This window comes from Falco rusticolus, chromosome 2 (genome assembly GCF_015220075.1).
Source record: "Falco rusticolus isolate bFalRus1 chromosome 2, bFalRus1.pri, whole genome shotgun sequence".
NCBI lineage: Eukaryota > Metazoa > Chordata > Aves > Falconiformes > Falconidae > Falco > Falco rusticolus.
The window spans coordinates 28,487,543-28,631,721 of NC_051188.1; the positions used below are offsets into that span (position 1 = coordinate 28,487,543).

Sequence of the window (144,179 nt, forward strand, 5' to 3'; positions counted from 1 at the left end):
TTCCTTGAGATAAATGACTCAAATTAAAAGAAAAAAACCCAAGCAAATGTGAACAGTGCGCAGCAGGCGGGCGGCTGCTGGCTGCTCCCCTCAGGCAGGACCCACAGGGCCACTGGGGCCCGGAAGGCAGCCCAGTGCTCCCTCCAGTCTTTGCTTTTTGATCCACACACCATCAGACCAACGGAAACAGGCTGTAAATTGCCTGTGCAATGCTTATTTTGACACGCTTTTACTGTGGATGCTATTAGCTTATACAGCAAAGAGTCCACTTATTTTTCCATGTTGTTACAGCTCAGAACTAAACCGTTTATTTCATGAGATGAATACAGCCATCCGACCTCAGGAAGTGAGTCCTCTTTCTTCTCATCACCCCCAAATCTTTTATTTATTCCCCTGAATCAGTGACCAAACGTCCCGCTCTCTCAACCAGCTGCCGCGGGCCCGCGGGCCGGGCCGGAACCAAAGCCTCGGGAGTGCGTTTCCGCCGGAGCCGGTCCGCCGCCGCGGCCATTGGTGAAGGCGGCCGGGGAGGGCCGCAGCTATGGCTGACACCGCCGCGCCGCCGCCCGCTGTCCCCGCTCCGGGGCTCCCGGCTGCCCCCGGCAGCAACCCGCTGTCCCGCAAGCTCAACAAGATCCTGGAGACTCGCCTGGACAACGATAAGGTGGGGAGGGCGGCGGCTGAGGGGCCGAGGCGAGGCCCGGGGCCTGCCCGGTGGGGGGCACGCTGCGGGGGACCGGCCGGATGAGCTGTCAGGGGTTGCCAGCCCCGATAGGCTCCGGGATTGGGAAGCGAGCCCTGTCATACCCTCAGTTCCGCTGCGGAGTCGCAGGCTGACGTTTGCAGCCTTAATTAAAAATAAAATTCGGTTTTGCTTCGCTTGAGACATGCCACGCTCCTGTTCGATCCCTTCAAGTCGCCGGGAGGTTTGTATTGCTTAGCTTGAGGGCACCCAGCTTTTTCTGATTTCAGTGTTTTCTAGCAGTGGATAGCTCCTGTTTTAACCGAATGTAAGCTGATTGATTAAAGCTATTCTAAAATAGTAGACGAAGTTGTGTGTTATATGAGAAAAAGAAAGACTCAGCAAGTATTTTGGTTATTTATCAACTCATCTGGACTGTATTTGGGTAGTTTTTCTTCTGAAACCATGTAGTCATGTTGGGGTTTTGGTGGATTGGGTTTTTTTGTTTGTTTGTTTGTTTTTAATAAGACCATGAGCTTGGGATGGTTACATGCTGTGTAACTTGCTTCTTAGTAACTTTATGGGAAGTTAAAGTGTTTTTCATTTTCTAGGAAATGCTGGAAGCACTGAAGGCTCTGTCAACCTTTTTTGTCGAAAATAGTTTGCGCACCCGAAGAAACTTGCGTGGAGACATTGAACGACGAAGCTTAGCCATAAATGAAGAATTTGTCCACATATTCAAGCAAGTTAAAGAGGTAGCACTTTTACAGTGTGACTAGCAATCTTGCAAGTGTACTGCTATGTAATTTAAAGTTTAAAAAAAGAAAAAAGGATTAAGAGTGTTTTTGACTTTCCAGGACAAATATACTTTTACAGTAATGGTTTTGTTTGTTTCTTTTGGTGCAAATTCTGCACAGAGAGAGTTGATGTTTCAAACAGATAAAAATGCCAAGTGAATGTTGATCTGTAGAGGTGCATTCAGGTCATTGGTTAACAAGGAACCAAGAGCAACTATGTGCTTTGCAACTTGGGCATGTCATTTTGGTGGGATGAATCTGGGCCTAGGCATGGCATTTCTGATTTAAAACACAGTTACTGTTATTTGAACTTACTTAGGAGCTTGAGAGTATAAACGAAGATGTGCAAGCGATGAGCAGCTGCTGTGAAGATATGTCTAGTCGTTTGAAGGTAATGAATAAACAGATGTGCTTTGTATGTGTTTCTTTTTGAGGTGCGACTGCTTTCTTGTAGAAGGATAAATAATTTTTTTGGAGGATTAACTGCAGTATTGAGATGTTTCCATAGTATGCATATGATGTTACTTTGGGATATTGATTTATTTCTCCCTACTTATTTAGAAAATGTACTGAGAGAGTAATTTTAATGTCTTCCAAATTGCAATTTATAATGCAGCAATATGCATATTTTGAGAATAGCACTGTGATATCCATTTATATGTGAGTGGAGAGAAAATACTTTATTAGGTTGGATGTGTGTGAGATTAAAGGGTTAATTACGTTTCTGTATTTCTGTTCAAAATTTGTGTGTCTTTCCCATTGAATAGATCTGTTATGTGTTCATGTAAATACCTCAAGTATAGTCATAAAGTATTTTGTAATCCAAAGAGGCAGACAAATCCAGTGTGCCATCTTCTTTCGGCAGGTTTTGTTTCATGACATTGTCTCAGAATACTGGTATGCAACAAAACCAATTTTGAATCTGCAATATTTTACAGGGGAAAAAAAAGTTGTGTTTTATAGTGCGTTACTAAGTCTGGTTTGGTTTTAATGTACAAGTTCAATATTCAACACAGTGATGAGTTTTTAAAAGATTTATGGATTCTGACGTGTAGACGTTTTGCCAAAACAAATCTGTTCTGAATACAACACATAAGGTACATTGTGCGAATCCTTCACTAAAAGATCTTGTGCAAACAGTTGCTTTTCCCACTCCTAATGTGTGTGTGGGGACATTAGATGTCCTACTTGGATGAATAGGTTTTGTTGTCATTATATGTAATCCCCATAAGAATGCTTGTAGTTTGATAAACTTGTTCCAAGCGGTGTGAGTACAGTGTAGCCCACTGTGGTGCTTAAATTTCAATTTTGGAAGGGAATGCGTAATGCACCTTGCACGTCTCGGATCTCTTTGAATGCTGTTGATGTGGATGAATTCCCTAGTGCAGTTCAGGAACTGTTTGATTAAACTCTTAGATGTGTAAATGAGTCAAGTGTCCATGCAGATTTTTGCTCTTTTTTTTTTTTTGTCATTAGATCATAAAGTGTAGCTATCATCTGTGATCCCCCTGCCAGAGTAGAGCCACCCTGCAGTGATTTCTTTTTCTGTTAAAAGTCAGTAGGCAGTTTTGTTCTGGGCCCTACAGGAGGTTTCCTCTAGAGCCCTGTGGAACTCATAACTTGTTTCAATTTAATCTATGTTTTCTTTGTCTGTATGTAAGTTATTAAGCCCATGAACTAGCACTTAGTTGTCAAATACTCTGATATTTTATGTGCAATATCTGAAGACTTGCAAGCATCTGCTTAAACTTACCTGTTAAAAAGACTTGCAAGCATGTGCTCAAGCTGAATAAGAAGACCCATAAAGATTCTTGCCTTTTTTGTTTTGTAAGTATGTAATACCATCCAATCCAAGTAGCCAGATACTGTCAGATCTGATTTCAGGACAGTGACTTCATAAATGCAAGGACTGAAAGGGAAAGAAGGAGGCAAGTGCTGGAATGGAATAATGCAGGGTTGAAGGATAATTAAAGTTTTAATTGGTATACTGAGGTGGGGAGGAAGAGAGAAATATTTCTATTCGACATCTGCAAGAAACATCAAATATCAACTCTCATTTTTCTGGCATGTTTAATTTTTTTCTGCCAGTTACTTTGTTTTGGTTAGATGTAAGCTCTTACATTACGTACATACAATAATTACAGTAACTGGCATGTATTTTAATGCATATCAATGAAAACTATCTTCCTGGTGTATCTAGCTGTATCCAGAAAAAGTGCTTTTCCTTCCTTTCTGCTGTCCTGCTATTAAAATTCTTCTTGGCAATTCTTCTGTCTAAAAAGTAATAGAAAAGATGCAAATTTCTTCTTCTGTGGGTTTTTTTGTTTGTTTATGAAAATCTGCAACTGTGAATGGTGGAGGAAAAAAGTCTGGAATTAGTAGATTTTGATCCTGTTCAAGTCTAGTCTTTCGTTGTAATAGTCTTTTGGGTTTTTTTTATTAGGCTGAAGCACTGAAAATCAGTATCATTAAAAAAAAGGTTAAAATATAAATACATGTTAAAAAACCTAAATATTATTTATATAAGATATAAAAAGCTTAAAGATATCTTAATTTATTTTGGAACTAGTAAATGCTCAGTAAATTCTGATGAGTTTTTATTAAATTTGTGTGCTAATCCATAATGATTTCCTTTAGAAAATTCAGCAACTGGCACCTCAGTGGTGCTCGCTGTCTGTATTCATAGAATCATAGAATGATTTGGGTTGGAAGGGACCCGAAAGATCAACTAGTTCTAAGCCCCCTGCCATGGAACAGTCATATATTAATGGAACAGCTCAGGCTCCCTCTGATGACTGAAGTTGTACTTGAGTGATTGCAGTCCTACTTTCACCTTTCAAAGCATTCCTGTCCCTTGACTGCTTTTCCATTGTAACTAGTGTAGTGTGGCAGATGAAAAGGCTGAAATGGATCGGTGTACGTATGTAATTGCGTTAGACCTCAGGTTTCAAGACTGGCATCTTCATTTTGGCAAATGCTGTAATTTAGACCTATTACAGTCTTGAAATCATTCATGCAGATTATCTTTATAGCTGTTTCTACCTCTTTACTTTCAGTGTTATGCCATACTGAATGCATTTTGATTTCAGGGTTTTGTTCTCGTTAAATCTTACTTTTCTGCCTAAATGGTCACTGGTGGTATCCAGTGGGAAACCAACAATTCCGGATGTCTTTTATCTTCTTGCTGAGTGATAAGTGTCAGATCTCCTTTAATTTCAGTCACAGCAATCCCTTTAGTCATGCACCTGCTGTCAGTACCAGAATGGTTTCTGCATGGATTCCCTTGCATTGTCATCACTGAACATTCAGGGCTGTGATTAACTTTGTGAGTGCATTGCTTTTAGCATCACGGAATCATTTAGGTTGGAAAAGACCTTTAGGATCATATAGTCCAACTGTAAACCCAGGACTGCCAAGTCCACCACTAAACCATGTCCCTAAGCACTTCATCTACACGTCTTGTAAATATCTCCAGGGATGAGCCACTTGCCTGCACAGACTGTCCCAGTGCTTGATTACCCTTTTAGTGAAGACATTTTTCATAATTTTTTTGATACTTACAGCCCTGTAAGCTTCTCTGTAGAGCTAAACTTGCATAGACCAGCAGAGTTATATTCATGTTGTCTAAAATGTCTGGATGGACACTGGTACTGGACAGTTCAGTCTGAAGGAACTTGTTTCCTTTTTCATTTTCATCAACAGCAAACAAGGTACAGTCAATGGACAAACAAAATAATCAGAACTATTTTGCATATTTATAATAATGTTATGGCATTAAATATAAATTAAAAATCAACAGTGTGTGAATGTAAATGTGTATAAAGATGAAAATATATATGGATGAGCATATTTATCGTGCCTGAAAATGGAGTTAATGAATACTTATTTCGAGAAGTCCTTTTGTTTCAAAGAGTACACTCTTTGAACTGCTTATAGTCAGAAAGCTTCAAAAGTATTATTTTAAAGATTGTGTAATACATTTGATGTATTTGTGTTTTTCACATGCTTAATGATTCTAATTGTGTTTTAGGCAGCAAAGGAACAAACCCAGGACTTGATAGTAAAAACCACAAAACTCCAGGCAGAAAAGTAGGTATACCACTGTTTATTTCTTGAAGACATGACAGTACTGGTGGAATTTTCTTCTAGGTCTGATTCTGCCACTCTTATTTTTGAATAATGACTTTGGGGTTTTTTGTATTTGTACTTTGTTTTTAACACTATCTTTATTTGTAGCTCAGTTGGAATAAAAATACTGAACTCATAGTTTTATTACTAGAGGATGCAGAAAGATAAAAACATGTGTTAGTGCTTGTTGCAATAAAAAATGTCCCTTTAGGGAAGAGAATCAGTTACAGTGTTAGAGTGTGCTGAATATGGATGTGCTTTACCTAATGTCAGTTGATAGTGTAAGTTGTTTTGGTTTGTAACAGACACTGGCTTACTCAGTGTCTCATCAGTTTCGCAGGCCTCTTGTTGTTAATGCTTCATATCCAGTGGAAGTCACTCCGTTGTTCCGGGACTGTATGTAGTAACAAAGTTGGATTATAACCTACTCTGCCATATTTAAAGCTAGCTGCGAAATACATAAGTACTTGTTTAATGAGCCTGACACAGACCACTTTTTCCCTTGGTTCTCCAGCCTCTGGTGGAAGAAAAGATTTGTATTTTGCTGTTTTCAGTATTTTTATTCATGGGAAGAGGATAACAGCCTACGACAGATTCAAGTAATCTTTATTATTTTTATGGCTGGGGTATCTGGTTTTACAGCTTTAGACTTTGTCAGTGTAGAAGAATGAATCTCCTTGCTTTATGATCTTTCTTCTGAAAATTATATGCAGTTCACTTGGAGATTAGAAATAATTATTTCCAGTGATAAGTTTCTAGTAGAAATTATGGCTTGTATATCTCTGGGTGTGCTTTCAAATTTAGTAGGTTCATGTTGTAGACTTCAGTAGGAAGTGGATTATGTCCTGTGAGAGTCTGAATGTGAAGTTAAGAGTGTAATCTGTACATATATTAAATGCTGAGTGTGGAATAACTGCATAAACTACAACGCTGGTTGATAAAAAATGAAGGGTTTGGTGAAGTTACAGTTTTAAGTAAGTGAGCTGAACCCAAGTCTTAGAAATTTTTTTCTTTTAAATATGAGTATGTGAGGTAGTAGGACAGAGAAGTGGTCATATATTTTTGTAGTCTCAAGAAAAGTAAAGCTGCTGTGATTCGTAGTTTTGAAGCAGAATGGAACATGCTAAGACCAGTCCCAAGTGTTGTATGTCTAATTGGCCTTAAATTCCGTTAAAAGAGATTATGCACACTGTACATTAATACTTCTACAATATAGTCCTTACTGACACAATAGTTTACTTAGAAGACTTTCTGCTAATTCCTTTGAGAGACAGAACATCCCCCTTGTATGAGGAGGAAGAAAGGTTTAAGAAGTAGCCTATCCTTTTAAGGTCTGCGTGACTTCAGAAGCACGTACATAGGAAAAAGTTTTCTTTTGAAAGGTTTTTTTTTAAGTATGCCATGAAGTAACCGCTAGCAGAAGCCAAATAATACTTGTGATTTTACAATAAGGTTATGGAAGACTTGTAGTGTCATTTATTAACAAAGTTAACTTTTTTTCTGGCTAAACTTACAAAAAAAATTAAGCAAAAGCAGCAATGGGAAGGCTGTTCCATTCACTGGGGAAATTTTAGTCACCTTTTCTTTTAACTCATTAAATGACTGTTCTGATTCATCGCTTTGGTTTTCATTGGACACATGGAAGAGGCATTTGCTACCTAATGTTAGGGGTTTTTTGAAAAGCTGAAATCTTGCCTGCAGTCAGACAAAATAAAGGTCTTAAATTGCTGATTCCGTCAACTTAAGTAGCATTTCTTAGCCAACAAAGGAGTAAATGGTGAAACTGGGAGGGCATGGCTTCTCTGTCTTCTGAGGGTTGTCTTAAAATGAATGCTGTCTGATCAAAATGCAGAGATGAAAGCTGGACCAATTCAAAAAGGTTATAATTCAAACAATGACTTTAAAGCAAGAACATTCAGTCTAGAGCAAGACAGTAATTGCTGAGCATAATCAATTTTGTAGCGTTCTTCCTATAAAAAATGTCCCTTTTCTTATTATGAAACACAGAAGTTGTCTTCAGATTTCATCGGTCCTAAGTTTTATTTCTGCTCTCTGCTGTCCTCCCAGCTGTTTATTTAATGATAGGCTTTTCCCAAGAAAACATGTTGGGTAGAAGCTACTTGAAGTTTAGGATAATGGGAATTTGTATTCGAATAGCACCAGTATAGTAGAGTGTTCTGTGTAATTTTTTAATTTAACATAAAAATATTTTTAAAAAAACAAATTGTTCTATGTACCAGAGTGTGTGTGAGTTAAGTTCTTAAATCAGTGCTGAGTAATGTATGTTTTTGAACATTACCCTGAAAAATAAGATTAGTTATGTTCTTCCTTTTCACATTAGTCATGTTCTTTTTCACAGTGATAGTTATTGAACATTTGGAAATAGCACAGATAATACATTCGGTCATTTTGCTGAACTAATTGTTTATACTGTCCTTGAAGAAAGGTATTTTGACTCTGCCTTTCTCATTAAGTACTACATTAAGTGCTCGTCTACTTTCACTTTTTTTTAGCCTTTTTAAAAAACAATTTCAGAAATCATTCTGATTTGTAGTAAATGGTTTGCTGTGATAGCTATTGGTCAAAAAAAAAGTCTTCTATTGTGATTAGTGTTTAACTGACTTTCTTCAACTGACCATGTTTTTGTATGAGGAAAATGTTATGATTTTGATTCAGTGTTCTAAAACTGAAGAGAGACAGTAAACTTTCAGGTGTATTTCATCCATTTATGGTATTTAGACTTTAAATTAGGTATTTAGACTTTAAAAAATATTTAATTTCTGTATTTGAAAATTTAGGGTAAATGGGCTGCTGTCTTCACTCAGTATGATGAAGATGGGAAGCTACTTAGGCGAATAATTGGATTTATATTTCACAGCTTTTTATTTACTTCCCTTCATGTTCTCAGAATATATGTTAGTTCTGACTTTGGTCGAAGATGTGCTTTTTTATAATAGTCTTAAGGCCATTTTCAGTAAATGACAGGTGTAACCTTTGGCTTGGGTAAACCTTCTTCATGCCTGGTCAGTTCTCATGGAAAGTAAATTTTGTCAAAATGTGTTATAATTAGTATGAAGTTTAAAGCAAACTGCAATTAAAAGAACAGAATGTTCACTCCAGAAGCAGAGAAAGAAAAGTCAATAGCCAAAGTCTTTTTGATTGGAATTGTAACTTTATTCCACTAGCTATACAAAGCAAATAAAGGAAAGATTGAAATAGTAAGTGAACTGTTTTCTTAGATTGCAAAGGTAAATATCTCTTCAGAAATTTTCCTCTATGTGGCATTTGAACCTGTGTAGTGGCTTTTGGTTTTCTTTCTGTCTTTCTTTCTTCTTTTTTTATAAATCAAAACCTGCATGATAGCAGTGAAGAATGGTTTCCTGAAGATGCAGAGTGGTCATGGGAACTTGAGTTTGAGGATGAATGTTTTAAGTAAGGGTGCTTGTTCATGCTTTCATCCTTGAATGTATTCTTTCTCTTCTGCAGTACTTGCAAAGGAATGGCTGTCTTAGTAGTTCTGTATAGGTACTAGGTTTCTTATACTAAGTAGTTTTTGCACTCTATTATCACCCATGTAATTAGATGTAGTTCACGACTGTTTTTAATTTCCAAAGCTTCTTACCGGAACTCTTTGTTGGTCATCCTAGTTTCTCAGTTTCGTGGTTTGAAGGTGTAGTTGTCCACCTGCAGGTAATCCTGATGAGCTATTTGGGACTTCCTGTGTTGGTAGAATGTGCGATTTAAGATTTTTAGTTAAATAGTTGGAGTAGGAAATAAGACGTTTGTCTCGGATTTAATTTAAAACTTCCGCATTCTTGAGTTGTTGCTTTGCAGCATTGTTTTTCTTGTAACTTAGTTTTTGAACTTAAGACCTGATTTGGCATAAATGCTAAATAGAGTATGTTACTTAGATAACAAATTAAAAAAATAATCTTCCATTAATACAATTGCATTTTTATGTTTGTGATCATGTCAGAGTTGGTGCATTTCTTGGGTCAATTAAGTTGCTTGTTTGGCATTTACTTTTTCTGTAAAGACTAGTTAAAATTTCTGTACATTAGAAGCAGAACAGTTTTCCTTCATATTGTTTAAATTATGGAGTCTGCTTAATGTAGAAACTAGGTGTTTTTTTTCCTTTTCTCTCTTTAAAATTGAGACTTATCACAACTTAGTAAAGCCATATAGTGTGAAATAATGTAGTCCAAGCCATTCAAGCTATCTTGTCATAAGGTTAATTTATTGCTGTTCAGCAATACAGAGTCTTGAATAGAATACTTGTTTTAATGTATTTCACAGCAAACATTGGTAATAAAGAAAAATTGAGGTAGTTAATTTACTGAAGTGGATTTTTAACAATTCACAGAAATTGTGTGTGTTCACTAGATTTCTATACGTTTACTTGAGTATGCTAATATTGCTTTCAGGTTGCGTTAGGCTTTTTATGTATAGTCATGAGTTTGTTTTCAAATAACATGTGCATTTTAAAAGATGTGGGTTTGTTTATTGCCATTGCTAATAGGCTGGCAGAAAAAGGATCTTGCTCCTTGAAGTGAGATTTTAATAAAAGCTTCTGTGGTTGTCAGTTCTCTTGTGGCTGAGTTTAGTTCTTTTTTTCCTTTGAGTGAAGCTAAAAACCCACTTGCAACACTAAGCTGCTTCACTTTGCATTGGGAACAAGTGTTCTGGAGTTCAGTAGTTGCCGAACCAGAGAAATAACAGTTCAGTTCCAAAATACTGTATGCAGAATGCCAGAAGCCTGGCTTCATAGTAGTTTTACCAGCCAATTCATGGTAAGGTATTGTGCAAGACTGTATTTGAGGTTAGCCACAAACGACAGTCGTGGATCTTAACGGTTGAAGAAAGAGAGCACTACGTTCAGCTCTGGGCCCCCCATCATTAGAAGGACATGGACCTTAGAAGGACATTAGGAGGGCTTACTGTTGCAGTGAGTGCAGAGGAGGGCCATGAAGATGATCAGAGGCCTGGAGCACCTCTCCTTTGAAGAAAGGCTGAGAGAGCTGGGGTTGTTCAGCCTGCAGAAGAGAAGGCTCCAGGAAGACCTCGTTGCTGCCTTCCAGTAACTAAAGGGGGCCTAAAAGAAAGCTGGAGAGGTTTTTTTTACAAGGGCATGTAGTGGCAGGACATAGGGAAATGGATTTAAACTGAAAAGGGTAGATTTAAATTAGATATTAGGAAGAATTTCTTCACTGTGAAGGTGGTGAGGCACTGGCACAGGTTGCCCAGAGCAGCTGTGGATGCCCCATCCCTGGCGGTGCTCAAGGCCAGGCTGGATGGGGCTTTGAGGAGCCTTATATAGCGGAAGGTGTCCCTGCCCATGGCAGGGGGGGTGGAACTAATGGTCTTTAAGGTCCCAAACCATTCTATGATCAATTCTCACAAAATTCAAGTGATTCTGTAAGTGTAGGTATATGATCAGGGAGATTACAGAAAGTAAGTTTGCAGAAATAGAAGATTGGTGAGAGTCAGAATTAGTTTTTTGGAAGCAAAGACGACCATACTCTAAAAACTGTATAAAAGAAGGAGAGTGGAAGTGGCTTGGATGGATATTTTTTGAGTCAGGCTCAAGTTTCAGAGCTCTCATTGAGATTATGTTCTCGAACACCTTTACACGTTATCTTGTTTCATAAGCTTCTATTGTGTTCTTAAGCAGAGCAACATGTATGTTTTGATGTCAAGAGTCCTGATTAGTTATGTTGATTCTGGAAAAAAAGTTTCTGTATCACTAAGATTGTTTAACTTCTTAAAAATGCAATTAAATGTGATTCCCAAACATATCTTGGAATGCAGCAGTGTGTATATTAATTTAATTGAATTACATTCAGACTTGCTTTTTATTTAAATTCAACAGGTTTTTGGAGTTACTGTCACCTCTGTGCTCAATACAAGGTCAAAAGTCTTAGGAAAAGTGTTTCTTAGTGAACATCTGCTTCAGTAGTGCTGCACTACAGATCTCTCATGCTTGTCTCTTGGTGATGCTTTTTTTCCTTTTTTTAAAATAAATATCTTGCCATAATTAGTATGGAAATGATGCAGGAAGTTCAGCAGTATTTGTAGCAGGTTAGAGAGGTTTGCTTTCATCAGCCTACACTGAGAAAAGTGGTGATCTGGTGGTTTGCACTGATGAGATGTATTTCGTGTCTTGACCTTTTGAAACTTGTAATTACATTTATTCCTTTGAATATGCTTCGTGAGAAAAAGGAGAGGTTGCCTAAACTGAATTATAATTCAGTGTGGGGGAGGGTGAAGGCTTGAAATTCTGAGGCTGATTTTCCTTCCTGATTTGTGCCAATAAAAGCAAAAAGTATAGCTAACAGGGTGTAACACAGGAATCAAAACAGCTAGAGTAGATCTGAAGAAAAAAAAAAAATCTAATTTGTCACATTCTAACCATGACCAGCAGAGACAGCGCAAAGGCTTATATCCTGCCAACTTTTATACCTGGCTACCATGTACTCTGTTGAGGCATGAAGTACTCTTGGTCAATATGAAATGAAGCATGGTCTTTCAGGTTGAGAAGCATTCATCAGAAATGCAGAATCAGTTACATGATACCATTCCTGACTGACATTTGTCTAATCTGCTCTTAGAAGAAAAGCCCAGGAACAGAGAGCCCATGGTCTTCTGTGAAAATTTGTTACGGTTCTTTATTGTTTTCCCACTATCTGATTTAGTTCTCCTTTTGCTATTGCTTAAGCTGATTTGTTCTGATCTTATTCCAGGTGGATGTAGAGAACAGTATGTTACTGTCATGCCTTTGGCAATGTTTTTGAATTTGATGGCAAAGTCAAAGCTAGAGTAAGCAGGCCCCTTTCAAATATGTTTATATCCGATTGTATGAAAGGTATGCTGAAAATATTAGTCTGTTTGGTTTGACACTATGAACTAGCTCACTTCCACAAGAGGGAAAAGAATCTATAAACTGGAAATACGCTCCTTTTTAATTATACTCTCTTCACAAGTTAGATACTGTAGCTTGACCATTAACACGGATTTACCGAGGAGGTATATATATCACATGATTATTGTGAAGTTTTGCATGTGAAAATTGCTTATCCAGGCTGTTCTGTAGATAGATACCAATGAAGTTTATAGGAAGCCTGATCAGTATGTAAGTAGAACATTACTGAATTCTATTAATTTATTTACAGCATATAAGCTTTTTTATTCTTGTGTTTAGTAATCAGTTTAACAAGATTTGAATAATTTCCTTGCAGTTAGTGTCCTCTGTTGCTTGACTTTTGATTTAGCTTTTTTGATTTTTACTTATTTATTTTTAGAGCAGAATGTTTTATATGGCTTATAGAATGTATTATAGGGCTGCAGCATTGCAGGCTAGCTGTCTTTAGACAGGGATTACAGATGGGAGAAACCTTCTGAGTTCAATTTGACTGTCCTGCTGCTATCATTTGCCTGATGACTTTCATAAACTTATCAACTGTTCAAAAAACAACTAGTGAACTATTTTTGCAATTTGTATGTGTTTCTGTTCTTGGAACACTTACTTCAAAAGCTTGTTCTTTCCGGTAAAAGCCTTTCCCTAATTTCCAACCTAATTCTTGGATATAAATTGGCTGTTTTTCTCATCTGTCCTTTATCTTAAGAGCTTCCTTCATCTCCTCTCATAAATTAGATTCTCCATTCCCAATGATCATCCTGCTAGCTCTGGTCTAATGGGAGTCCATTGTTCTTGAACACAGATGATCAGGATTGTGATCTGTTTTACAGATAAGGTCTCACTAAAGCCTTCTGTAATATTACTACTATTTTTCCTGTGTCCTAGGAACGCTAGACAATTTACAATGATTTTCTGTGTTTTCCTATTTTTTAATTAAGGAGAAAATTGCCTAATTATATTCTAAGATGGAACTGGTCACTGAATACCTTCTCACAGTATTTCAGTTCTCCTTTAATGAAACGATGTGTTTGACAGGCAAAATGTAGAATAATAACATTTGTTCTCAGCATTTACAAATGCATTTTCGCACCTGGTACTTATTCCTAAGAATGGTTTCCTAACACTTACTTGTGTGTGGATGTTCTTGTTATATAGTCTTATATATTTGCCTTCCACAAAAACCATCACAGAAAAGTAGTTTTTCCAGCTGTGACTGAAAAGCATTTATACATGTCTGTTAAAGATGGTTGTTATTCCTTTATGAATTAGAAATACTCCATCTTTCTCAGGGTTTAAAAACGTGTTGACTACTCAGTACCACAAATTGAAAGTAATTTCAGAACGTGCTGCTATGACTTGTCCTAGTTAAAGGAAGCTAGCAGATTTTTATGCTGTATTAGGTGGCAAGATAAAATTAAACTTTGGAAAAGCCTGTTTATCCTCCACCTCATTTTTTGAGCTGTCTAGGTGATAATCCTAGCAAACAGTATGCATTTGTATTTGGTTCAAGGCAAAAGTGCATGAAGTGCATAGTTTTCCCAGCCTTTTGAGTTCTCTTGCAAAAGAATTCTGTCTCCCTGGTAACGACTAAAACTGGGGAAATTGCTCTTTGTTGGAGTCCCATTTCCCCGCCCTTGCTCCGAAGTCTACCAGCCCTTGGCACTTCCCCCTTTGCATCAGCGCAGTGTTCCCATGATCTGTTAGTTTTTTTCCTTTATGCAAGGATAACTCAGTAGAAGAAAAAAAAACCCAGCACTTTGGGATAACAGCACGGTGTGGCCTTTCCTCTGCCGTACAGCATTTTCTTAGAACACAATTTAGATATCACTATGTTTATAGAAAGGTGAATGGGTCTTGAAATGTCCAAGGGTCTGCACAGATACTGACTGCTGTGGGTTATCTGTTAGATGGCCTTACTCTAGCTGTTGTTGTTACCTGCATCGTAGTTTGCATAGCACTTATCGCAATGAAATAACTATAGAAAAATTAAGTGATATTTTAATCTATTTCCTTGCTTTAAGAAGATTGATTAAATTCTGGTTAAATATCTGTTAGCTTATGTCTGAGGAAATACATACATATATATATATTTTAAATTAAATACCTATGCGAATGTATTGGTCTCATCAATACTGTATACTGCCAGGTAGAAGTCAAGGGTATGTAGCGCTTACATGTTTTGTTCCTGATCCATCATCCAGGATATAGGATCTCTTTCTGATGCAGATTGATAACCAAGGCAACTTTCATAGCCAGCATGAACAGAGGTGGTTAACGTGGGTTTTGAAACAGAGTAGCTTGTTGAAATCCCACGTCCTTTGTAAAGGGCCCAAAAGATGTAGCTTTATCAAAATTCAGATGCATGCTTTTAGGTTTAGGATAGATGTTTTTCACCAGTTCTGTCTGAATCATTGCTTTGAGAAAGATAGATGAAACATGGCTGCCACCTTGAGGTTGTTATCTTGGTTTACATTGTGAAACTTTTAACTTGCCAGCATGCTAGAGTTTAATATATTGAGACTGTTTTTATAAAAAGTTAATTATTTGGGAGTGTGCAGAGTGGGTCAGTGGGCAGTTATGGCAGGTGTCAGCCAAAGACACAGCCAGGGATGGAAATGGCTTTAAAGCACGATATTTGATTGAACCCCGTTTGTAGCAGCAAAAAGGAACGGAGGGAGGACTGTGCACAGTGAGGACTTGCAGGTGGAGAGAGACAAACTAGTGAGATCTTCTGCCATTCTTTGTTTTTATAACTCCAGGAATGAAGGGGGCACAGAATGCTGTTTGTACAGTTCCTGGCTCTGGTCTTTGTTCTTTGGGAGTCTACAACCCTAACTCCAACAAATCTACAAAGCAAACTGAAGAAAACTGTTACTCCGATTATACTGCGCTTCTTAAGATCAGACTTCCCCCTGCCCCAGTATACATTCAAAAAAACCTGAGGAACAGGAGATAATAAATGGAAATCTTCTGTAAGAGTACTTAAAAGTTGATCCATTCAGGAGATACACAGGTTCAAAGAACAGAAAAAATTCTCAACATCCCATCTGCTCCTGTGTTTGTGGGAGTTCTTGTTTCAGTTGAAACCAAAGTCTTGGTTTTGCTTTCTCTAGCCTCTTTCCTACATTCCTTCTCTTCCCTAAAGGTACGGATAATCCATTGTAAGTATTTTCAGCTTGGTGGTTTTATATTAAATTGAGATTCCCATCACAAGAGAAGAGACTCAGAGAAACTATTAAATTAATTCACTAAATTACATTGTCTGTTGTTTCAAGCAAATCCAGTGATGGTGATGTTGCTGCATTAGACTTCTTCTGTACGATGGTGTGAAACAGGAATGTCCTGTTGAAAGCACCATCATTAAGTGAAATTTTAAGTGTCCTTACCTGGTTTTGGTTTGAGTAGCTATGTCATATGCCCCTAGGTTTTTGCAGGGGGTTGAGAGGGGAGGGTCCTGATTTTTTTTATTGTTACTGTTACTTCTTGTAACTGACTATTGAAACGACCCCTTTTTATACCCAGAAGAGTTCTGAAGTGTAGTTTTCATGAGCGGTTTCATAGCAGCAGTGAGCTAACTAGTCATTGCCCCCTTGCCACTGGCAGCTCACAGTGCTGGCACACCGCTTAGTAGTACAGGGGATCTGCCTATACAGAACGTAGTACCTCACAGTCCCTTAGTGCAAGCCTGTAGTAAACTGAATTAGAGAATACATATAACCTCCGCCCCCCCCCCCCCCCCCCCCCCCAAATAAATAAAGTAAAAGCTGCTGGGTTTTCCCTGCCAGATTTGTTCCCTGATCTAATTCATTACATGACACTATATAAACAACAGTTCTGGTACAGCGGAAGGGGCAGCACAGGGCAGGGGTGGCTGAGGCAACCTAAGCAGCATGGTTCAGGCATTGTTGCAATGATGGAACATAGTGCTGCAGAGCAGAGCTGATCCATCTGTCATCTGTGTTGTGAGAATGACACAGTTATCATCAAAAAATCTCTCACAAGCCTAGTATTTAATTAAAAATACTCTTTTGTTAGTGTCCTCCTGTCTTGTTAATTCTTGTATGTTTTGTAGGCAGCTTCTCTTGGTATTTTGTCCTCCATCTCCAGCTGAAGTTACACCATGGCTTCCTCTCTTCAGATTTTATCACCTAATCATCCTGCTGAAAATGTACTGAATGTGTTCGAAATGGTATTCTTCTATTCTCCTTCCACTGTGTCGAGGGTTACGACACTTTCTGTGTCAGAAAAGCATTATCAGTGGAAAACAGTGCCAGGTCTGTTTAGGTTTGAAGATGGTCTTGCATGGCCTCGCCCCAATATGAAAGATCTAAAGTTATTAAAAAAGAAGATGGAGCAACTTCAGTCCCTTCAGAGCCATCACCTCACACGTCTCCCCTTTCTGCCCTCAGAGCCTTTTGGTACTTTCCATTCTCTCCTACCTCTTTCTCCCCATGACCCATTCCTTCTTCTAGAAGACTGACTCTACCTCCTTGCCAAACCATTGTGACACTTGTCAATCTCTTTCCTCTCTTCCAAATGCCTTTCTTTTCTTCCTGTACCTGCATTTTCTTGTTTCCAAGCTGTGTATGCACTCTTGAGCCCCCTCTTTTTAGACTTCTTCCCTATTCTTCCTCACTTACAGTGAACTACTACCAGATTGCTTGGAAAGTACTGTAATTTTTCTTGGATGCATCTGCTATCATTGCCTGTTTAGTTGGCTGAAATCATCCTCCGTCATTCTTGTTCCTTCTCTGAGAAACATTCAGCTTCATGGAGACCCTGAATTTGTAATTGTAGAATTTACTTATAGAAAATTAAACAGATTGATTTTAAGCATGGCAAAACTGTCGATGTAAAGGCAAAATAGCCATATCTGCATGGGACCTTGGGGAAACCTGACTTATAAATTAAGGATGTGATATTAAAGCATATGAGTTTTGGTTTTCCTTTTTCTTTAGGTGTTTTCTGTGTAATGTAAAGTACTGGGTTGCTTTCCTGTTTGATTTGCATAAATTTTACTCTTAAAACACTGTTGGATTTTATGTTTCCCTCCTTCTCACTGCACAGTGTCCTAGAGCACTGACAATTGCAAAACATTTAATCTTATCCCTAAAAGAATTTGTGGAACTGCAGAATGGGAAAGTTGTACGTTTCTACAGAAGGGAAGCCAGTTTTCTTCAGCAGAGTGAAGTCCAGACAATACTTGGATAGTAGAGAAGGGGTAAATTAAATGAAAGCTTTTCAAGCTTTGATCTTGCAAGAAAATGTAATTATTGCAGTCAGTATTAGAAGTGTACTTGTCTGTCTTGCCACTCTATAATAATAGTGTATTTACCTTGCAATAATTAAATTGGAAGCTGAAACGGTTGTAAAGTAATTGAGCCTTATTCTTCTACAAATAACTAATTAGGTCTTCTCAGTATCCTGAAAAAGTAGTCTTTATTTCCTGGAATGCTGTGTGCTCGAACCACAGTTTCAGCAATTTTTCTGTTGCTACAGGAATTCCAGTCCCTTCCTGTGGAATACAACTATGTTAATTTGGGTCCTGTGGTTGTAAGGTGTGTGACAAAATGTGTGCGAAAAGATGCTGCCCACAAGATGGCGTTTGCACCTTACGTCCCCGCTGCGTTTGTTTCAGGGAGGGCAATCAACAAGAGAGTGAGCCCTTACATTTCGATTGCTTGTGAGACTAGTAAGTTTGTATCCCAACTATATTGTTAAAAAGAAAACCTGTTCTGCAGAAAAGTAGATTAGTAAGAAAAATGGTCATTTTCGTATTTTGGGTGCTACAGCTCTTTGTGTCTCTTGGAAAACGTGAACTGAAACCCCGTCCTTTCCTTGGTGAATTTGAAAGAAATAACTGCAAGCACTGCAACTGTACAAGCACAAAGTATCTGGATTAGATAACTTGTGATGCAAACACTAAAGGAATATATTTTTTAAAGAACCTACTAGTTTTCAAATTACTAACTTACCTTTGTATTATCTTTACTCATTAATCTGTGTAAGCTTAATGGAAAATGGTATGTGAGGATGCAACTCAAGTGTTTGATGGCAAGAATGTACTACTGGAATTTAATAACACCAATTTCTAATGCTGATTATATTTCCAAAAGTATGAATATGTAAAATAAGTCTGAAATAAGTATAAAAAGGTAATGTCCTCTTCACTCTGTTTTATTACAGTCAGAGACTAGAAATGAAAGCACAAGTTGCAGATGCGTTCATAGCAAAATTCCAACTGACACCAGATGAAATAAACCTGCTCCGAGGCACGAAAGATGAGCCAATTACTGAGGTAGCTCAATGAACATTAAAAGCTTTGCCCTGAACCAAAATGTAGAAGCGTCCTAGCTGAATTGTACACGAGATCTTATTATCAGTTTGTAATTTAATTTCTTATGGAGGAATGTACCTTTTAACATCATGGTGAATTTCTGATGTGTTTGAAATGTGTTATGAAAGATTTAAGTAACAAGAAAGAAAATCAACATTAAATTCTAGTTTGTGTAATGAGTGTTAAGGGCAAATGAGCTATCGTGTGGTTCTACACTTCAGAAAGCCTTTATGAAGTCTGAGTATTCAGTGAAGACGTTTTAAAATGTAATCACACTCAAACAAAGCAAATGAGGGATTTTCAGTGCTTCACTAATACGTAGTACTACCCATGTGCATGTGCATTTTGCATATGTGTGCATACAGGTATTCAGTGACTTGATCTAAGCTGAGTCTTTCCCTCATTATTTGGTTGACGAAGATATTGGGTGCTGATTCGCTTTTAGGCACCTTCCAAAACTAGTTTTTGAGTATGTTTATGGCTTGAATAAGAAGGCACATTGTTCTGCAGTTAAAGCAAACTGAGTAATGAGAGAATTGTGTATACTTAATAGATTTTTTTATTGTTGTAGTTGCATAGAATCTTCACCTAAATGTAGACTACCTGAGGCATACTATCTCGTTTCCACAGGCATCCAGTTTGCAGTTAAAGCATTATAAAAGATGTGGAACAGAGAACCATAAACAGTGCTAATGAGAGCATAAATGGAATGTGTTAAACGATTGTGCACTTGAGTAATTGCTGTATGCTTTTGTACTGACTATTACCATGAAAGAACATTCAGGTTTCAAAAACGCACATGTTGCAGGGACTGTGCCATTTGTTCAGTGCTTGGTTTGCAGCCGAATGAGGATTAGTCCTTTTGATACTTTGATCTGTATAAAAAATGTGCAGAAGTAACTGAGATATAATCTTAGCTGGGCTACTGAAATGGCAGATTTCAGTAAAATCACATGTATGCTTTTCTCCTATGATAGAATCAACCGGCATGCTTAAAACATTTTTAGTCTTCTAAATTAGGCTTCTGTTTTGGCAATTTTTTAATGTTCTGTTGTGGTTTTTTTTCCGTGAAGGAAGAGTGATTTGGGTTTTTATAAACATGATCTTCAACACAGTTGATGCCAGGCAGTAGGACAGTGTCCTGCTTCGCTTAGAAAATGTATATTTTTTGTGACTTGAGCCAGAACGAAATTCTACTTTCCCGAGGCACACTGTTCCAGTCACAAAAGACAGAACAAACAGTTATATCTGAATTAGCTAGTCTCCTCCACGATATTTTAAAAATGAGAGATGTGTTTGAAATTGTTAGTGGATTTCCATTTGCTCTCTGAAAGAGTGACAAAATAACCTTTTTGGCCATAAGTCCAGGCCTTCTAGGTTTTTTTATTTTTTTCACTGCTGCCGCTGAGTTATTCAGTGGGGAAAGATTGTCCTGGAAAACCTTGGTCTAGTCTCTTGCAAATGTTTGATTTTTCTTAGAAATTGTTACCCCCTTATATGAAAACAGAAACTATCAACTTGTAGTCATTGTACTTTATAACGTTTCACTTTGCTCTTTACTTGCCAATGTCAATGGGTAGAAATGGGTAGAAGATGATGGAATGCATAGTAATAATGTCAAAATCTCCCCAAAGTGTTAACTAATAAATGTAAACCACATATATGCTACATAAAAAACAGGTTAAGAGCACGTTTGCTGCTATTAATTAATTTTTTTTTTAATGGGAGAAAGTGGTTGTGATGCAATGGGAAAGAAAAAAATCCTAAGACTCTTACAGTGGAACGAAAGGTGAGAAGTAGCAGAGGGGCCTTGTGTTTTAAAAGCGGCACATGGAACACAGACCTGCGAGGAACATAAATATGGAATTGAGATAGGGAGTACAGAGTGCTAAGAGATTTGAATGAGAAGCAACTGTTTCTAAAAAGTGCTTTTTTTCTCTTTCTTTTTTTTTTTTTCTTTTTTAAATATACTCTAGGCTTTTTTCAAAGCTTTGGGAAGAGTAAAGCAAATTCACGATGATGTCAAGATTCTACTCCGGACAAATCAGCAAAGGGCAGGGTGAGTGCTACTTAAATGAGTGCAGGATAACCGTTTCCTAGTTAAAAGCAGAAGTTACAGCAAGGTGTCATTCTTTACTTCATATCACTACCCAGAGTATTTAACAAAGAACCCAAAGAATAGTAATAAATTTTTAAATTTTCATCATTTTAATAATTATGTGTTTGATTTGTACATGCCTTTGCTAGTACTACCTAAAGTAGTATTTGCAAATAAAATCTTTTTGTCTTATAGCTTGGAAATTATGGAACAGATGGCTTTACTGCAAGAGACATCTTATGAACGACTTTACAGATGGACTCAAAGTAGGACTAAGAATGTTTTTATGTTTATGAGTATTATTATGATGATTCCTTTAATTTCTTGATGTGAATTGAACTCAGCAAAAACCTTTTCCAAGATCTGTTAACAGAGCTTTGAGTTTCCTTCTTAGTGAAGGCTTTGTTGTGAACCAAATATTTAATTGGAGATTCTCACTTTTTTTTGGGTCAATCTCATCTCTGTAAAAGTGTATTATTTATTTGTATCTTTGGATGGTTTTCTACAGAGAACTACTACCAATTGGTAGTCTAAGCAAATTAAGTGTATTGCATTTCATATTCTTGCAGGTTACAGGGAAGTTGTTTTTGACAATTTGGTAGTAAGATCTAGCTGGAGGAGTGGCTTGTTACCTTTCAAAATTAAAAATACCCACTTTATTTTATCAGGTTGCTCTTTTGCATTACGCGATTACTTGCATTGGCAATTACTTTTTTGCTTGTGTACTCTGGATCCAAGCATCAGTGTTTGATGTAACATATTGATAGTGTAAAACATAATTTTTTTTATGACTTCTCTCTTTTCGTAAGTCATTGACAGGAGGATTTGTGAAAAGAGGCTGGTGCAATGCAATATTATATTAGTTAGCTGTTATTCTGTGCATGCTGAAAGCTCAAATTATGGTTATGGTTTCACCCTAATGAAAAATCATAATTTTTATGCGGATGTTTGATTTAGTTTATGTGATTTTCCACAGTCTTGCATGGAATATACAAGATTATATAGTTAATGTGATTAAAGTAAAAAAAAACCCAAAACCAAACACCTACACACCAAAAAAACAAAACAAACCCACAGCTTGCTTAAATACTTGCTCTCTTTTTTCTTAATAATTTACCTGCAATGCAGTAAACAGTTATAAAGGAGCCTGACAGAATTCTGATGGTTGAATGGTTTAACATTTGTACATGGGTGCAAACAGATACTAAGCTTCCTTTAATTTTTATTATTGTTGAGTTTTGTGATGGACATCCCTTTTACAGTGAAGTACTGCTTATGGGGGAGTTCAATTTCATTAACACAATCTAGGTCAGGTAGCATATTCTGAAGGCTTCAGTTCAAAAACCTTTGAGTTATAAAAAGCTTGTTATAAAAGGTATTACACTGTAAAGAATGCACTTTTATCTGTGTTGGTATTTTATAGATGAATGCAGGACTTTGACACAAGAGTCATGTGACATTTCTCCAGTTCTTGCTCAAGCCATGGAAGCCTTACAAGATAGACCTGTCCTGTATAAGTAAGTAATCTTCACGATTATTGCTAACAGAAATAAGTATTTCCAGCCTATAAAATTTAAATATGGGCATAAATTACAGTGCTAGGGATGGTGGAAATTTATTTCTGTGTAAGATATTTAAAAAATAAAAAATCCTATTTCAACTTCTTTAAATTTCAGAAGTCTTTTTGACATAATTATGGTACAGTAAATGTCATTGGACTTTTTACAACTTAGTGGTTTTTAATTAAAGTAAAATGTCAGATTGTTCTTATTTTAATCTATATGAATTGTCAATTGCTGCTGCTCTCATTGTAAGGTGTTTCTGAAGAACAAAATGCTGTCCAAAGTATGTGATTGTCTAAAATTCCCAAAGTGAAAAATTGATAAAGGCTAATTAGGTCTTATTGAAGTGCTTTTGGTAGTAAGAATGTCTTCCATTATGAGTTATACAGTAATCTATTAAAAACAGTCTGCTAAATGTGGGCCATTAAAGCGTAGGGGTATTTACATATTAAAAATATACTACTGTTCGGTTCTTGTTCAGAATTTGCTGAAGCAACTTCTTAATGTAAACGGAGTGGTACTTAGTAGAGACAACTTAACCACGAGGTGGCACTGTAAGAACTGGTTTTATTGGGGTGACCATACATGAAGAGGTATTTATTATGCTGCTTTGCTTTTTAAGTTTTTTTTTAAAAATGCATTCATCACACTTTACAACTATTGCAAATTACTTTTAGCCACAGGCACCCAAGACAGCAGAGTACTAGGCGGTCTTCAAAAGGCTAGCCTTACCTTTAAGGGTGTCAAATGTGTGAAGCTGTAAATCTCCGTGGAGCTCTTCACAGGGAAAATGCATAGTGCAAGTGGACAAAAATTCTGTCAGTATGAGAGAAGAGTGCGCATCTCAACATGCTCAGTGAGTTCTGCTAGTCAATGTGAGGGAGAGGTGGTGTCGCTTGACCACTCCAGCTATGGCATGTAGTGTGTTGCAGTACGTTGGGCCACAGCTGGGGATTGCAGAATCCTTTCTTGCATCCTCTCCTCCAGGCCTTCTTTGACAGCTGCAAAGGATCAGTAACAATTATGTTCACAACATTTTATAGGATTCTTTATAGATACAGTTTATATTTTCTGTAATAAATATTTTGTTAAAGTATGTTACTTTCAAACTTCATGAAGCCATTGTTTTGCTTTCTTAATATTTATGGGATGGACACACACACACACACACAGAGACTTCCCCCCCCCCCCCTCCCCCCATCTTTTGTATATCCACAGCTGGCCAGTTTAAAATGGATTTGCAAAAGAGGCTTTATCTTATTTCTGACACCTCTCTCACAGTCAGCAGAACTAGCATTACCAAAGGGAGAACTTTATAGGTAGAACTTTCCTTCTGCCAAAAAGGCAAAGTAACCGTTGCTGTAGAAGATGCAGCTGTATGTCTCTCATCATAGATTATCGTGATTAACTACTTGCTACAACAGTATTGTCAAAATTGCAGTACTGATGCTTTCCACCTTAGATCTTAAGATGTAGTTTAGTCCCTTCCAAAAATTTTTGTATACCTTTAGTATGTAACAAACTGCTGAGTTTAAAATGTAAAAAACATGTCAGAGGAGAATGTTGGGTTTATGCATATAAGCACTGCTGTATGAACGAAACACTTTTCCTCTGAATCACTGCCCTTGCATCTGATAAAAATTATGATTTGGTTGGGTGAAAGCGAGTAAGATGGAGAAGGGCAGTTTAGAAACAAAGCTACACATTCTTGTTTTCTTACATTGACTTAAGTCTTGTGAACTTAAAAGTGGCAGAAAGATTACACTGTGGATGGACTTTTGGGAACTGCAGTCAGTAGGGATCTGAAATAAACATTTCAGTTTGGTTTTCACTTCCTGGTTCTAACAGAAGAATTGAAAACTGTTGCGTAGAAAATACATGGAGTCATAGCTCAGAGCAGTCTTCCTCTTCCATCATCACTCAGAGCTTTTTCTCCACCTCCTTCCTGTCCCCCCAGTGATCATTACTTTGTTGTGTTTTTAAAAAATTGAACCTGGCTTGAAAAGAATCCAACTATTGGTTTGTTCCCTTAACATGAATAATATGTAAGAACAGTAGTAAACACTGTGTTTCTAGTGTAAATAATAGTTATTACTAAATTTTTTTAGGTGCAGGATTTTATAATAGTTATACCCTGTTCTACTGAGAGCAAAAGGAAAATTAGTAGTTTTATTTTTCTTTTAAAAAAGAAAATCATCATTATTAAATGCTGTTTTCAAAACTAGTAAGATCACAAGGTCTGTTTTACTGCTGCATTTTAAATGTTCTATTATATAGCTGTTAACTGGAGGGGAAGAAAAAAAGCTTAGCTGGTTTCTACAAACACTTGGAGATTTTTCACTGCAGTACTGCTACTCCTGGCCTGTGGGTAGTCAGCAGATCACAGATCTCTTCCACTTTTAATTGCATAATTTTTTTGTAAATAGTAATTTATTAAAGACTGTTTTTCATTAGACTTTTTAGTATAGCAGATAATTATTGTCTGAGTTAACAAATACAGTGTATGAAGAAAAACATTTAAACAGAAACTTTCGGGCTCTTCAGCGTGGTTTTTTGCCCTCTCTCAAATAGTAATGTAGATTGAAAAGAGCAAAACTGAACGTTCCCATGGACTTCTTATAGCATTATAGAAATCTAATTGAACTTAACATGGAACATACTTGAAACAGTTTGGTTTGTGTTTTTTTTTTCTTCACACCTGTTAATCATGAATGCAGTACTCATTTTACTTCAGTCAGTGAGTAATGTGTTTTATTATTAATATTTTTATATCTGTTCAGCTGCTTGGTGTCATTGGTAAGTGACACCATTCTTACTCTTTGGCATTTCTTCAGTTGTATTAGAAAAATAAACTGTCACTTATTTTCTTTTTCTCCTTCGTAATTTATGTGTTTTGTTCAAAATGTTAAATTCATTTTTTCAAAAAACAGAGGTGTTGCATGGCTTGCAAAAATCCTGTTTTTAAGCAGATGTAGCAGGGATGTTAGCAGTGTTCATTTCCCATCTTTCACCTGCTATCGTGCTTTAGCCCCAGCAGGAAGGTAAACTGCTTCAAAAGTGAGCCACGAGTGTTCTTGGTACCTCCTTTACTACCGGCAAGCCATTTGAGATTATGCACTCTGGGCTGTAATTGTCCATCCATTAAATATCTAAGACTCATTTGATTAAAACCACTGAACAACTACCAGATGAAAATAACTCTTTGCTACTAATAATGTGGTAACCTAGAAGGAGGAGAAAGCCTTGTGTTGCAGTGCAGTAAGTTGCTGCTTCTGTCAGTCGGCTTGACCACATGTGAACAGGAGTCCTAAACCTGTCTATACAGGCTTATATATACAAAAATAGAAAAGCTGCTTTTTCATTTACTTACTTGTGTGGGGTAAGAAAAATGGAATGGGAGGACCAAGGAAAAGCTATCTTTAGTATCTGTTTAGAGGAGTCAAGAAAATCAGATGGTTTTGAATGCTTCATAGTAGAAGTATTGACACAAGATTTCTAGAGCTATAAAAATGGTTGTGTTAACTGAGCTAAAAGTTGAGCTAATAAGCTGCGATGAGGTGAACTGTTTGTTTTACCCATTTTCATGTTTCATTAACAGGTACACGCTGGATGAGTTTGGAACAGCTAGGAGGAGCGCTGTAGTCCGTGGCTTTATAGATGCTCTTACTCGAGGAGGTCTGGGAGGTACTCCCCGCCCTATTGAAATGCACTCCCATGATCCTCTGAGGTACAGTACAAGCAAGAATGTATATCAAGTAATCCTTTTTTTGCCTGTTGGCACTTTAAATGCCTGACACCATAAACCAGTGATTTACAGAAAAATTTCTGTCTTTATTTAGGTATGTAGGAGACATGCTGGCCTGGTTGCATCAAGCTACAGCTTCTGAAAAAGAACACTTAGAAGCTATGTTAAAGCTTGTAACTGTTCAAGGTACTACTAGATTTTAAAATACAAATTGGAAAATGATAGGAACTAAGTCTGTGATAAGTCAGAAAGTGTGATTTATTTCTTAGGCTGGGCTTCAGTTATGAGAGTCTGAGCTTAGATTTTCCTAGAAATAAGTTCAGAATACCTGGTGGTTACATTTTGCCAAAAGAAAGCCCTTAACAAAGAAGAGTATTTCAACATGCACTCTTTTCATTTTACTGTGCTTATAATAGATTTACACAGAAATTACAAAGGGACATATTTAGACTGTGGTTGACAGTTCAAAAATTATCTGTAATGTATATGAATACATACCTTTCTGAAAACATTATCATAGGGTTGCTTATTGATATTTTGAGGATTCCTGTTATGCCTTGCTTGCTTGTTTAGTAATTTTTAAAAACATAATTCCTCCTTTCTATAATTCTCTTCCTTCTATGGTACAAGTAAAATGGAATTTTCTTTGGTCATGTATCATAAGTTTATGGAGGTCAAAGTAGGCCACTCATAGACGTGTGAAGCTTTTTAATATCAAAGCTGTCCTTCATTAACAGGACTACAAATGCTCAAGCTTATTCTTCAGCCCCTTTTCTCCGTTTTAAGTACCTTTATCCTGTAGAAGCTGTAGTATGATTGACCTCCATAGCTTCAGCCAAAGACTTGTTTAATAAATTAAGCATGTCTACTGAGTTATAACAAACTTGAACTTACATTGGATCTTCATCTGGTGAGCTCTTCAGACTGTATGTCCTGAGTCCTGTGCTGGGATTTAAAGTGAATATGCATTCTCATTTTCCTTACTGCTGGAAGTATTAATTGACTTTCCTAATAGTTTATGAGCAAGGAGGCTGTTTAGGAGCTGTTGTAAATCAAACTGAAGGAATGCTGGTTTGTAACTACAGTTAAAGCACACGATAGAAGTAAATTTAGTATTATTTACTGACAGTATCTCAGGGAGGCAGGAAAGCAGGCCTCATGATGGTTTTATGGTATAGAAGAAGGAATGGCAGTTCTTTGTAGATGACTGATGGTTCTGCTGTAACTGGAGAGTTCTTCAGGAAAAGCTGGTCTCATGGAGGACGTTACTATAACGACTGGGCTACTGCTGCTGTCCAGACTTGTATTTGGCTCTGAAATTCTCCCACTTCTTCATGCAGTGCTTTATTTAACTATTAAATCCCTTGGCCTTCTGACAGGATGTCCGGCTGATGTACTATGACCACATAATTAAATATATTTAGAGCATTTCAGCTATAGATCAGAGTAAAATACTTGAGAATATGGAAATTATAAATGTTTTGGGGAAATTAAAGAAAAAATCCCCAGGCCAAAACTTTTTTCCCAAGAGACAAGTATCAACAAGAGATGGAATATTTCTGTCTGAAGCAAATCGTGTGTTTTGTTAAGCTCTCCAGGAGTAGGTTTGTCATCACAGTTTGCAAGAAATGTAAAGAGGGATTCATAGCTTCGTATTGGGAACAACAGTACCTGGGAGGTGCATCTTTGGGAAAATTTTTTGATGATAAGGGTGGTTATATGCCAAGGTCAATAAGACAAAACAGTACTTAATGGGATACCACCAGTTTAACAAGAACCGTTTATGGGAAGTTGAACCTTATGAAGTACCTTGGGATTATAGGCTTTATATAAATACAGATCCTGAGTTGGTAGTGGCTAATCAGTGAGAACAGTGTCTGTGGTACTGGGAGATTCAAGTTAAATTCCCTGTGCTATCATACACACTTCAGGTGCCTGATTGTGCTGGCTACAGCGGAGATTGAGTTAATTTCACTTAGCAATTTAGAGTTGTCATCTTGTTTATTTGACAGATATTTGCATCTCCAGAGGGCAGATCTTCCCAACAGAAGTTAGGTCTAATGTAGGCATTTCTGCAGACTTTCATCACAGCTGTTTGGATTTTTTTCCTGTTCCCTATAGAGGGAGCGCAAGCAACTACTACAGATAAAGACCACCTAAGTGAGGGTCTAAAGTTAGGTCAGTCAAGTGGTTTAACTTTAATTTCAACTTGAGTAGCTTTCTGCAGAGGGAACTGGTTTTGTTATAATTGAGGTGTCTCTGTTCTGAGTTCAGATTTCTGTTTAAATTCTCCTATAAGCTCAGTGTAATTTCAGGATTCTGGAGAACATGGTAAATCACAGCTACACAAAAAAGTCCCATCTCTTCTTAAAAAAAAGAACCCACAAAAAACCGCACAGGTATAGCTATAGGTGATGTAGAGGTGAATTTGGTCTCAGTAGAAGAAAAATCACGTGAATGCTAAGTTTTTGGAGAAATGTTCCTATCCCGGTTTTTACTTTAAAGAGAACAAACTATGTAGTCCATAATTAAGTATGTAAGAATAGCTTTTAGAACATTTTAAAATTTTAAGATTGTAAATCTTAACTGTTTAAAATTAACCTGACCAAAAATGTTATTAAAATTTTAAGCACCAAACACATTCAGAAAAGTTTAACTGTTTTGCATTGTGCTGGGCAAGCATTAAGCATCTGGTTCTCCTCTTTGGAGCGTAGGTATTCTGCTAACAGGAGCCTTCCAGTCTTACAGAGGGCTTCCACTTGAAAGAAAGAATTGCAGGCATTCTTTTTAAGAGATGCAGTAGAAACCTATTTTTCATGGAGTTACAGGAACCCAGCTGGAAAGCAGAAGCCAAATGAACTCCAGGAAGGATCTCTCCCTTAGAGAAGGGTACACAGAGAAAAATGATATGTGGTGTAGCAGGCAGCCAGAAGTACATTTTCAATAATAAACTGTTCTTTAAAAGTGATGCTGGGTCTCTGAGGTTTATTCCACATTTTTTTTATGTCAGTGTGACATACTAATACTTGCAACTGTTATATAAGCCATTGTGCTGGAACATTTCTTTTTCATGTTTGCTGAATCTAAAATATTCTAATTGGACATGAAAATATATTTGAAGGCACAAGCATGTGATATATCAAGATTGTAATTCCATGTCCTTTGATATTTGAACTTGTATATTTTTTCAGCTAAACTTTCATACCCAGCAACTTGTTAAATCAGTCTGATCTAGATACACTATTGCAAATATGTGCTAGGTGCTTGTTATATTGATGAACAGTAAAAGTGTGACTGTTCCTCCTAAAAAATCTCTAAGTTGTTAGGGTGTATCTGGGAGCTAGCTTTTACATAACAGACGATGATACATCTTGTGGTTTGTAATCTTGCTTTCTTCCTTGATATCAATACTCAAACATAAAAAGATGGTTTTATTACCTTACCGATTTAGTATGCTGAAATTCTTACAGCCACCACACTGAATTCAGTTGTTTCTGCTTATGTGCCTTTTCACGTATCTTGGTGTAAAGAGACATTGACACAGATCTCTGATCTTTTGTAATTTTTACTCTCAGAGGTAATCTATTTTAGTCTGAAATAAGATCTGCAAAATATAGCTTCAGGTCACCTGATTTCTATCACATGTCACAGTCAGTTTGTTTACTGTTCATTGCATGGGTCCCATCTGAAGATGAACTCCTGTTGACAAGTTTTAAATTAGAATTAAAGTATTGCTTTCTCCATAAATCTATTCTGAGTTGTTACTGAAGTGAGAGCTTGAAGATCTGTTGCTTTCAGTTTGATTGATTTATGACAGTACTGGTTGCCATGCAACAATTCATTTGTGTTCCATGGTAAGATAGGGCAATATTCTCTTTTGTATATAATTCTGTAAAAGATGAGTTTCAATTGCTGCTGGGGCGGAAGCATTTGGTAATGCTGCAGCGCTCAGCAGCGTGGAGGTACTTACATGATTTAATTCGTAACAATGCCATGAACACATCGGTACCAAACACTGACAGACCCATGTATTTATGGTTCAGTCCTTTTGAAATGGTACGTACTGTTGCTCCTTGAGCATCTCACTGGCCTCCCCCCCCCCCCCCCCCCCATTTAACTTCATGAAGTGCTAATATTGAGCCTTACTGTGACAGCTTCTTGCTAGATCATTTATTCTTCCCATTGCTCCTTCTTCCTCAAATCCCCAGGCACTATGCTGCACTAGGAGCAATTGCATAGCATAAGGTAATGACTCTCCCGGACTCCTGTTTTGTCATGCAGCTATTTTTTAATGGCTAGATTTGAAGTTCAGTGGAGGTGTAAACTAGTCTTGTGGAGAAAAGAACACGCAGTTCATAATGCTTTTTATGGAGGAGTAGCTTCTACATTTGTTTGTTTTATAGTCTTGAAGAAAAGAGAATTACATTTGCATAATCTTAGCATGTGTTTGCATTAACTGTAGGTGTGGAAGAAAATATTCAAGAAGTAGTTGGGCACATCACAGAAGGTGTCTGCAGGCCTCTGAAGGTGAAGTATTTTGTTTTCCTTAGCATTCTAAGTGTAAAAATTGTTCTGTCATGTCCCCATCTCTACAATGTATTTTCATTGCCCTTGGTTAAGAGTTAGATTCATTCAACTATGAGCTGTCATAAACCCCTTCAAAATTAAGGATTCCATAGTTCACAGATACCTGGCTTAAATAGTCATACAGTGAGAGATACTAGGATACTAAATCTGTATCTTCATTTTGGTTTACTTTTCCTACGTTCAGGAGCGCTTATGTACAAAAATTGAGCTGTGGGATAAGTATAAAGGTATGGCAGTGGTGGGTCAAATGAAAAATCAATTAAATTTACTGCCCTGTTTTTCATATTGACCATTAACATATGCTTAGGCAACAGTACAGGTTATGCAGTTGTGCCATGTTACTTCTGTAGAAGTTTCCTTGCCTGTTTATGGGCATACTGAGGACTTACTGAGCCATAGCTACTGTCTTTGTATTTAATAGACTTCAGTAGATTTTTCTTGCCTGAATACGTCAAGTTGTTATAAAAGGTTGATGTTCACAACATATCCTGCGGGAGGGAAGGGCACAGTTTAACTGTATGCTGTGTAAAAAGCCAACTCCTTTTGTTTTTCTTTTGTTAAATAACTCCAGCTCTTGTATAGAAAGAGACTGTGGAAAATAGTTGCCTACTTACCATGTTTAAGCTACCCTGCTTTGCTCTATTTCTGTTGCATCCCTCCATGGTTGTCCTTTTTCAAGCTACAGCCTTAGTCAGTTTAGGGACCCGTTTGATAGAAGTCATTAATAATGATACATCAAGTGGTTGGCTGTGTTTATTTATTGGATGTGCTTCACTTAAGCACAAAATAAAATAATCAAGGTGATGAAGCTGATACCAATAATTGCCTGACCATGCAGTGTATAAATCAGTGTTTGTAAAGTTAAATCTACTGTACTAGATATTATTATAATAAATTTCTCTTAGGATGCTGTAACTATAACAACTGTGTCCAGTTACCAAATGTTTAGTCTCCAATGTTAACAGGTAGATTTTGAATACTACATGTAAGTTCCTGGTAAGAGAGGGAGAAGGTCTGAAGAGAGGTAAAAATCAAGAAAGTGTCATTTAGAATATCACAGAAAGGTTGAGATTGGCAGTGACCTCTGGAGGTCATCTTGTCCAAACTCCCTGCTCACGCCAGGCCACCTAGAGCTTCTTGCCCAGGACAATGTCCAGATGGCTTTTTGAGTATCTCCAAGGATGGAGACTCCACAGCCTCTCTGGGAAACCTGTGCCAGTGCTCGGTCACCCTCACAGTAAAAGTGTTTTCCTGATGGTCAGTCAGAACTTCCTGTGTTTCAGTTTGTACCTGTTGCCATATAATTATGATCATCCTTCATAGTCTTTGGTTTTTTTGACTTGTTGAAAAACACCTGTCTTATTAGACAATTATCATAGCTGTTTTTGTTTGTTTTTTTTAAGATATTTTCCAAGCTTTCTGTGTTCTTGCATGCTTTAATTCTGTTAATACTGAATACTGATGTTTGGGTTCAGTATTTCTCTGCATTCCAGCAAAGTAATTTGGGATAGAATCAAACCTTTGTGTTAATCAGTGTTTTGGTCTTGATTTGAGTACTTGTACAGTTTGGTACAGAATACCTTCCATTTTGATTGCCAGACTCTTTACACTTGTGTGCTTCTGCTATCTGTAGATACAGCTCCAGAAGTATTGTCGGTAGTTAGTTACTGTGCTAATAAAAATGAAAAAACCTAAAAGAACAATAAAAGACTTTCCATTGTATTCTGTATTTTAACAGAATGCAACTTACGGTAATTCACTGCCAGACTAGACTTCCCAATGTAAAATATGCAGTATTTTGTTTGTTTGTTTATTGTTTTCCCTGGGGAAATCTTCCATAGCAAAAAAAAATAGGCAGAAACCCCCCCCCCCAAAACCCCCAAGCAGAAAAGCTTTCATACAGTGCAGTTAGATAATTGCAAGCCATCGTGTTGAGAGGAACAACAAAAGCAGACTCCGTTTGGAGGACTATTTTTTTCTACAACATATTGTTCTTTCTGATGATCACCCACAATAAGAAAAATAACTGCATTAATTTTGGGGAAGACACTCTTTGTTGTAGTTTGTGGCACTACAGTATACTGCTTTTGTAGTGGATTTCTGGTGATGTTTGAAAACCTGTCACTTGGAGTTAAGTTGATCCTGAAGTTTGAAATAGCCTTGATAAAAGCCTAATCACAGAATTTCCACGAGCACTTTTACATACTTACAGAATCATGTAGAATTTTCTTACTGGTTTATGCTGTTCTACGTGAATGAACAATATGATAACAGTTTCCTTACCTCTGAGGAAGGATTATGCTTACATGCAGTATAAATCGTCTACATTTCTTACTGATAGTTGGTTTGAGTTTTAGGCATCCAAGTGAAACTTGAGTACTCACTGCGGTAGATCTCACCACAGGCCTCTCATTTCAGGTGGAAGTAGGAGGACCCTAAAAAATATTTAGATTAAGGTCCTTATCTTTTCTATAGTACTTAAGATGAGGTCAAAATTAACCGTATGTTTTTGATGCCTTACATAGACGACAGGACATGTAGGATTAAGAAATGGTGTGAGCTGTAAGTCCAGGACTTCCCTGAGCAGGTTAGATTGAGTTACTTGCAAATTTTGCTTCTCCTGTACAGTGAAGACTTCAGTATGGGAAGCAGCAATGCTTCTTTTCCTGCTTTGTGTTTTTAATTTTAATTGTTGTTTCCTAACCCTGGCATCTTTTGGTCTTTTTTTATTTCTCTCTACTTCTGCCTATTCTGTCTTTCACAGTTTTTTTTCTTCAGTCATTGCTATTTTATTATTTTTTTTAGCAATATTTTGGTCTTTTTATTTTTCCCCAGCCTGCCATATTCTGTTTTGCTGTACACCTAGACTATACTCTGTATCCATGACTAAATGATCTTTTATTTAATATTGGAGACAGGTAATTATATAAAGCTTTGTATATACGTATGCATTGTAGAGCAGAGTTCACCTGAATGTTGAAATTAACCTTGCACATTGAACATTGTGAATAAGAGTCAAAAGTTATTCTTGGTTTTTGGGCTCTGACTTAGATGCAAAGGCAGAGAGGATTGAGGAAGCGTAATCTTGGTAAATTCTCCCTGCAGCTGGCTCTGACAAGAGGACACTGCTGCACATCATGTTCCATTGAACAGCAGACAAATAACTTGGGAGAGCGACTGTTGCTCTGTGTGTAGCCCTTTCATGCGCAGGCATGTGGGAGAACAGTGCAGTGATAAGCACTGTCAGTCACTGCTTCATAAGTGCCCAAAGATTGACCCTGGGGCAGCGTTTTATGAATGGATTGAGACTGTGTTCACCATGGAGACAAGACATCAACTGTCCAACTATAAAGACAAGCCAGCACTGTTCTGGCCTGTGTAGCCATATCTCCTGGTTGAGATAAACAGTCAACGTAACTGATCATTAGTCAGAAATATATCTAATTAAATATGAGTAGGAGGTATATAATCTCTTCTTGAAGTGAAGAAGAAGTTAATCCAGGTAAGACTTTGTCTTTTAGGTAAAATATCTAATACTTTGGATGTTCTGAATTGCTGCATGATGCTAATGATCAACTGTTGAGGCATAGGGATTTTGCAGCTTTGCAGCTGTTCTTGCTATTCAGTGCTGAGGAGAATTCCAGTATGTACTGGTATTAATCCATGAAATGATCTCATCATTTTGAAATTTTCACTAACCAATTGCAACAAAAATCTATATGGAAACATGATTTTTATAATTTTTAAATTATTTTTTTTTTAGCTAGAATACATATACCCGCTTGTTTTCTACCCAGAGGCTTGGCAACCAAGAAGCTCTGGTTCTAGCAGAATGTTGTAGTTAACTGGACATTCTCTTTTTACATTTATTTCTGGTTAAATTTATTTTTCCAAAATCAGATATTTATTGCATATAAAATCATAGAAGTTGGCTTTTAAAATGTATGACCTGAAGGATGCTTGTATTTCTTTATTCTGCAGGTTAGAATTGAGCAGGTGATTGTTGCTGAGCCAGGAGCAGTTTTGCTGTACAAGATTTCTAATCTTCTCAAGTTCTACCACCATACAATCAGGTATGCAAAATTACGAAGTATATTAAATATGTCTTTTTTAAATTGTATATATAAAGATTAATACAGTAAAAAGAGTATTTTTGTGGCTTGGTTTTGGTTCTGTAGTACGAAATCATGGAGGAATGTGCATGACGCCAAGTAGATGACATTTATGTGTTGTCATTCCTCAATTCATATCAAATCTGCTTTGGAATATAGCATCAGTTTGCCACAGGAACTTTCTTTGTTGTTCTGTGTAGATAATAGTATACAAAAAAATGTACACAAAACATTCAAGATGACAGTCAAGTCCCCTTTGAGAAAAAGTTAGAATTAATTACCTCTAGAACTTCAGTTTTTCTTTTCTTCCTTAAATAACTGTGTTTTAATACTATTTTTTCTAAATATGCACTCACATTTTTCTACTGGGAGAATGCATTTCTTGTTCCATATCTAGCTGTTGAGGGTGCACCGATTATCTTCCCATCTTCCAGATGCCACCAGGAACATAGAAACTGGAGAAAAACCAGAACTGCTTGATTTTATACTTTGTGCCATTTGCAGTAGTTCATTTTGGTTAGAAACAGCCCTGGGCTGAACTGCTGCAAATTTGAATCACTGATACTATTCCTTGAGCATCTTTTCTGTCTGAAAAGACATGTAGATGTTGGGCAGACTGGAATAAGTGGTTCTTGGGCACCTCCCACTATATTTGAAATCCTCAGTTGTGATGGCACTACAGATCAACAGTAAAACACATATAAGACTTATTCCAAAGTTTATTGTAAAAAACCCGCACAGCCTGAAAGATTTTTTGCCACCCTTTTTATGTCTCCAAAGTTAGTGTTCCTCAGTGGTTATATAACTTGGTGTAATTGAAAATGTGATGTTAAAATGGAAGGTCTTTGGCAGTCTTATGTTTTGCTTTCTGTCTTGTTTATGATACATTGTTTAATGACCACTGAAGTAACTTCTGCTAGCTGAATAATTTCCCCTGTAAGGGAAGTGAAACTTTGACTAATGAAGAGAAAGTGCAGTCTGAGAAATGATCTATTAAATGCAACAAGATTTAATCTGAAAATCAGGCTACAAGTTTGAATTAGTCTTATTATGATGCAGGGAATTTTCACTGCCATTTTTGGGGCTTAAAAGCACTTTTAGTTTAGACAGAAGGTGTAACTGTGAGAAGAACATTGTCGTGTAGCATCATTTAAGGCTTACGCTGTGTTCATGCTAAGTGTAATAGCTTGACACTTGAAATGGCAAGGCATGAATTCTTACATTTTTGGAGATGTCTAACTTCGCAATGAAGAAAGAAGAGAGATGATGCTATCCCTAAAGGACAGTATGATGGAATAGTTAGCAACCCTTTTTGTTTATGTAATCTGTTTTCTGTAACAAGTAGGTTTACAGAATAACAAACAAAAATCCAATAAATTTTAGAATTATACTAAAAAGTTTGTGTAAAGCTTTAGATAAGCCTGTACTTAATAGCTGCTAATGCTTGTTCTCACTGTCACTTATGAGTGAATCTCTTAGCCAATATGGAGAACTGTTCCATGCAATTATTTGTTGTAAATTTTCAACTTTGAAAATAATTGTATTTGAAATAGTCTAAAGTATCTGACCCTGTCATGCCCTGCCTCCCCTTCAGATTATTTCATTAATCTTAATTTTGATTTCAGTGGTATTGTGGGAAACAGTGCAGCCACACTGTTGACAACAATTGAAGAAATGCATTTGTTGAGCAAGAAGATATTCTTTAATAGCCTGAGTCTTCATGCAAGTAAACTAATGGATAAGGTTTGTTTCAAAATCAGCTTTCATGTTTCCAAACACACTTTCATTTCCCTTTTGTTGAGTAAGATTATATGATGAATAACTGTTTTATATGTCAGGTTTTCCTAAAAATTAAGTTTTCTAGTTGCTATATTTTTGATACGGAACCACTTAAAAACTTCCTGTTTAGATTTTAATGCTTTTAATAGTTTTATTTTTCTGGAAATATGGCTAAAATACTGTTCCTAGCAGTATTTGTTTACAGGGCAGTTCACACATATTTAAAATCTATGAGAAGCAACAAAATTAGGAAATTTCCCTAAGTGCAATTGAGCAAAGTCAGCTTATTGAACTAGATAATTTCTGTTAATGCATCATGAGATCAACAGGTAATTACTCATGTGCAAAATTCCTTTCTTGGAAATTATGAAATATATTCCAAGATGGTAACCTAAGCAAAAACAAAACTTGGGCTTTTCTGTCTTTTATAAAAATATTTTTTATACTATTGTATTTTTATACTATATATAAAAAATACTATATACTATTTTTTATACTATTTATACTATATGCCACATGAAGATTGCTGCTGTTAAAAGCAGTACATACATTTGTTATACCAAACAACTGTACCTAACACAGTATCAGTTTTCCTCTCCTGCTGATTGCTTTGAATTGTGTTTCAATGAACTTCCCATTGTTCAGTAGCAAGTACATTCTGATTTCTCCATGCTTTATTTGTATCATGTTGCTTTTGGTAGATCTGCCCTTTAAATATCACCTTCCTAAAATCCAAGTCAAAGAAAATCATTAGGCTACACATCCCTACACATCTGATCTTCATCCAGCATCCTTGTCTGAGATTTGCTGAGTTGACTAGACCCTAAAGCCGAGAAGAGATGCCTTTCTTTATTCCCAGTTACTGCACAACCCCAGAGTTCAACAAAGCTCTCACATTACTGGTTTTTTTTCAGTTAAAAAAAAAAGTTTGAAAGTGGAAAACAAGCAATGAGGTTTTGTAAATATATTTTAAATTATTTATAGTTAACCTACAAGAAAAATAATTTAAAAAAATACATAGATTTACCGATACTTTCTTGTGCAAAGACTTTGCTGACCATTCGGTGGGATTTTCTGAGTTTGGTTGGTGTTGCTCTGTGGTCTCAAAGTAGTTTTCTTATTTTGCACGGCTTGCATCTGGTCCCAATTTCCTGTATTTCTGCAAGGGCTGAGGAATGACTTTCTCAAAGGAGCAGTTTTTCTCCTCTTCTTCCCTTCTGTATATCCCAGTGACTCCTTTCAGTGACTTCATTCATTCATTCATTCATCAGGTTACTCCTTAGTTGCTACCAACCACAGTCCATACTGCCAAGTCCACTTAGTACATTGTTGTCGTGGAGTTTGTCTACTTGAATGTGGTGTCATTGGAATAGTAGTTCCTCTGCTACTAATGCTTCTTCAAGGATCAGTTACAGCTTGAGTTCATGAAATGGTACAATGGACAAAGACAATATGAATTTAGCAAAAAATAAAATAAAAAAATAAAGCTTATCTCTTGCTATGGGCATACGTTAGCTGTATATGAATTCCTCAGAACATTTTGTTTCGTAATACATAAGCTAGAATAAAATGTCTGTGTACCTCTTCCTTTTATGAAGAGAAATTGGTGATGGACCTTAGTGAAGGTATGTGACTGCACTTTACTTACAAAGTATATGCAAACAGAGTAGTGCTTAAAGAAAGAGGTTTTCTTGGCTTGAAACTGTAAGCCAGCTCTTCATTAATTTCTGTTGTATTTAGCTCTTCATATTTATCGTGCTGGGTCTTACATCTGTACTCAAGCAGGATCCAGCACAAGTTTTCTACTCGTGTAACTCAAAAATTTTGTAGTTTTGTTTGGGGTGATACTCTGATTTTCTGTTTGGAGATGCACAACACTTAGAAGGAGAAGGAGCAGTGACAAAGGAATTACAATCTCCCAGTTCATGGTGTGTGTTCTTCATATTGTCACTCTGGGAAGGTTGTGTAATCCTCATTGCCCTCTTAGTTCCCTTTCCCTCAGCCCCCAGCCTGGATGTAACTGGCTGTAGATGCTGCCATTGTTTTATGAAGGAGTCAAATTTGATTTTACTGACGTTAAACAAAGGTGGTGATTGCAGTGCCACCTTCAGTGGTGGTTTATTACAAATAATGAACGGCATACCAAGCCTACCATTTAATGCAAAAAGAGTGTAATATTGCTCTTTCTCATAAACATACTTTATAAATTAGATCTGAAGTACTGACAATTTTACATTGTGTATGTGCCCTATGAAGATCTTTCCTCAGGATATAATTGAGGTCAAAAGCTTAAAGAGACTCAGAAGAGGATTAGATACACGAGTAACAAAGGCCTCCATAATTATTTATTAATCTCTGTGCTTCAGGAGTCAACAACATGCAGTTGAGAAAGAGTCTTACTGTACTGAGTGTAGTTCTTGTAACTGAGAGTTTTGGACAGTCCTTTGAAGCACCTTATATTATTACCCTTTATGAGTGGACTACTGAATTGATAGAATGCTATCTTACCTCCTCATGACTGAAATTAGTTTTACTTCACAAAAAATAGAAAATTAATAGGCTGAATTACGTTTGGAGAAACATTACTTTCCATGATATAAAGACCCTATTTTAGCATAAATTTAATTATCTTCTTACCTAGTTTACTGTGTGTTAATATACAGATAACCAGCTTTTATGCCTTTTCATATGTCTTCGTTATTTTAGTACTGAATGTCACAATGCTTTTACATTTTGAGGATTCTCAAGTTTGTTCTTTGCCATAATTTCTATTAACATATGTTCAGACCAAAATTGTGTGTATGTATTAACAAGATTCTCTTCACATCCCAACCTTTTTACCAGCTTTTTGCTGTGTATGGCTGCAACTGCTTCCAGATTTTTTTTTAATTTCCAGAGAAGATTAAAGCACTGGAAAGCAGACCCTTTGTGCTTACATATGCGATTGCAGCTTCATTGCTGCTCCTGTATGTGCAGAGAGAATACTCACATGTAAAATTAGTAAATTACTTTTCACTTGGACAGTCTGGAAATCATGGTTCCTTATCTCCACTTATATTTTGCATTTTAAGGCATTGATAAACCTGTTTCAAAGAATATCAGCTGCCCATTACTTTGATTAAAGTGTGATTCTTAAGGCAATTTAAGTAACTTTGGAAATAGATTAAAATACAAATAAGGTGTTCTTAAATAAAAAATACTTATCTTTCTGTAAGCTTAAGTGCCTCTCTTGTGTAGAACACTGGAAAGTAGTAAATATCGCCTGTGTGAGTTACACTGAGATACACTCAGTATCATCAGTTGTTGCTGATAATACAAAAATCGTAAGCAAGAAGTTCTGAATGGAAATCAGTTTGACAATTTTTATTTAATTTAAAGAGAATGTAAATGCTTTCTTAACTGCTGTCTGTAGCTACAAAATTCCAGAAGATTGTGAATTTGTAACTTTACATGGGTTTCTTTAGCCCTGTGCAAATTTTCTTGTGCTGTAGTGTGGGGACTACTGCCTAGAAACAGTGGTGTGTTACTGTGTCTTGCTGTGGTATGTTTTCTTAATATCTGCAGTCTTACCTAGTAGTTGGTAGACCAGAATTGTGTTTAAGCAAGCCTTTTCTCTTAATTATAGCTAGTTGAGAACTTTTTTTTAGACAAAGCAAGTTTTGTTAAATATGCTAACTCCTCGAGATCCTTTCCTTTGGATGTAGACAATTGGCAGGATGGTAATTTGACTCTGATGTCCTCATCACCACTGACAATTTAATTCCCTAGGTTATTGATTATGCAGAATTGAGCATTGCCTTCACACTGCCTGGGATTTAATTTCTGAAGCACAGTGGGAAACTGAGACTTCAGGCTGTTCTTTCTAGGACAAGAAAATAGCTTCCCCATCACATCAGTTTTTGAGAAGAGTCCCGTATTACATAAGGAGTGTCACAAGCACAGAGCTGTATGGAAGCTTAAAGGTAGTCTTAGATCAGGATTCTTCCTCTTGGTTGTCAAACCATCAGTGTAAATGGTACAGGGAAATCCCTAGTTATTTCACAGTACTTACTGGTTTGCTCAGAAGCACTTCCCTGTGAACGTTTTTTTCATTACATCAAAATCTCAAGCATCCTGGTCGTAATCTGAAAAGAAGGCAGTCAGCTCTTCAGTCTTCTTTATGGTGTTCTCGTTCAGACTTCTTAGGTAGCTCTTTATGATCTGAAATCAATGTAACAGAAATACTCTGCACACTGCCTGAATGTAAGGCCGTTGGTATCAAAGGAAGGCAGTGCACAAGGAAGTCTCTTTGGCTCCATGCTCCTTGAAACCTGTTGTGAAGCTTGGTAACAGAATCATTGCAAAGGCATTTTGTTTCCAGGATTTAAAGTGCTATTCACAGCTTTGAGATTCTCAGGTCATTCTAGAGCTCGATGCTAACATTATGTAGAAACTGTGCATCACCACCCTTCTGTGTCACTGAAGGTTCAGTGCCACTATCTCTCCTTTGTGCTGTTTGCTCTTACCCTTCAGAGGCAGTTGGGCAGTCTTGCTAGTGCTTTCTAGCACTGGTAGCAATTGGTTGGTTCGGTTCTTCTTTGTTCGGCCGGAACATTTTCTGGCTAGTGTTAGTGTCCCTGTGCTGGAAAAGTGTGTTTGTACTTGTTTCTTTTTAGCTTTCTTGAACCCAGCCATGGGTGTACCAGCTATGTGAATAGAGCAGATTAGAATTGTAAATTCAATCCTTACATATCCTTTCATATGTTTCCTTTGACCCTGCAATAATAAATCAAATGTTTAGGCGTTTGGGATTCTGCTTGTGTTATTCACTGTCTGGATCTAATTTAGAACATCCTGGTACAGATTACCGTTTTACAGATGATGATAAATCCAGGAGAAAATGCTAAATGAAAATAATTATCAGAACAACAGAAACTGTTCCAGTGAAACTGGAAGCAAAGTTCAAAGTGCCTAATGCACTGGAGTGGAATGGACTGCTCTTTCAGCTCTGAATTTCTCTGAAGGAGAATTGTCATTTAAAATCGTGAGTCCACTGGTGAGACATTTTAACAAGCCTGTTAGACTAACCTATGCCAGCATGTTTTATTGGTCCAGCTAATACATTAGGAGACTTGGAATTTTCAAGCACATTTGTCCTTACTTGTACATTTGTCCATTTGGCCTCAGTAGTAATCCATAACAATTATTTAAGGAAAGAATAATTGCAAACATTTAATTAAATGGAATGAGAGTTATAATAAGAGTAGTAAAGAGAGATTATGCCAAACTAACATGTCATCTGCTGTCTGAGCTGTTAAAAGACTATTAGTAGTGTACCCCAAATCAAGTTTTGGGATTGTTATTCCTTAATGCTGTTCTTTTTAGAGTAGATGTATGGAAATTAAATGCTGTGATTGCATTATCTGTGAAGTTTGCTAGTGGGAGAGGTATTGAAACATTCCATGCAAATAACTGTGAAATTTTCTTTCATAATTTGATCCCTGTCAGAGTGAAACCCATTAGATTTTTGGGAAGCCAAATAAGGGGCAGATTAAATGAGTCTGGCTGGTAGTTGTGATCCGAGTGCTGTTGTGGTTTTCAGTGGATCCACGTGAACAAAGCAAAGCTAGCAAGAATTTTTCTGTTGTCTTTTCTGCCTAGACCAACTTGATAGCTGAGAAGCATGCTATTAGGCCTTCTACTTTGGTGATCTCTGTAGGATCCTAGTAGGGCTCAGAAAAGCTTAGGACAGCTGCTCTGAAGCTTCTCTGGTAGACGTGCACTCAAGTTTCTTAGGCTGCTGCTGCTTAACTGTAGTGAATATTGTTTCAGCTTGTAGATTGAACTTCTTTAGTTGATGCAAATCTGTTGTAACTGACAGGATGAAACATCTGGTTAACTTTGTACAAGGTTCCACATCTGTAGTGCTTTGTCTCTACCCTCTGCTGCCAGTGAGGTTTTTAAAAGACTGTATGAAAAGCTGATTAGGCCCATAAAAAAGCCGCCGACCTTTTGTTTGTTACTCTAAGCAGTGCTTTCTCTGAGGAGTTCTGTGTTTTAAATTGCCATCTTTTTTTATTTAATACTAGTATCACAGCATTGCAGAATGGATGAGTTCAGCAGGAACCTCTAGAGATCATCTAGTCCAACCATCTTGCGCAAAGAGTGCCAGCTAGAGCAGGTTGCCCAGGACTGGTTCGAGTTGAGTGTTTACTGTGTCTAAGGATGGAGGCTCCACAACCTCACTGTGCAGCTGTCTCCAGTGTCTGACCAACCTCACAGTTAAAAACTCTTTTCCTGTCTCTCAGTCTTTGCCTATTGCTTTATCACTGGACACCACTGAGAAGAGCATCACCCACTTCTTTATCCCTCCCATAAGCTATTTATACACATTGATAACATCCTTCCAAGCCTTCTTTTCTGCAGGCTGAACACAGCCTTTCCCTCTGTAGGAGATACTCCAGTCCTTTAATGAACTTTGTGGCCCTTTGCTTGACTCGCTTTAGTATGCCCATGTCTTTCTGTACTGTTAACTTTCTGATGTTCAAGTAGGAAAGTATATAAATAGTTTTGATTGCTTGCCTGTACAGTATTTTCAGTATTTGCTCGTGCATGTGTGAACTTCTAACAAAGCTGCTCTCCTTAATATCTGCTCCAGTCGTTAATAGAATTAACTGTATTTTATAGGAACAAGAATTGCACTTTTTTTTCCCATTTAACCTTCTTTGTAAGTGGGAAAGGGAAACAATTAATATATATGCTCTCTTTTCTTGGTTAGTGATACTGCCTTTTCTTTTTCGTATATTTTCCTTTGCTGTTTGAAATCTCTTGAGCTACTTGCTCTTATAGACAGAGAAGCCTGCTCTGTATTGTATATTTGGAGGAAGGTGACTGGCTTAGTTAACTGTTCCCCGCTGATGGATATGCAGAACTTCAAATGAAGATACAACCTTTTATACTAAACCTTATGTACAGCTCCTAGTATGCATTGTAATTTTAGGAGAATTTGTTTCAGTTTTGTATATCGGATTTTAAAAATTGGGAATTTCTCCTTGTTTTCTTTGAAAGTCTGAACAGCTGGTTGGCCTTATTTCTGCATGACTGAACTGCTGGTTATAACTGATTAGACACTCAATACTGTGTTATAGTATGTTTTAATGCTATTGAACTATGTTGCAGAACTTGTCTGATAATTTTTTAGTTAGCTGCTGTCTGGCTTGCAACTAAAGCATGTACTTCAAAAGTAGAATTCAGCATGCATTTCAAATCTATTTTCTGGAAATAGGATCAATTATAATAATCTCTTGGTGCATGTAAAACAATTCAGGTCTATTTTTTTTTTTTTTTTAAGAACAGCAATTTAGCTTTCACAAATTGAAGTTGGTAACGTTCCTCTATGATATGTCTGTTTTAAACTTTTCCTTTTCAATTCTGAAAAAAACCCAATCTATCTTTGTGTGTGAAAAATGAGAATTTTCAAAATTAATGTAGCGCTGCTTTAATTTTCCTTCCACCTGATAATTCTGCCTGTGTTGCAGTAGTCAGGAATTAAACTAACCTCAATAGAATCTAATGATCTAAACCTTTTTTCCTTGTTCCTTGCTCCCATCTAGAAGACAGTTGACTTTAAAAGAACAGATTAAATGAAAGACGAAGCTAATTTAGAAGCTTGTGAGCATCAGCTACTTCAGGAAACAAAAATTCTGTGCAAAGAAGCCTGAAATTAGTGCCATGATCTATGTGTGTGTTGGAAGTGAAAACTCCATCAAACTCTAGTCTCAAATTAATGCCAAAATACCCCTGAACATGGTCCAGTTCAGGTCTGGGAACAGTGTGTTCAGGGCACAATCAATACCCCCAATAATAACAGGAAGAAACAAGAAGAAAGTCACTCAGTGCTGTAAATTGCAGTAAACTTTACTGCTAATCAGCACTGAATAAGTGCTTCGTTTTGAATTACTGTTACTTCATTGCTAGAATATTTTTTTTATGCTTTCAAGACTGCATATGTTGAACAACAAGTGTTCTCTGAACCTATTAGATTTAGTTTTTCATTAGTTCCTTGAATTTAGTGTACTGTCTCTTTGAAAGTGAGAATAGAGGAACACTGAATTCAGAAGGATGAAAAAAAGTTTCTATTTGATCTGTCTTGGTAGCAGTGTGGGGACATGTACCGTACCTCAAATGTTTTAAAACACACAAAGAGTGAAAGCTAGGCCTGGCTTTAAAAGAGAGAGTTGTTTCTTCTTTCTGTGGTGGTGTGTTCCTTAGGTACAGATTATTTCCAGAAGGCTCTGCAGCAGTCCATTCTGAAAATGCCTCTTATGTTCTCCTACTTGGTTTCTTTGGCCATCAGCCTCTGCCCCTTTGATATTTTTTTTATTTCCTTCCTTGAAGCTCACACATCCACGTTATTATGGTAGTAATCAGTACTTTTCATTTGGGAAGCAGTGAAACATGTTACCTCAAGTTATGGCAGCAGAGGTTTACATTGGATATTAGGAAAAATTTCTTCACTGAGAGGGTGGTCAAGCATTGGAACAGGCTGCCCAGGGAGGTGGTGGAATAACCATCCCTGGAGGCGTTTAAAAAAACGCACATAGATGTGGTGCTTAGGGACATGGTTTAGTGACGGACTTGGCAGTGCTGGGTTAGTGGTTGGACTCTGATCTTAAACGTCTTTTCCAACCTAAACAATTCTGTGATTCTAAGTTGCCTGTGCATTGTGGGTCCATCCAAAGCTGCCTTCTTTCCTTGTTGAACTGGAGTCTTAAAGAGCGTTGCAGAAGTGCATGCTGCCTTGCTCTGCTGTGCCCAGACACTCCGAGTGAGACACACAGGCCAGTCCTGGCAGTTCTCCCTCCATCCTTCTGGAAGGAGACTGTGTCTGGAAGCGTTAGCTTATTCTGTTACTGGGGTTCTCCTTACTCCTACATGATCCAGCCAGGTCTGTGTTTGCCCTTAGATAGACCAGAGACAGGAAGGTGGGAAGAGGATTGTTGGCAGAAGGAAACGAGGTCAGCAGCCTGGGTTGTAGTAAGGGTCTGGAGGCAGTAGGAAACTCGTTTGAGGCACCACTGAACACAAGAAGATGCAACTACATTTGAAATGGAGTCTGAGGAACATGGTTTAGGAAGAAGAGGTGTGCTAGGTTTTATATTATATAAACATTTTATGAAGCACTTAATGAGTATTTGCCTGTTACAAAGAAGGGCTAAAGTATGTGAGCCTGTGTGAAAAATAGCATAGAATTTCCATCCATTTCAGGTGCTCCAACTTTTCGTAATTTGACTCAGTGTGTTTTTTCCTCATGATTTAAAAAATTTTCTTCTTTCTGTGTTTCAAACATCTGCGACTACTACTTCTGATCTTTGAGGTAGGGCTGTATTGCGTTTCTTTCGGTATCGTGGCAATTCATGTAGGTGTGCTTGAGTAGGCTTGCGCACTGTTCACTTGTGTAGTGGTAACTTAAGGTACAAACTTGCTAGTGATTAAGACAGCTCTCATACTCAGCATGATAGGGGCTGTGCAGCCTTTCAGTAGCTGCTGCAGTATGGCCCTAATATCCCTACTATCCCAGAGCTCTGCCTGCTCTAGATTCTGGAGTGTTCATAGGAGGTCTTGCTCAAAGCAAACACTGGTGTCAACAATGTGGCTATTCTTTGGCACCAAATCTACCAAATGTTGGGGTTTGGTTTTGTTTTGGTTGTGGGGTTTTTTTTACTACCAAAAATGGTAGTGTTTGGGTTTCTCTAGATCATAAAATAGGCTTAGTCTGAATGAAAGGAGAAACTCAGTTTTGCTTGTTTGTCACTGAGTGGGATGGTTATGCTGAAATTTGCAGGCAATGACTGTCTGAAACATGCTAGATTTGTCCAGTGTCAAACTAAAGTTCTACTCTGCATGGTTACAAGTAATTTTATTACTAGCTGGTTGCATTTGTGGTAACAGATTGGATGGTGTTTGCTGTAAACGAAATTAAAAAAAACCCACGCAAACAGATGATTTTGTTCTTCAGGTTGAACTCCCACCTCCTGATCTTGGCCCAAGCTCTGCACTAAATCAGACACTGAACTTGCTACGGGAGGTTCTGGCATCTCACGACTCGTCTGTTGTTCCACTGGATGCCCGTCAAGCTGACTTTGTGCAGGTATGAGAATGTTTGACAGCTCTGAAGAGGAGCAGGGGAAAAAAAATTCTGTGTAAATTAGTCTTGGTACACAAAAGATGGATGAAACATTAATCTTTTTGTCTGGTCCCATTTTGGAGCTTTCTACCAAACCCAAGTTTGTAATGTGAATAAGAGGGTGACTAACAAAGTGGATAATTACAGTGCAGTATGGACTGCTACTCTTAACGCAGTGTCTAAATTCTGTTATCCAATTACTACTCCATTAAGTAAATACACCCTCAAGATTGCACAATTACCAATTATCTAATCTGGGTTACTCTTCCTTCTGCTAGGTTGGAATCTGTTCTCAGGTTTTTATACTTTTCCCATCACTATGGTAGCTGATCACCTGCTGACAAATGCAGTAGGAAACTGCTTTCACAGCTGGAAACTCTCAGTTCTCTTTATTCTGCTTTGGGGAATAAAGTACATGATAAGAGAAACAATGAGCTTAGATGCCTTGTGTGACATGATTTCCTCCCTCCCCTCCCTCTTTTCTGTGTATTTGCTATTTTAGGTTCTGTCTTGTGTGCTAGACCCATTGTTACAGATGTGTACTATGTCTGCCAGTAATTTGGGCACAGCTGATATGGCAACCTTCATGGTAAATTCACTTTATATGATGAGGACTACTTTGGCTCTCTTTGAATTCACTGACAAACGTCTAGAAATGTTACAGTTTCAGGTAAGCTTTCACAGCCCCAAAAGAAAACAAACTTATTACTGATTTTTCCAGACTGTAAGTTGTGATGTGAACATATTTATCTTGGATAATGTTGGCTTTGGGTCAATTCTAAACCAGGGAAAGGGGCTAAGAGGGCTTCTTATCAGAGACCATAAGCAAATAGCAGGTATCAGAGCTTATTGTACCCAGCATCTTTCATTTTAAACAAGCAAAAAAATGATTAGAAGATTTGGTTTGGTTTGGTTTAGCTGCAGACAAACCCATATCAGTAAACATTTTCATTATCCTAATAATTCTAATATTTATCTGCAAATTGTTTTGAGAAGAAGCAAATAAGCTGACAGCTCAGTCAAATAGCTGTCTGTGGTCTATCCTATAGTTAACACTAGATAATTATCTAGTTAACACTAGAATATGATACAGCTGAAGTTACTAGTTCCGTCCTTCTTTCTGCCTTTCTGTTATCATTTGATTGGTTTTACCTTATGTGCCAGGATAGCCATTCATATGTGGTACCAGTTTGAAACGGAAATGCAAGTTTATAAACTATTGACTTGGGAAGACCTAGGCACTGCCCATTTATAGTTTTGCTACATAAACATCTCTGCAATGTATCTCGGGAGAGCTTTTGGAGCTGGGGGGCTTGGAAAAAAGTCACAACTTCTTATTTGAAGGCATCAGTAAAGATTGGCTGTGAGCCATTTTTTTTTGTTTTCTGCTCCTAATTAGAATTTCTAGCACCTTTTAGCTCTGAAACAAACAAAGAGACAACCCCACCAAACTGTCTGGGGCATTTCTAATTTCCGTTATCAGTTTCTTTTTCACAGTAAATGTGAAATTGATTTATTCTTCAAATAAGCAGTAGAGCTGAAGGTTACGGGTTTAACGCTATTTATTTTCTTCAGACGTTTTACCAAATACAAGAACAGACTGGAAAAAAAATATGAATCTGTAATATTATACATAAGTAGATTATTTAAGTGGAGTTAGAATGGCATATTTACTAAGAGAAACATTTTTTCATAGAAAAAAAGAACTCTCTAAGACAGTTAATATTTCCAAATTGAAATCTTAAGATTTCCCTCATTTAAAAAGAAAAGTGTGTTATTCTAAACAATTTTGGGAAGTAAAAAGGTGGACTCTTAGAAGATACGGAAATCTTACATTTTACTAGAGTTTGATATTTTAAAAAGTTTTACTTTTCTTTAGGATTGGAAGAAAAATAAATGAAATGTGGGGTAGTTACCTGTAAAAATGAAGTAATAATGCATATACCCAAATATCTTTCGAAGACTGCTCAAACTAAAAAATGATTGCTGCTGCTATGACTTGATTTATTGATTAGGTTGCCCTGCAAAGTGAAGATTATACTAAGAATAAAAAATATGTTTATGACTTTCTTTATATGAAGATAATTAAAGTAAAATTGATAGCTGTAATGTCATTGTCTATTGTTCTTTCAATTAACTTTATTTTCCTTGTGAAAGACTGTCTCTCTCTTTATTGTAAAGCTGCTGTACTATTGCAATATTTTCAATAAGAATTGGATGATTTTTATCACATAATTTCAAAGAACTATAGTAAAATAAAATAAAACAGCAATTTTTAAGGTTAGAGCTTTGGTATTTTTGATTTTTGGTGCTGTTGGATCTACAAATACATAAAAAATAGATTCTGTTAGTCAGACATGAAAGAATTATCTATATTCTTGTTATTGGCTCCTTGTAATATGGAAGATGTAAATGGATAAAATAATTATGCTGTATGTATTTGCGTTTTTTCTTTGTTGATCGCTGTCCTTCTTATTTGTATTTTTCCTTCATATTTGTGTTTCTAGACCTTTTAACCCCAGAGTTTGTTCTATTTAATGTTCTCACGCACATTTTATAAATACCTTATCCTTAAAATTTCAGATTGAAGCTCATTTAGACACGCTGATAAATGAACAAGCTTCCTATGTGTTAACAAGAGCTGGTTTAAGTTACATATATAACTCCGTGCAGCAACACAAACCAGAACAGGTAAGCCTATATAATGTACATGTTTAGGAGGTAGTGCATACTTGCCAACCAGAAGAATTTTGACACTAATGTTTTTGCAAATTAAGCTGCCTCTGAAAGCGAACTCTCAGTAATATCTGTTGATTTTTCACGTGGGACCACAACTGTTAGGCAAAGGCACCTGGCAACTACACATTTCCCCTACACTGTATGTTCAGCAAGCCTAGCAGGTTTAGTGTGCAACGATCTTTCTGTGCTGCTTATCTGTGTACCATCAACAGGCTCTGTACACCACAGACATCCTGTATACTCTCAGAATAACTGTGTAGGTAGCTTAATATGCCTTAGAAAGTGTCAGAGTCAAGCTGGCTTTAAAACACAAGTACTGAGAAAACACTTCATGACACCTAGAATGTATTGGAGCCATTGTGCGTGTAGAGTTTGGATTTCTTCCGTTACATGCTATAGCACCGCACATGGTGTAGAGAGATGCCCCGCATGCGTAAGATAATTACTGCTTTTCTCTTCTGTGAAAAATTGGCTGATTAGTTGTAATTTGAAATAATTTCTTCTTTTATCCATATTCATTGCTTTAGCTATTCTAGCACCAACCAGTGAGATTCTAAAAGTAAAAACTTGAGATTTCTTAGTGAGATGAAAACTGGAACTCAGAGCTCGTGCTCTTCCTTTCTTGTGAACCACAGCTGTTACGTGATAGGTGTTAGTACAGCCCTTCTTCCCTTCAGCTGTGCCTGTGTCCTTTTGTGATCTTGAAAAAGAACAGTGTTTTCTGGAGAAAGCAGAACTCTGTTGGAGAGCTTTATGTTGTTTCTTCAGCCAATAATTTTGCATAAAGTGCCCAAACTCAACAGATTTTTATGTATAAATATGAATAAATAAATGTATAAATATTCTGATTAATAACTGAACTTGGGTTTCCTATTCATGAGCCTATCTCCTGTTCTGAAACCAATTTCAAATCGACCAGAGCAGATTATTAATGTAATGTAGCAATTTTCATTTTAATCTGTCCAGCTGCCTGGCTGCAGAGGTGACATTGTCACAGGATTTGCTAGGGTGTTAGGCAGCATGTAATGCCATACCAGCACAGAAGATTCAGCGGGAAGCAGTCTTGAATTCTGCACCATCCCAGGACAGATTAACGGAGGGAAGTTGTTCTCTGTATTTCTGGAACACTAAGGGGATGTGGCCAGTCTGCAGTTCAGTTTTTATCCTGGTCCTTGTGGAAGGCATTTGCGGGGGCTGTGATTATTTAATGGTGAAGAAGAAAGAAAAGGACTTGAAAGGACGTTAGGAGCTCAGTATTCTGAGTTTAATTTAAGAGAGCGGAAGAATACAAATGAGCTATTACAGCATTTCAATATTGATATGGTTATTCAGTTTCCAAATGTTTAAGATCCTGTAGCAGGACCGAATAACAATTTAGTACTGAACTGACAGTAAAATCTATTATTTCATATCTTTCTCCATATGCTAGTTTGACCTTTCCTCCTCTTCTTCCCCCCCTCCCCCTGCCCCCGGCTACTGATTCTTAGGGTCCTCTTTCAAATTTGCCAAGTATGGATTCCGTGGCCCTGAAGGTTGCAATGGTAAGCATTTTACTATTTCATATGATGGTGGTGATGCTGTGACATGGGAAAGAATACTATTAATTATGTGACGTATTAGATACTCACCTAAGCAGTCATACTCTTTAAGAACAGCTAAATTACATGTCTGGGAGTACTTTCTTCATTTGTAGTAATTTGACCACTTGAAGTAATAAATGCATAAATTATTTATGAACAGGTAGTAATAGAATATTAGTTTCCAGCCTTGAGAAACAGAAATTTACTTACAAGAATGCTGTCCCATGAGTCATCTTAAATTGCTAAAAGCAAATACTTAGCTCTAATTAGTTTTAATCACCAGAGTTTCTTTTTTGCCTGTATGCTTTGAAATATAGGTTCTGCTATCATTTATAATTTCAGTCCTAAGGCTTTGATTTTATGCAAATAGTTCAGCTAAACTCAGAAGTTAGGCGCTGGGCATATGCCACAGTTATATTTTTTTTTCTAAAGTTGAAAGCTACGATATATTTTAAAACAAATTATCAGCTGATATTTTTGCTTAGAATGTGTGAAGGCTATTTTGCATAGAGATGGCAATATCACAGTTCAGTAGGCAATAATGTATGATCTGTCACTTTTCTTGCTTAGCCAAGTTTAACTTTATTCTGAAGGTTTTAATTGTAAATAAGGCCAACTCATCCAGCAGTACATATATACTTCTGTGACAAAAAGGTGGTTTAAAAAATTGTATGTGGAATCCATGATAATTGTGTCAATGTAGCCTGTTTTCCTCTGTTCAAGTTTTAAACCAGTGATTCCCAGGCTGGTTGGATGAGCAGTGTCCTGTCACAAAGCACTCTGTAGTTTACTTAGATCAGTATGCATTCTTATCAGTATTTATAAATTTTGCATTTAAAATATCTTCTATTTCTCATGGTCTTGTAGACCAATGAGGAATTTAAAGATTGCAGCTTGGGGACCATCTCTTTAAACTATGTATATATGTAACTGTTATCTATAGTGGTACATAATAATTTTATTTGAATAGTTAGAGAGGAACCAGCGGGTTTATTTTATTCATTACTTTGTTTAATGTCTGCTTGTGTCAACACACTTTAACCAGAATGGGACTCAGTATGCTGAAATCAAACCCACATAGAGCCCATCTATCAGCCCAGTCTGTTGGCTTCCTAAGTTTTAAACCATGTGGACGGAGTTCTTGCAGGCAGATTCATGCCTCCCAACTTAACATGAAAGTTTTCCAGGTCCCAGCCTTTCAAGTTGTTCATGTGTGCTTGCAAACGCTCTTCGAGTGAAGTCCATCCCTCTCCCTGAGCTAAAGCTCTCTTGCTTTCCAAAAGAGAGCAGGTAACGTCAGAAAGTTAATTTGAGAGAATTGTAACTTGGTCATTTGTGTCCACTTTTTGCATGTTTAAATGATAGATGGAAGTGGATTTTAGGGTTTACCAGCTTGAGAAGATTCATCCAGTGTTCAGGGAGGTTGCCATCGTTAGATAAAGTTGCTTAGGGCCTTGCCTGAGTAATTCCAAGGATGGAGATACAGCTTTTCTGTGTAACCTGTTTAGTGTTTGATGACACTCCTGTTGAGAATTTTTCCTGTTACTACCTAATCAGAATGTTCCTTAGTTTAATACGCATCCAGTATTCGTCATGTGTTCACCTGTGAGAAGACCTGGCTCCATCTTCTCTATAGCCACCCATTTGATCATAGAATTCATAGAATGGTTTGGGTTGGAAGGGACCTTTATAAATAATCTAGTCTGATCCCCCCCTACCAAGGGCAGGGACACCTTCTGCTAGACCAAAGCCGCATCCAGCCTGGCCTTGAAGACTTCCAGGGATGGGGCATCCACAGCTTCTTTGAGAACAGCCGAAGACAGCAGTAACGTTCTTTTGTAGTGTTTTCCTCTCCAAACTACTAGAATCAAAGCACCACATTTTTTCCCCGCTCTATTGGGGAGAAGAAGTGGGCTTAGAAGCAGTTTGAGGAGCCGGAACTAGGTCCCTTGGTCTTGTTTTTGCCAACATTAAGTGCTCATTAGGTCATTAACCAGTGACTTCCTGCCAAAGAGTAAAACTAAATATGTAAAAAGGAACATGCAACATGGCTAACTTGGACAGGCTAGATATCTGTCTGGAGGCTGTCGTATTCCCTCTGCACGGAGTAGGCTGGGTCTGATCTTCAGTGGCACATGCATACCTCCACCAGCTGCATAGGAAACTTAGACGGATAATTAGGGAAGCTGGATTCTCACTCTTTGACCCTCCGCCCATACTCCTCAGGTCAGAAGCTTAAAATTTTGGTGACAGAGGTGCTGAAGTTAGATGTTTGTTTTGGATTAAGTTCTACCTTAAACATTTGGCGATTATGTTAGGCTCTATTTTAAATATATATTAAAAAGTTATAAAATAAGAAGTTTCCATTTTAATGTAATCAATTTTCAGAGATCTGTGCGTTTACCTGTTTTCATATAACAGCAAGTTCTTAGCATGTTGATCTCATACTCTCTCCCCCACTCCCTTTCACCCCCAGGCTCAGTTTGATCGCTATTTGTCTGCTCCAGATAGTCTCCTAATGTCTCAGCTGAATTTCCTTCTGAGTGCCACTGTGAAGTAAGTACCTTAACTTTGAATTTCTATTATGCCTGCATAATGATCAGAAAGATGAATTTGATTAGGTTTTAGTGGATCATGATGAGAATTCAAGTTATCAGCTGTGATCGTATCTGCATTGCCCTTCAGGTCACAATTCAGTTTTGTTCTCACTCTCTTTAACAAGCAGTGAGGAATTTGTAATTCTGTAACTTTCTGAAGTGGTTGCTCTTGATTTATCGGACACCATCAAAATCAATTACATTCACCTATTTTGAACATGTTTCGCTATGTCGGCAGTATATTGTCAACTTAGTTGTAAATTGTTTTAGAGCGATTTTGTAAGCATTCGAAAGACAGATGAAATATGTTATTCTCCACTCAGGATTTCTTTTATCCCCACTGTTCTGTCAGGTCTAGAATTTTCAACTTAGTTGTCTTCTGCTGTAGAGTATTGGCATACTGTCTCATAGAATAGTGTGCTGAGATCACTTGACTTTTCACCTAATAGGCTTTTTTTTTTTAGTAATTTCTTCTTTGAAATATGGAAGAAGAACTTTTGTTATTTTTCTGTTCTCTTGTTTTCTGAATATAACTGAACCCTAAGGCTAAGGAAAGTGCCACGAATATCTTCCTAATTAAACGTGCACCATATGAAGGTATTTTGTAGTACTTAAACTCAGTGTTATTCATATCTATCTATCTATCTATCTATCTATCTATAAACTCAAAATTATATGCTGGGCCAATCAAAAATTTTTCTTGACATTATTTTTCCCAGGTTACAGAATATACCAGATATTGAGACTAGCACATGACATTTTTTTGTAATGCAACAATATTTGGAGTCTCGTTATTCCAACAGGTACTCGTTACTAGTACTTGTCCTTAGCAGGATAGTATTACGGTATCTTGCAATTAAAAAATTACATATGTCAAGGGAGAAATATATATTGTTGGGTATTTGTTAGAGCAGAATAGAGTAGTTCAGTTGGAAGGGACCTACAACAATCAGCTGTTTCAACTGCCAGGTTTTCCTGCTGTATTGCTCAGGATCTTCTCATCCAGAGACTTCCAGTTTCATGCCGTATACCTGGTGCGTGGCTTGTCATGGAGGATGTTGGCGCTTTTCAGCAGTTCGTTGGGTGTCTCTGCTGGGGTTACTGTTCCCACCACAGCTCAGCAGAGCTGACCTTGTGTGAAAGCTGTTCTGCTCCAGTACAGATCAAACAGGGTAGTTTGAACAGTAATGTCAGTAAAGCATGGCAACTTCTGCTTCTAGGTGTCAAGCTATTAAACTTGTATTTTAGCACTTGGAATTTTTTGTAGTGTGGGTCTATTTAAAAATCATAATAACAATACATGTATTTTGAAAGCCTCATTTTTCACTGCTAACACAGAAGCAATTTTTCAGAGGTAGACTTTATGCTACCATAAAGACTCAGACACAGTGAAATGACTCTGGCTCGATCATTTCTTCTGTCAGATGAACCAGGATAAACTGGTCATGTATGCACTGTTAGCCTTATCCCACTGATAAGCTTTTAAAGCCTCTATTAGCACAGTTTAAGCCAAATTCATGTTATCTTGCAACACCGGCCAGCTGAGAGGTGAGAGTGCCTGTGTGAGGATAATAGCTGTAGGTGCTACAGCTCAGCGAACGTACAGGAGTTTATTAACCTGGTATAACTCAATGCTATAGGTAAGGTTCTACTCAGAAGTTAAAACTAAATAAATAATCTGTTAGCCCATTAACCTTCAAACGTGTAGCTGTAAATAGAAGCAATCCTCTTGAAGATACCCATTTACAGACATTCGATAGTCAATATTTTCTGTAGTAAATACACCTTCAAAATTCAAAAGTTTCTCAAAATTGAAGCAAAAGATTTAACCAGTACTATAATTTTAATCTCTAGCTATAGTAGTTGAAATTTTTAAGTTAGTTTTGCAGGCATTTGATGTCAGTTTTGAAGACGTCTTCCTTGAAATCACAAAATTGTCACCCACTGCACCAGTGGTGGATCCAAGAGTTCTTTGGTTCTCAAAATCAGACCATGTGCTTTTGATAAGGGGCCAGCATACTATATACTCAATGGCAATATAATGTAAGCTTTACAACCATGAAGAACTTTCCTTACAGCATTAGCCAGCGTGTGCTCTTGTCTTTCAAATTCCTTGCTCATTTAAAAAGTTTGAAGCTATTTATTTGTGTGGTTGTTGGTCTTGAGAAGCTCTTCTCATTTGTGTGCTTGAATTATTATTTTTAGAAAGTGCTGCCATTTGTGTTGGTGATAAAGTGTATCATGTTGTTATGGCAACTGAAATCCTAATGTACTAATTAATGACACTGACGTTATTTGATGGAGACTCATTTGATGCTGTTCAGTACTCTGGAATATTTTAACGAACTTTTTCTTTTAATTTAACATGATTTAGTGCAATACAGTTTTATATGAATTCTGTGTGCAATATGTTCTTAAAAGATTCTCATGTTGCAGTAGCTTAGTGATCCAAGACTGTGATCAGAGACAGTTGTTTTACCTGAACAGCTTGAATATATTTCCCTTCTAATAGTGTTTCTATATTTGCTGTTAAAAGGCCGGTCTTTTTTTCGGGTATTCTAATAACCTGGTGATATTGACAGTTCATCCCATATATTGAAAAAAATGATACTGTGCATCAGAATAAAATAAAGATTTATCTCTTAATCTTCTTTCTTACAGCTTCTGTTTCTTAATTTTTCCTGAAAAGATGAAGTTTTATGCACTTAGTCTTTGAGATTTCTTTAACTTTTCAGTTCCCAGTGGTTGGTGAATTTAGCTCTGATTTTAGTGGATGCAGTTCGGGTGTCTTTGTTCCTTTGCTGTGTATTACAACAGAGCTGAATGTGGATTCATGGTTACCTTGGTTTCCTCAGCTTCTTCTGGTGTTCCACTTGCATGGGTTTGGCTGTAAAATAGTTGTAACTACTGTTTCTGATAGATAAAAATGCCTCCACAACTGTAAACGCATCACCATGGTGATTAAACCGATTCAATGGGCAACATAAAGTAAAAATACTAATTTGTCTTAAAAAATATTAAACTTTCCAGTTAAATTTAGCATCCAGTCTCTGTGCACTGTTACTCATTTAGATCCAGAAAAGTAACAGGACATGGACTTCATAGCATGGTTGGTAAAAAGCTGTAGGAAGTTTAAAATCTCTGACCACTTTCACTTTCAACTCTTTCTTTTTGACTGATTATGGAATCAGGTGCTGTCAGAATAAAGCAAATACAGTATATTTGCTTGTAGATTAAAAAAAAAAAAAGTATTTTTACCAAGGACAGTGAGAAGCTGCAGGAGGTAGAAAGTAGATCACTAAGATTATCAGTCTTTTAAAAGATGCAGGGGAATGCAATCTAATGTATGCAAATTAAATCCTTCTACTAATTTATTCATACTTGCAGAAATAAAGAAGCTAAATTCTTGGTTTTCAAAATCATATATGTGAGTTTATCTACATACAATACAAAGAGATAGAAAAGCCTTCTTTTGATTTGAAACTTTAAGCTGTTTTCACAATTTAAATAAAAGGGCTTTTTAATGTAACTTACACTGATTTTTAATGTGTATTTTTAGCATGTATCTTTAATTCCTTGCATGTAGTACAATTATGTTCCCTACAATTTACAGATTGTGGTTTTGTTTTGTTTTTTAGAGAGCAGATAATAAAACAGTCAACAGAACTGGTCTGCAGAGCTTACAGTGAGTTGTATGCAGCTGTGATGGATCCTTCAAATGAATATAAGGATCCAGAAACCATATTACACAGATCTCCTCATCAAGTTCAGGCACTCCTTTCTTAGTCTTGCTTCCCCAAGATTTACCAGGATCTGTAATTCTGTATTTGTTATTTGCATCAAGTTACTTTTCTGTTTTGAATTTTAATGTCTAACTGTATAGTTAAAATATGTAGGCGTGTTGTTTTCTTAATCTGCTTGGCAGAAGTCTAGTCTTTCCTGTGTCTTTCAATATCTTCTATAGGCCAGAAAATAGAATATAGATTAAAAATTATTTTAATGCATTTCACTAATGGAAATGGACCTTGAACAATGTGCAGTCTCTTTGAAAAAGGAGAAAGAAGCTTTTTTCCTTGCTGTACATAATCCTTTCAACTAGAGGTTGAATCAGTGTCTCTTTAAGACCCCACCAATATTTTTATTTGCTTTTCCCTGTTCTTTCACCCTTTTTTTTCAGCCTATCATCAGTAAATGCTGGCAACTGTAATTTTACTGCAACTGGTACACTTAGAAGGTCTCAAGTGTATCACTTTTACAGTTCATAAATCATTTCAGAATGTTTGATGCTGTTTTTCAAATCCTGTTGATTAAATCTTTGAGGCAAAAGTTGTGTGCTTTTTTGGAATCCATTATCATTGTTGCTAGTTCTGGTATTTTCTGTAAGAAAAAGAAATATTTGAACTACATGCATGTACATAACCCAAAACTTAATGCTTTATGTTATTTGTGTAATGTGTTTTATTGGAAGGATTTCGGTTTAGTGCAATCATTCTGTAAAAATCCTTGTATCAGTTGAAACTTGCTGATCTCTTAAGGCTGGGACCAATAACAATGTAGGTTAGGAAAATGGTTTGCACAGCGGTATGGCCATTCCTCCATCACATGTACATGTTTTTTGTTTTGCTTAAGTGCAGGAAAAGTCCATCTGCTCTAGTACAAGCATTTATTCAGTTAATAATCCACAAAGAGATGTTCGTAGTTTACGTGTCTGCAGTGGTGCTTCTAAGAATTACAGTTAAGTTCACCTGTGGCAGCCACAGGTTGTCCTGGGAATTCTGTGGGAGAGCCAGGGTGTGTAGTTGTTGTAGGCTGATGTGTAGAAAGCCATGAGTGAAGGTTTAATTTCTTCTTCAGTGCAAAGCTGAAGCTGGTCTGTGTAGAAACACTAATTATATAGAGAGTTTAGGGGACCTTTGCTTCCAGTAAAAGAAGAAAATAGGTAAGTAGGACACTTGTTTTCTGTTGTGCCTTATGATAATTTTCTGCAAATTCCTTAAGCATGCTCTTTATTTTAAGAAAGCCTTTGTTAAAGAGAAACCTTCAGGAAAAAAAAAGTTAGTAAAAGCAGTTTGGGGCGTTTGGGGGTTAGGTTTTTTGTTTGTTTGTTTTTAAATGATAATTTAAGCTAACTGCTTCTTTGGAAGCATTTCACCTTCCCCCCACCTCCCCACCCCGTTTTGTTGCTGTATGGGTGGCACAGAGTTATTAGAGTTGCCTGAGCTTACACTCATATTGGATGTGGTTTATTTATATACATAAAGGGGGAGATGAGCAATCATTCATGTTGAATAACTTTACATATTTTTATCAGTAATAATATTTTCCATATAAAATACGTACTTGGTGGCAGCCAAGTCTGCAGTTCAGTGTATACTTGCAAGAGAGCAAGAAACAAGAGAAGAGCAGCAGCAATACGTTTTAGTCTCTCAGAAAACTCATTGCACAAGATACATCCAGTGCACTCAGAAAGCAGCTTCCTTGGTAATAACGCAATAAAGCAATAGCTCCTTTTCCAATGGGCATAATTTGTTGGTGTAATAGAAAAAGATTTGAAAGTGTCCCTGGAGTTTTTGGATCAGGCATAAATTGTTCTGTAAATGTGAATGTTAGATGTGTTCTGTTTAAAAACTCCCGACCTGTAAGACAAAAAATTCTAGAAGCTTTGAAAAGCACTAATGAAAAATCATGCTCTTCTACTAGATGAGGCACTTTAAGGTACTCAGATTTTGGATCACTATAGTATACATTCAGAAGGCTGTTCATTGTTGTTTAATAATGCTAATATTGCTTAATATGCCTATAATTATTATCTAATATATGAAAATTACATCAGTTGTGTAAGGAGTATAAATTAGCTCGTTATTAGACTAACATACTCATAAGAGTAAACTTTTTCCTGAAATTACAGTCAACCTCAGTCTCCAATAATTAGTCAGTAGTTTGCATGAGGATTAGTAAGAAGTTGCTTCCCATCTTTGAGTCCATGTGTAGAGACTTACTCATGATTTTATCTTCTCTTAATAAAAATGCAGAAGCTATAAAAGTTGTAACTTACAAAAAATAAAGTCAGTCACTAATTTTGTCTGTGCAATTAAAGCAAATGACAAAGGGTCACAAATGAGAAAGATCGTCAATAAAAAGCATTCGATTTACTGACTTCTGACTTCCATGTTGTTATTTCCTCTTGCTTGCCTTCCTGAGAGGAGGAAGGGAAAGGTGATATAGATTTTGACCTGCCTTTTCTAGCCTGGCATTTCTGTCTCTCTTATTTTACAAATTCCCAGGATTTCCAAACCAGGAGCCCTGAAGCTGCAGTCCTCTAATTGCTTATGGATGACCCGTAAGCGTTGCATCGTTGTAAGTGGAATCGTTCTGGGTGTCAATACTAGCTCCATATTCAGAGCAGTTCCTGCAGCTCTGACTTGCACCACAGTGCTTGCGGAGATGCTCACCTGGCTGGGCCGAGTTAGTCAGCACTTCTGCTGTTGGTCCTTCACCTCTTTCTGTGGAGGGGCATGCCTTCAAAGAGTGAGTCTGTCACTCTGCTGGGCAGCAGTATGCTTGGGGAAACTGAGTAGAGAGAGGTGTTTGAATACTGCCTATAGCAGGCAGTGGCCTTGGCATTTGACGTTCTGGCAACCCAGCTGCGAGAACAGATGTGTAAAAGGCCTCTTTGTGCATCATTTCTGATGCAAAGAGCACTTTTGTGGGAAGTGGAGAGCTGCGTTCTGGGCCGAAGGAGTCTGGAATCAACGTCTTCCCCCTTGCTGAGAGCAGCCAAACCCTGGGCTGTTGTGTCATTTGGGATGGGGTAGTTCAGTTTCTTCTCTTGTGCATTTAGTGAGGGGCTCTCCTGAGGACTCCAAGGTCTAGTCATCCTCCACTTGTCACGCAGGGACCTTATCTTTGACCTCCAATCAGGAGTCCCTAAAACAGAATCAGGATCCCAGGACTTTATCACCCACAGAATATCCAGCAAACAGCAAGATACAGAGTTGACTTTGGGCTGGAGCCAAGATGGTTCATCTGCGCTGGTGGCAATGCCTCTGTGTTCAATCCTATGTGTACAGTTTTCTCCTTCTCTCTTTATAAATATGCAAACCACTATGGAAATAAAATATAAACATTGTTTTAATTACAGCAAGTACGCAGCAGCCCAGCCACAGTGATTTTTTTGTTTTCTATTACAGGAAAAGCGATGCTTAAGGAGTTTTGGAAAAGTGATAATACATTTGTTTTGGAGCTCATCAGAGTGCTCCTCCCTATTCTCTGAGATTTATGACTCTAGCCCTGCATTTTGTCGGTTAATAGGCTCAGCTGTAATTATTTTTATTAAAGTTTCTGAAATATGTGTTGCAGGAAAATACTTTCAGAACCACTAAACTTCACCACTCACTTAAAAAGCTATCTGTTCTTTCATCTCTTTGCTTGCCTTGCTGAGTCACTTTGCAAGCAACCCAGGAGGCGGGAAGCATATAAGATTTTAAAAATTAAACACAGGGGTCAGACATATTTCTATGAGTAAAACACACCTTGCAAAGCATCACAGACATGGGTGTGGGTTTGTTTGAAATTGGCTGCCACCTACTGCTGAGGGAAAATGCAGAAAAAGATGATCTGCTTATGATGAGGGCACCCATCCCGAGCAGCCATACTGAGGTTAGATGCCATAAATGGTTATATTTGAACAGTTTGGAGAATTTTCAAAATGCAGATCAGAAGAAACTGGCGGTGGAAGTAACAGGCATGTCATATAACTGAACCTCACATACTGGGTTTACTTGTTAACGGTTTCTAGAACCTCTACATCTTTTCCCCACCGCTCTTAAGCACTTTGCAAACTAAACTTCAAGACAATCCTGCCACTGCTACACCAATTCTAACACTTGGGCAAGTTGGAGAAAAACTAGATGCTTTGAGTCACCCAGTAACCTCACTACATTATTGAACTTCACATGAACTAGGGCATTCGTTCTCCGCCCAGCTCTCCAGCCTGTCCAGGTCTCGCTGAATGGCAGCGCAGCCTTCTGGTGCATCAGCCACTCCTCCCAGGTTTGTATTATCAGTAAAACTTGCTGAGGGGACACTCTGTCCCTTCACCCAGGGCATTGATGGGTAAGTTGAACAGGCCTGGACCCAGCACTGACCCCTGGGGAGCACCGCTGGCTACAGGCCTCCTGCTGGACTCTGCGCCTCTGATCACAGCCCCCGGAGCTCTGCATTCAGCCAGCCCTCAGCCCACCTTGCTGTCCGCTCACCTAACCCACACTGCCTGAGCTTACCTACAAGGATATGTGAGACAGTGTCAAAATCCTTGCTGAGGTCATGGTGGGCAACATCTGCTCCTCTACCCAGCCATTCTGTTGTTGAAGGCTGCCAGGTTGGTCAGGCATCATTTCCCCGTGGTGAAATGCTCTAAAGGTGGGTGAACCTGTTGTCACTCAAAGTTCTTCTTCCAATACCCCAGCTATCTACATCCTTGAATAAAGAGCAATTTTATGTAGAACTTGTGTAGGGCTGAAGTAAAGCCAAGGCACTGCTTCTGTCTTGGTGTTTGACCAAGTATCCATCCCCTCAAAGGTGATGTGGGTAAATCTTCAGCAATCTGCACAATCCTCTGGTGCAAAGCTGTGGAAAGGTAAAGTGCAAAGGAGTACTTTACACCTGAAAATGTACACTTATGTACATTAATGCACATACCTTATGTGCATTAGGGCTTAAATGAGGGTACGACTCCCTTACGCTACAGTTGTCACACAGGCTTCGCATACGGTGGGAAGATGAACCACAAAGGCTTCTCTTTTAACAAAAAAAAAAAAAAAGTTGTTGTTTTGACTACCTGGCTTTAGCAGTAAGGAAACCTTGATCGAGCAAGATGTGGCTGAAAGGTGTTTGATAGATTACTGCAGAGCAGCTGACAAAAAAAGAGAAAGACTGTTGCATGTTTCATACTCAGACAATGAAGCTTTCATTTGCTGCCGAGTTCACAGATTGTCAAATTGCAGGAAAATGCCTGGCAGACTGTATCATTGACTATATTTAGGGAGAAAAAAAATTCAGAACACACTATTTATAGAAGCCACACAAATAAGCACAGAGTTCTTATCAGCCAAAGATAACACTAGTCGTGATCTATCAAAGTAATCTTTATCTTATGGAAAATGGGTAATAGGGTGTAATTTAATCCTTTGTGAATGTAATGTATATTTCAAAGGGTTCTTCTTTTGTCAATAAAACCATTTGTTGTACTTGTTAAACTAATTATAGTCTTGTTGCTGTTGCTTAGGACAGGAGAAAAGATGCCTGTTAATGAAAAAGGGGAGGAGAAGATGGGTTTGAAAGTTTTTGAAATATTTTGTACTCCTTGCAAGCCAGTTTTTCTGACCAAATCAGGTTTCACCTCTTTTGCTGCATGCTTGCGTTAACCAGGTTTGTGCAGATGATACACGTTCCTTTTTCAATTCCAAAATGGATTACCCCAAAAATTCATCTCATCTCGGGGTATTTCACCTGCTACAGGCACTGGGGGCTCCTCTGACTTCCCTGGGTACCAATGCTGGCAGTAGCCGTGCCTGCTGGCCCCACAGCTGATTACCACCAGGGAGAGTGACAGGGAGGGTGACATTCCTGGATGCTTCTCCCTGCTCTTTGCATTTTTTCCACCATGTGCAAATACATTCCAGGAGTCACAGAGAAAGTGAAAAGGGAAGAAAACAGAGCTGCCTGGGTGCGTCCTGCAGCAGCCCCTGGCCGGCCAGGCGCCCTTGGCTGGGCCAGGGAAGGTTGTGCAAGGCAGAGCATGGGGCTGGAGGCTGCCCCGGTGGCAGCACCAGGCTGCAGAGGCAGGACATGAGCTCATTTTCTGGATCTGCAGTTGACTTTGGAAGATCCGAGTCAGAAGTGCTTAAGAGTCAGAAGAGGACACAGATTTTATTATCTTTTTGTGCGTGTGTGTGTGTGTTTTCAGTGTCCTTGTTTGTAGCCTAGCAGCCTTGTGAATTTTTAATAGGAATTTATGAATGATTTTCAAATGACTCTTAAAAGGCTCTTTAAGGTCCTTCTCCCTTAGAAATGGCTCAGAAAATGCCTCTCAGAAGGACCAAGTTACAGGGAAATCCTCAAAGGAATGCCTTGTCCCTATTGTCTGTATCAATTCTGCGTGGCTATCCCAGTTCCTTGGTTCTCCTTGTACCCTCCATTGTAGAAACTGTTCAAATACAGCATCTCTGATGCTGAATTACTGTGTCCAGCAGTTTCACAGGTCCTCAGATCTCCTGGCCACAGAGGCGAGAAGGCGGCTTTGTCATGCTTTCAGTCCTGTGGCACCACTGGAGCGATCATGGAACAGATCTGCTCTCTCCAGCCCTTCCACACCTTCCTCCAAGGACACCTGCCTCCTTCAGGAGGAAAGACTTGTCCCTGTTCACAAAGGACAGTGCTTCTGCTGCCTCGGTTACCACTGCCCTGGGTGCAGCTCGCAGCTTGGGGCAGGGCTGCCTGGCTCCTGCTTAGCTGAGAAGAAAGAGCCGGTGAATGACCAGACAAGCTACTTGGTTTGTGCAGGTGAAACACAGCCTTCACTTCAGCGAAGGCTAAGTCAGAGATCTGAACGGCATTCTGTCAGGTGGCCCTACTGCCCCAATACCTCAGTACTATGGGGACAACAGATACGTATCCCAGTGAGGATCCATCCCCACCGGCAGCTCAGAGAGAAAAACTCGTGGCTGGGGTCTGGTGCTCCAGTCCACAAGAGCAGCACGGAGTGCTTGTCTTCTACAGCACCCTGCCAGTGCTGGGAGGAGGAGCCGGTGTGCCCCAGGGACCTCCAGGACAGCGACCCGAGCACATGCCAGGAGAAGGTCAGCTTGCTGGCACTTTGACTTGAAAAGGGCTCTGAATCTGAGGATTTGTAGCAATGTTGTCCTCTCTTCAGTTTTAGTAATAATTTATACTTGAACATATTATTGCACTGTTTGGTTTGTTTATAAAATACAGCAATTCCTTCAGATCCCCTTCCCCAGGCCCTCTTGGCAGCACACAGGAATATCACAGCAGTGACAAAAATGTGTCAGCTTTCTGCTTAAATGGGATCAGTTTAGAGAGCCCTTTGGTTTTTATTTTTTATATCCAGACTGATGAAAGGACTGAACATTTCCAACTGTATTTATCCTGGGCTCCATCAAAAGAAGCATGACCAGGAGGTCGAGGGAGGTGATGCTGTCCCTCTACTGCGCTCTTGTGAGACCCCACCTGCAGCACTGTGTTCAGCTCTGGAGCCCCCAGCGTAAGAAGGACTTACTGTTGGAGTGAGTGCAGAGAAGGGCCACAAAGATGATCAGAGAGATGGAACAGTACTCCTGTGAAGGCAGGCTGAGAGTCGGGGTTGTTCATCCTGCAAAAGAGAAGGCTCTGGGGAGACCTTATAGCAGCCTTCCAGTGCCTAAAGGGGGCCTACAGGAAAGCTGGAGAGGGGCTTTTTACAAGGGCATCCAGGGAAGGGACAAGGGGGGATGGATTTAAACTGAAAAGGATAGATTTAGATTAGATATAAGGAAGAAATTCTTCACTGTGAGGGCGGTGAGGCACTGGCACAAGCTGCCCAGAGAAGCTGTGGCTGCCCCATCCCTGGCAGTGTTCGAGGTCAGGCTGGATGGGGCTTTGAGCAACCTGGTGTGGTGCAAGGTGTCCCTGCCCATGGCAAGGGGGGTGGAAATAGACGATCTTTAAGGTCCCTTCCAACCCAAACCATTCTATGATTCTGTGATTCTGAGAACTGTTTCACAAAGAGTGTAAGAATTAGACTGCTGCATGAGGAGTACTACCAGTTAGTCCTTGTTCTTCTAATGAGATGAGATGGCAAGCTGTTTTCTGAACACCTGCTTTAGTTATGCAGCCCAAGTATGGTAACGCCTGAACATAAAGCTGAGGCTCAACATCACGCAGAGCACTTACAGAGTGGATCCTGGCGTCTTACTAAGTCAACAGAGAGAGTTGGGTGGCTCCTGGAGGCCTCTAAAGGGTGACATTGTGGTTCCTTGAAATGGCAAATCTGCTTTTCAGGTGCCAATGTCATCAGAGCCACTGTGGCTGCACAATGAGAAATACCTTGTACCACCTCCTGCTGCCATTCCAAATTTTGTTCAGGACAAATCAGAGGGGTTATTTTGCCACAGCAGAATTTGGAGTGGATCAGGTTGTTCTCACACCTCCAGAGGTTTTCAGCCATGTATTATATGTGTTTTCCTCACCTAGATGCAACACTCCTTGGAAAAGGACCTGTGCTGTGCATTTTCCACATCTTTCTAAGGCAGGGGTCCTCACACTTTTTAACCAGGGGGCCGGCGCGCGGATGCAGTGGCAGGCAGTCATCTGCGGCTGCTTGGTTTCCCCCCCCCAACCCCCAGCGGTGGGGGCTGGGGGGTCTGTAAATACCGGGGGCCGGACTGGGGACCCTGGGGGGCCGTATCCAGCCCACGGGCCGCAGTTTGAGGACCCCTGATATAAGGCATTGTATTCCCAGGGTTTTCTGGTGTAGCCTAGAAAGTCCTAGTGAGTACTGAACTGAGACCACAGAGACAAAGCCAAGCTGTCTGGAGGTGAGATCACGGTGAGTACAACGAGAGCAGCGGCTGCGCCAGGCACGGGGTGGTCGCCGCCTGAATCCCCCACTGCTGCTGTGTGGTCCGGGAGGTCAAGGTGACTGCAGCAACATACAGGCCTGGAATGCAGGCTCGCTGCTGCCATGGCATGTTGCCTTTTCCTCTGATTCCCCTTTTCCTTACAAAGATCACATGCTGCTGAAGCAAGTGGCCATAGACAAGTTGGCGGTCATCACTTCCCGCCTGGGGAAGCACAGAGAGGGAGGCCATCTCCGCACGTGCAAGTGCCAAATCTGCTCCAGTGGAGTGGAGGAGAGCAGCAAACTTACTTTTTAACTTTCATTCTTATCTGAACACTGAATAATGTGGCTTTTAGTCCAGGGAATTTATATGGACTGAGAAAACTGCGGCAAGGTGAGATGCAGTAGTTTTTGCCAGTATTTTTTCTGTCCTGCAGAACCCACGTTGTCTTTCGTAAACAGGTGAGGAGGTGTCTGCGGTTGCGAACATGGTCTTCCTTTTTCTTCTTGGAAATCCATTCTCAATTAGTCCGGAACATTGGATAAACTGGTGCTAATGAAATAAAAGGGTTTATTAGGTTACACAATGGTATGCAGTAGCTTAGGGGACAAAATCAAATATTTACTGAGGCTAACTTTAGGAGAGAAAACAGCCAGGGAGATCACAAGTGAAACAGCTGAAAATCAAAATCTCATCTATCAGGCAGATTTATAAGTTAAATAGGGGGATAAATAACATGAGAGTGATATGTGCAGAATACAAGGGTGTTATGTGGAGAGCAACTCATTTTTTGCTTGACTTCCCATTGCAGATTTTTGCAGTTATAACTTTCCCTCCAACCACCCGCCACGTGGCTGAACTCTGACATCGACTCTGCAAAGTTCTTCAGCGTATGATTAAGACCGAGTGACTTCATGAGAATGTTAACTTTAAGTCCAACAAGTGCCTGAGACCCAAAGACAGCTCTTGAGGGCGTAGCTCCTGCTGATGTCAGTGGCACAGGACTGGGTGTCCCGAGTGATGTTTTTCTGATCAGGTAGAGAAAACTGCTTCAGAAGAGACGAACTGTGCTGTAAGAGTGCTTCTCTCTCCCCCTAGACAACACAGTGGGGACCACTTTGGAGACAGCCATCTGCATCGGCCCTGTCGGAGTCCCAGGTCCTGCTTTGTTCTCCCAGTTAAGTAAGGAAAAAGCAGAATCAGAGAAAAGCAAATTGAGCAAGCTTGGCTCCACGTGGAGCCACCTGAAAACTGAGTTTGCTTGGGTTGGCATAGATTTAAGTAACTAAAGATCCCAGCATGGCCTGAAATGCCCTTAAATGCCACAGCTGAAACAGAAACAAAATAATTAAATGGGCACTTAACCAGCCAGATATATGCAGATATATGCCTGCATTTTCCTGGACAGAAAGCATAGGCTGTGACCTCTCCAAGATCTTTTTGAGCACCATCTTTCCTGGCACGTCCAGGATGTCATGGGACCTGAACTCTGCAAGTCCCAGCCGTGAAGCCCCACTTGGAGCAGCCTGCTGCTCAGCACTCCTCCTTCAACACGTGCCCCATAAGAAGCTCCGGTGCTTACGCTGACTGCAGCTGTAGCAACATGAGCACGTACAGCAAAAACTAAGGCTGGGACCCTCTAATTACTGCTGTCACCTCCATCTGAAAAGCTTGACAGCTAGTGCAAATCCTGAAGTCCTGAGTAGAGATTGCTAAACATGGATTTAGTAGGTACCATTTCTCCCATTCCCTGAAGTTGTGTGTTCTCACCGTGTGAGTACATGTTGCTGGGAAATCAGAATGGACCAGCACCAGCATTTCTGAGATTGATTGTACTGATTTTCTGGATGCAGAAATGCAGTGGGTTTGAAATGTGGCGTTTGTGTCCCAAGAAGCAGGTTTTTAACTTCCTAAGTATACTTACTCTGGATACATTTTCTGGAGTCACAATGATGTTCTTGGTCTAGAAACGTTGCTAAAAGTGTTTCCTAAGTGGAAACTAGAGTCAGCTCAGAGCTCTGTTACCGGTGACTCTGACTTGGGTGGTGTGGCAGAGGGAGAAGGGTGGCAGTGCCTGCTTTTTTTAATGTTTTATTACTCCAATAAGTTCCCGATGCGGTAGAAACTTCTGCATGCATTTCAGCGTGTAAGCCTATTGCATGTATGTATTTCAAATTAAGCAGGGGATTTCAAATGAAGGGGGGCATCTGCATACATATGATACATACATCTGATACATATACATCTCATGAACTCCACTACACAGTGTGTAAGGCTGCAGTTCACTTGAAGTTCTGTCTCTCAGCAGAGGTGCAGTTTTGGAATAACCTCTAAGAGTGTCCTGTCACATCTGAGTTATTTCTGGCTGCAACTGAAGATGGAAAAATAACATTCTTCTGGTCAAGGACTGAATCTAACACATGTACTTAGAAGAAAACTCCCAATCCAGCTCTCTCTATGGAGAAGACCACTAACAAATGGAGTTTTTAACAAACTAATAGGAAAAAAAAATAATTCTTTCTGCATTGAAGTGTGTTAAAAATATGAGCAAAATTTTAGACATGTATATTAGCCAGTATTTACCCTTCTAAAGAATCTCTCATTAACCTCAGTTAACACTAATCTATTCATTGCATTATTTTTTTCCCCCTCCTGAACGGAGAGAGAAAAATTTCATAATAAAGTGTATTAACTTGGGTATTGATGCTGATCAATTTTAAACAAATGAGCACAGAGCATGGAAATCCTCACTTATGGTTCTTTTCCATATATCTACTTTCCAAAACATACTTTGTAATGGTCCACCTTATTTAAAGCATAATATTCACTAAATGTCCTGATTTCTTCTAACAAAATGGAAATACATAGAATGCTATGAATTTGTCCATATTTTTTATATGATCCATATTTTTATATGATGCTAATTCTTTATAGTTTCAAGATATAATATATAGAACACTTGCAGCTTTAGACTCTCCTATATACACTCTGTTATATAGTAGTCAAGCTGTTAAATAAGTTGCCTGTAACTGATTCCTTATGAAAATTCTTAACTGCAGCCATGATTAAAAACAAAAACAGGTTTTGGTCCAGAAACATGAAGGCGAAAAAAAGCAGGAGAAACCAACGTGTGCAATGCATACATGGGTGTATCAGAGCAAGAGTTAGCTTAAATACTTTAATCAGAAGGTCAAAAGCAAATTGGTTTGGCAGTTTACATTATATTGCCTGGAGATCCTGGCTCCTGACAACAGGAAACCCTAAAATCATGAGTCTGTGAAGAAGAGATTCAGTAGGGTCAGAGGAAACGTGAGGCACAGGAGCAAAGAAAGATATGTGGTCTGCAGAAAGATGTGACGTGGCAAATGCTCACCAGAGGCAAGAGATGACTTGAGGCAGAAGTTAAGATACAAGTGGCACAGCAAATATTACAGGAAGCTGCTCCGGACCCTTATGGCAGAGTGAAAGGACAGAGGAAGGGCTGGGAAGCACAGATAAAAGAGGCAGTTGCAGCCCGGGCGATGGGGACGGGGATGTGCTGAGGCTGCCAGGACGCGGGGTGGCAGGGAAGGGTGTTTCTGCAGATAGTGGGAGACTGTTGCTTCCATGATCTGGGGGGGCAGCGGCAAGATCAGAGGCTGCTCACTCAGAAATGAAGCAGAGAGGAGAAATTAACAGGGAGCTAGTGATCATTCCTGAGCGAAGGATCATGTCGTGCATTAAAAATAAACCCTGGCATGCAAGAATAAAGGCTTTTCAGGTTTCAGGTAATGACATTTCAGACAGGCCCATCTCTATCAGGAGTCAGAAACATCAATACAATGTATTACAGGAGTTTACATGCCAGGCACAAACAAACAAAAAACCCCCTTCATTTAGAAAACAGTGGGGTCACGTTCACCTTTGCATAAGCCTCAGAGCCATGCAGCTTGCATGATCCTCAGCCCTGCTGCAATGCAATGGGTTGTATGATGCAGGTGACAGGGAGAGATGGGGTCTGTACCTGTCCCCTGCCCCTCTGCAGAAGGAGGAGAGCCTCAGGGGATGCTTGGGAGAGGCATTAGGGCTGCACGGTGCCAGAGGGACCCTTTCTGCTTTAGGCACCAGCACCTGAAGTTAGTGAGTTCTGTGGGAAGAGAAAGGGAGGTGAGAGAAGCAAATAGACTAAATGCCATGCCTGAGCCCCAGCATCCCCAATGCCGTTGTTTGCTAATGATGTGGAGCAGTTTGCTTGGAGCAGGGGGATAAGCAAAGGAGAGGTTTGCAGACCCTGTGGTGGAGAGGTTTGTGGTTAAAGCCCAAAAATGGCAAAGCAGGAAACCTGGGGTTCTTTCCTGGCTGTCACCACTAGTGGGGAAGTCACTTAATCTCTGTGCTTCAGTTCCCCCGATCTGGGTGTCATGAATAGCTTGACCGGAGTCAAGAACAGCCACCCGCCTGGTGGGGTGACAGGAGGCTGAACACATGCGTGTGTGGGGACAGGGCCTCTTCACGGTGTTTTCCCATCCGAAACGATGGCACTGAATAAGCAGATATTATACCATCCTGGTGTTGCCGGTCTAATCTGAATCTTTCCGCTCTGTTTGCACCCTTATCTGGCCGCAGCCTGCAGAAGGACAGCAGGGAGGAGGCTCTGCTCAGCCCTCCTCGTGCATCCCCTAGCATCCGCTTGCAGCAGCAGATTAAATCTGCTTATCTGTCCTTCTTACTCTGCCTCTCCAGCACTGCTGTAGATGGATGTGACATCACCGCCCTCATCTGAAATGCCACTTAGCAAAGACAGTGATGTAGGAAGGCTGTAAGGATAGTTGTATACTTAAATTCCAGGTCAGGTCCTAAAGCCAGCGAAAACGACCAAGCATCGAATTGTACAGAAGATAGTTCAGGTCTAAAACCTGAGTTTGTGCCTTTTGTAGGTGACAGCTCCAGTGGTAAAAATACATGTAGGGGTAGAGCTTTGGCCCTACCTAAACAGCTACCTGAAGCAATTGCAGCTTTAAGGCTTTGCTTATTTTTTTGCTGATGTTTGTGTTTATTGAAAGGGATTATTTCTTCTTTTTTCACCTAGCTAGATGAAAGCTTTCACTGAGAGCTGTGCCTAATGTTTAAAGAATTGTTTCTTGTACGTTAGAAGAAGAGTTGTCTTTCTGCAGCCCCACGTACTGCAGGTCCACCCTACAAAGACATTGTTAAGCTGGCAGTGGTGAGTACATAAGGGGCATATTACACAGATATTTACCCTCACCTTTGTTGTCCTCATAAAACCTTAAGATCTTTTATCTAAGGACTGAAGATTTGTTCTACATTAAAATACTCTTTTCCTCTTTTCTTATCTTTTTCTGGCCTTATTTTTGCTATATCAGAATTACCTGACTTTATCTTGTCAGTTTGGCTCCCTTCACTGCTGATGCAGTCTCCCTCTCAAACCTCACTTCCCTTGTCAAGCTCCCTTGCCTTTGTGCTCTTTTCCAGGGCACTCATCTTCTATCACAAACTGGTGATCATATCTTTTAGCCTTTTCCCGTAGTGGTTGATTTTAATCCTTAGTCCTAGTCACTTGTAACTCATTAGATAGCTTTCATAAAATCACAGACATTTGCACTGGGGTTTTACTCTGTGCTAATCTGAATTCAAGCAGCTCCGCTGTTTGTTGTTACTACTTTCAACCAGTTACTTTTCACTGTGAAAAGTCAGATTCAGGGTGGATTTTCCTCTGAGTTCTTTACTTTGCAGACCATTAAGCTGTATTCTCTATAGAAGGGGATTTATTTTTTTTAACTGTATCCTTCGGGTTGGTTTTTTTTTTTTTGTTATAACAGCCATGAACCCTAGGACAGAAGGTTTTGAATTATTTTCCTTCTCTTCCTGCACCCAGCAGTTGCTCAGGCCCTTTCTCCTGTTTTCCATCTCCTGGGTCCTTGCCCATAGGAGTTGCCTGTGATTTCTTTACCGCACCACACCGAGTACTACAGTTTTTCCTTCTCTAAGGCCTCAATATCAGATCTCTAATTACACAAAGCATCATGTTCTTCCTGTGCTGACTAGCTTCTAATTTCATTTTTCAGTGTCTCTCCTATTTCTTGTTTACCATTGGTTTTACCTATAGATATTTTAGAATATTGATGATCTCCTCAGCCTACCTGTACTGGTTGCATTCTCCATCTTTTTGGTGCTTTTGTTGTTGTTGTTGTTGTTTTGCTTTCTTTGTTTTGTTTAATATATATACTACATGTCATACTGGTGGAAATAGCCATGCTGTAAAACCTTGATGCACCACACATCTTGAGTATTGTGTGCAGCTCTGGTCTCTGCATCTGAAGAAGGCTATAGTAGAATTTAAAAAAGTTATAGAGAATGGCAATTAAAATGATGATGAGAATGGAGCAAACTCCTTATGAAGAGAGACTGAAAAGGGTGGATTTCTTCAATTTGAAGAAGAGGAGGCTGAGGATGGATATGACAGAGGTTTACAAAGCATGAATGCAACAGTAAGGGGAATGCAAAGCTATTCTTCACCTGATCCCTCAATAGCAGAAGTCTGGGCACCCTATGAAATATGAATGAATTTATAACAGATACTAGCAAGAAAAAATTTACATGGTAAATAGAGAACTTTGGGAACTTGTCGCCACCAGAGGTTGTGGAGACAGGCAGTACCATCAGGTGTGAAAGGTCTGGAGAAAAACCTCATGACCAACAAGTCTGTAAACAGATACTAGAGAAAAGAAGCCAGAACGTACCCTCTAACATCACTGATCTTACAACTGCTGTGTGGGGCACTATGAGGACAATGGACCTTGGGTGGCACCACGGTTTGTGTGCTCCGCTCAGAGAGCCAGGACAGATTGACACTGATCTTGCCCAGGGAGGAATTCCCCATGCTCTCCTGTCTTATTGCTAGTGATCATTAAACACCAGGACTCACACTGTTCAGAGAGAAGAAAGGAGAGAAGGAGTATGACCCTTTGGGGTGGATGAGTGCTCAGAGGACAGCAGTGTTAATGGGAGTCAGCAAAATTTTGAAGGGCTCAGGTGAGACTGTGGCACTGGGATGCTCAGCTGCAGAAGGCAAAGGGAAGATGTGATGGTCAGAGAGTGGAATCTCACTGCAGCAGCTGCTGAGAGCAGAACGACTCCTTCCACACCAAGCTGTCTTGTTAGATAGAATTTTCAAAAGAGGAACAACTGATGTATCATTTTTTCTGGTTAGAACTTACTGTGGGTTGCCATGATAATGGAAATTATCCAGAAAGGAAAGAGATACGGTATTCCTAAAAACTGTTAACAAATAGAGTTGCTGTGTTAAAGGAAAAATTTGTTGTACAAGGAAAGGATAATTTGTGACTGACACCAGTTCCTGGTTTACCCAGCCTTCCTGTATGGTCTGAGGATGGCTGCTCACCTCTTTTGATCTCTGCCCATTGAGTGCCGACAATACAAAACTGGGGAGGGCGACTGATACACCAGGGGGCTGTGCTGTTGTCCGGAGGACTGGAGAAATCGCTTGGCAGGAACCTCATCAAGTTAAAAAAAGAGATGCAAAGTCCTACTCCAGTATGAGCCTGGGGCTGACCATCTAGAAAGCAGCTTGGCAGAAAAGGTCCTGGGAGTCCTGGTGCACAAACAACGGCACCAAGTTGAACATGAGCCAGCAAGTGCCCTTGCTGCAAAGGCGGCGAGTGGTACCCGGGCCTGCATTGGGAAGAGTTTTGCTAGCAGTACAAGGGGAGTGATCCTTCTTTCTGCTCAGCACTGGTGAGGTCACACCTGGAGTGCTGGGTCCAGGTGCGGGCTCTCCAGTACCAGAGAGACATTGACAGGCTGGAGTGAGCCCAGAGAAGGGCCACGGAGATAAGGAAGGGAGCAGCTGACGTGCATGGGAAGGATGAATCTGTGATTCTGTTAAATACTATGTTTCCCCTGGTCTTTAGCCTTGTCTGCTCAAACTGTGAGCAGCTGCAGCCAGAGACCATCTCTTTGCATCTAGTACCTAAGAAACATGATCTTAATTGAGCATATAATACTATTTTAAAAGCACTTACTCCTTTGAATGGATGTGCTGTAGTGTAAGAGAATGGGAATCAAGTAAATACATCCAATGACATTAGAAGGTAGGGAAACCATAACTGTTCCCTATTGACCCAGTTCAGCAGGCAGCTGCGTTTGGTCCTGACAAGTGAAAATAGCAGCAAAATGTTCCTGTTTATATTGGTGCTTCTTTAACCATAAAGTTCACATTGTGTGTAATTAAGCTGTGGAAATCAGAAACACAGAGATGGCCTGACCCAGTATCTCAGCAAGCTTTAAAGCACCATTGGGCATGTATGAAGTGAACAGGAGTATCAGAAGCTCATCGTGGTCAATACATGTTGTGCAAGACTTGTTATGCTTTGGGTTTAGGCAATCTCCATCCCATAATGGGGCTAGGGAACATGTGTGAAGGTGGACTCCGTACCATTCCCCATCGTGAAATCTTGACACCTTCTGCTTGGCCCTTCTCCAGACCACTGTGAGCAGGAAAGGAGCCGTCTCAGCTTTAGGTCTGGTTCAGGAGGCTGGATTTGCGATTTCTGCTTATTCGTAACACAGAGAACATTAAAACATGCAAGAATATAACTGGTAGCCAAAGAACAGTCTCTTTAAAAACAAAGATTTTTTTGTGAAAACCTCTTTCTATTATCAGCATTTCTGCATGATTCATGTTTACCTTTTGCTAGGGAATGATTTTACAATCAGTTTCAGCTAGTTCATTTTCCAGAAACCCAAACTGAAACTCAAAAATAAAATTAACTTCTAAAAAAACCTCCAAAATTTGCACAAAGTAGGAAAAAAAGGAGGGAAAGGTTTGCCTTGAACCCTGATAAAGAGGTGAAGTGTAATACTGCCCTGCTCCCTATTTACCCAGTTCAACAGGCAGCTGCGTTTGGTCCTGCCAAGTAAAAATAGCAGCAAAATGTTCCTGTTTATATTGGTGCTTATTTAAATCTGTTTTGGCGGCTGTTTGCTTAGCTCTAATTTATCAAGAAGGAGACACTGGGAAAGAGTGGTTCCAGCTGAAATCCTTGAGGCAGGGATCTTTGCTGGCACCAGCGGTGCCAAACAAAGTTGTCGAAACAAGCGGGCAAGGCTCAGCCAGGACGGAGCATTGCTGAACACCGCACGCTGAACTGGGAAGGAATGGGGAGGTTAAAGTCTGGACACAAACCAGAAGCTGTAAAAACAGGACACTTGACTCCTGCTTTACTGCAGACGCTTGTGTTAGCATCTTTCTTTCCTACAGAAACCTCCTATTTGCCTGTGTTACTGAAAACCCACCCAGAGCCAGACTGGTCCCAGCAACTAGTCCCTTCGCCACTTGCCCCCTCTGTAGCTCTTCTATGCTCTAAAGCTGCTGGTGTCTTTTTAAATGCAGTTCCAGCCCTCATGCAGGCAGGAAAATAAAACTCCAACAAACAAACAAAACCCAGCTCAAATCCTTGTTGCTTACTACTTGAGCTGCCAGAACATCTCAGTACTGGAGAAACTGGATACCTTTCACTTCAGCAATGGGTTGGGGGGGGGGGGGGGGGGGGAGGGCGGGACTTTTATCACCTCCTCACATCATGACTGAGGCTGAAAAAAAGAAAAGGAGTAGAAATGCTTCAAGTTGGATGAATCCTCTGGAGGTGCTGCAATTTGTCAATTAGATCAAGGTTTTCTGAAACTTTTGAAGTATCTTCAGATTAAAGGCTTGGAAACTGATGTCGCTCTCTGCTGCTGGTCCACACAGGACTGTAAAATATAGCCTGAAATTAATTGTGGTTGAAAACAGAGAAAGAAATGTCTACCCCAGGATGTCATTGCCCTTTAACCTGCAGTTTATAGGAGCCAGGACTGCATATATTTGTTGTGGTAAAGTGGCCAGCTAACCTTTGCACTTTCAGCCAGCCTGTTTTGTTTCTGGGCTGTTGATTCTTGCTTGGCACAGTCAGTTATAGTTGTGCATAGTACTGTGATTGCTACCTGCATAACCTCTGTGATTTCAGATTATCTGAAGAACACCATGCTATTGAGATACTGCTCAAAAATGCAAATATGCCTTGTGGGAATGCCCAGAAAAGACAGTTTCCCATCTGACTTTTATTTTTGCAAAGGAAGATAAACATTAAACAGTGGAAAGAACAGAAACATGGTGGGGGTTGTGAGCAGGAGGCAACAGGAGAAGATAGAAAAGTTCTCCAGATGAAGGTTTTTGCAAAACAGCAAATATGCTTGCCTTGAAAGTCACCGACGTTGTTTTCACATGAAGATAGCTTTCACACAGGGTCCTCGGGCTTAATGTAATCTTACAAGGTATTTTTAGAGCAAGGTGGCTATTGCTGCTATCAGTGTCTATCCTCAATTATCCATTACTGTGCCAATTGCTTAACTTTTCAATCTCTTGCTCTGGCCTACAGTCACAGTGAGGATTTCTGAGCCTGTGTGCATGAGCAGGAGACTTCCCCTGACAAAAGCAGCGGAGGAACAGTGCAGCCTGTAGAGGAAAAGAAAGTCTGTGAGTTCAAAGAAAGGTTTAGGCAACACTAATACATACAAACCCAGAGATGAAAGACAACATTTGAAGGCCCTTTAGAAGGTATAACTATGAAAAGGTGAACAGTTCCCTTCTTCTCTGCTCTTTTTGTATGATTCAGACAATGTGAACTTTCGCAAGGAGATATTTTAGCTATATTTCATGTACTTAAGTCCGTTACCATCTCCAGATGGTTGACAGCTGTGGGCGTGAAGGGCTGTGGTACTTCACCTAAAAGCTACTCTGCAGAGCCCTTCGGTGCACCGTTAGGCTATGGAAAATAAAAAGATCTCAGACCTGAGAGAACTCTGCAACTCTGAGTGTGACAATTCTGCACTTGGAAATAATTTCCAGACAAAGCAATTATGTTCATTTACTAGGGTCCAGAAGAGATCTGGTAGGCATAACAATGTTGTTGGTGGAGCTAAGCCCTTACTGAAAGTGAAGAGAGGGGAGGAGGCAGCGTGGAACGTGAACCCAAAGCAGGCCCTTGGAAAGCCAGGCTGAAGAGCAGTCTTGAACATAACTCCTGAAGGCATTGCAGCTGTAAAAGATGTCACCAAACTCACAGAAAATTGATAGCTGAAAATACCTTATCCCTTACACTGCATGAGTCATCCTAGTTACAACCAGTACCTCAGGAGCAGTGTGTAGATTCGGGGTGTAATTGCCCTAAGATGTACCCTATAGTCAAGGAAGTTCTCTTCCTTGAAGAAACTCCAAAATCCATCCCAATCTCCTTCTGGAGGTGTGTCTGGCTTTCCTGGACTGTGCACCTACAGTTGTGAATCAGCTACCTCATTAAGTAGGACAAATTGGCTTGGAGGCTGTTCTGCAAGAGGGCAGAAGACAGCAGTGATGGAGCAGGAGATACAGCTCCACAGAGGGATAAGTCAAAGCAAGAAAGGATACTAAGACAGGGAAATGAGGAGATGTGTCTGCAGCAAGGGCATGCCTTCTGCTGATACCATGTTTCTCAGCAGATCTCTCCAGTATTCTTTCCAAGATTTATATAGTCCTCCCCAGCAATGTATCCAAGTGTCTTCCAGAGGACGCTGGTGACAGGAATGCCATCTGCCACAACAGGCTTGGTGGGTTTCATCCATAAACCCAAAGAGAGTTCATTTCAGCTGCCCAGCATATACACTACAATAATGTACAAGCTGGTGCCTCGCCTCCTTGGTGGGTAGGGAGCTGGTGTCTAGGTCTAGCGTTATGCACCAGAGAGAGCCTTCAGAGAGCAATCCAGTTTTGCCAGACATTGTACAGGGTGCTGGGAACATCTAGCTGATGGAAACGTGGGGTTTGCATGAGTCCTGCCATGGAGTGCGCTTTCTTTCCTTTTTGTTCACCTCCTGATGTCAGGAATATTGATGCATTTTCTGCATGACAGCCCAGCTCTTTCAGACTAGAAAAGATGACTGATCTTCCCTCTGAGGCTCTGGAGAACTGCTGCCAAGAAAAAGTAGAGGAGAGATGTGTCTGGTGTGATCCTTGAAGACAAGGATAGCTTACCTTTACTTGCCAAGGAAATTGGGGCATCACATTCCCTCTTTAATCTCAGAGCTTTGTGATATCCTTCTTGACTCCTGTAATATTTTAAAATGGTTGAGGGGTGTTGGGGATAGCTTAAAATGGATACGTTTTTATACTCTTCCCTAAGCATCACTACATCAGAAACAGAGTCTCTGGGCTGCGTAGACCTGTCAATTCTTGTCTTCTTAACATGCTTGTATTTATTTCTATGCCAATATTTTCCACTAGATGAAAGAGCTTTTTGGTATTTTTCTCTAACATATTCACAGGCAACAAACATATCTCCTGTTTTTGACTTGCAAGACTAAGGAAGCTGACAGCTTTCCCTGTCCACTCATCGAAGAGGTCTCCTTTCCTTTGAGCCCCACACTGTGAGAACTCCACTTGGAGAAGCAGAGGGATTCCCATGAGTACACTGATGTGCATAGACAACTACCAGGCATGAAACATTTCTGAAAAGCCGTGTGTTTTAAGGCATCCTATAATCAGCATTTTTTATTCTTCCTTCTTAATGTATTGAGGTTACCTAATAAAATGGATAGCTGCTCTAATAATACTATTCCCAATTTTAAAATGAAATTTTAAGAAATAGGGATTCTATAAAATATTTTAAACATTTTTAAAATCTAAACATTTTCAGTAAAAGCATTTCTATAAAATATACAACCTTATGTTACAAGTCAAAACAACACTGGAAGTTTTGAGGATGCTTTAAATTAAGCTGATTTAAACATGTGTTGTTTAATATCTCTCAGCAATATTTACCTCACTTCATACAGATTTCAGGTTGCTTTTGGTAGTTTATATATAGTAGCTGACTCCTTAACACATCTGCGAATCTGATTAATTTACTTCTAGTTGTTTATGGCAAGTTAATACGTTTCTATAACTAGCAATGACGGTAAACCTCTCTCAAAGCATGCCAGTTACAGATGCAAGCATTATAAAGACTAAATAGTGTGTATCATCATATAAATTTGTCCTTTGAGATAATGTAAAATGAGGCACAGTCAGTTAAAGATATTAATCGTGTATGTTTAAAGTCCCTGACAATGAAACTATTTTATGAAATAGCTTTTAAGGCAGTTATAAGAGTGATTCTGTCTCCATTAACACCCACACACACGTTTCATAAGCCTCCATTACACTTTGATAATTTTAGAACTGGGTAGCTTTGTTATGAAGCCGAGAAAGCAACAAACTCTGTGTTCCTCCCATGCTGCCTGCAAAATGGGGGAGATGATCTCTAAAAGCCGGTGTCCCTTAAACAAGGGAGCCATGGACAGCAGAGCTTGCGTCTGGGTGATGTCTCTGTGTCACTTGAGGGGCTGTCATAATTTTGCAAGGGGCAATCACCGCTGGGACCCCGTGTGCCCATTTTGCAAACACTTAACGGCACCCAAGCAATCTGCTGATGACAGAGATGCAACTGGCTGCAAAACTGCATGTCAGAAGCTGCATCATGTCAGGTGTATCTATGTACATACATATAGCTATATGCATGCATAGTCACATCTGCTTTAGGCATAGAGCTTTGTCGACACTGAGAACCAAAGTGATGATCTGAGGCTGTGGGGAAAGGCAGAGTTCCTTTAGAGGGCATGCTGCAGCTACAGTAGACACTGCAAGTGCTTTCCCTCCTTTCTCAGCGTTGCTTACTCTTGCAAGGCTGCTCTGCTGCCACCACTGCTCCCCCCTGTTTATGGCTCTGGAGCCGGGCTGCTGTAGGTACCACGTAGGTGATTGCCCACCTCACAGTGGAGCTCAAGCAGAAGCTGTATCTTCAGACTGCTCTCCATTCCTCTTTCTCTCCCTCCCTCTCCCCCGTCTCTCCTTTCCCCCTTCTCCTTCGCTCTTACAGCTCATTAGCTCAGCCAGCATGCTGTATTTTAATACACTGATTTCAAGCTCAGTCTCAGCAGGTTCTCATAGGGGCTGATGAGCAGTTGCTGATCTGCACAGACACATTTTTCTGTTATTATCTTTAAGGGATTACTGCTGGTTGATTGACAGGAGGGTAAACTAAGAGCCAACAAATCCTCCCTTACCTTCTCTTTTCCCCCCACCCACCCACTTTTGGGCAGTAAGAGGGAGATAGCTGCTGCCACTCAACAAGGATAAGGCACCAGTATGGGTAATGAGAACGTGTACAGTTATACAAGACAAGAAGCTTAGCCAAACCAGCACTCAGGCTTCAGGGGGAAGCCTAGCTTGTAGCTCATGGGCATTCAGAAGAAACATCCTCAGTGGGCTGCAGAGTTGTCTGCTCTGTGGTTTCATTCACTTGTAGCTGAAGCAAGTGCCATTGCAGCAGGCAGCAAGCTGGTGGTGCCACTGGAGCAGCACAGCTGTGAGGAAGTGACCCATGGGTGTCTGTGCCCCGCAGGCTCTGTCAGACCGCCAGGTACCCCTCTGCTCCCTTCCTGGCCGTCGTGAGAAGGGTCATCCTGAGAAACTATCATGCATGTTTTTTGTTGCAGCACTCTCCAAACCAGCCAGCTGCAACAAGGCCTTTTTACCATCTCATACCAACATACTCTTCATGCCAGTCCCTCTGCTGCCTTCTCCTAGTCTTTCCTCTTCCAGGGCATGTGTTCTCTCTTTTCTCTCTCTTCTCTCTGCTTCTTCCTTCTCTCTCTTCCTTGGCTGCTCCCTCTTCATTGGGTGCCCAACCACTTAACAGAACCAGCCACAGCTGCACCTCATCTACATCGGCCAAAACACTGCCCCTGTATATTATCAATGCTAATTAACCTAGCTTCATTCTACAGTTTTTCATTTTGACAAAATTATTTCTTCTCGATGCCTGCATCCATCTCAGGGTTGCCAGTGGGAAAAGCGAGCAGGATAACCTCTCCAGAGTAATGCCACCCAGCTGTGCCAGAGCTGCTGGGCAAACAGAACCTTTGGGGTTTTTTCAGTTCATGATTCAGGTGCTTCTGAAGCCCTGTGCTGACCCCAGATTGATATTTGTCTCCACAGCAGGATGAGATCCCAGTGCCATGAGACGCTCCAGCATAACCACAGCACTGAGGAGCAGTCATGTCTCTAGGGCACCAGCTGGCAGAAAGCCCATCCCCAGTCAGAGCAAAAGTGTTACTGGGTGCTGCTCTTTCTGATGGTTTTTGTGCTGGTGTCAGCCAAATCTGTTGAGGTAGGGATCAGGTGTGGAAACTTGGCAGAGCAAATAAATTAACGTCCTGTCCCTGTTGTGGAAAGCCTCCCCGTGCTGCTTTCACAGCCTGTGGACAAAATGGGTATTTCTGGGTCCCCACCGGGCTAGGGGAGGAGCAGAGGGTGGCCACCTCTGAAGGAAACACAGCAGTGCCAGCGGCTGCCTTTGAGCAGAGGAAGCCTGTGTCATGGTGGCTCGTGCTCTTCCCTCTTGTACATAATTATTTAGATTATTCATTTCCTAATGTTTGCTTTAGAGTAACAGATAGTTGCACCACATGATATTTACTTGCATTTTGCCTTGGTGCCAAGTTCTATTATCATGTATTCTCTGTGTTGAAATGTAGTAGGGGACACCACCTGCTTGCTAAAGCTTTCTCTCTCGGTGCACAAGACAGATAAAAGACAGATTGTTTTCTGCAGTTCTACACACGGGAGGATGAGCACGATGTAAGGTTGCACTTCAGCAACTCTTCAGTACATCTGCTTCACAGCAGCACGTGCTGGAAGTGATTTGCTAAATCAGGACCTTCAGATGGGGCCAAAGCCCTTCAGGAAAAAGGCCCCTGTGCCAAATATTAGATGGGGGCTGGCTGAGTTCAAACTTTGTCTTAATTATAGTAAGATATTTTATTTATTAATGCATTCTTTCAAGTCACATATATATAACTCTTCTACAAGTAATCTGTATCAAGAAAATATTTTTCAAAGCTCCCAAGATGCAAGGGGACAATAAGAGGAAACAATTTTTTTTTTTCCATTTAATGGCAAAACCAAAAAGGACAGGGACACCACTTCTCTGGAAAGTCACGTTGGCTCTGCTGCTTCTCTGAGGCTCTTCTAGGAAATAGGATTGGGCTCCTTTGGTTCCCTTTGAAGAGGACAATGTCACTGAATTTCAAGCCATTCATTTGCAGAGACCAAAGACAAATATTTTCCTGAACTTTGACTACCTGAATCAGGAAAAAAAAATGTTTATAAACAGACATTGATGTTATTGATGACATACTTGGCTGAAATCACAAAGGCTTATCAGTATTCAGGGGCTTCTGAAGTAGGGTTTGTAAATGTCTACTATGTGTGTAAGTGAGCAATTTCCTGTAAATCAATGTACCTTACTTTAGACTTCAGCTTAATAGCAAACCTACCCTCCAAAACAAATGACACAATCATTGCTTTATCTCTACATGAACACTGCCCCATACCATTTTGATATTTTCTCTTTTTTTTGTGTTTGCAGAAAATTTGTACTCATCATAAGCTTCAATTATGGTAAATTAATGCTATAAACCTGGAATACCTGAATGTATAATCAGCAAACAAAGGCTGATTTCTTGGATGTTTTTATTAAGAGGATGTACCTTAATAAATAGATAGCAACCAATGCTAGAGATGGAAACAGCATGGTAAAGTGGGGACTTGCTTTTTATGGTCTTAAAAGTGCCTATTCTGATCATTTAAGAGACCAGAAAAGTCAAATGGAGCAAACACACTGATTCAGAAAACAAGCAAAGAAAATAGCCCCATTCCTTCTGAGCCTTCAGACCACAGAAGGAAGATGGGTAGAGTTTCTGCATTCCATATTTCTGGTACGATCAATATTTTCATGGCTGGTGCCCCCCCCAGCTGATGTAAACAGACAGTATCCTGAAGTTACCGGAGCCCCGTCAATTTATGGGACTGCAGGGTACCCTTGCCTGTTTTTCAGAGCAGCCATTTGGAAAGTACGCCATTCAGCCAAGCAGCAGAAGTGAAGTAACAGATTGAAGTAGCTCTCACACCACTGATAAGTCTGGTCCAAAGCTCTGTCTTGCACTTTATTTCTAAGCCAGTACCAGGGTCTAACAGACACAACTTGTTCTACAGAACTTCTGGAGTAGACCTTCCACGTTTGTCATTTCCTAGCCACAAAGCTGGCAAAAGGCAGTCTGTCTGTCTCTTGCCCGGCTCAGAGGGTGCCCAACTGAATTGCCATAAAGTGGGAGCCTCCAAAGCCGTGGCTCAGCATGAGCTTTCCCTTTCATACAGAACCTGAAGAAAGCAAACAGCCTGGCCTGGCTCCCCCGTGGGCATCAGTGTGCCACAGCATCCCTGGGGAGGCTGACCCTTGGGCCCTGCTCGCTGTCACGTGCGCCAGGTGACATAGGTAAATATGTGATGCTGTGCTCTTTGGACGGATGCTGTTTGCGAACCTTTGGAAGAGATCGAGGCTCTTGTTTCACAACTGAAGGGGTGGAAAACTAAGGCATTTGGGAGTCAGCCCTGCCTGAGTACACACATTTCTATTGCTAAATGGGACATCCAAATTGCTAAGTCTCCATGTATCCATTTCCATCAGTAGTATAAGGTTACACAGAAATAAAAGAAAAAACCCCCACCAACCAACAAACTGGGCTTAAGGTTTCTTTGAGACCTATGAGTTTTGAATTACCTCCTCAAATTCCGAAGGGTTGCCCAGAGAGAGGGAGGAAATAGGACCATCTCGTGCCTCTAAGGCACTAACCAGGGACAGTAAAAACTAAACCAGACCTCCCTGAGCAGTGATGTGTATGAAACCTATTTGCCTGCACCACTTACCTGTGTGGATTCTCTGATGTCCAGATGATAATGCGTTTATCAGCCATTGCCTCCCTTCATGACAATTCTCACTCAAAAGTGAAGAATTAAACCACTGGGTTCGCACATTATGGAGACAGGATAGGCACACACGTGCCCGCAAACTTCCTGAGATTATGTATTAACCTTAAGAAACGAGGCTAATTTATTTCCTAGAGCAGGACGTGGTACAGCAGCTATTCCTAGCTCTGCAAATGTATAAAATTAGAAGTGCTTACTGAAAAACCTAGTAGCATGTATGCCATTAGCTGGGAGGAATCCCTGTTATGCATCTTCGCACATGCAAAAGACAAAGGATTTGCCTGCTCATGTGTCCGATGACACAGAGCACAGTTACCCACCTCATGATGTCATTGAGATCAAAGGCAAAATCCCCCTGCTCTTCAGGAATCGCATTGCCCTGCCATGCTGGTGCTGCACTGGGAGAGCTGGGCACACACCACCATGCTTCAGATTTTGGTCTCCATCAAATATCTCTTTTTGTGCCATTAACCCAACCCAATGAAAAGTTGTTTCAGTGAAAACCAGGGGACTTTCACCAGCAGCTGTGGCTGGGATGAGGAGTTCACTGTGCTATAAGGTGCCCATAGTCTGTGAAAGATGCTTCCACCATCATTGATCAGCAACTTTGGCCATGATTTTGCACGGGTCTACTGAACTTTGCCATCTGCAGGAGATGGCTGCAGTGTGCTGTTCAGGCACAGGGATGCAGGTAGACCTAAACATCCCAGGGCACTGCTCCTCCTGCCTGCACACTGCCAGCTGGGCACCACTGGTTGAGCAGTCTTGGGGCCTGGAAAAGTCTAATGTCCTGGCAGCAAAGCGTGCTCGAAGCTCAGAAGGCTGCTCATGGCCTGCAGCTCTCCTTTGTGAAGGCCCAGTGAGCGGCTGAGGTTGGGCATGAGGTGTGTTGAAAGACTTAGGAATTCATTCCCTCACTGCAAGCTTGGTGAGGAGGATTTTCTCTGTAATATCTGAACCCTGCTTTATAATAAGAAACTAATTACCTTAGATGAAATCTCAGTGCAACTAGTGAACTAGACGCAACGTATAATCATCCCTCATATCGACAGGATAGCAAGTAATTGGCTACTTCCCTGCAATCTTCACCTCAGCTCACCTTGGTACACAATCAGTTCACTGCTCTGCCTCAAACTTCCCTTCTGCACCAAGTAAATAAGGGCGCAGTCTTTTCATTAATTTTTAAGAGGTTTTGGAGCAAGCCCTGCACACAATGGAATTATGGCTGCAGTGTGCTGGTGCTGCTTGCCATCTCCTCTGAAGCTCTCATTCACAGACCTCATCACACACCAGTCCATATGCCAGGAGCCAGAAATGCACTTATTAGCTCCTTGTAAATATACCTGTGGTGTCATTAGAGCAGGGCAACAGATTGCTGTGGACCGGTATTCACTGAAAAAGCCAATGCTCTTCTCAGATGAAGGCCACTGCGCCTGACCCTGTAAAGCAACCTAAGGTCATGTCAAACAATTTAACTCAATCACTTCTTAGGAGTGTTTCAGCAACGCTGCTTGGGACCGTTTGGTGAAGCCGAGCAATTACTGCATTTCTGATAGTTACAAGAAGGTGGTGTTCCCTTTTCTGCTCATACTCCAGGGTGCTTTGGGGTTTTCCTGGTTTGCTACCTCTGTCTGCCTGGAAAATTTAAACCTGCCTTAGCTGTTTCCTTGAGCAGTGTGCCAGTCATCAACTGGGGACTACTTTCCATGGCTGATCCTGGCATCTGTTCCTGGAGTAATTTACGCCATATATAATATTTCAGTAATCACTGAAGCAGAACCTCGTCCCCAGCCACCAGTTTACTGTTCCTATAGCTTTTCTGTCCTCTTCTCTTAGTTAATACTTTAATATTGAATAATTACTCTTTATTGAGAAATATTTAAGGAGTAGAGGCATGCTTCTGAGGGTTTTTGCAAGAGACATGACTGAGGTGAATTTAAAAGAGAGAAGAACTTGATTTGAATCCAGACATAAATCAGACTGAGGATTTGACCTGCATCTCATCTCTCAGATGAACAGCCCAGCCACAGGTTTATAGAATTGAAGAACAACATTATTGCACTATAGGCAGCCAACCCCTTGGAGGGTATTTCTTAATTTCTTAGGTTACAACATCTGTGGGATCTGGCAAAGGTAGTGTTGAGACTACTCTCAGATCCCAAGCCCTAGAAGAGCAGAGACCCTCTCTGTAAATGAGAGCATCCTGTCATGCCTTACTACAGCTGCCATGGACATTAGGGACATAGAGATGTTCCCTGACAACACTGGTGGTTTTTCTGTACTCTTCCTAGGTGTAAAATTAAGAGGAACTCCTTTTCCTCTTTTTTTCCAGCTGATTGTGGAGCTTTCTCGATCTCTCCTTGCCACTGTTAGTCTCCGCATTAACTTTTCCACCATCTAGGAAAGATGACTGGCACACTGCTCAAGGAAACAAATCCATGCTAGGATTTGTGCTTACTTGGGTCTCTCATTCAAGACACAGTAGTAAGTCAAGCATCTTACTGCATCTTCACTTGTAAACATGCTGAAAGGTGCATGGGATCACATCTCTGGAATCAGCTGAGGATCTCGTGGCCCTGTGCGACACAAAAAGAATAGGAAAAAGCAACACCTCTCATATCTGGGTTAGTAATTCACATGGGAGGAGCACAAAGAGAGTTTCTCACGACAATAGCTGGTCTGCAGGTAGGTTGTATCCCTGAGGGACATTTGTGTAGTACTTGAGCACGCATGGAAATGAGGACTGAAAACCAGGTGCACTCTTCCCTTGAGGTGTGCCTCGGCCATGTGCTTGGAGCCACCCTCACCTGTTCTCTGACCCCCTAAGTGTCAGGAAAGTGGGACAGCTTTAACTGAGAAGAGCACATCACTGAGCAAAAGGTAGTCAAGGTGATTGGAGTACTGCAGGAGGAGATACGCTTTCAGCTCGTGTCAGACAGGGAATAGAAAAAATCTGCCCATCCTTTGATCTGTGAGGAGATCAGTCTGAGGTTACTTGTCAGCTCCTCACTACCAAGATGGGGAGGAGAGGAGCTTGTAGATCCCAGCTTGGTTTTGTTTGACTCGTTGCTTAACACTGTCAAAATATGGCCAGTCCAGAGCTACCCAGAGCCAGAGAGCCTGCTCTCTCTGTGAAGTGGGATTTTGCATTTTAACTTTGTTCACGGGAATGGATTAACTGGTCTTTTTTTTTTTTTTAAGTGCTGTTCCATAGTATCTCTGTGTCCCAACTGTAAAAAATAAGATAGTTCCCAGCTTTTGGGACTGTTTGGAAAAGAATGACATTTCTTGTGAGGAGGTTGGAGTCAGCACTACAAAGTGTGCATTAGTGTACATACACGTGTCTCGGTGAGTGCCTGGGATACAGATGTTAATAGATGCCATGGATACAATAAAGCAGAAGAGTTGTTCCCTGGTGCAGTGATATTTCTTTCTGTTTATTCATATTACACCTATTATAACACTATCAGCATGAAGAGGGTTATAATAATGAGGGCAGCAGAGATAAGATCATGTGCCTGCGCAGGCTGCTGGTACCTCGCACACAGCTTGATCGTATTCAAAGACTTAGATGTACTTAAAGCCTGTCCCGATACTTTATCGCTTTAAGCCTGTTATGACTTTAATGCTTCAAAAACACACCCTGGACCAATCAGCCTGACAAACTAGAAAGAGAGGAATGGCTGAGACACTTGATGGCACTTGGGGCTTATGCCTTACACACTCTTCTGAGGGGACACAGGGTCCTCAAAAAATGCCCAGCAGCCAGGCAGGGTCCCCCCAGGCCCAGAGGGCAGGAGGGGGCTTCCTGATTGCATCTCTTTGGAGCAGGATGGTGCTGGAGGGCGTGAGTGCAGGAACATATCCCTTGCTAGGAGAGATGGGATGGAGGTGGGTTCATGGTGCCGTAAGCAAAAGCCTCTGCTTGGCAGTGTGCTGTTTGAGAGAAGGGGTTCACCCCTGGTGCTGGCACCCTCTATCTTGGAACAGGCACAGTGCCAGCGATCCACATCACCAACCAGCATTTTAGGGTAGAAATTTGGGGATAGGTATTATTTTCTAGTATGTGTGCTCAAACTGCTTGGCATGATGGAGACCCTGCTCTGGCTGGAGCCTGTAGCTTCAACTAGAATATGAAAAAAACCCAATGACAGCAACAAAGTCACTCTTTGGCAATGGGGTTTGTTCTGCAGGGAGGTCTTTTTTGCCTCTGAAGTTTGAGCATTGTGGGTTGAGGGAAAGGCATTATTATCTACCATAGTTCCTTTTCCTGAGACAAAATAAAACTTTAGTATGCTTGGCATTAGAAGATGCTTTTAAAGTGTTCTTTTGCACTATATTTTGTTGCATATATTCACCAAGTGTGGGAATAAAATGTCATACTTACGGGTTTACTCATCATGTGGCTTCTCTTATTTCAATGAACATAATTGATCCCAGGCATGTACATGCAATAGTGCTTTGCAAGAAGCCACATACTGTACCAAATGCTGCATACTGTACTCAGACTAGAACTTTGTGTCAACCCATGTGAATTATTTGCAAGGCAAAATATAGAGGAATTCTCTCCAGGGTAACAGTAAGGTTACAGCAGTTCGTTTAGTAAAGGTGAATCGGCTTCTGGGTTGGAAAAAAGTGTGACGTGATCTGCTTGTGGGGTGGTTCTGGTTTAAATACAAGTGTTCCAGGAGCAAATACTAAAAGGAAGAGTAAAACACGTATTACAGAAGATCAGCAGCAATGATCATATTCCAGTGCATGCTGCAGATAGCCCAGCAGGGATGAGCTCCTGGCACAGCTGTGAGGGGATGCAACACACAGTAACGTTGGACTTCAACTGTGCTGCAGTGATGGTGGTGCAGGCTGGGCTCCCTCCCTTCTCTTTCCCTAACCTTCCCACCCCAGCCTGCTTGCAAATGTGGCTCAGTGTACTCAAGGGTGGCAGAGCTGCTGGGATGACAGAGATGGCACCCACGCACCCTCCCAACAGTTGATGATAGACATAGACACATGAGGAGGGAGCATGTTTTTGGGTTAGACACTATCTCCCCAACCCTGCCCACTCCTGTGACAGCACAGCCTCTTCAACCTTTAAGTTCAGATGGCCTGATTCACCACCAAACTTGTATCATCCTGCAAAACCCTCATATGTTGTCAAGTCAGACCTCACTGAAATTGATCTCTGTGGGCTAATGCTCGTAGCTGCCACACACATCAGTGAGAGTATGCATGCGTCAGCCCAAACTATGCACCCGCCAGATGTATCTGGACTCAAACGGCTATCAGCTACTTTGATTTTTATTTTTTTTTAACACGAAGATCCCTCTGGCCACATGTCAACCCTGTACAGCAGAGCATGGCCTGGGAAACTTCTCCAATGCATTGAAATGCTGGCTTGGTACAGCTCAGATCCCAAAAGCTATATGGGGTGTATGTGGGGAACCTTGCAGCCCTGCCCTATAGCCTTGTACCATACTCCTCCTCATAGTAAAGATGCAGTGCTACCAACATTAAGTCTTACTCCCACTCTGCTCTCCATCCTGTTGGGAATTTTTCTGTCCTCAGGGAAGCCCATGGACTCATCCAACTCCCTGATCCCCCATGCTTGATGGGAGGGCAGAAAATGTGAGAGGAGCTGCAGAACTATCCAGGCCCAGAGAGTGCCTCTGGACCTGTCAAGGGTCAGAATTACCAGGGATACAACAGCAACAAACCATGGGAGCTATAGGGTGCTCAGCACTGTGCAACAAGCAGGCTTGGTGTGTTTCAGCAATGGCTACACCCAATAATTAGTAGCAAATCTGGGGACATCTAGATTTCCCTGCATTGTTTAACAGTTACATAGTCTTTCTGATAACATGACAACTCCAGATTGGCATTAAATAGAAAAGGGTTTTGTTCATTTGCTTAAGATTTATTTATTTATTTATTTATTTATTTATCTATCTATCTATCTATCTATTTATTTATTTATTTATTCATTCATTCATTCATTTATTTATTCATTTATTTATTTATTTATTTATTTATTCATTTATTTATTTATTTATTTATTTATTATTTGGTTACCTTCATGTCCTTACTTTGTCTTCATTTCTGTCCCTGCTTTCTCAGCCACCATTCCAGCGCTGGGACACAGCCCACTTTTCCAATACTCAATGTGACTCAAGCCAGAAGGATTTGGCTTTACATGATGGAGACCTCCAGCCTTCACTGGTGTTTCAGAACATGAACTACAGTTTTCACATTACCTTCCCTTGCCAAGCAACTGCCCAAGAAATCCCAGCATTTGAAGACGAACATTTTCTACACAGGCTGTCCTAAAGAAAGGGAGAATTCCAGGTTGGGGTACGGAGTAGCACTGTGCATGAAGTCTGCTGAGGAGATCAGCACCATAGAGCCAGAAATGATCCTGCCATTCTAGCTGGTCCATCCCAATGAGAACTGTATGCATTTGCTATTTATTTGTAGCTATTTTTGCTTCTTTTATCTGAGTAACTGTAAGGATGCCTCCCTCCAAAATAGCTCCATACAGCAGGACGGTGTGTGTGAGGGTGTTTCTTATTAGATACTTAGATTCCTACTGAGTGAGGAAAAGTGATGACCTAGAAGAATTGATATGATCCTCTATCACCTTCATCAAGTGTGTTAACACCTAATAATCTAATCCTTTTGTACTCTGTGATAGTTTGGGAAATCTGCCTGTGTCCATCTTTTGAGCTCAGTTCTGGGGACCAAGTCTGTGTGTGTGTGTCTCTTCGTAAGACTTTAAAACTGGTGCTTATTTTGCCTCCGTATGTGTGTGTCCTTTCTCTTTCTTTTTTTTCTTTTTTTCTTTTCTTTTTTTCTCTTTGACATTATGTATGAACTCCTGCAGCCAGAGGAAATTCATGGAAAACTCTTGCATCAGGTATAGAGGTGAAAATTACCTTCATGAATGTCATTGTTTTAAACAGGCAAGCAAACAAACAAACAGGCAAAATGATAACATTCTATGACAAACCAGATTTTCCCATCTGAGCCAAGTGCTGAGGGAGGGTCTGGGCAGGAGGGGTGGATTTGTCACTCCCCATCTCTGGCTTAAACCCCTGCTGCGAAGTGGGAAAGAAATTGGGGAAGGGAAAAACATCCAGATGTTTTGTTATGTTTAGACCTCCTGTGTCTTTCTCAGGCTGGCTAAAGCATCTGCACAGCAGACCCACCACTGCTTGAGCAATCTGGGGCTGGGACAGTCCTGGGGGCATCTGTGCCCTGTGCGTGCTGAGGCTGCACAGGGTTTGCACAACCCGGGCCAGACAGTTTCCCCTGGTGCAGAGCAGAGCAAAGCAGATGTTGTGAGAGTCGGCTGGACGGCAGTCAGCTGAAGATAAGCAAGACCCTCATTTCCCATCCTCTGCTGTCCCCAGATACAACCTGACTCCCAGCCTGGCACTGCAGCTCCTCTGGTAGTGCGGTTCACCCCTAGAGAGGAACTGCTGCACCAGACTGGGGATGCAACGGAACGAGCGTGGCCAAACCAGAGCCCCTCAGCCTGCAGCCCCTTCTCCATCTCTCCCTCTGCCCAGCAAGTGCCTGGCTGGCTTTTTTGCAAACATCTGTTTTCTAAAAATTACTTGACAATTCATTCTTTCCATTTCTAGACATCACTCTGAAATGGAGGGCTGGGAGGGATGCCGCGGCCACTCAGTGCTACTGCCAGCAGCTGCGGTAAGCTGCTTGGACCTGAAGCAAGCACAGGGACATCTGCTCCAGCTTTCTCATACCAGAGGCCATTAAAGTCCCTACAAGGTGCTAAAACAAGTTTGAAGACTTCAGTAACAAAGACTCAGATGCTTAGACTTTGCTTGTTCCACAGCCAGAAAGTGGGAGGCGTCATCTACATCTTGGGCCCTTACAGTGCAAGTAGATCATGGCCAAAATTGCTGAGAAATAAAAACAATGCTTTCCACACTCCAACAGCCAAAGACAATATTATGGCAATAGAGATGTATCTCAAAGATTTAGAAATGAGGATTTTCTCCTAAATTGTACTGGCAATTTTCCTGCAAGAAGTAAACTTGACTTATCCTGCACATTGGCAGCCACAGCTTAGAGAGCTTCCCTCTTGCCTTGGTTTCCAGTAGCTACTCAGCACACTTCCAGGCCTTGGTAGAAAGGTATATTTTAAAGTGAGATTAAGAAAGGCAACACACCTGACATCAGGAAGATTAGCAGTGAAATTTTGTTTAGCTAGACAGATCATTAACTACACTGTACTGCAAGATTTCCAGTTTAGCTGGCCTGGCCCAGCTGTCAAGGTAACAGGGCAGTTTTGCACCTTTCAGCAATGCTGTGGGTTTATTTCCCAGCAGAAATACTTGAACTCTGGTCAAGTGAGTGATTGAATACTGCCTCCTTGCTTTGCCCCCTCAGCACAGGAGGACGAGCAAGCCTGCTTTGGAAGAGAGCTTGCATTTCTTCCCGCCCTGCTCTCTGAAGGCATGTCAGCTCAGCTGTGTCTTATCAGTCCGATCTCTGTGGGTCTGAGGCTCTGGTGTTAAGAGAGTTCAGGACCACACAGAATCAGATGTTACATTAAATGGATAACACGAGACAAGAACCAAAGCAGAGGCTAACCCTGGGCAGTGGGAAAGCAGATACTGCATTAGCCCAGTGTTCGGGCTGATGCTTTCAGTACATACTTCTTCAGTACCATGGTGCTGGTTTTTGTATTTTAGGAAAACAATCTGAAAACTTTAGTGAGATATTTTGCAAAATTCTGCTAATCAGTTTCAGCATCACTGCATGTCTCTTCTTTTTTTTTTATCAGAATGTTACCCTGTCACTTATTTCACCATAACAGTCCTTTAAAAAGGGCTAAAAAGGTTAAATCCACTACTCCAGTGTCAAGAGCTAGGCTATGAAAACATGATTTTACAATCTGCTGCCAGACAGTGAGTTATGAACGATTCACCATGGCCAGTGAGGAGACCGGATATGGCCTTCTTTAAAAGTCTTTGGAATATAAATGTTTTGTATCAGCTGTGTAAAATACCAATGCAATGAGCATGTGTATGAATGCCGACCAGGCTGCAGCACGTCTGACTGACCGCAAAGGCAGCCTGGGGCTGAGAAGGCTGTCGTGGATGTGGGCTGGGAGTCTTCTGCCTTCTGCCTGTCAGGGACAGGCCGCGACAAAGGTTTTCTAGGGTTATTCTAAAAAATAGCATCACCAACTCCTGAATGCAGAAGGATTCTCAAAGTACTCATCCACCCTAAAGCCTGAATTCAAAACTGGTGTTGTTCTGTTTACTTAAGCACCTTCCCAGTCCTAAATAAGTACCAGCAGATGCCAGCCAACAGTAAGGCTAAAAAATGGAGTACTAGCAGCTCAGAGAGATTCTCCCAGTGCTGGTAACCACTACTGTGTGTCCAGTACTGCTCCAGCTGTCACCAGGGAAAAGCTGCATCTGCTGCATTTTTATTTTATACCACACATACACACCACCACCACCACTGCCACCCACGCCCATGTACGTTATGGAAAAAATATTAATAGGTAATACCCTACATTCACTGAAACCCAGGAGTGAAGTAGCCTTAATTAGGGAGGTTTTCTAAAATTTCAAGGTCTAGTTTAGCATCTTATTTTGGCACTTGCTTGCTTTGATTTATCGAACAAGTTTGCTGTGCAACATCATGCTATTTTATGGCTTAGCAATGTCAGAATCAGATCCTGCTTGTGAATTCCAAGAGTTTCGAGGATTATGTTTTCAAATATTGCTATTTCAGAGAAAAACTATTTCCATCAAACATATATCTATGCATTTTGTAGTTGAGTGGCAGCTCTCTAAAGAAGGGATAGGACAAACACTGCATGACTTGATGACTGGTCACACTTCATTAAGAGTAACTATTGTATATCTAAAATGTCCAGGGCAGGAGTAGCCTACAGGAAAACACATTCCTGTAATCCTTAAAAATAATCAACCAATTCCCAGAAATTAGGGAATGATTGGAAGGTTATACTGACTGAACAATTTAGCCAGAACAGACGACTCGGTGACTCTAATCAGCAAAAAAATGTGGAGAGAATCTTGAAAACCACTTAGCTGCTGTATTGCTTAGCCCAGCGGTAGTTGTCGCTTGTTTTTAATGGCTATTAATTAACTGATAGATTTTAAAAGGCTAAATAAGAATAAGGCCCCTTACAGCAGCAAACCGAGTGCTTTGTTTCACCATGACAGCTGGAGTAAGGGTCTCTGAGTAGTTACCACTGCCACTCTAACTCACTCGCCTGGAGCCTTCGCTGTGGTTTTACCTCTGCCTACTCAGGGCACAAGTGGTCTTTCTCTCAGGGCTGTGCATCCTGCTGAGCCACGGCGAGTGCTGGGAGCAGCACAAGCCTGCAGCTGGGATATAACCTACCTGTACGCTGCGTGTGGCTTCTCCCAGCACCAGCCGTAGAAATAACTTAATTTGGCCATGGAGCTTTGGTCACACTTGTCTGCACTCCTGAGCGCCGGCAGCTCCTGCCACCCGGCACCCCAGCAGACCCAGTGGCAGATGGGTGGTCAGGGAGAGCTGCAGGCATTTCTATATCTATTTATAACTCACAGTGCTCTGAAGCTGAGGCAGCTGACAGCAGCAGCCAGCAGGACCCTCGTGCTTGCTCTCCTACCAGCCACTGTCAATCAGGACGCTGAGGTTTAAAATTCATGATTTAATCCGGTTCCGCAGTGAAATGTCTCTCAGCTAGAAAATGCTGGTTCCATGAAGGTAACATTTTTTGCAGAAAATTTTGTTTTCTTTGATGGAAGTTGTTTTCTAAAAGCTGGTCAAAAGCCACCAGTCAAAAGCGTTCCTCTTCAACCTCTTTGAGACAAAATTTGATTTTTCATTTCAAAGCAGATTTTCTGTTTTCTATTAAGAACTTTTCAGATGTTCTAATTGCCAGAAAAACACAGCATTTTCATTTTTGTCCCCCAAAAGTTTTGTGACCAGAAGCACTATTTTTTTTACCAATTCTGTCTCCTAAGCAATTTGTTCTTATTTTAATCTTTTTTTTCCCCACCCCTAAAAGTAAAATTTTGTGAATCACCAATTTGCCTTTTAAATGCAAAAAACTGATTCCCACAGAACCCTTTTTAATAGCAGGAATGTGTTTCAGCAAATGTCCCTACCATAAGGAGCTTCTAGACAAAACTGATTTAAAAGTTGTTTAATTTTGCCTTTCTTTTCTGCACAAGCTTCTGCTAGTGCCCACTGTTGTCTCTAGATCTCTGTTCTTCATTCACAGCAGGCTCATACTGACCTGAAACCTGACTTCCTACTAAGCCTGGGAACAGACATTCGTAACTCCACTGTATATTGAATACCATGGATTTGGTGGAGATCCTGATTTTACAACCTTTCATAGTTGTCCTCTCCCCACTAAAGCCTCCCTGTCCCATAGGCTATAAATGAGGAGACACATGGCCTCTCTTTCCCTACTGAATTTATGTCTAGTACACAGGCCCCAACAACCTCCTCTCCAATACTCTGATAAATATCTGATTACACTCAGGACACTTGTTCACAATCCATATTTAGCTTTGAAATTTGCTGCTTCTATTTCAACCCTGAAAAACTGCTTGTCTACCTGGAAGCTTGTCTACCTTTTCAAACTACACTTGTTTGTCCAGTAAGAGATAGTATCTCTACCTACAGACTTTGCCCTGCCTTTTATTACAGCTTTATTTTACAACAAATATTACTCACAGGGAAAGACACGGTGAAGAAGAGCATGAGATGGCAGAAGAGCAAAACACCATCGTTATGCCCGTAGCCCCTCTCTTGTAGGCACGAGGATAAGATTTTGCAGACCAAATACAGACATCTCTGTTGTTTACATCCACTGTCTGCTGGGATGGTCCTGCTCTTGCTGTTGGGATAAGTCCAGGCTACTTCACACAAAGCCTCGCCCTTCCGTAGGATGCCACTAGAAACTGGGAGAACTGCCCCCCGTGCCTTACCCAGCTCAAAGTAATAGGGCAAGAGGACTTGGAGAAACCAGCGCAAGAGCAGAAAGCCCTTCTTTGAATATCCAGCAAAGAACAAAGCCAAAACTCAGTGTTCTTTCCAACATTTTAACAAACAATCCTGTTTCCAATTCTTCATCAGATAAGAATGTTTTGTGCACATTGGGCCAATTTTTTCTGGAGCGGGAAAGTCTGTACCGTGCACAGCCCACCCCACTGTTTCCTGTGGGAGTCACTGAAAAATCTGTCCTTCCATTCCCCTGAAAAAAGTATTTCTAAACATTCTGGGAGGATCTTGCAGGGCACCATGTGACCACATTTAGGAAGCAAACAGCCAGCTCCAGGCAGTCACCAGGGGATGCACATTCATTCCTTGTGTATCTTGCTGAGTTTTTTATGAAAGAAAGCTTAACCTTTCTTTGGCTTCAAAGCCCTAACCAATTAATTGCTATTTGTACAAGCTAATTCTTGATAATTATTATAGGAAAAAAATCCCCCCATCCAAATCCTTAGAGGGCATGAGGAATGTAAGAACAAAAAAGACCATCTAGCCCTGAATATTTGACCTCTTCTACTAAATTTTAGAATCAGAGTGGAGTAATTCTTCCAGGAGAGAACGTGTACCTAGGGAACTATCATGAAATTGTGCAATCTGTTGGTCATTTACCCCATGGAGATAAGACCTAAATCTTATTTTCCTACAGTTCCTCAACTACCATCTTGCTTCAGGAACAGTTTAGAGAAATGTGAATTCATCCCATGTGCATGAACTCTTCAGCCAGATTAAATGCAATAGGGTATTCTGTTTGTAAATCTTAAAAACTATTAAGTGGAGCAGATGATTCAGCACATCTTGGAGATAATGAATTAGCTTGAGAGCTATACAGAAAAGCATCATCCAAATGAGATAAATTACCAAGCAAAAAAAAAAAAAAAAAGAAAAAAAATTTTAAAAAAAGATACCAAGCTGAAATTAAGCCTGTGGGGAAACCTTCTTTAACGGTTTGAAGTTTTCTCCTCTTTCTAAGCTGGTTTCATCATTATAATGTGATTAACAGTAATGGCTCAAGTAAAGGACTTAGGGTCCATGAGCTTCGTTTTGGTCTGTACCAAGAAAGGAACTGGTTCCCAGGACAACAATGTCTGGACTGCCTCCAGCTCTGCAACATGCTCCTGAGGGCAGAGGGTGCTACTGCCTCTGGACTACATGTCTATCCTTCACAGATATTTCAGAAGTGCTAACTTCTGAATAGCTGTCTGCAAACCTTGGAGCAAGTCTGGGGAAGTGTCTGAGGAAAGTTGCAACAATAGGAGTAAGTCACACTGACTTCAGCTTTGCATGAAGAGGTGGAGGTCTAGGGGGCAACCCTTGCTATTCTGTTCCATAGCATGGTTCCTCACACCAGTAACTCCTGGTGGGCCCTGCAAGGGAGGTTTCTCCAAGGCCCAGATTGTTCTGAGATACAGGGTTATGGTTGCTGTAAGGTTTGCATTATCTGAACTAAAATTTCTGTGCGAAGGTGATGAAGCACTGCAAGACAAGTGCTGTAAATCAAAACATGGACATCAGTCTGGATCGAGTGCCTTGCCAAGCCCAAGAGAGGGCTGCAGTGAAGGGCATGCCCAGACTGGCACAGGTCCCAGGAAACAACATTTCTGCAGCGTTTACAGGAGGGAGGATCTGTCCTCTTTGCACACAAAGATTTAACCTTGCATGTTTGGGTTCAGTTGTGGATGACAGCCTAGGAATGGAAGCACACAGACAGACTTCATCAAGAGCTTTGGAGGAACAGCAGCTCCCTAAGACCCAGGCGCTGAGTAATGATTGAGCCAGGCAGGGGCAGGTGAGTCTCCCCCTTTTGCTGGCTGAGATGTAGAAGGCTTTCCAAATCTCATGGCTACAAAAGCCATGAAAGCTGCAGCGTTCCTCTCCCGTGGCAAGGGCAGAGTCAGCATCCTCTTCCCTTCACACTGCAAGCAGTTACAGGAGCACTAACAGAAAATGCTGTTGGCCCAGAGCTGCCCTCCACTTTGTCAGAGCCTTTCCCAGCTCCTCCCTCACTCAGGTACCTGCCACATTTCAGAAAGACCAGTCACCTCCTCTGCCTATTTTTACTATATAAGATCCATGAACTAAAGATACTCCACATCTCTAGTGTGGTTTCATCTCTAATTCATCAAGCAGGAATTTCCCTTCTCTTTGTGCATTGTACTTTCCTGGACAAGGACACTTAACAGACATTGGAAAACAACTTCACTTTTTCTTTTTTTTTTTCTTTTTTTGAAGAGGATTTTCATGCTTTCGCTACTTCTAACCTACAGGATTCCTCTTTCTGTCGCTTATACAGACTGTTTTGTTACTAAATACAAAACATGACACATACAGCTAGAATAGCCACCAAGCTGGTTTTACACAAGGAAACCTGTTTCAGCCTGAAGGACCTGGTTTGGGCCCTTTCCATCTATACCATGCAGGGTTGCGATTCAGGCTGAGACAGCCAAATGACCCTGTGCTGCAGTTGTGTCCTTGGCCAGAAGGGACAAATCAGTGTATTTTTTGGCCCGGTACAAAGAGCGTGGAGGCCTGCTGCAAGTCCAAAGGCAACAGTTCTCCCCTGGATACTTCTGGGGCTCACGTAGGAGTTCACAGTACCTCTGGAACCAGAAATGGAGGCTTGCCTGCGCATCTATCGAGTCTCAGCCTGTTGCAAGAGCCTCTCTAGCCAATGTTAGAGGAGACATAGTACAAGCGTGCTGCCACCTCCCCCTGCTTTGGCATCCCTGCCTTTCCCCTGGGCTACAAACCGCCTGGAGCTGCAGAAGCAACATGTTTTCAGCACTGCACCATCTCTCCTGCTTTGCGCATCGAGAAAGAGATTGGACCTGAACACCTCCCGCCCCGTTGCTTCTCACTCCCCTCCTTCGTTCACTATCTCCGGAGATGAACACTTCCGCCACCCCCGGCCATCTGCTTTCTCTTTGATTTGCACTGAGGTAAAGAGCTTTGCCGTGCCATGGGAGTATGCTGGCTGGGAGCGAGAGCCGTGCGATAGCATGCTTCGTGAAGTCTTTGAACTTGCACTGACTGTGGTTGATGTCATGAGGGTAAGCACAGTTCCTAGGTGCCTGACACGCGGGTGAGTAGAGGCATGAGATCTGCCCTCACACAGAGAGCTGGCACATGTTCTTGGCCTCACAGAGACTTCAGGGAAAGGAAACAACTGCTCTGCTCACAGTCAAAGCTTTAGGCAAATTTGTCTGAGTATCTATGTTCAAGCCAGCACATCATTAACAAACAGCTTTACATTTTACATGGAGATGGGGACAGAGGGGAAATCTTCCTTAGCCTATCAGTCCTGATGCAGTGGAGCCTCCTGGATGGCACAAGTGTGAAGCACCCAACCCTAGGAGATAAAGGGAGAATGCTTACTTGGCATTATATTCACTCCAAATGTTAAGGGGCATCTAGTAAGGCTGAAGACAATTACATACATTAGGATGAGCCCCCAAGAATTAATGCTTCCTCTCTTTTTTGTCTCTATACTATATTTTACCCATAACTGGTTATTTCTTTATTATTGCCAGAGCAGCAAACACTAAACAGTTTCCAGCACTGAAACTGTATCACCCTTCCTCTGAAATAATAGCTAGGTCCATCCCTTCGTGCCTGACAAGTAGTATCCACACAGGCAATATAAAAACCCATCAGGTTAGGATTAAATTTCTCTCCCTGTGACCTTTCTGTTAGCAGCATTTAGTTCATTACAGTTGGGAAGAAAAGTTAGCCTGAGATCCAGACCGCCTTTCAAGAAAACCCACCGTTCATAGATGGAGCTATCTCCTGGTAGGAAGAGTCCTCTAGATCACAAGGCCACCATGCATAGCAGGTTGAAGCATCAGAGGTAGTCCCCAGAAAATGGATGCACCCAAGATCTGGTATTATGTCCCTCTAGCTTCTGTGGAACAGGCAGACACCCAGGGTGGCAGACTAGATCATTCTCTAGCTCAGCACAAGGGCAGAGCCAATCTCCATTGCAAATCTCCAGAGGTACCTGCTTCTCTCCACCGATTCTTCAGGTGGTCATAATAGATAAGTGCATTGGCCCCTTTCCACGCCAGTGACAAAATTTGGTACCCTTGGCAGGTAGACTAAATTCCCCCTTGGATTTTTCCATAGGAAGCTCTCATCCAACCCTAATGGATTATCTTTTTGTCTTTAGCATCTACCTTTCTTTGTTGGGAACGTTCATCTTATTTGCCTCAGGAGGGCTTGTGCAGCACTCTCAGTTACCCTGGTCAGCCTCAACCTTCCCTATACGCTCACCACAGCTGTTGTCTGCTCTGGTTGGGCCCATTCTCTACCTTCCCACCCATTACCTTTTCTGCCTCTAAAGCAATGTGTCTGCAGCCAGACCAAGAAAGCTGCTATGGCAATTTAGTACTGTGGCAGTGACAGTTTTGAGCGCTGCATAAGTTGAGCAAACTTACAGAAAAGTTACAGCAAGCTTGGAGCCAAGTTGTAGGAACTGGTATATGGTTAAATGATGTGCTGTAAATTCTAGGTAGGACAATCAGGAGACCAGTTTCTCGATGTTCTGAACTGCAGTCAAATAAATTCTTCAGAACTGCAGAGTATAAAAAATACCAGTCATCATCCTAGTTTCACATTATTTCATTGTTATTATCATAACAACTCCAACCTCAGACAGGCACTACTTTTTTTTTTCTTTTTTTTTTTTTTTTTTTCTGAAGCTTAATGCACAGAATCAGGTGTAAGACTGGATATTTAACAAAATAATTCATATTTCAAAGAAGTACAATGTAGTACAAACACCCAGGGTACCCCAGAGTATCCTAAAAAAGTGGAAAGAGGTCTTCTTGGAAAGTCAGAGTTTTGCTGTTGGCTTCAAAGAGATCAACCTGTAACCTTAAAAGGTGCAACATGTTCAAGAAGAGAATCAGAGGTCACCAAGTTTTTGTCACACTTTTAAGGTGCTTCTGCTATAAAATAAAAACCTCTTTGCTGCCATTAAAACACCATCCAAAACATGATAGCCTTGATATTGTTGAGTCTGCAACAGAATATAAACACACTCTATTGGCAATGTTGCATGAAATAACCGCCTTCAAGTGACCTTCAGAGTGGTAACACAACAGATCATATTCTTAGTTATTATTATTTCTGGTCTGTTCAGCATAATATCTCAAGTATGAGCCAGACAAGCAAAATCGCATCCTACTGAGCTGGTTTTTAATGTCTTGATTTGTCGAGTAATAGGGTGGCTGTTGGCATACATGATTCTCATTCACATACATTGGTGCTAATTGCAGGAGAGTATCCTGAGCAGCTATTTTTCAAGCACTTAATATTCACGATTATTGTGAAGAATTTCCCAGCCTGTCCTGACTATAATTAACAACTTGCATGAAACATTGCTATTGCTAAGCTCTTCTGAAATCAGTTTCAGGGTGGTGAGTTGACCAGTGCATGTAATCTTTACACGATCAGGTTGATAGTGCGTGCAAAGAAGACAAAACCCTTTCCTTGACAAATAACAAGAAGTCTAGTTTGCAGACTTCAGTGAAGCGGTACTTCAGGTATTAAGAAGAACAAATGCCACAGTGTGGTGGGCTGTGTTTTAACTCTGTGTGTGGACTTGATCAGCAGCACTGGAAAATCTTTTAAACAGTAATTAACACAGGGAGGGAAAAAAAGCTTCTGTTCATTGTTTGCACATTAGAGTAAATAACATTTGATGACAGGAAAAGGAACATTTGGCTGTCTCCACCCCAGGACTCTGAATTTGTCTTTTAAATTACTCACTTATGGTTATGCAGTGGATTCTTTAATGCCTTTTTTGTAGCATCCTGTTTTTGGAGGCTGCTGTATTTTCTTTTAATTAGCGCATCTCTGGCCCGCCTCGGGATGCTCAGCAGGGAACGGCAAAGGTACAGTGGCTGAATTGATGCCTGCCTCTGCCCCACTGGAGCTGTCGGCTTTTAAAATAACCATGCTTGATTACAGGATGGCTGTGGAGTTATTGACTGCAAGGGCCCAGCTCGTTAAAAATGGACTTGAATATTATAGCTTGACCCACTTACACAACCCAAACGATCACTCACTATTTTTACAGAGAAAACTAGGAGACTTCACCCCCCTGAGTGAGGTCTCCAACCACAAGAGGGTCATTCTCCTCACAAGTTTCTCCTCTGCCTTTCACTGATGTTATTTCACTGGAAGTGTCAGGTTTAATGTACTTGTATTTTCTGATGAAAAAAACAAAACATTTTGTCTCTCCAAACCCTGGCCAGTTCTCACCCATGGGTCTCCTCAGCAGATAATACTGCTTTCTGGGGACTTGTGCTGGGGTCACGGATGGGTAGTGCCACCTGCACAGCAGTCTCACGGCAGTAAGACTGCACTCAAAGCTTACACTTAAATTTCACTGTAAAAGCTCCCCCTCCCTTCTCCCTCATTTCTCCCAGAGGGTGAGATGGCTGCCAGCCAAGCTGGTTTGTTAAGCCTTATTTTTTAGACAGGTGCCTATAGACTTTTTTTGGGGGGGTGGGATGGCCAGATGAAGCCATAACTGCTGAACCTGTGCTGGGTCACGTAGACTTTGCAGTGGTCTGTGTCCCAGGAGAAGCTCAGTTCCGTGGCTGGAGAACCTCTGCACCAACACAGAGCTGCAGTGTGACTCATGGTCATCCCACCAGGAGTGTTTGCGTTCTTGTTTTCTTTAACCATTTTCGTTAAAGTTAAAAAAAAACAACAGGCATAAATCTTTCTATTGGTTTTGGTGTCCTTTTTTTTTTTTTTTTTCCAAATCCCAAATATAGATCTCAATCAAACCTGACAGTGTTTTCTTTATGTTCATCATAATTTTGCTACAAATTCACCACATGCTATGCTGGAAATCTGCCTGACAAGTGTTTTTAATTTGAAGGGAAAATACCAGAAGAAGTTATATCACTTGCAAATTGATGAATGCATTTTTTTTTTTTTTCAAAATGATTTGCTCTCATTTCCAACACCCTCATCTTGCAGATGTTATCAGTATGAGAAAATCAAGGTAATGCTGGAGTAAACTGTTCACAGTTCAGCTAAGTACATCTCCGTCCCTCAGCATGTTTTGGGTTTGGGTTTTTTTGGTTTGGGTTTTTTTTTTTTGTGTAAGGGCATGAATGGTTTACAAATTCAGCAGTATCCCAGAATGTGACTTTAGCTAAGATTCTGACACTTTGCCTCCCATTATATGCTGTGGTACCACATATTGCAGATCCACATACCATACCCTGACCAGCCAAGACTGCTAAAATAATTTAGGTACCTCATTTCTGCTGGTGATCTGAACCCTTGTTCTTCCTGAACCCCAAACTGCCCTAAAGAAGCATCCTTCGTTACACCTATTTTCTCCAAAACTGTGGATTTCCACAAGTGAGACCAGTTCTACAGGGACCTAGGAAGTCAAGTGGAGAGACAAAACTTTTGAATCCTCCTAGTTGAATAATTACAATAACTTGTGTTCACAGCACAAAAGAAAAAAACAGAAAAACACAACAGGAAGTGGGTGGAGGGAAAAGGACTTTGAACACATTGAATAGCGAAATAAAAATTCACTAACAAAGCCAGAATGAACACTTCAGTGAAGACCATTTCAGAAAATAACTGGGAAACATAAACATATGCTCATCTCATCTCCTTTAGGGGCCTGTTGGAGAGGAAACACAACTACTGAGAAACTTTCAAAGCAAAGCACAGGATTTCTGGTCTTCCTCCTGTTTTTCTCTCTTGGCCACAGACCAGAGCAGCACAGTGGTATTCACAATAAGTATTCCTTGCTGGTCAGTGCCAGAAAGAATTACGATATAGGTCCCAGCCAAATGGCATGACTGACCTCCTGGCCTGCCCCTGGCACCCATTACCCCCTGCATGGGTAGAGATGGCAATGGAGTACCAGCTACCTGTACATTTCTGCAGCACCATTCAAAGCAAAGGCATGACAGAACACTTTTTATATGGGTGTATTTCCTCTATTTGTGTTGTGCTTGGGCAGAAATGATCCTTTTGATTAGATTTTCAAAATTGAGCTTCTGCCACAGGTTGGGCTGTATCCGTGGGGCAAAACAGAGGCTAGGGAGGCAGGGAACATACCACACACAAATAAAACATCCACCCCAAACCTAGCAAGGGGTTGGTGAGTTGCACATTTACTAACACATATGGTATTTTTTAACAGAAAATCTGCAATGTTTTGGCTCAAGCACTCTAATTATATACAATAATATAAACTGCTGACAGTAAAATTCAGAAATTCAGTTCAGTAGCTGCTGAAGAAGCTGTTTTCACCCAGGAAAGGAAAGAGTCTCTTACCAAAGCTTGCTATTACTGCATTGTAATGAGTTAATGCAGACTGCAGTTTGTTAAAAGGGCTGAGATGAACCAGCAGATATATGTGGGGAGGTTTATGCTAGCACATACTCCTACAGGGTATGAGTCAGGCCCGTGCTGTTGCTCTTTCACTTTCATAAGCATTAAACTTCTTTGCACACTTTTGAGCTATTCCGAAATTTCAGGTACGGATTTTTTAACTGACCAGCTAAAATTCCTGCAGGCTGATAAAAATGCAAGATAATCTTTAAAAAACCCTAACACAGATAAGGGAGCAGAAGAAATAATGACTTAAAAAAAAAAAAAAAGAAAAAGAAGAAGGTGGGTACATGTAGGTGTCACAGTGCAAGAGTAAAACTGAAGGTGTAAACCTTGAATGCTTGAGGCATTATATGGCTGTATAAAGTTTTAAAGATGATTTGCTAACTTGCCTCATTCAGGGATTTACTTATTAGCTGTAATCCAGTCCAGCCTCTTTCTTAATTTGAGCTCTGACCTGTAGGGTTTAGATTACCTAAACTCAGTGAGTGCCACTCTCCTTTAAAGCAAACAATAAAAAAAACCCTCACCTTTAAAACATTGATAGAAGCATGGCAACACACGGAAGTGATGGGACACATCACCCCACTGCTCTGAAGAAAGAAGTGACTGCTTGAAGGAGGCGGGAAGGTGAGAGCAAAGGCTTGTGTTTGAGTCACCTTCTCACCATGGCTCAAGCAATTATTCTGACTCCTTTGACTTGTGAGGAAGCTGAGGAGAGGCAGGAAAGTCAGCCTCTGTTTTCAGGTTTGTGTCTTGTTTCCCAACCCACTGCAGCACAGCCTGTGCTTTCAGAACTTACTTTTCCATCAGGTTACTTTTCCCTCAGACAATTAAGTATTGTGACTAATTTTTATTTAGCTGCTTTTCCTTACTGTATACAGTTAGAAGGAATTTTTAATTCCTCTTCAAACCCTCCTAGAATGTGCACATACGTGGAAAAGGCCAGTTTAACTTCAGAGATATGTCTAAAGTTAAAGGGGTGATAATGGTACCCACCACCTTATGCATAATGTGTAAAAATTGGTGATGTCTGGGATAAACTCGAGGTTTAGAAACTGCCTCCAACCCATCAGCAAGAAATCAGAAATCCATAAGCATAGATCTGCTACAGATTCTTGTCACAGCATGACCCAGGTCTCCTGTGAGAGAACCAGCACCCTAGCTCTCATTAAATATCCTGATGGAGGTACTGAACCTAGTGGTTATGGCACTCCTGAAAGAAGGGGGAAATGTATGCCTTCATATAGTCTTTAAGTCTGATTCCCAGTAGCTATGTACCTGGCTGGGAGGTATTTGAATAAGGCAAGCTCAAAACAAATGCTGCAGGACTGGGCTTCTGCACAGCCAGGAAGGTGAACGCTGAGCAATCTGTGGCAGCTGGCAGAGAAAGCGTAGGAAAATAAGGACCATATCCCAGTAAGCCACAGCTGCAACATATCCCCTGGGAAGCTCCCTCTAGGAGAAGGAGGGCCAAAGCTGGCATTCCTGGAAGTTTCAAAGGAGGTACAAGTGTCCAGAAAAAAAACGGAGACCTTTGATGTAAGACGAGCCAGGACTTTCTGAAGAATTTTTTTCCAACCCATCATTTGTTTCTCTATATTCAGCCATTTCCAGTTCCGAAGCCTTTGTGCCTTTCTTCCTTCACACACAAAACTTCAAGTAATAATACTTTAAAAAGTCTACATGTCAGACAAAATTCAACACGTCTCCTGGTAAATACATCCCACTGTTCCCCATAGCTTTCATTGTGAATCAGAAGAGATGACTAATGCCATAACTGGTTATTAAAAAGAAAATTAATAATTTCTTTGTGAGCTAAAGTCTTAAATTTTTTTAACACTTTAAAACCAAGGAAAATTAACTTTGATGAGATACAGCAAAGGCATTTGGGTTTTTGTAGATGTAAAAGAGCATTTTGTTCTCAACAGCTATTGCTGATTTTTCTTTATGCTTGACAGATGAGCTTATCAAGTGTCACTGACATTTTTGCAGTACTGTGCTAAAATATGCTTCATTTGCTACTCATCTGAGAACTTCAGATATGTGTCATTCAGAAGGCACTAAAGGACTGATCCAACAAATCAAGTGGGCTGGAAATGCCTCAGTTTCCTAGAGACCTCTTGGTTTTACTCTCAGTGCCTACACCAAGAGTAGCAGATAGCCTGGTGAACAGACCTCTTTCCCAGGCAGTGGGAAATGATGATTTGAACCTCCTCAAGCTGGTTCAGGATGTCTTTCACCATCTGTGATGGAAAGCAGTTCTCCACTTTGCTCACTTTGTAAGGAAGCTCAAGGGCGGGCTTAGGCAGTTGGTGCTTTTCTGGGCAAGAATAAATGTAGACAATGAAGACAGGCTGCATCCGTTGCTTGCCTTCTATACCCATGAGCACTTCCCCCTCAAAAACTACCAGCCACTCTAAACAATACCATAACTGGGACCTCAAACAGTAATACCTGACTGACAAACTAAGTAGAAATTAATAGAAAAAAACCCAGGATGATACAGACCATTGCAGTCACCTCATACAGATCTGTTCTCAAAGGAAAACCAACTTCAAAGGTAGATCAGAGACTGGAAGGTCCTGTCCACTCAAGATATGATTATATCTAAGCATGCAGATTTCCCCAGCCTCTTTGCACAACCTGTTCCAGTGAATGACCAACCACCCAAACTGGACTGGAATGGTCTCATAAGTGCCAAATGGAGAGGAAAATCACTGGTATTTGCTGATGCAGCTCAGGAGCTTGTTGATCTTCTTGACTCAAGCTTGTTGGCCACCTGGACCCCCAGACTGTTGTCTGCAGAGCTGCTTTCCAGACAGTTTTTCCACAGCCTGTAGTGGTGCTTGGGGTTATTCCCCCTGTGTGCTCACTTTTGTTGAACTTTATGAGGTTTCTGACAGCTTGTTTCATCAGCTTGCTGAGATGTCACAGAATAGTAGCCTCTACTTTCTATTTCCTTCCCCTGGTTTGGTATCGTTGACATACTTGTCGTGGGTTCATTCTGTCTCATTACCCATGCCATTAATAAAGATATTAAACAGTATCAGCTCCTTTATCAAATCCTAAGGAATGGCACTCATAACTGGTCACCAGTTCAAGTCATTGGCCTTTATTCTTTTGGTGAGGCATCCCAGCCAGACTTTTTCACCAGCCTTGTAGTCCATCCACCTAGTCCAGACATCCCCAATTTGACCACAACAGTGCTATGGGAGACTATGTCTAAAGCCTTGCTAAAGCCTAGCTAATGGTCTTCTCTTGTTTTCTCAGACAGTCATCTCACCAAAGAACACAACCAGGCTTTTCAGGCATGATTGGCCCTTGGTAAGTCTATGCCAGCTGTTCTCAGCCATCTTCCTCTCCTTCATGTACCTGGACATGGCTTCCAGGAGAATTTGCTCCATAATCTTCCCAGGGACCTGGTTGAGATGACCCTGACCAATAATCAATTGGTCGGTGGTTTTTCACTCATTTCATAGCAAAGCTTCATACTTTCAAGCAACACCTTTGCCCAGAGTTGAAGCCTCCCACTCCTCACCTCCTGTTTCTGGCCTTCTTAAAGACAGTCCATGACACCAGCAGTCTGTCCAGCTCTCCCATTGCATCTCCGTGATCCCAATGACACCGTTCTAGCTGCCACTTCAGTTTCCCATGCTTTGTATTTTGCCTTTTAAGAACACAAAATGGAAAGAAAAAAAAAAGGCTCTTAAATGACTTACAGAACTGCAGAACTGGTAAAAAATGTCAAAGAACTGAAGGATTTTTTTTTCATTAAAGTGCCCATAAGATTGTTCATATTTTTCCTCAGCCTATTCTAAAAACCTCTTTTGCTTTTGCAAAGAACCTAACTCTTCAGGACAGCTATTTCTGCTATGGTTAAGAGATAATAGCTTCATTAAGTTACACTGTAAACCATTTAAATACAAACAAGTAAGAAACACTTGTGGCAGGGATGCCGTTTGCTACCAAACATTTCTATTTCCTTCTCTCTTAGCAGCAGACGCAGGCTTGAGAAGAAAACATTCAAAGGGTGATACTTAGTTCCAGAGGTTATATTTGTAGTTTCTATTACGAGATTAAAGCACATGAGCTCTTTTGCCCTCCAGTACTGGTTTTCATGGGCTTTGCAGAATTTGAGGACTCAACTGCTAGAACACAGTTTTAATATATATCTCTGCCAGTAAATGTATCCTTTCATTGAAAAGATTTGGTTGTTAAGTTTCTTTATGGAGATTGAAGAGATTTACCTTACACTTAGGGCTATGCAAATAATTGATTTTGCAGTTCAGTGGCAGAACGCAGCTAAAGCCAAAACCAATATTATGGAGGTTTTCTTGCCAAAATGAAAACCTGAAATATTTCATTTTCTTGTTGAAAAGAACATTGAGCTCAACCCGAAACCAAATGTTTCACTTTGGTTTATTTTTAATAAAAACAAAAGAAAACTAACGGATAGAGTCACAAAACCAGCATGGAGGAAAATTTTCCACTTCTACCTGGTTTCCCAGTGTTTAGCAGGCTTTTCCAGATCACAGAATCACAGAGTCTTTGAATGTGGAATGGACCTCTGGAGATCTCTAGGCTACCCCCTCTGCCCAAAGTAGGCAGACAAGAGCAGCTTAATCTGCAAAGCAGGTTCCACATGGGTCCACACTTTCAACAGGGTCTGGGTGGGGACAATCCCTCCATCTTTCTTCCCTTGTGTCTGCAATGTCACTTTACTTGCACCAAGCCTGAGTGACTTCAGGAAGGTTGAGCAGGAGGCGAAACTTCACAAAGGTGCTAGGATATAGGTGGTTGCGCTAGTTAATGAGTTGTCAATCCTGCTCTAGAAGATGTTTTCTATTCTAGAACAATGGAAGAAGTATTAGCTACTTGGCTACTTTATACTCTTCTGCTGCAAAGAGAAGATACACGGTAGAGAATGGGGAAGACAGCAGTTCCCACACTACTGAAGAAAGTTACATAAAGCGGGCTATTCATGTTTCTTACAAAGCATAAGTCTTTGATTTTTTTGCTGTTTGGTACTGATTTCCCACAGTGAGATTCTATTTAAAATGAAGAACACACTGTTGAGCAGCAGGGTCTGATCCTGTGGTGTTCTCTCTCCTCTGTTGCTCCTGGTCAGCAGAAGGGGAACTTTGTGTTGGAAGAGGCTACACAGGCAAGGAGGCTCGTGCTCCCACAAATGCTGGGTCACATGTTGCTGTACATTCATGGCCACCCCCGGATTCAAGGCTGGCTCTAAACAGGATCCTCAGAGTTCAGGGCACCGCAAAGCTACGGTGCTTTGCATGTCTCCTTATCAGAATTTTGGCAGAGCTGAACTGTGGGAGAAAGATGTGACCTTGTCCGCTTGGAAGACGTGCTGCTAATCCAGCGCAGGAGCAGGGTACTGAAAGAAGTACAGCCTCAACTTTCAGCCTGCTGAGCAACAGCATTGCCCATTTGGTGCACCCTTCCTTCAGCTCATCCCTGGGGATGGAGGCTGACCGAGCATGCCCCAGGGGTGCGACACACAACTCAGTAAGAACCAGATCTAGCTAGTCTCTTGCAGGTGCTGCACCTTTACCTAGCTCCCCCTTTTTTTAATAAGGAGTTTGCATGGGGCAGCGTGTTTCCACATCTGAACTGTTGCACATTTGGCTGGAAGGTTTTGGGGAATGGTTTAGGCCAGCATTTGCTGGGGAAGAGAGGGACTTCTGTGCTGCTGTGGTGATGGTGGGGAGCAGGCTGAGTGGTCTACATGGATTCTCCAAGCCCTATTGGCTACAGTGCTTGTCTTCAGCTTTACTTGGAGATTCTTCACCCTTGTTTCTTCTCCACTGCCGTATATTCAGCTCTGACACTGGCAAAAGGCACTATGGAGAATCTACAACTTTTCCAAAGGTCTTATGAAGACAGAAGAAGCAGAACAGAAGGGCAGCTCCTCTGCAAGTCTACATCCAGTTTTCTACTGTGCCATCCATGGCCAAAGCAATCAGTTCACAGTATAAAAAAATAATGTAGCATGTGGTGAATGGGAGAACTGCTTTTCTATTCAGTTTTGAGTTACAGCTGAAGAATGTAAGACTAGTAGGTCTACCATGTGAAATGGTAGTGCATTTCTGCAGTGCCCTGAGAAAGAACCGGAATTTTGCCCACAGCCTCAAATTTGAGGCTTTATTTATTCAAGACATTATGCACACACCTTGTAATGGATCCTCAGATCACTGATGTTGGGGGCTTGGGGACAGAGAAAATGAAATGACTTCTTAGATGGTGCTTTTGAATGAGTCATTAGCAGGGACAGATATAGAAGTCAAGGACCCATGATGCTGAGGCCTGCAAATTAAACCACTTGCCACCACTAGGCTGTAAATTTTTTTTGGCCTTTATTTTAGACATGACTATAATACCATTTATAAACAATGTTGCAGACATGAACAGTATGGCTTTTTAAAGAAGTTTTACCGAAACAGATGGAAAGTGTTAAAGCTGGTTGCAAGTTCTTCTGGTAAGTGATTCAGAAACTGTTGGACTCTACAAAATTAGTCATTTATTAAGAGGTGTAAGAATCATTTCTTAACATATTAATGAATGCTATCTACTGTAAAGCATGACTAACTTCCCAGAAAAAAAGAAATCAAAATTGTGGGTGCACATAGTCACTTTGTTATATTTCTGCCATAATTCAGTCTGGTTTTATGCTGTGCATGGGCACATCCAAGAACTGAGTCTGCGGGTGTTCGAAGGCACTTGGTGAGGACTGATGGACTCACCCCTTGAAGGGGAAACCTTTTCTCGGGAAGCCTTACTCTATACTTATTTGGAAGATGGGGAAAACAACAACAGCCTCTCTCATTTGCTTCACCAAGCCTAGGCCTGTTCCCAGCCATGCTATTAATCTCAGTCCCTTTTTAACTCTTGTGGCTTTTTTTGACCCAGCTTTTATTTTATATTTAGGCTGTTTTCTTGTAATGATTCACAGCTGTGACTGTCATTTTACTACAGTGAAATGTGTCGACAGGACCAAGAATAGCAGCTGTCTGTCAGACCTGCACCTAATGTGTTAATGGAGATACCAAACACTGGAAACAAAACAAAAGGCAGAGAAATGGAGAATGTGACTCTACAGTGAGAGTCATCTTTAAAACAGTTTGCTTATTTTTTTCTTCCCTACAAAAAATAGTAGACATTTTAAAATATGAAGCTCACTGGTACTTCTCCTGCCCAGATCAGTCTAAGGTAATGGAATTTACTGGGGTAAACCCTCTGCTGGGAGGAGTGGAAGATCCAGGGTTATCTGTACCTCTTCAGCATCACTCCAGCAAGCTATTCTGATTGATACCAGCTAAGAACTTGTCCCTTCCAGCTTCATGAAAAAAATATATGTGGCCTGGCAGTGTAGTGTGACACTTGAGAGGAGGTTGGCTCAGCTATGCACCTTCTGCACCCTTTGAAGTGTGCCACAGCTGCCTCAGTTCTGGGCAATAAAACTTTCCAGACACAAAAAAATCCATGTCTACAGGAGCTGCTCAGTTTTGAGGTGTTGTGGTCAGTGGTGCAAAGGCCAGCTCTCACTCAGTAACTATCGGGGTCTCTAAAGGATCAGCACTGGTCCCAGTACTGTTTCTTCATGTCTTCATCAACAATCTGGATGATGGGACGGAGTGCGTTCTCAGCAAGTCTGCAGATGACACTAAACTGGGGAAGGAGTCAATACAGTTAGGGGCAGGGCCACTATTCAGAGGAACCCAGACAGGCTGGAGAAACAAGTCAAGAGAAACCTCATAAAGTTCACTAAGAGGAAGTCTTGCCTCTGGGATGGAAGCAGGATGGTCTGGGAGCTGTCTGTGAAACAGGTCTGCTTAAAAGGACCTGGTGGGCAACCCTTTGTTGCAAAGAAGGTCAACCATTTCCCGGGCTGCCTTGGAAAGACTGTAGCCAGACAGGACCAGGAAAGTGATTGTTCCCCTCTGTTTGGCACTTATAAGACCACATGTGGAGCACTTTGTGTCTAAGCTCAGGCAAGGGGCAGAAAGCAGGAATTGTCTTGGCTAGGCTCCTTGACAACCTCATCTAATGAGTGTTCTCAGAGTGCAGATATTTCATGCTAGCAGGTTCAGTGCAGTAGGACTGCCAATGGCAGACACCTCTGGGAGTTCAGCTGGTGTTGTGCTGGTGTTGCTTTTCCCACTACTGGCAGCAGTTTTTCACTGATTTTTTCTGGGAGGGAAAAAGGCCAACAAGTGGCTTTCAGACCTCAGACTGAGGGAGGGCTTGAGGGGTTTAAGGGCAGGTATTATTGCTGAGGTGATGTTACCTGGGCAACAGCTGGGCTGAGGCAATGCAGAGGCTGATGTGAAATCCAGATCTTTAGCTACAGGTGGAAGTGGCCCAGCAAAAGAGTATTTGGTTTCATACCTACAAGAGAGCCTAGGACTGCTGGGCACCACTGTTATCACTGACCTGCAAGTAGTTTTGGAGCTTGCCTGTCCCCCAGCTGCTAAGGTATGGGCCTGGTACCCCTCAGTCACATGGGATTTGGACATGCAGCTTGGCGCTGAGGAAGCTGTTGGTCAGTGCACGTCTGCAGACAGCCACAGAGCAGAACCCAGCATCATCCTGCACTGGCATAGCTCATCCTGCCTCTCCTGAGCAGAGGATCACCCATGTCCACTCACGGAGCTGCACTTCCCTCCATTCCCCCAGGAGCGGTGTAAAATGTGAAACAAATACCAAAATGCAGAAAGAAAACATGCGAGGGAGAAGTGGGTCTGGCACTGGATGAAAGAGCCCTGGGTCCAAGATCATTCCCCTGTTTTTGTCAATAAAAAGTAATTCAGAGAAGAATCCTTGTCACTGGCCTTTCGTTATCATGTATCCCTTTGCTAGTGTTTATCAACTTTAATCTGCTACCTCCTTAGTGTTAGGCTATTGTGGATCCCTTTCCAGGTTTGATCAGCTCTCCCAAGCACTATGTAGGGTCTATGCATCTCACACTGGGTTGCGGATTACATGTTGAAACTGAGGCCTTGTGGCATCCTCATTGCTCAGAAGCACAATTCTTTTTTTGATCTGCTAATTAGTTTCTGCACACAGAGAAATTTTACTAAATCCACCAAGTTTGCCATGGTTTTAAGGAGTAGTGTGTAGTAGTAATAGCCTACAGATGATGATGACAAATGATGATTAAGCGAGCCCTTCTTATCTGTTAGGAAAATTTCAAATGCCCTGAAAAATCCTGCTTCCTGAACCCAAAATAACCCATAGTAAATCAGTAGGTTGGGAGGAATTAGGCACAAGTGGAAAAAAGAGTATGCATTAACCTGGCTGAGTCACTAGTGTTAGGACAAGTTTGAAAAGCTACAGGTCCCCTGAGGCACAGCCCCAGCAAAGGCAGCTGACAGCGCTTCCTTCAGCATCTGGACTGATGCTCAAGTAGTTATGCTGAAAGACTTTAGATCAGGGTTCCTGACATTTTCTTCTAGGAGGGCTGTTTAATAAACTGAACATCAAGCTGGGGCCAGATAACAAACCTTGTGTGGAATGTAATTCCCTTCTGTTTAAAAGTGTAATGTAACATGCTTTATGAATTGAAGCTGGAGTACAGCAAATACAGCAGGATTTTCCCGTGTTTGAAGGAGATGTACATAGGTGATTTCATTTCCAATAATTTGGCACAACCTATATTCAAACCTGACTCAGCGTGAAGGACTGAGCAAAGGTAGTCCCCAGCACAGCTCTGCACATGCCACCCTTACAGGGCATCCATCCTGATCCCAGCAGCATGGTGTGTCTGGAACAAACCTTCAAGCAGTTTGTTAACACAGCATGGGGGAACAGGAGGGCTCAGAGGAGTGCTGAGGGCCAGAAAAGTAGTAGAAATTAAACTGATTATTGCCCTTTCTGGGAGCCTGTCTGAGCTCATCAGTTTCATACAACATTGCAGTGTTTTGTGGTAGGAAATGGGAAAAAAAGAGATGTATAATAATTTATGCTGTGCCTTTTAAAGAAGGAAAAGTACCATCGATAATTACCATCAGGGTGCTCTTGATCATACAGAGAAAGAGTGTTCCAGCTTCAAGGGCAAATTTCCTCTAGTACTGATGGACATGGAGTTTGTTCAGTCCTAGACAACACTGTATGAGCATGATGGATGTAGTTAATAGACTCTGAGAGTCCCAAAACAGGGGGAAACTAAGACCTTTTGTGAAATAGTCCATAGTGATGCATCCTGTCGCCCTTACTTGGGTTCAGTATTTGGGTCTGGCTGAAAGCTTGTTTTTCAGAATGATATCCAGAGATGGCAAAGCCATTGCTTCTTTCCATAGCTTGTCCCACTGATTAATCATAGTTCTTTTCTGAAATCTTCTTCTTTCTGATCTGAAGGCCTCTGATTTCTGCATCTGTACATTGGCCTGAGTTCTCAGCCAAACTGAAAGCCCTTTTCATATGATGTTTTGCCTTCCCAAGAGACAACAGTACCTATTATGGTAATTCTCCAATAACCAGGTCACAGCTAAGCCTTGGTTTGGATAAGCAGACCTAGCTCCTCAAGGCTTTCCCTGTAAGGCATTTTCTCCAGACCTCAAAACAGGTTTTTTTACAACTCACGCTGTGACCTTGGACACAAATACTGGCGCTCCAGGGAACCTCGGGAGAGCGAGGGCTGAACCCATAACAGGGTGGCTCTGCGGCAGATACTCCTGTAAAAGATAAAAAAGCTGGGATGAAAAAGATATTTTTTCCCTAGGAACAGCAAGTGGCTCTTGAGGGGCGAGTTTCAAAGCAATGTCTGGTACACAAGATGCCTGCTCCTAATCTGAAATATCTGAAATACCCAAAGTATCTGAAATATAGATATTTCAGCAGAGTAAAAAAAAATCAGATCAAATTCACTATGCAGAGTTACATCAGGTAATACAGACAGATAATAACTAAAAAGTGTTATAAGCCTGTGCTCACAACCACCACTGTCAACTGACTGTACCACGTGTCAGTAAATAACAGGCAATGCTGAGATCACACTCTCCTATTATTAGAAACCTAATAGTCATATCTTGTTTAAAAACCTGTTTTTAAATCTGTTGCCACCTGGAAAACTAGATTAAACAGATCAAGAGGTAAGGTTATCTAGAAATATTCTGGGCAGAAACATAATTAGGGCTGTAATTAGGATTATCATTTAGTAGGCAATGTAGACAAGACTGAAAAGATAAGCCACTATCAGTTGCTGTTGAGGGCTAAAGTGATTATTAAGCTCCTAAGTTTGGGCCATGTGTTTTCCTGGCAATGTGGAAATAATGTTGAACAGCTTCCAAAAACCCAAGGCAGGACTGCAGGTGGTTTCTCCTAAAAAGCTTTCCCAGTGGGGCACCAGCAGCAGACAGGTAAAGGTGCTTGCCTATGCCAGAACCTGCTTGCGGCTTTCCAGCACCAGGGCAGCGGAGCATGGAGGGTGAGGCTGTAAGTGGGGCATAATGCTGCTTGTTGAGCAGCCCCCTGCTAGGCCCTCCTGGCGTGACACCCCCACCCCCCCAGGGCTCATGCTTTCCAACCCTGCTGATCCACTCATTACCAGGACACCAAGCACCCAGCACTGCAGCACAGCAGCTGCAGGGGCAGGCTGAGTCGTCTCCTTTGCAGTAAGAAGGCAGTCCAAGCTAAAATGGAAATAATTTTTGTATCAGGCCACGGTGAACACGTTGAGCCCTTAAATGTTGCAGGATGTATAACAGTCAGGCTGAGGGTTCTACGTGCCCCTGCAAAGCATGGCTGGAGGACATATAGAAACCCCACTTGGAGCATCTCCCAGCCTGCTATAAAGGTGACAGCAGAGGACACCCAGCTCTGTAGCTCCAGGTGTCCTTCCCTTCTGCTCCCTCTCACCTCTGCCACTGAGATGGCACCTCCTCAGCACCTCACCCTTCCTTGGAGCTGCATTTCCTATCTTTCTCAGGCCTTTACCACACCTGCCACAAGAGATCTATTGCTGTAACTTCTTGCCACATAGAAATCCATGTGGGATTAGGTACTGGGACCTGTGTGCTTCCACTTTGCTCCCTGACACCCGCAGGGGAACTGGCAGCATCTTATCTGCAATTCAATGTCTGCATTGCACCAGGGGCATGGGAAGTCCTCAGCAGGGACCTTCCAACACACAGTAGAGCTGGCAAAGAGCAGCTTGGTGCCACAGGCAGCTGGCAGAGGTCAACGTGTCTCCATGGGGGCTATGAAGGCTATTGTGGCTGTCGCTCAAACAGGCTGACTAATTCAGAAGACACGGGCAGCTCCCTGGCAGCCCTCTTTTTTTTTTGCTGCTGTGGCTGCAAAGAACCCAGGAGAGATTGGTAGGGAGTTAGGAAAGCTGCAGGTTTGAGGGGGTTGGTGGGCTCTTTCCCAAACAGTCCTGTTTCTTGGAGCAGACCAAGCACTCCCATTACATGCAGCAAACCAGCAGCAGCCCCCTGATTCTTTGAAGTCACTGATGTTTTGCAGCTTGCTGAGCTGCTTAGTGAGAAACCGTCATTTTCTTTCCAGAAGCAGAAATAAATTGAGTCAGAACTTGCTTTCCTTCAGATAACTGATCTTTTTCTTCCTCTGGAAACGCTCAATGGACCTGTTTTTATCTGTGCAGTGTTTACTTTCCAGGAGGCTTTGCCATGTTTGCAGCTCCACGTTTTTTTTTTACTTCAAGCTGCTCCACAAAATACACAGAGGGCCCAGGGCTTGTCCCTGCTGTTGGGAGGGTAACTCTACTCCTGAGACAGAAAGGACAGTCCTTCTCATGACTTTTTCTTTTCTCCGTTCTGTTTTGACATTTTATCTTCCTTCGTGCCACATGAATAGGAAACTATAGGGGCAGCAACAAATCTTCTCACTGCCTTACATCCTTCAGATCCACTATTTTTACACTGTCAGTTGTTTTTATACATGTGCCTTTACATTTACAGGAAAAAATGAAGATGGCAGAACGTCTCTTATTACAAATTCCATCCTATATAAGAAGGCCAAGTGCCGTTTCCCTTTTTCAGATATAGGCAATGATCTTTCCTACTCTGAATTTATAGTAACCATAATTCCAGAAGATCCTCAGATACCTCACGGTGTCTTTTTCAGCATGAATAAGTTTTACAGCTGGGTGAGGTCTTACATTACAGAAAAATTTATGCTTAAACATCTGCTCTTAAATGTCCTTCAGCTAGTCGAGGTGGTTACAAATCCATCCACAGCACCCACTGGAAGATATAAAAAACCTACTACCCTAGTTCAATCTACCAAAGTATTTTTTATTCCACTGACAGTCTGCATAGCAGGAAGGAAGACGTCAGGAAACTTTAGATCCATGTCAGACTTCTCCATTTCTGGTTATTTATCAGTGGTAGGTAAAAGCTCTCTCCTTCCCCCTACCCCCCACCCCCCTTCATACAACCTGTGAAATGTGCTGAGAAGTTGAACAAGTTCAGTGTTGCCACAAATACACAGTCTTACAAGTTCTAACAGGTAGAAAAGCATGTTTACTTGTTTCTGCTTGCTCCAAAACTTCTGATAAGGATTTGATGAAGCTCATTATGGCAGGCAGACTCTACACACATGATAAAACCTGGTCCTTGACACCAGAAGTACATAGCTGAGAGCTGAAACCTACAAAAGATTGTATATATGGTTTCCTTTGCTGCCATGAGTAGTGTCTTGTTTGAGATAGTAAGGCAAGCATACCTATAAGTATTGCTAATTTACTGAGCTACTAAATATTTCCCTTTTCACATTTTTGCTTCTTATAAAAAAAAAAAAAAAAAAAAAAAAAGAAGCAACCAAACCTGGAGAGTCACCTCCAAGTAGACCAGCCTGGTTTCATATGGTTGCCCACCTGAATGAGGTCCTATGGGGTCATGGTCCACAGAGCACATCTTCCCAGTGGTTCTCCTGGTCTAATGGCCAGATTCATTACTTGATTTAGCAGTGTATTGATGTAGACCTCCTCACTGTTGTATCTCAGCATCTTTGGTGTTGGTCTTTCCGTTAAGATAGTCCATACAGCATTCTGCAAATCTAATGGCACAAAAAATCTTTGTTACATAAAATTTCACCATGATAGGTTTCTAGCATTAATATACAATAACAATTTCATTATGTCAAAGAAGTTATGTCTGTCATTGTGGAATTTTGTATGTTTTGTTATAATAGTTATGTAAATTGAAAAACAACAGTCTTTACAACTGAAAATGTAAATTTCTCTAGGCTGGCCTCATTGGGGTTCTGTAGATGCTCAAAAAAGTTTATTTACTATGCTACTGTAGAGGAATGAAGGCAGTGGGTTGATCAGCATTGATAATATGCAGCTGTGGCCTTGCCTCGATGGCAGTGGGTTGATTGACATGGATGATGTACAGATGTAGCTTGTTCCGCTAAGCAGTTAAATAGTCCTAAGGACTGTGGGAGAGGGGGCTGGGTGGAGGAGGAGTAGTGTGGTCTGGCCTCTGGAGCAAGGAGAAACAGCAGGGCCAGGGGAATCTGACTGAAGGTAAAGCCTTGTTGCAGCCTGATAGCTTGCTTGTGCTGCAACATGTTACAATCTTTTTTGGCCAGCACATTTAAACTCAAACAGCTTTTTTTACTATGCTGTTTATGAAGTTTCTACATCTGTAACAGAGCCAGATTCAACCTTATGGTCTCTTTGAGCATTTTATATAGTAATTTTCTTCTTTAATCAGTTTGTTCAATGTTGAAATAAAGCTAGCACCTCACATGGGCTAGACATTCAAAGGGTAGCCTGATGAAGCTCCAGATGGAGTTATGCCAACTGACACCAAGCAAGGATAGAATCATTTAGGTTGGATAAGACCTTTAAGATCATCAGGTCCAACCACCAACTAGCACTGCAAAGTCCACCGCTAAACCATGTCCCTAAGTGCCACATCTACACATATTTTAAATACCTCCAGGGATGGTGACTCAACCACTTCCCTGGGCAGCCTGTTCCAATGCCTGGCAGCCCTTTTGGTGAAGACATTTTTCCTAATACCCGGTACAAGCTTCCCCTAGCACAACTTTAGGCCATTTCCTTGTTACTTAGGAGAGAAAAAAAGAATGACACTGACCTCACTACACTCCCCTTTCAGGCAGCTGTAGAGGGCTATAAGGTCTCCCTTGAGCCTCCTCCTCTCTAGGCTGAACAGCCCCAGTTCACTCAGCTGCTCCTCACCAGACTTGTGCTCCAGACCCTTCACCAGCTCAGTTGCCCGTCTCTGGACACGCTCCAGCACCTCAGTGTCTGTCTTGCAGTGAAGAGGTCAAAACTGAACACAGTATTTCAGGTGTGGTCTCACCAGTGTCAAGCACAGAGGGACCATCAATTCCCTTGCCCTGCTGACCACACTGTTCCTGATACAAGCCAGGATGCTACTGGCCTTCTTGGCCACCTGGGCACACTGCTGGCCCATGTCCAGCCATCTGTTGACCAGCACCTCCAGGTCCTTTTCTGCCAGGCAGCTTTCCTGCCACTCTGCCCCGAGCCTGCAGCATTGCAAGGGGTTGTTTTGACCCAGGTGCAGGACCCGCACTGAGCCTTGTTGAACCTCATACAATTGGCCTTGACCCACCAGTCCAGCCTGCCCAGATCCCTCTGCAGAGCCTGCCTGCCCCCCAGCAGATCAACACTCCCCCTCAGCTTGGTGTCATCTGCAAACTTACTGAGTACATACTTGATCCCCTTGTCCAGATCATTGATAAAGATATCAAACAGGACTGGCCCCAGCACTGAGCCCTGGGGAACACCACTTGTGACCGGCCACCAGCTGGGTGCAACTCCATTCACCACCACTCTTGGGGCTCGGCCAGCCAGCTTTTTACCCAGTGTAGAGCACAGCCATCCAAGCCACAAGCAGCCCATTTCTCCAGGAGAGTGGGAAATGGTATCAAAAGCTTTACTAAGGTCCAAGAAGACAACATCCACAGCCTTTCCCTCATCCACTAAGCAGGTCACGTTGTCGTAGAAGGAGACCAGATTCGTCAAGCAGGACCTGCCTTTCATAACCCCAGGCTGGCTGGGCCTGATCCCCCGGTTGTCCTGCACATGCCATGCGATGTTTTACAGGATGACCTGCTCCATAACCTTTCCTGGCAGCAGGGTCAGGCTGACAGGCCTGTAGCTACCCAGATCCTCCTTTCAGCCCTTCTTGCAGATGGGTGTCACGTTCACGCACCCCCAGCCAGCTGGGACCTCCCTGGTCAGCCAGGGCTGGTGACAAAGCGGCTCGGTGAGCACGCCTGCCAGCTCCCTCAGTTCCCTCCGGTGGATCTCGCCTGGCCCCATAGACTCGTGTGTGCCTCAGTGGTGTAGCAGGTACCATTTCACCTTGAGTTATGGTGGCTTCATTCTGCTCCCCACCCCCACCTTCCAGCTCTGGGGGCTGGGTACCCAGAGCATCTCGCTATTGGAGACTGAGGCAAAGGCAGCATGAAGTACCTCAGCCTTTTCCTCATCCTTTGTCACTATGGTTTTCCCCGCATCCAATAAAGGATGGAGATTCTCCTTAGCCCTTCTTTTGTTGCTAATGTATTTATAGAAACATTTTTTATTGTCTTTTATGGCAGTAGCCAGTTTAAGTTCTAGTTGGGCTTTGGCCCTTCTAATTTTCTCTTTGCATAACCTCATGACATCCTTGTAGTCCTCCTGAGCTGCCTGCCTCTTCTTCTAAAAGTTATAGACTCTCCCTGTTTTCCTCAGTTCCAGCCAAAGCTCTCTGTTCAGCCAGAAATCGCCTTTAAGAGTTCCTTCTTGAAGAATGTCCAGCCTTCCTGGACTCTTTTGCCCTTCAGGACTGCCTCCCAAGGGACTCTGTCAACCAGGCTCCTAAACAGGCCACAGTCTGTCAGGATACAGCTCCTAGAACCTAAAATCTCTGTAATAAAGGACTGGACCCCTACACAATGCTAATTAAAACCATTTAGGTTTTTCCCATTATCTTTAACAGTGCATATATTAAGCTGTCTTATTTTTTCTCCTTTTGTCTCAGCAAAATCCTCTTTGGTGCACACTGTGGTTCTTCCGTATGTGATGAAGAACTGTGTAAGACATTCTTCAGTATTCTTTATTTGATTCCTTTGCAGGCTTTCGCTGTGCTGGCATGTGGGGCTTCCATGGCTGGTACAAGTTCAGAACTGGCAGAAGATGCTACACTATGGATAAGAAGAAAAAAAAAAAAAAAGTGAGAGAGATGTGTCAGGAGGAAGAATTTCCATATTAAATACTCACTCCTTTGCCAAGCTGCAAAAATGTCACTGTCTGGAAATAATAGGTCTCCACCTTTTCCTTTCAAAACTTATTTGGTATTTGTAATAAAAATAGAATATATATAACATAAACTCAACATGCCCGGCACTGAGGAAGTCTAGGTGGAGGTCATGAAGCTTAGGAGTCACTAACTTTCTAAATAAGCCTTAAATTAATGGCTAAACCTGTGCTGATTTCAGGGATGTAAAATCAAACTGTAGAAGAGCAAAATTAGAGCCTAAATGCTATGCTAGGCTGAGCTCAGTCTAATCAAATTAATTTAAACCCATTATTTTCTTCCTCATGTATCACAGATGAAAACAATGAAGCCCTCTTGGCAGGAGGCCAGCCTGAAGCCATCTATTACCCTCCATGCTGAAGTTCTGACAAGGAGAGCAAGGCAGCTGTCCTTGTGGTAATTGATATTAATGATTGAGGTTAGAGACCATCGAGCCAGTTTGGGACTTAACAACAAAGAGAAACCCTAGTCTGGCTGCACAGCAATAGGGGCAGAAGTAGTCTGAAGACAGGCAGACACAGTGAGAGCAGAGCAGTGCTGTCCTTTTATAAAAAAATAGGTTTTATTTCTTTTGTCTTGGCAATTATTTAGATGAGACGTCAACATACTCTAAATGAGAAAAAGAACTATGATTGAAATTGTCGGCATCACTGCCGCTGCAGTCACTGCACGCTGATGGGCTAGAAGAGGCAGAGGCAGGGCTGGCCCCCTCCCGAGCGGGGGGCTGCAGTGGCCAAGGGGCTGCACCCCCAGGCACAATGCGGAGCAGGGGTGAGCTGCCCACAGCAAGCCCTGGCCTGCCCCTCGGGCCTGCCCAAACTCCATTCTCAGGCTTCTGAGGACATTCCTTGTAAGGTCATCTTCAGCGTGCTGTGGAAGTCTGTGCTAATTTCATCATATGCCTGCAGATTTCACACATTTTTGTGCATTTGTGCAATGCTGAAAATTAGAAGATTAGTTGGAGCTATTTTAACCAGCAGAACCAGTGGTTTGCATTGGAGAAAACCGGTGATGGCACCTACTTAGTTTTACTTGTAACAAACTCTGTTTATTTGCTTACAGGTTTATTTTTTTTAACACGGTGGTGTGTTAAAATGAGTGCATTAATATGAAAAGCCCTCTTCCCATGAAAAGTGAATGCACTTGGATTAAACATGGCTTCAGGTCTAAGTGAAAGAATGGAGAGGCAGCCCTAACTGTACAAGAGACAGCTTTTGTATCTGGGAACAAGATTTTTGCAGGGTTGCTTGGTTTAGTTTGTGAGAGGCTTCAGTTCATGAAGAGAGGAGTGATCAAGGGATCAAACAGATGCAAGGGGCCTCTGTCATATCAATATGGGGACAGCCACTGTACTGTGACCCTGGGAGTGGTACACACTGTGTGCTCTCTCATGCCTAACTCAGGTTTCTCTGGTCTTCTTCATGTGTTATTTTCTCTTTTTGCCTTATTCTACTCCTAGTTTTCAAACCCCTAAGCCCCAAAACTGCCTGGAACATCAAGCAGATCATGGGAACAGTGATTAGCATATATCACTGTTCTGCCTCCTGGAGTGTTGTGTCTCTTGGCCACCTTATCATCAAGGTGTTGAGAAGCTCAGCATTGCAACATACGCTGTCTGTTAAAATAAATGTAGTGTCTATGTTGTTGTTGTTGTTGAGTAAAACGCTTTCCTAAGTAGGTCCTTGAGAAATACATTCTCTTCTTGACCCAATTCTCTTCAAAAGACTGAGAGATACAGTCAAGTGTATCACACTTTTGAAATGAAAACAGCACTCAAACTTGCTCTATAATTTTTGGTTTCTCATGTAAACATCTGATGATGTTCCCTTCAAACCTTCCCTGCTTTTGCACCTTTGGAGTTTTTTAGCACAAAGGGAAAAGAATGTAGTCTTTCAAAAAGGAAAGTATGTCTGTACATCCTCACTTTTCAGGAAGGAAGCAAACCCCTGAGTTATTACAGAAATATCAATGTTTCAAATGCTCTTGCTTTCCCAGCCTCTTCTCTATTGTCACTCTGAAGTCCAAATAACACAAAGCATTTACGCAGTATAATTTGTCTGGGCTGATAATTATTTAATGACACAATAATCTGAAATGCCACAACACAGTCACAATTTGATTCCAACAGTTACCTTTAAGCCAATGACACAGGAGATTCAAATCCATGCTATAGTCTCCTATGAGAGGGAGTAGGGTTAAATTTCAGGAAGCAATTACTTAGCTGGTAGGGGAGACACCATGATCAGGCACCTGGTTTTTCCAGAGCGAGGCTCATCCCCTGCACTAATTTTTTTATTATTCTTAAGATCATGGAGCAAATCCTCCTGCAAGATATTATGAAACATATGAAGATAGGGAGCTGATCATAGAAAGCCAACCTGGCTTCAGCAAGGGCAAATCATGCCTGACTAGTCTAGTGGCCTTCTAAGACGGAGTGACTGCATCAGAGGACAAGGTAAGAGCTACAGATGTCATCTATGTGGCCTTCTGTAAGGCCTTTGATATGGCCCCCACAACATTCTTACCTGTAAACTGGAGAGATATGGGTTTGATGGATGAACTGTTAGATGGGTATGGAATTGGCTGGATGGCCACTCAGTGGCTCAATGTCCAAGGGTATGTACGTACTGCGTCCAATACTATTTAATATCTTCATCAATATCATAGAGAGTGGGACTGAGTACACCCTCAGTGAGTTTGCAGATGACACCAAACTGAGTGCTGCAGTTGACATGTCTCAGGGAAGGGATGCCAACCGGAGGGACTTTGACAGGCTTGAGGAGTGGGCTCACGTGAACCTCATGAAGTTCAAAAAGGCCAAGTGTAAGGTGCTGCACCTGAGTGAGGGAAATCCTCAATACGAGTACAGACTGGGGGAAAAATGGATTGAAAGCTGCCTTGCAGAAAAGGATTTGGGAATACTGGTGAATGAAAAACTGGACATGAGCCGACGACGTGCACTTGCAGCCCAGAAAGCCAATAGTAACAAGAAGCATGGCCAGCAGGCTCAACCTGGAGAGGCTGATCCTCCCTCTCTACTCAGCTCTCTTGAGACCCCACCTAGAATATTACATCCAGCTCTGGAGTCCTCAGCACAGGAAAGACATGGACCTGTTGGACTGGGTCCATAGGAGGGCCAGGAAAATGGTCAGAGGGCTGGAGCACCTCTCCTATGAAGAAAGGCTGAGAGAGCTGGGTTTGTTCAGCCTGCAGAAGAGAAGGCTCCAAGGAGACCTTATTGCAGCCTTCCAGTATGTAAAGGAGGCTAATAAGGAAGACTGAGAAAGACTTTTTATCAAAGCCTGTAGTGATAGGACAAGGGGCAATGGTGTTAAACTGAAAGAGGGTAGATTTAGTTTGAATATAAGGAATATTTTTTTTTTTATGATGAGGGTGGTGAGACAATGGAACAAGTTGCCCAGAGAAGATGTGGATGCCCCATCCCTGGAAGTGTTCAAGGCCAAGATGGAAAGTGCTGTGAGGTGATCTAGTGGAAGATGTCTCTGCCCTTGGCAGCTGGGTTGGACTAGATGACCTTTAAAAGTCCCTTCCAACCCAAACCATTCTAGGTTCCTATGAAATATACTATATATATGTGTGTATATATATTTATAATGTCCCAAATAGTTCCAGATGTTTGATGCCTTTTTTCCCCTTCCTTGTGTTAGCACAGTGCTTGAGGTACTTTTGAGACATTGTCATTGTCTCTAGGGATGCCACAGTTAGGCTGTGTTAGAAGTTAGAAGAGGTGAGCAGATGCATGGCTGTAAAATTCATGAGCACAGGCTCAATGGCATCATGTGACTTCTGGGTCAAAAGCAGCAAGTGAGCAGTTCAGAAAAAGCCGAAGTAAAAGGCCATAGCCTGCAGTACATCTGTGCAAGTGGATAATCCTAGCCCCCAGGTGCAGAAGGAGGCAGCGAAGACCTCAGTTGTCACTGCCATCTTCTGCTAGAAACCTCTCTCAGGGCATTCACACCTCTCAGCTGTCTGCAGTCTGCCATAAATGTCTTGTGGTTGTCAAACATGGAGACCATGGCTGTGTTTTGCAGAGTATGAAAGGTCACTATCCCAACTGTATGTGATGCCTCTTTTCCCTGTCTTGCCAAGTTCACCTTGCTCACTTTGTATAGGCCCCTCCTCCACCTACTCCTGAGCTTTGACTCTCCTTTATTTTTATTTTTGCCTTTTAATCTTCATTTACACACCTTTTTACACTTTGTCCTCTGGCGTCAGAACTGCTTTCCTGTGGGAAATTGCAATACCTCCTTTCAGATCTCTCTGTACAAGTCTCGTCTTCTATGAATTGCCCAGGTACAAGCTTAATTCAATTTTTTAAAATTTTTTTAGCTCAAATGTTCACAGTCAGAGCCTTCCTTTGTGTCTTGAGTGAAGTCTTGGCCTCACAACAAAAGTTTTGCCATTTGCAGAAGTCCAGATTGTACATTTACATGAAATGCCCATTTGTGCCAGATTCTGTAAGAAGCAGCTCACAGGACAGTTCATTTAAAAAAAATATGTTCAAAAAATTAATGAAAAAAATGACAATTTGACAACTAAAAAAAATACCATTTTGAAAACAATTGCATTTTCTGCCTGGTGATCTTGATTTTCCTACTTAAATCAGTTCCTTATCTTCTAAGCACTGTGGATGCCTTAAGGCACTGTATGAATGTCATCCATTTGCCCACATTTTTCTAAGCAAAGGTGGATCTGTTTCACTTTTGCTTTAAAGAGATATTCGGCAAGTAGTGAAGAATTGTCTTGGTGTAAGAGATTGGCATGCTGTAGCCTGAGTTTAAATCTTAAGGCTCACAGACAACAGTGAGCCCACTGTTACGCTGCTAGTGTTCAGATATTTTTCATCTTACAGTGATACAAATGCATCCCAGCCTAACATCTTGTCTGACCCATGACCACAAGACAGATTCTGGGGCAGTCATGACTGGTATTTGTGTGTGATGGGAGCTGGAGGAGCTGGAAGACCTGGAAGAGAGGTGTAAAAACATTTCCCTAGTTGCTTGATTAGGATTTTACTTCAGATTAGAGTAGGTTGTTACTGAAGAAAAAAATCTTACTCATAACTTTTAACTGTGCTGGTGAAAGCCAGTCAAACACCATTTCACCCAGAGCTCTGCCCTCCAGATAATGTAATGAATCTTGTAAATGGAGTAACTGATACACTTCTCAGAGCATCATCTTCCAGCTAGTCTATAAAAGATGAGAACAATACCGATGTTATAAGTTAGTAGGGACTACATGATTATAGCATCAGTAATGAATTTAATTGCACTGCCAGTATTAGAAAGGTCATAAATAGCTATAAAGAGCCTTTATCTCCATATCTGAGATGATTTAAATACCATTAAAGTGAGCAGTGAAGCAAAGTTTTTACCACCTCCTACTGTAGCAGACTATTAAAAAGGCCCTTGGTGTTAAAGGTCCAGGTTTTACCGGACTGTCATTCTCATCAAAATAATTTAACTCCAGCTGGCACTGATTTTTAGATCTGTTGTTCACAGAAGTTTAGAGATTGTATATTGTCTGCAGAAGGGAAGCCCTCCATTTATTACTTGCCAGCCAATAAACCAGCCAAGGGGATATAGCCTACATGCATGTATGTGGATTCTTTGCAGTGTTTCAAGCCCATTTTCATATCTCAAGGGTGAATTGAGTTAACATGTAATTTGGAAGAAGCAGTTTCTTTCCTGAAAAGATGACTGGACACAGTGCCATGGCATTGTTTCATAGCTGCATTTATTCACAGTTACACGCTTGACAGAATTTAGATGATAACTTGTACACCTGTATTTCGTTGTTCAGATGATAATTATTTCTTTACTTAGTGGTTTAAACTGCTTTCAATTACTCCAGCTTACTAACGCCTCAGATGAAACACAGGTTTTAACATACTAGTTACTAAGGTTAGATCTGGGCAAATAGTGCTATGAATTTTGTGGATGTAGGTTTGGAAAGCTTAGGTGCAGGATTTTGATTTCTACTCCCTTAACACAAGGTTGTCAAAATTATTGGAGCCCTACCAGTGTAAGACAGGAGCAATTTTTTTCCCCTGATGTTTTTTTATTTGGTAGACATATGCACTAGCAGGAACTCCAAGTCCCTTTTCTTGTAAAGACGTCATGTGCAAAATGTTAGGCTATAGTGTTACCTGGTATTATAAAGCCCTCCGAAGCAGGCAGAGTCCAGTGAGTTCTCAGCAAGATGGGAACAGTGGCTCATTCACGTCACAGGTATATGCTATTTTTGGCATCCAGTTGACATTTCCTTATTAGGAAAATAAAAACTGTTCAAACAGAAAGTTCTTGCTCACTATATATACTAATTTGGCTATTTTCAGCCAGATTGATTTCCTTTCACCTGCAAAAACTTACTTTTTCAAAAGTCTGCAGCACTCTGTTTGAGGCCGGTTCATTTCAAGCTCCCTCTGTCTCTGCACTTTCTCTCTGACTGTCGAAAAGGGTTATCCTTTGGGAATGATGACAGATATGTTGAAGGGCCCAGAGGAGAAGGAGTTAAGGTAGACAAGCGAAGGGTGGTGTGGATGTACAGAATTCATTTGGCTTTCTGTGAGCAAAACATATACCCATATACAGAGATGGGCATGCATGGGAGAGGCTGTGGGGGCACCACATCTAGGCAGTGTGTCTGTACCACTCTCGGTATTTCCCTTCTACCTAACTTCTCCTCCATTTGAACTTCTAAAAACAAGCTCTGGAGCTGGCTGGGCCGAGGATTTTCAAAGAAGAACCGAGACAATGTTGATTTTGTGCCTTCCACAGAGATTAAACAGAAATGTTTTATTAATAACATCTGGAAATCTTGTTCTGGCTCTCTTTTCTTGTTTTAATTGAATACTGCATCTGAGCACTACAACAAGGCCTGATTGAAAGCAAATCAGTTCTAACAACGTAACTCCAAGATGGTTTTTGCTCTATCCATACCAATCCATTTTTTCACAAAAGTAACAATTTACTAAATTAATACCTACTGATGCACATCAGCATAATATATAAGCAGTAAGAAAAGCTGCGTCAGTCTATTCTTTATAGACTCTACTGAGGAGATGAGATTATAGTTATTGTTCAACATGACTTTTCCTTATTAGGAATATAAAATCACTTCCATTGGAAAGCATCTCTTGGTCATCTCTTAAAGTACTTCAGATTTTCTCCAGTCTCTTCTTGTTATTTAAAAGGATTGTAATTCACATCCATAATGGTCATGGGTTGTTTTCTAGACTAGATCTCTGTCAGGATGGCAGGCATACATTATACGAAGTACAAGCATCAGTAAAATCATGCAAGGCCAAGTGTAGCTCCCATTTTGTTCTGAATGAAAGGAACAATAAATGAAAGATGTAAAGCTCTTCATTTCAGTATGTGTTTATGGTCCCAGCTGGAGATCAGCTCCCTTGCAGATTCATTTAACACAGAAAGTAGAATTGAATTTGGTCCAGATTATTCAGGATTTTTTTTCTTATATTGAACCTAAACTGCTTTCTGAAAGTTTTGTTGGATTTAACCAGAACTAAACAGGAGCAACAACATTCACAGCTGAACCTGAACTGAAACTTACCCAGAATAGATACTGCTTCTGCTTCCCAGCTCACAGATGAGGTTTTGCATGTCCTGACAGCCCTTGAGCACTGCCAGAGCCAGACCACTTGTGTGACTTGGACTGAATCAGGTCTTAGTTGTAGTTGTTCCAGAGTATAAGTATTGCTTTACAGTGATGCCCTGCTTAAAGACTGATGACTTCAAGAAAGGAAAGATTCATCTAATCTCAGAATTGGAGATTTCATTTAAGCTAGTTGTCTTCTCCTTTTACAGATAGACAGAGGCATATCCAGGTGAAGATACACAAAGAGAGCCCAAAAGATGACTATTTTAGATTAATTTCACTATTTTCAGGAGAAAGTTGGATGAAAATTTCACATTCAAAAAGTCTACACATGTACAGACATCTTTTTGATATTACAGCCAACTGCTTCTTTGTTCCACCTCTCTTCAGCTGACATCTTTACTCTTCCCAAGGCACCTCTGGGTGGTAGCAGGGGTTTTGTGAAGTGACCAGTTTCCATGCCATGTGGAAAGTTCATATTTTTCAAAAGATGGCTCTTTTTCCTCTGTTTCATCACAAACTGGCAGCACCAGTCTGAACAAAGCCAATGGAAAATATGCACTGGAAAGTCATCATGTACTAGCAAAAGGGACAGAAGGAGACTGTTCGATTTTTTATTTCAATTTGAATTTCCATGATTGTATGAAAACAGGATGGCGAGAATCTCTCTCCTCTTTCTCCTCAACGCTGGTTCCATCTGTAACTAGTCGAGAAGAGATTACAAAGAAAGAATGGGTTGTTCAAACTTGTTTGTCCATGAAAGTATCTGTTGCAAGATTATTATTATTATTTTCTTCTCAGAGTTCTAAACCGCTTTGTTTTACCAGCCAGACTGGATGAATGCTGTGAAGTAGTTATACACAAATAGTTGAAATTTTTTTACTGAATCCACTTAGTTACGTTTGCATCTGCTCTGGTTTTGCTTTCCACAAATATTCATGCAATTCATTTTTTTAGAACAAGGTTCTTCTCAAAGTAAATATTAAGTACGAGCACTCAAATGAATGTGCAAAGGACATTTTACATTGCCTTTCTGCAAGACCTCAGAAAAACAAAAAACTCAGAAGTATTAGGCTTGTTTCTGCTGTCAAGGAGCAGTAAGAACACAGAGTAACTGAAGTGGTATGTCCAAACTGGAAAAGCCCGGTCTTATTTCAAGGGTGAAATCTTAGTTCCCCTGTGTTTGATAGAAGAATGCCTGTACATTTCAATGTGACAAGATTTTATTATATCGAGTCTCCTTCTTTTTGCCTAAGGGGTAATTAATGCTGACTTAATAAATTCAAGAAAATCCCTTTATTTTGGGGGGACTTTTAGTACACAGTAGGCAAATCACCCTTCTCCATTACTGTTCCAGATTCATTTTAGACAAACTTTTGGCTGTGTCACTGCCAAAAGAGGTATTTCGCCAGCCCTGGCTATGCCCTCCCATTCTTTTCCTCACACCTGGCGCTCTGTTTGTTTTGTTTAGCTAGACCGATGACCTGACCCAGCAGAAAAAAAAGGGTTGTGAATTTGTTTTGAGAAAGAACGGTTTCATCACGATGAGCCCCTCGATCTGGCTGGCAGCTTGGCTCTACAGAGAGGTGTCCGTAGAGGGCAGGTGGCAGGAACACAGGGTATGGGGGGCAGCGCAGCAGGGGACTGCCTCTAAATTGCCTTTAAGCCAGCTGTATACTTGCCCCCGATATAATCCTTTAGCAATAATGAGCAAGAAATATGAAAAAAGCATCCTTTAGCTGCCTCTCTGACTCTTCTGGACATCTTGTCTCAGATGGGAAAAACAGAGATGCCATTTCAGCTTTCATGAAAATAGATATGAGGGGAGTTTGGGCAGCAGGCTGCAAAGCAGCACACAAAAACATGCTACTTTGGAAAATTAGGTTTTTCAGTCCTCTCCTAGAGTCAGGCAGGCATGTTGTCCTCCTTCCCATTATTGCCAACATTTGTTTAAAGAGACGTGCATGCCATGGGCTTCATCTCCACGCATCGTGCTTGCCCCTTGGTGTGTGTGCCTGTGCTCTGAGGGGGCTGCAAGCCCCACACCTGGCTGGTGCTACAGGGGCTCACGGGCTCCACACAGTGCATCCACGGTGCCATGCTGCAGCCTCAAGTGGAAGAGCTCTGTCCTCCTTTCCCTGCTCCTGCAGCCTCTGAGCTCGGGTGGGTGTTGGTGGATTCACAGCTCTGTTACCTATCTTAGCATTAGGAAACAGCCCCAGGCTGCCTCTCCCAAATGTCGCTTTTGAAGTTGGTGCCTCTACAGAAGCAGGGCAGCCGCCTCTTTCCGCTGCCAGTGGAAATCCCTCCAGCATCAGGATATTAAACCTTTGGCCTTTATCTAACTCTGCTTATCCACCCCTTCCCGCTGTTCACTGTCAATGTCTCCAGAGCTGTAGATGTGTTACACTGGAGCCAAACTTAGTCATTTCAGGATCCCACAGGAGTACTGTTTCTAGACCCGTATGATTTTCCGTTGTGCCTCTGTTGAAATAGAGAATACTGGAAGTCTTTTATGGAGGAGGCTTATAAAATGTGAACATCTGCTTGTTGTGAAACTTAATGCTGACAGCTTGTAAGAGCCATCTAGAAAAGTAACTCAAAGTGTCCTTTGTGTGTGTTGGAACAAAAGGTTTATATAGGTATATTGTAGGAGGCATCTGCTTCAGGTAAGATTTATTTCAAGATAACATCATTAGGGACTTAGGATTCAAGCCAGAGAATGTGAATTCCCCAGAGACTCCTCTCCAAGGCGCACTTAAAATACCAGATATTCTTGGTTCAAGACCACTTGTTTTGTTACCTGGATATACCTGCATTTCTTCAGTTCTGTCTTTCTACTGTCTGAGGTGATTGCATTATGAAGTGAAAATCACTGGCATTCACCAGCTGCATGTGATGGTTCACAAGGTTATGCATTAATATTCTGTGACTACAAAGAGCTGCCTCAGATAGGTTAATTCCAATGGAAAGTTAACAACATACTTATCTTTGAAGTGATGCTATTGAATTACATTTGGTGTAGCAGTCTGTTTTATACCTTGGTTTTGCATCATACCGGTTTATTATGCAATATGAGAACAGGAAAAGAGTAGTGAGCTTTGTTCAAGGCATTCTTCAATTCATCTATGTATCCAACGGGAATGAGAGTTACTCTTTTCTAAAATGCATCTGTCATATTAATAAACCATTCGGTACATTGCCATATGTGAGTGTCAGATATTGCCAATATTGTTAATACTGGGATCCTAGACATTAGAAATGGAAGAAGCTTACTAGATTTACAGTCTGCCCTTCTGTCGATATACTGCTAAATGACTTCCTCTGGTGTGTTCTGCAATTGCATTTTAAATGAGTCCAAAGTTATACTCTGTTAGTCAGCTATCAGGGCTGAGGAACTCAGAGCTGGAAGAAGTGTGCAGGTTAAGTCTGAAGTCAGAAGAATTTGTTCCCAGTGGAAATAATCTTTTTTTTTCCCGAAACTGATTATTGTTTTGCCATTGATTCAAATGGAGCCAAGAAGACTCAAATTGACAAAGCTGTGCCTCAAAAATAAAGTGCAAAACAAACATGTTGGTGGTATTTTAAAGCAACACTGAAACATAGTCAGAGCATACTCTGGCTCTATGTTCCCTAAGTATTTTTGTCATGATTTATGCACTTTTTCTTTCCCCTTTCCCCTTTCCCCTTTTCCTTTATGAACAACCAAGAAAAACAGGGGAGAGTGCAGGAAACACAAAATAACTGCATCCCACACCCAGAGTTAAAAAAAGGAAGGTTTCTTCTAACCTACTTTAGTTGGCTTACCTCAGGTGTAAATTGAAATATTAGGACACCCAAAGGGAAACCGAGCAGTGTGTATTATTTTAAGTTTCTAGTGCCGACTTGAAGAGATGGTGCAAAATACTTCATCTTAAACTTTGACTGACCTTAATTGGTGTGCACATTGCCAGTTTAAACACTGATGTATACAAAGTCATCCAAAACTGTAAGCACTACATAGCCCATAACACATTTGCTTTCATACCTTTGTGTGAAACATCAGCTTAGTAAATACACTCTTTTGTACAATTTACTAGTTGTCTTACAAACCAAGACCAAGTTCTGGTTACATGGACGATCTCAGTTCACAGTGGCTGGACCACACAGGGACAGACTTATTTGTGAGATATGAGTGCATACATATGCAGGACATACAATATCTCCTGGTATTAATAATGCACTGATATGATTATTCCTGGGTCTTGTTGGGCTGGCTATTATTCAGCTTCCAACATGTTATCTTTTATCTATCACTTGGAGCTCTGATAGACTTAAATCCCTGAACGCACTCAAGAGATTGCTAGGTGTAGGTTCATCCTGGAGGGTACCACAGCTATACCAGCCAGGAGGCCTATCGAAATATATTATATCCTCCTTCTCATCCCATGCCAAAAGATGCCATGGGGTGAGGATGTACAAGCAAGTCTCAGCCTCACAAGCAGCAGGGCTGAGCCAGGCTGTGCACTGCAGACCCAAGCCACAGGGCATGCAGCAGTTCATCTGCCTGAAGAATTGTCCAGAAAGGCCCAAAGAAACAAAAGGTTGCTACCTGAGTTTTGCAGTAGCCAGACCTCTTCCGCAGCCCAGCTTGTCAGCTGCTTTACAAGCCCCCAAAGACTCTCAGAGATGCACCCCCAGTTCGCAGCCCTGTGCTATGAACTCCACAGTACAGCACAAAGTCAACTGCACACTAGCATGTAACCACATTAAATGCGATTACTTTGCTCCTGCTAAGCCTCCTTCTAAATAAGCCAGGCTTCAGAAAACTAGAAACCACAAAAATACCTGAAGCAATTTATTTTTTATCGATGTGATGCTACCAACTAGAAGTGCCAGTTTAAATTAAAACTCACTCCCAATGATCAAAAGATGCACAGCCAGCCTACTGCTTGCAAAGATCCTCTCACTCATGATGTTTTGAAAACAAATGAAGATGAAATCCAAGAGGTTTCTTACAGCCTTCTGGCTGTATTTGAGGCTAAGGGGAATGGGCCTTCATCATAGTTTCAAACCACAGCATAAACAAGAGTTCTTGTTACCAAGAAGAATCACAGAGAGTTTTAAAAGATCAGGTGAAGGTATTAAATATAGAATCACTATCTTCCTGCAATTATTCAATATATTATAGCTTATATTTAGTCAGAAAAGAACTCATGATGAATGTACTTACAGCGAAGACAATTATTGAGCAGAAGAGGCAACAAAGTGGATTACTGATTTCTTTGCTTTTTGAATAATCAGTCTTGGTTATTTACAAAACATTCCCCAGGGATGTCACTTAAAATACTACTGGAGTCACACTCTCTAACAGTGAAAGTGATTATATTTTTTTGACTCTTCACAAAAATGCATCAGAATGGCTAATTCTATACAGCAGGGAGGGAAATTAAGCTGTAGTCACTGATACACCACTTTGTTCATGTTTTTCTTCATTTTCTACTGGTATTACTCAGGTGGTAAGTGCTGGCTTCCATTCCTGGACTGCTGAACTCATTTTGGATGTTCTGGACTGTGCGTAACTCAGACCAATGTGAAAGATGATCAGGGCCAGTTGGGTTTCAGGGACTTCATGAGCATTTGCAATATACTCTTTACTGTTCCAGTGTCCTTTGCACGCATCTGAAGGAAGAGTTTGGGCTCAGGTCTAAAAGGGTCTGTATTCAGTGGAAATCCTGTTCCCCTTTCCAGCTCTGCAGAGCTCAGCAGGACTCTACAGGGTGCCTCAGCAGCCACTTGGCCATGCCAAGAAACTTAACTGGAAGTTATCTGCAGCAAGTCAGCCTTGCTTCTAATTTCAGAGTGTAGACTGGAAGTAATACAAACAAAGTGAACAACACTAGCTAGACATACACTGATAAAGTCATTGTTTTCAGGGGGTGATCCCCGAAGGCTCAGTGCTCATGGCTTGACCCCTTCAAGATAGCCTGGCCATGTCCTGCACCACTTAACGTGTCTCTCCCCTGGGCCTCCTGTGGTGTTCCTACAGTTCAGGACAGCAAAATTATTTCTTGTGTAAACCTGCAGGGAGATGAATTGGCTCAAAGGGCCCAAAATAATATCAGAACTCTGCTGTAGGATAGTGCATTTTAGCATGAAACAGAAGGCATGGATTATTTTCCCTGTTTTGTATCCTCAGGGAATGTGGAGGTGTCTGGGCTGTAAATCCTCCCAGGATATCATCGGAGAGCTACATGGGGCAAACAGAAAGCAGCCTGGGGGTGTCTCGTCCACACTGCCTTTTGGGAGCAAACACTGCAGTAACTCTAGAAATGCACAGGGCTTTATTTCAGCCAGAACTAATTGATACATTTCAAAAGAGAGACTAGGAGTGAACAAATGCTTTGAGTGGATGCTTTGGATGACCATACAGATGATCAGCACACAGGGGGCTGGGACTGTTCTTCGGAGCTAAGCTGTCTGGCAGTGTACAATTGCGACCCATGCCCAGACGTGGCAAACCAGATCAGTTTCAAATCCTCCTGCCCTATGCATCCTGTCTATTTACAGTGCTCTATAACCAGTAGCCATCTTGGCAGAATCCCAGGAAACAGTTAAAATTCTGCACATTTAAATGCTCTCCAGGCAAGACTCTCCTCCCAGATCAGGATATGCCAGCACTCAGCATTGATGTTTCGCCTCTCCTACATGTGACATTCTCTCATGGTTGACAGTATCAAAGAGCAGATATCAAAGCTCAGTGGTGCCTTGAGGATCCGAGAAAAGTACTTTGCCCCCTCACAGCAATTTACACAAGGTGCAATATATACTACACATGGCATGGAAATGAAGCTGTCATTTTATAAGATTCCTTGTGATATTTCAAACCTCAAGAGTGAACACTGAGCAACATTGTTCATGTGACTAGAACCCCTTTGTGCATGCAGTCTCTTGCTTTCACAGATTTTGGGGCTCATAAGGTATTCTCTTACCGGTGAATAAGGAACTTTACTTAAGTGGCAGGGTACAGAAATTTCTTATCTGTTCAGGTCTAAGTGCTCTTTCATTTCCCTAATTTTGATTTTTTTCCCAGACCCAGTTGTTCCTCAGTGTTTTTTCACACTGCTGTTCTGAAAACAAACACAAACTAGATAAGACTCTCTCTGTCTACTAAAAATTAAGTCTAACCTAACTGGAAGGCAGAAAGAAGGAAAAAAAAGGCAGCATAAATATGCTTGCAGCTGTACTTTAGGGCAAACTTCAAAGTAACCCCATGTGGGGCTCCTGGAGGTAGTTTGCTTGGGTACACATAGAGGCAGTAACTGTGCAGAGCTGCATACATGAACATAAAAAAAAATGTTAGGCTACTTCAGTAATTTATCTACAACTTTGATGTAGCTCTCATATTGCTAACGATATGTGTGCCATGCCATTTGGGAACTGTGTTTTACACTACTAGGCCAATATTCATTGATATGTCTTCTGGCCCTTGGAAGAGGCACTTCTATGAGAAGCAAGCAAAACAGAAAAGGACATACATACCAGGCTATATTATTTTTTTTTCATCTTAGTTCTTTGAAATGCTAATACCACTGAATACATCTTCTGAACACCTGTATTCACCTGCTGAGAACATGCTCCATAAAAAATCTCTCTCACTCTCTAAAAATTTCTTCATTGTCCAATTTGAGAAAAAAAAAAAAAAACCCTCAGGTAAAAACTCCTGTTCATTTTTCTCCCCAGTTTTTCCATACTAAGCCTCAAGGAAAAAAAAAAAAAAAAAAAAAAGATTCTTCCCCAGACAACTCTCTTTTTCCAGGCACTCACATCACTGTAAACATTGAAGTCAGTAGGAGAAGGATTAACCCCACTGGTCCTGCTCCCAGGGCCTTACAATCAAAGGACCAGTCACTGTACAGATATTGCTTCTCCTGTATCCTACATGGACAGTAAAACACATCCTTGAAGGAGGAGTGAAGGAGAAAACATAAAGTGTAAAGAAAGGGTAGAAGTGAGAAAAAGCATTCAGGAAATTCAGGTGCAAGAACGGAGACAGCTATTTCAAGTAAGCATAATGTGAACAGGCTCTGATGCTCAGGGCAGTGACAGGCAGTGGGAAGGGCTAATATTTTGGACTTGAACTTTTTTTTGAGGTGGTTTTGCCAGATCAGTAAGCACAAGGTAAGTCATCATCTGCATGGTGGCTTTCCCTGGTGGTTTGACTATAGAGAAACAAATGCTGAGGTCTCTGTTGTGGGTCTGTCTGAGCTTCTGCACTAACTTCACATTTACTAGGCTTGGGAGGGATCTTCCGTGGAAGCACAGCATAGAATTCCTCTCTAGTGATGTTTCTGCAGTGTCAGGACTTATTGGTAAAACATTAAATATAAAACCCATTACTGTCCTCTCTCTTCCTCTGTCCTACCCCAGTGATGGAGGAATATGAAATCCTAAGTCTCATAGGGTCTGAGGCTCATGGGCCATGGGCCAAACTCCACGAGAAGCAGAGCATGCAGGTATGTCTGGGGGAGGACTTCATGGCAGATAGATGCCTTTGTGTCACACCAATAGAGGCAGAAATTGCTTTAATTTCATATGCGCTTTACGCCAAACTGCCACAGCAGAGAAACCAGGCAATACAGAAAACTAGTCACCTTTTGTGTGTTAGAGCAAAAATAGGCAGGTAAAAATTCAGCAAGTGCATTGTATTGAGCTTGAGGTCTTGATGCTGTAAAAGAGAATTTTGATGAATGTAGTAAAAATACAAATTAAGCAAACTGGGATTTTTTGATTGTTGTAGTTGAACAGGTGATTGATTACAAGACTATGCAATAAAGATCTCAAAAATGCTTCAAACATGTCTTGACAAACAGAAGTGAGGGAAAAACTACAGTATTTATTTGTTGAACAGAATTTTACAATCTACAACAGCTAGATCTCTTCTGTCTTGAAGTGGCAGTAATCAAACTTCAAAGAACAGATCAGGCAAGCAAAAGAAAAGGATAGGAATGGGAGACACAGTTAGATTTTTTTGATTCTCAGAAAGTTTTTATTCCTTTTCTTCTTTTCTTAAATGGTTATTAAAGCAAAGCCTCTTTCTTCTGTGGTCTGTAGTAAACAGTCCTTTCTGCAGTGTTTCGTTTCCATCAAGCCAACTATGTATTGCATATACAGGAGTTATTTGTTTTTCCTGAATTTTAGTATTTAATACCTCTTCCTTCCAACAAACAGTCATACATAAAACTTCATCCAGTTCTGGGATTGGCAGTGAATTTCAGAGAGCAGCTTCCATCCCTTCCTTAGGCAGCTTTGTCTTTAACCTTTGTCATCTCACCTCCTTCCAAAATGGTGCCAAAAAAGTACAATTCTACCTGATGTACAGTATGATGTAAATGATGTAAATAAATAAGTGTTAATAACACAGCTGAAGTCCCGCTTCTGCCTTCTGTGAAGATTTGTCCATGCTGGCAACTGTTTCAGTTAGGCAGAAAACCACTAAACCGGTTGTGATCAGTAGGATTTGTACAACACAGTATCACTTTACTGATCATCCTCCTGGCTGGGTCCCTGAAGAGCTACCAAAATGCTGTGGTCTAGAAATGAAAAGAAGGAAGAGAAAGGATAAGCAACTCCATAAACTGATGGTTTATGAAGGGAACTCATTAAAGAATGAGACAAGATCTCACTCTCCAACCAACCAAACCAGGTCAAGTTTAGCACAGACCAATAACTAAAGTGCCGTATGCTGGTTCTGCTGCTCAGGCAGACAGTAAGGACATACCCAATAAAACAAACATAAACCACTAACATGGAGCTGTGAACTCTAATAGGCTTTGGCTTATTGCCTTTGCAGGACCACACTGTGCCAGTGAAGTACAAAAATTACCCATTCAGGCAAATGGTCTGGGGGATGGTGGCGGAGTGCGATCTTTCAGACCTTTGGAGCTATTTAGCTGCTCTCAAAACACACACACAACAACTCTGATAATTACATTCACTGCAAAACCTAGGCATGGCACACTGGAAACCTTTTAGGGGCTCTTTATCATTTCCTGCCTTTGCCAGAATAAGGTTAATTTACTCCTATTTTAGCAGACTCGGGCAGAGCGAGAAGAGAGACTGGATTGTCAGCATTATTGAAAAGATTCATGATTAGTCACACTCACTTGAAGACAAGTTACTTGCCAGACACTACACCGCTCATTAAAAGACCTACAAGCTGGCAGCCCTCCAGCAGCTGCAAAACAGCTCCAGGGCTGGCAGGCCCAAGAGGACCTCTGCAACCCCGCGCTCTCCTGCACACTGGAGCATGACAGGCTGGTCCAGGCATGTCGGAGTGTGATCGGCACCCCAGGAGTTCAGCAAATAGGTCTCATGTTCTATAGCGGGAAAAAAAAAATAATAAATATTTGGGAGCCCTGCTGCTGCCAACATCAAGGTAATGCCTTCTGAGGCTAGTCTGAAACTGTTGCCTTTGCGTGGCCCCGTTTCTCTGCAAGGCTCATGCTTGGGTGGCCAGAAGATTTTTTTTCAGTAATCTGGGAACTTGGAGTGTTTCTTAAACTGCTTCAGCTCCGATTCTGTTCCTGCAGGAGACGTCAAGGTATGCTGGAAATGCCTTGCTAGTTCAGGTCCCCGTTTGCAGTTTCATTTCCGTGCCCTTGACTTTGCCATTGCTCTTATGTGAGAACAGAGGGAAACAACACTTCATTCCTCTCCCCCACACGCTTCAGTGTGCATTTCTCTGGGTTTGCCCCTTGTCATTCAGTGCCAGCTCAAGCCAAACTGTCCCAGTTTTTCCAGCTTTATCCAAGTCCTAGGGCTTGATGAATGCTGACTTCCCATCAGCTCTCCAGAAGCATCAGAAGAACCAGATGTTTGCGTGTACCTTGCAAATTGTTTTAAAACAGGGGATGAAAGAAGCAGCAATAGCAGCTCATGTTTAGCTCAACCCAGGTACTTCATGGGGTGTGCAGGAGTGAACGGTTGGTGAGATGGCCAAGCCAGTTCAGCAGCTCCCTGGCTCCCAGCTGCATGGTCCTCTGCCTCTCCCTCCCACTCATCTCACCATCATGCAGTTGAGCTCTCCTATCCGCCTCCTAGCTCCAGCTCTTGCATTCATCTGATCCCTCAAATATTCAGAAGGCTAACCAAGCCCCACCAGCTCCTGCAGCAGTCCACACCAGGAGAATGGGTGACTCCAGGGAGCTGGTCAAGCCATGTCCACCTCAGCAGAGGGAGACGGTCCCTGCCCTTGGCACCTCAGGGAAGTCCCTGCAACCTGCTGGTTTGGCAGGGACCTATGCCAACATGTGGCTTATTCTAAACTGAGGGCTGAGCCAGAAGACGTATCTGAAGGGCTTATGTCCCAAACAAAGAATAGCATGTGAGCGTGTATGGGGAATAATTACTTCTCCTGATAAACTGAAGCAAAGTAGAGTTTCCATGGGGAGAAGTTCTTTTTAGCTAATCACTCTTGCTTTTCCCTATCCATCTCTTGTAAACAAGCTTTTAACAGAAAACTAGTGCACAGTATGCTCCTACTATGGAAGATTTGTATATTGTATGTGCAGGGGGAATTCATTGTAAAGAAGTTAAACTGCAGTGTATGAATAGCAGTCCCCATGGAGAAAAGAATCCTCTTCTTCACCCTTCAGTACCAAGTTTAAACCTTGAGTGGTTGCACTCAAGCTTTCTTCCTGTTTGCAGCAGCACTGTGTTGTAATATCTGCACTTCACAAACACCTCTGAGGAAAACTTACAGCACAGTAAGGATGGCAGGGCTGATCTTATTCTCTCCATCATCCCATATAGCTCAGTCCCCAGCCATTCCCCAGCAAAAGGCAAGGGAGGACCATTACCATCACTGAATCCTAGATGCCACCTTTCTCCTTTTCCTGGCCATATGGTAGTTCTGAAGTTTGTTACCAATTGTTACCAATTTTCATATGATGGAGACCAGGCATTAGGAGTTCCAGCTTGAGTTTTTTAAACTGAGTGCTTGGTATGTCCTCTGGGCTTGTGCAAATTTAGAAGCTGTACTAGTCACAGCTCATTTCTTCCAGCCATCTGCCACCATCTTCATTACAAACACCCTAAGAGTGCTTCTAGGCCTAGCAAAAGGTTGCCTCTGCTTCATGGAGACCTGGTGCATGCCAGAACTCACTTCATGACTTTCTCTAGTGGTCCTCATTTCCACTCCTTGGGACATAATTCCTTGTCCTTCCCTCCACCCTTGCCTCCTAGAAATACTGATCATGGGACTGCACTCTGAAGCGACTCAGTGAAATAATTTGAACTCAAAGCAAAAATAATCTATTTCCCTGTGTATTCATATATCTACTTGTTTATCTACCTATCATCTCTTTGTGGGCAGATAAATCTTTTTGCCCCGTCCTTCCACCGATACGGCTTACTGCCTGTGGTTGTTCTGTCACAACTGAGGAGGTAGTGAGCAATAGGACTGGTGGGACACGAGGGCACAGGAACATTTTAAGCTGAATTAAGCCACTGAGGTCTATATACAGTGTGACGATGTTATCCCAGCCCAACTGCGCGAGTGTCCTGGCAGTGTGTGCTACCCTGTTCTTTGCCCTGTAATTGCACATTTTGACTTTCCATGACAAACCTGGGAGCCTCTTACACTTGCCTACTCCTAGCTGCTTGTTGCTGCATCCTCCCCAGCTGCCTCTCCTGTGTGCAGATTTAATTGTGCGTGTGGCTACTATCTAAAAATGGATGGGTGTTGTTTTCTTTTTTTTTTTCATTTTCGGAAAAAGGAAGTGATTTGGGTCACTATAAGCAAATGTGCCGAGCTGAGAAGCAGTAAAATGGAGCTGAGGGGAAGGGTTTGGGGAGGCAGGACTGTGAGGCAGGATAGAAACATATGATTAAGATACAACATGGAAAGACACCTGGAGAGGTCTGGCCTTCTACATCCGTGCCAAAACACAAAAGAAATCAGGGAAGTCCTAACGTGTAACAGTATAACACTTTTCTTTCCATTACTGGAGGTTCTGACATCCTTATTCCATTTGCTGACTCAAATCAAAGTTGTGAAGGTTATGGACTGAGCACATATTCCTTGTAAAGTGTTACCATATTTCGACACGTGCAAATTAGCTTCTTCTCTCTCTTGTTCCTAATCCATTTGAAAGCTCCATAGGCGAAACATGTAAGACACAGCAGCCTGGACCCCTTCAGCTGAAAGTAGTCTGATTCACCTCCTGTACTTACATACAGCACTACCCTCAGCTTCCACTGCCCTGAGAAACAGCTTTAAAAAATAAAATAACCTATATCCTGGGGAAAAGGAAGATTCAGTATAGGGGTTTTCTTCAGCCAGAACCTGCATTTGAAAGATTTTATCGTTTTCCTTCAAGCACACTATGTTACGGAAATCCTCAGATGCGGGACACGGGAGCGTGGTTATGGGGGTCAGGGTGGTGGGGAGGGCCCATTCACTTCTGAGAGCTCACATTCATGCACATGTCCAGGGAGGCCATATTCAGGACATATTTTAGACAGCTGTTAATGCTGGTGTAAGTGGGATAATGGTTTAAAAGGCAGTTTCTAGCTTTCCTCACCACAGATGCATCCAAAGCACTTACAGTGGTAAAGTTTCTGACCATTTCCCTGAACAAGTGACCTTTATCATCCTTAAAAATCCACTTTTCTAGTCCATCCCCCTTTGCTGTCAGCACAGATGCCAGCCACCTGCCTGCTCCCACACTACCATGCTGGACTCCCTCCATTCAGCAAGGATGCTTTCATTCTGTCTAGAGGGTCTCACTGGCCAAAGCTGAACCTCTCAGTCACAGGTTCATGTCCAGGGTTTTCCGGAGACTTCTGGGAACACCACAAGCCTGCCATAGAGCTGCCACGTCCCATGGTGTGGAGAGGGAGCTTCCAGCCTGTGTTAGGCAAGCACTGGTATGTTTTCAGGAAGCGGAGGGCAGGCAGCGAGCGTGCGAGTGTAGGACGTGTGAGCCACGGCAGAAGATTAGCGATGAATACCAAAGAATCCCAAAATTATGAGTTGCAACCCACAAGCGGTTCCAGGGGAGTTTCCATTCAGGGCTGTGACTCAGCAAAGCTACTGTCATGGGCAATAGCGTATCAGTCTCAAGTCACCACCAAAACCATCTGTGACAATCGGCCTCTTCTCAGATGACTGATTGCCTTGCCCTTACGGTTTTCTGTAACTACCATTTTGCTCTCACATAAAATGTTGACAAGGCAAGAAACCAGAAAACTCTAGGCTCTGGCAGAGTTGGTTCCAAAGTTAAAGCACAAACCCCATGGTAAAACACCTTGGCTGCTTCTGGAGCTTGCACACATGACTTGTTGAGAAAACATCTGCTCGAGAGCAACCTGGCCTGGAAACCGGTTGCAAGGTAGGTTAGCTTGGCGTGCTGGAGCCGTGCAAGGTTCACCATGAGATGGCAGCCTTCCCCACCGCCTTTGCACACCCCACACGCTGGGAAGAAGACGTGCCAGCCCCA

At 41.1% G+C, this 144,179-nt stretch overlaps 1 protein-coding gene and 2 long non-coding RNA genes across 4 annotated transcripts; 1 reads left to right on the forward strand and 2 right to left on the reverse strand.

Annotated features, from left to right (window-relative positions):
• The first annotated feature begins 496 nt into the window (after positions 1-496).
• Positions 497-59,980, forward strand: COG6 (component of oligomeric golgi complex 6). 2 transcript variants are annotated; one of them, XM_037376885.1, is made up of 19 exons: positions 497-664; positions 1,294-1,437; positions 1,799-1,870; positions 5,510-5,568; positions 18,710-18,821; positions 20,837-20,919; positions 21,154-21,224; positions 22,382-22,475; positions 26,119-26,247; positions 26,360-26,451; positions 30,728-30,792; positions 34,834-34,925; positions 36,590-36,707; positions 46,741-46,872; positions 47,411-47,578; positions 49,492-49,599; positions 51,135-51,188; positions 53,704-53,783; positions 57,463-59,980. In XM_037376885.1, exons 1-19 carry the CDS (start codon positions 542-544, stop codon positions 57,608-57,610), a joined length of 1,944 nt encoding a protein of 647 aa, XP_037232782.1. In that variant the 5' UTR covers positions 497-541; the 3' UTR covers positions 57,611-59,980. The 2 variants fall into 2 exon arrangements, with proteins under 2 accessions (XP_037232782.1, XP_037232783.1); XM_037376886.1 differs by lacking the exon at positions 497-664 and adding an exon at positions 763-926.
• Positions 59,981-76,519: 16,539 nt separating this feature from the next.
• LOC119142627 lies at positions 76,520-81,062 on the reverse strand. Its single transcript, XR_005102355.1, has 2 exons — positions 80,581-81,062; positions 76,520-78,448 (listed from the first exon to the last, which is right to left on the reverse strand). It is a non-coding gene; the product is annotated as an uncharacterized LOC119142627 (long non-coding RNA).
• Positions 81,063-101,087: 20,025 nt separating this feature from the next.
• On the reverse strand, positions 101,088-113,600 carry LOC119143459. Its single transcript, XR_005102714.1, has 2 exons — positions 102,739-113,600; positions 101,088-102,700 (listed from the first exon to the last, which is right to left on the reverse strand). It is a non-coding gene; the product is annotated as an uncharacterized LOC119143459 (long non-coding RNA).
• Between the last annotated feature and the right edge of the window lie 30,579 nt (positions 113,601-144,179).

Coding starts and splice junctions, on each gene's coding strand:
- COG6 (XM_037376885.1), top strand. CDS start 542: ATGGCTGACACCGCCGCGCCGCCGCCCGCTGTCCCCGCTCCGGGGCTC. Junction 18,822..20,836: donor AAGATGAGCCAATTACTGAG/GTAGCTCAATGA, acceptor AATATACTCTAG/GCTTTTTTCAAAGCTTTGGG. Junction 20,920..21,153: donor ACAAATCAGCAAAGGGCAGG/GTGAGTGCTACT, acceptor TTTGTCTTATAG/CTTGGAAATTATGGAACAGA.